Raw genomic sequence first — 133,305 nt, forward strand, 5'->3', positions numbered from 1 at the left:
TCCCTCTGTGCTGCCTCTCAGAGTTCACCCCTTCAAATCCTACCCGTGTTGCCTACCAGGGATGCCCATATTCAAAGCATGGCTGCTGTCCTGCCAGTGGAAAGGAAGGCTGGAGCCACAACATACAACAATGACGAAAGGCTGGAAGAAAACCCAGGCATTTCCCAAATCCGAACTGCAGCCATGCAGACCTGAGGTGCTATGGGGCAAGCAGGAGCACAGGGACAGAAGGCCAGGCATTCAGTGCCACCTTTTGGGGTTTGGCTGCAGGCTGCTGATGGCTGGGGGTGACACCAACCCAGAGTTCTGAGGCAGGTTTCACAAAGAGATTTGGGGCTCTGTCACTTAGTAGGCTTGGCCTACACCTGGCTGGTGCAGCTCAGAAACAAAAGGACACTTCTCTAAGTGATACTGAATAGTTTATTTTTTTCAGAGGGCAAGGGGGAGAAGAGCAGAGGGCTCCTTCTTGTGTCACCCCTGCAGCAGGGATGACCCACACACACATGCATTCAGGGAGGGGCAGAGACCACGGGCTTGGGCTCCAGCCAGCAGGGCCCAGAGGGGCTGCATTTGAAAGCCACAAAAAGTAACAGAGCAGGGGAGTCACTGTGGTAGCAGCAGAGATAAAAAACACAGGGAGTTCCAGGGCAAGGTGCTGAACTGAGGAAGAGATGCCCCAAGAAGGGGAACACCACCACTTCCCAGAGGTGAGCACCCAGGTTCCTTTTCCCACCAGAGAGGACCTGGAGAAGACAGCCTGGCCCAGCATGATGCCTCCTCTTTGAAGATGCCAACAAACAGAAGCAGAGACAGAAGGACATGTAAGGCTGCAAAGCCTCATGTGTACCCCACCTCAGGGCCGCCTTTGAGGCAAGCCTTCCCCAGCAGGCAGTGCTGCCCGTGCCACCTGGGGTCACAAGTGCCAGGGAAGCGGCTCAGGGCCCAGCTCCTTGGGGGAAGGACAGCCTGCCTAGCCCACCAGCTTGTTCCATGGGACTGTGCTGAAGAAGGAGTGAGACTTCAGCTTTGTTATGCCACCTCCTCCAGAGCCCAAGCGCCGTTTTGGATTGTACTGCAGGAGCTGCAGAGAAAAGCAGTGGGAAAGGAAGATGGGGAAATGGGGGACACTGGAAAATGTACCCAGACTGGACCCTGCCTTTCCCCAACCTCTAGTCCCATTCTCCCTCCCATTCACCCAAGCCACTCACCTCAGTGAGCAGCGATGTCGCAGCCAGGCTGAGGCCCTCTGGCAGATGCAGCTGGGTGTGAGGATGAATCCCTGATGGATGGTTTTGTGAGAGTGGCTGCAGGAGATAGAGCGTGATGGTAAACAGAGGCACCCAGGAGGAGAGGAGCACCCTGTTGAGTCTTCATTGACACATAACCCCAGGCCTACACGCCAGCATTTAAAAGCCAGGGCCCTTAACACCCAGAGAGCAGGCACAGGCACTGGGAATCACATGTCTGAAGGAACCTGGCCAAGAACTGAGGTGCCAGCAGGGCAAGGCACCCTCCCAGCCCTATACAGAAGGCAGCCATTGAGCCTTCTCCTCCCCTGTCCTTGCATAGCTTATCAGCCTCTTACCACTCCTGTCAGCAACTCATACAACAGAGAGCCAAAGCTCCAGCAGTCAGCTGCTTCAGTGGGCTCCATGATCCCCCCGACTTCTGCAGAAAGAGACAGAGAGGGGTTAGAGCTGGAGGCAGGGAGCACCAGTGGCCACAGTGCTGGTTACATCTCGCTGCCTGCAGAAGCCCCCTCTCTCCAGTTGGTGCCACTGGACAGAGAGCTGGAGAAGCCAAGGGACACATCCATTACCTGGAGCGCTGTACAGCTCTTCTCGTGCCTGGCTGCAGTACTGGGGCTCCACCTCTGTCCACTGGCCAAAGAAGGTGAGACGGACATGACCTGTAGAGCAGCACCAGAGTCAAAAGCAGGAAGGTTAGGACAAGAGCGAGGACTTTGGCATGAAGCCAAGCCATATCCCTGCCACTGGGAACCAGTGTACTGGGTCCCTGTCATGCCCTGAACACACAGAGGCACTGAGCATCCCCTGGCACCACACCCCCCCCTCTCCCCTGCTGACCTCCCAGTGCTTGCCCAAGGTGCCCAGCAGGTGAGACTGCTTAGGTGGGCACCAAGCTCACAGGTCTCAGTGCAGGCTGTGGTGAGGAAAGCAGCAGGTTTTAAAGGGGAAGGTTAGCTTTCTCCTTCCAAATCTCTCTGCATTTTTCTTTTCTTAAGCAATTTGTAGTTCTCTAGTTTGTCCCAGATGTTGCCAGCTGAGCAGGGACTTGCACTGACAGAAATACCCATGGCTCCAGAACATCCCCAGCAGGCAGTTACTATAAGCAGGGGAAAACTAACCCACTAGTCCTGCTAACCTCAGGCACAGCTCCCCTGGTCTCAGCTGAGGTCAGGATTTCCGAGGCAGCCAACCCCCACATGGGAGCAGGGGCAATGCATTTCTGTGGCTATGGCCCTTGACTCTCCTGCTGCAGAGCCATCTCTTGTAATTATTGCTTGGAAAACCTAAGTCAATCATCACACTTACAATTTCAGAAAAAACAAACCTTCCCAGACTCCCACCCTCCTCCAAAGCAAACACAAGAAAGTCCACATCTTCGGGAAATGGGGCAAGCAGAAGTCTCCCAGATGAGAGACCAAATTCCTCCTCCTTGGGGCAGCAGCATGGGGCATTACCTACCAGCTGTATCAAGCAGCAGGTTCCTGGGGTTGAGGTCACAGCACAATACACCCTGTTGGTGAAGTCCCTCTAAGGCCAGGAGGATTTCTGCTGCCCACAGCTGCACCTGCTCTTCCTTTACAGCCCAGGCTCTCCGGTTGTTCCCATGGGAAGCCAAAACCCTGCATTGTCCTGATGGTGGCTGTTTGCTGAGCCGGCCAGAGGTCAGGCTTGCTCCCCACGAGGGCTCCCACATGGCTGGGTCAGGCACACTGGGTTTGTCAGAGCTGGACAGGGCAACTCCAGCAGGAAGCTGCCTCTCACCCAAGGTCAGGAGGGGCTGAGCCTGGGAGGCCTCAGACACCTTCTGAGTTGGTAGTTCCCCTGCCCCTGGCTGGCCCCCTCTCACAGTCTTTGGTACAGGGACAAACCCCTGGGGAAGCCTGGGGCTTTGTTGGGAGGCTGTTCTCTCAGAGATGCAGGCTGTGCTGCTGGTTAGATCATTCCATGGGTAGACAACCAGGCCCTGGCTGGCAAGGTGGCCAGGGCATTTGTCTGAGGCTGGTGAAAAATGGTCCACAACACCAGACACAGTCTGTGTCACACTCAGATCCTGTCCTCCAGGTGCAGCCACCCTGCCACCAGCAGGAGCCAGGAGAAGCTGGCAGTGGTTCCCTGAGCCAGAGTCTGTGGGGCCAGGAGACTGCTCCTGCGGTAGTGAGGCATCAGTGTTTCCCAGTACTCGGTAGTTCACAGCGCCTGGGAGGCCACTGCCTGTCCAAACAGGGAGGATGGATACTTGGCTACCACCCTGGGAGTTTCCCACACCATCCTCTGTGCCACGGTCCCTCAGGGCCTGAATGGTGTTTGAATTGGCACAGTCCTGCTGGACACAATACTTGGAGCGGAGGTGAGACCACAGTGTCTCCCCTGGAAAGCAGAAAGGAGAACAAGTGATGAGGCAGAAAGTATCCCTGGTTCCCCCACTGTCGACATGGCCCATTCAGGCCCAGCCCACGGCTCACACTGGTATCGTGACTGAGCATCACTCATCTCCCCAGCAGCAAAGCTCAAGTCCATGCAGAATACATCCCTGCCCTACAAGCACACCATGCCCAATGCCACACCTTCCCTAGGACCTGGCACACCTAAGTCCCATTCCCTCCTCCTAGCAGCCCTCTCCCCATTCCGCACAGTCTCCTTGATCCCACCTCTGCCACTTCCATGTGACAGACAAGCCACATATTCACAAATGCTCCTGATCCCACTGCCATTCTCATTTTCCCCTGAAAGCCTTTCCTTCCTGTGTGACAGAAATGTCAGAGAGCTCCCACAGCATGGCATGAGGCCATGGGTCAGCAATGAGCCAGAGCAGCAAACCCTGGGGCCCACAGCATATTGCCAGGGCTTCCCAGCCTCACTACATTCAGTGCTGGCTTCTTTCTGTGTACTTATCCTATAGCAATGCACAAGGAGTTGAGCCTGCTCTCCAACACACCTCAGCCTCCATTTGTCATTACTGGACTCCAACTGCTGCTCCCTACACATCCATTCAACCAGCAGAGAGTAAATAAGCTCTGTGGGACAAGCCTCCACCTTGTCATACTTCTTCACCAGGACCTGGGACAACCTCAAGTATGCCTCCTTGATGTACCCAAACCCCAGTATGCTCATTGCCCTTTATGCCCTAATTTTCCAACTCCTCTCTTGGGTATAATCCCAAAATATGGTGTGACCTTTTGTAACATAAAAAAAAGAAAAAAAAAAAAATTATAAAGTTCTTGTCAAAAGATTGTTTTGTTCTATAACATTCAGGTGAACTACATCTCTTCATTTTCCTTCTCCATCACCTTCTTGTTATGGTCAGACAATGCCAGAAAAATGAAGAGTTTTTCTTGTCAAGGTGCTGGATCACATCAACCTCATCACCTAAAGGCGTGACTGCTCTCTCCCACGAGGCCCAGTGGCTCATCTCTCTGAAGTCTGAGGCTGGTTTCCACATAACACACCCACCCACACACAACCTCTTTCTCCTTGTAGGTCTCCTTAGGCCCATTTCTAGGTTACATCCCTTGCCAGTTCTGATCAAACCTCTGCAATCCACAGCTGAGCAGCTCTGTTCACTAAGTCTTCAAGCCCTGGTACCCACCAGCCTTCTATGAAGAAGACAGCTTACGCTATCACTATAAAAAAACAGTCCCAAAACAAGAGGAGAAACATACTTCAGATTTTAAAGACAGGACAGTTAGGGATGAACCAGGATGCTTCACAGATGGGAGGCAAGGCTGTTCTCACTCACCCTGCACATGCTCCAGGTGGAGGAAGATGGAGTCCTCACTCACATAGTAGCACAACAGCTTGACCATGAAGGGGACCCCATGAGGGATGATGGTCTGTCGCTCACGGGTCTCAACGTGGGATTTGGGGAGGCTCTGAGGAGGTACAGGTAGATGGGTGCTACAGCACAGTAGGACTTGGACTCTGTGCAGCCTAGCACCTGGCAGGGCTGGAGGCCAGACAGCCAGGAGTGTGCCTTCTGCCACGTCACCCATGATGGAGCTCCCCAATCTGCACAAACTTGCAGCTCATACAGAATCTGTCAGTCCCCAGCAGCCAGCTGGGATAAGGCAGCACTCTGCAAAGCTCTGCCAAGGTAGGGCCCTCCCCATCTGCACTGTGGGACCCAGAGGCCACAGCTGCTCCAGAGCAGCGACTCCTCTGCAACCACCCTGCTCCATTTCAGGGACAAACCTGCCAGCCCAGCCCTTTCTCCTCTTCCCCTGGAAATGATGCTTCTCCCTCTCATGCCAGATTCTCCTTGTCCAGTTATTGAAGTACTTCATTGTTAGTTCCAAGGGCACTGAAAAATACTCTAGGACTTGTACTGAGCACACCTCACAACCCGTTTCAGGGGTTGACCCAGTTTAACACAGGCTTGAAGTGCTAGAAGTCAGAGAAACAGCTGACCAAGGAGAACCACTTCCCTTCTGATCACAGAGGATAGCTGAGACAGCCAGAAGATTTTTGAACCATGAACTTTGTCCAACCTCTGAGAGCTGCTATTTTTTATCCACTCATCTGCCCCAGCCATCAGCTTGGACAAGGTGGCCCCAGCCTGAGAGGGAGAAGCAGGCAGATGAAACTGAAAACACCCACCTTGAGTATAAAGGTCTCACCAGTGGCTGGATCCTGGACAATCTGCACCTGGGACAGTATACACAGTACTGGTTATAAGTGGTGACCCAACACACAGCCTACAGGAATGACCCAAGGGACTCAACTCTGGAACTGAAACTAACTCCTACCCAATTGGAAGAGTTTTGTGAGGCTCAGACCCCTACTCTTGAAAGACAAAGCACAGGTTATTGGCAAGGAGATAGCCATGCAGCCAAGAAGCAGGAAATTAATTAAACCAAGAGGTGGCTCCCATGCCTGGTTTATTTCCTTCACACTGAAGGGTTTCACAGTGCTCTTTCTGGGCTCAAATCTAGGCCTCAGCAGGACAGGAGGATCACATCAGTCCTGACGAACTGAGATGTGTGAACAGCAGTGGAGAGAAATGTACCGTGTGTGTGGATACAGTAAGCCTGGCATCTTCACTCCAAGATAATGAATTTCTAATTAGCTTATTTATCCAGATAGTTCAGCTTCTGCTGAAGTCTAGATTATCCACAGGAGTCCACCATTGTGGCACCTGGGCATCAAACACAATTGCATATGTGGGAAAGGACGAGATGCATAAACCTCCCTGTAAATGTCTTGGGAGGTCTGGCAAGCAAAAGTAATGGGGACTTTAACAGATTTCCCAATTAACTCCTTAAGGGGTCTTGAGCCCTCTCCTATGAATATTTCTGGGTGGGAATGGTGTAAATGGATACCCCAACATTGCTTGATGAATGTGCTGAGGGCTGGCACCCCATTCCAGCTGCTAGGACCCTCCAGCTTATGCTTCCTTTGATCCAGCCCCAGCCTCAGCCCCCATCTCCAGGTGTAGTCATTACCTTATCAATCACTCCCACAACCTTACACCGTCTCAGGTTCTCCACTGCTGAGCTCAGTGTCCGGATGGGCCGGAAGCGCAGGCTGCTGTAGCCCTGCAAGATGGTAAGAGAAGAGGATGTAGGACCTAGAAATGCACTTGTCCATTACAGTGGGTGTAAAAAGTCCCCGCATTTTCCAGAGGAGGCAGCAATACTGCTCAGCTGGTCAGCATGCAGAGACAACACTCCAATGGCCATGATTCACTTGTGGTATCAGCTGGACCATTTCCTTGGCCAACCCCCGCATTTCTAAACTTTTTTGGGAAAACTTGCACTTGCAGCAGAGGTAAAAATCACAAAATTTTAAGCTAGACCTAGACTGCTTCAACATTAAGGGGATCTGTGTGGACGGTAGTTGTCTTTCTCCCTGCATTCTTCCCACTAGGCTCTGACCTTGCTCTGCCTCACTCCCTTCTCCCTTCTTTAACCACCTCTTTCCCACAATGCAGAAAGCAGCCATTGCCTTTGGTTTCCATACAGATGGAAACGATGAGAGATAGGAAGATTTTTAACATTTGCCAGGGTGATTCCCTGCGGTGGCTTCAGCCTCCACAAAAACGTCCACACCCACTACGGTGGCAGCAGGCTAAGCATACACACTTTGGAGCGTGGGGTCCTGGAAGCGCCCCCTCGGCTCCTTTATCCACTGGCAGGCCAGCACACTCGGCAGCGTGGCGTGCCTGCCTTTTTCCCTACACCATCTTAGTGTGGCATCCGGCCGAGGCAGACAAGGAGGACCACTGGGGTTGTTTTATCTGCGTGTCCGCGCCCCCACCGCGTTTCCCAGCGCCGCGGACCCGCGGCCCCAGGCCAGCCCCTCACCGTGGCGGTGCTGCTGCCGCCCCCCGCCGCCCGCTGCAGGTGGCAATTGAAGATTTCCTCGGCGCGCCGCAGGTACTGGGTGATCTTCCTCTTCACGGCCTCCCGGCGCTCCTTGTTGGGGTCAACTGCGGTGGGTGCAAAGGGCGGCTGTGAGGGGCCCGGCTCGGCCCAGGGGGACTGGCCACAGTCCCCAGGGGGATGCCCCAGCCCTCCCAGCCTCCTCCCGGTAGGGATGCACTCCCTGTCTCCGTGCCCGCAACACGCTCCCTAAAGGGATTTTCCCGTCTCCTTGTCATTCTCCCTGCAGGGATACCTTGGCCCCTCACGGGACTCCCGATAAGAACGCCCTGGTTCCCTGGCTGGTGTCCCCGGGGGGATGCCCCGGGGGGCCGCACACACACCCTGCACGCCGCGGAGCAGCACGTCCACGCCGTTCTGGTAGTGGTTGAAGGCCTCCTCGTAGTCCTCGCTGACGTCCCGCTCCAGCGCCAGCCGCAGCTGCCGCGCCGCCTCCACCAGGTAATCGCGGCGCCCGCCGCCCTCGGGCCCGGCCGGCAGCACGCGGCCCCGCCGCTGCCCCAGGTACACCCGGGCCTGCGCCCGGGAGCAGGGCTCGGCCTCCGCCCGGCTCATGGCCCCGCGCCGCCGCGACTCCCAGCGGGGCTGCGGGCTCCGCCGGGGAGCGGCGCACGCCTCGGGCCCTTCGCTCACCGGCACGGCCCCCCCGGCACGGCCCCCGGCCCCGCCGCCCCCGCGGTGCCGCACCTGGGCAGCGCGGCCGCCAGCATCCCCCGGCGCCGCCGGGCGGAGCGGCGGGGGCGCGGCGGGGGCGGGCTGTGCTGATTGGCCGCGGATGAGATCATCATCATCATCACCATCATCATCATCACCATCATCATTATCATCATCATCACCATCGGCATCACCATCGCCCCTCGCGGGGTCCGTGCCGGGTCCCCCCGCCGGGGTCCCGCCCCGCCCGAGGCAGGCGCTCCACCTCTCCGTTAACGCGCGCTGAGCGCCCTCGCTCCACTCGCTTTATTGTCATCCTTATTCACCATTAATTGCTCTTAATTAACCAAGCTCCCGTTCATTAAGTGATGACTTTTGCCGCCGCGTTTCCCTCCTCCCATAAGGCGTAATTAGCTGTGTTTTAGTTAGCCTTTGTCTCTGCCGTCGGCCCGACAGGTGCACCCGTTCCAGCAGCTCCCCACTGCCACAGTTAAGGTGCTGTGTGTCCTCGTCACTTCATCGTGGCCAGCCCAGAGTACCCCTGGCTCTTCCCAATTTTCTCTTTCAAGTTTGTGCCGTTGGCCCTGACACTGGGCTCTCAGCTAGCCCTTCTACCAGCTCTTGCAGACTCCTTGGGTTTTACAAATTTATTCCGAATATGCACCACAGGGAGCATCACCACAAATGCATTAAGGTGCAACAAAGTGACAGCATGATCGAGATCCCAGCTGGTGGTTAACATGCTTTGTATGTGGAAAATACCAGTCTTCAATTTATCATAAAAACATGTATTCCTGCCCTCCTGGCCTGGCTTTTGCTTGGAAGGCCAGGAGGCCTTGCAGGGTCTGCTAGATCACTGCAGCTATTAGCAAAGGAGGTTTGCTGAACCAGGAGTGCCCAAGTGGTTACTACCAGCTGGCCAACTGGTTTGCTGTGTCTGAGGGATCCCAGGTTAAATAACTGCCTTACCACAGGCATGGAAGGGCACCTGCAAAGAGAGGAGGGCTGGAATGAAATCTAAGGAATACCCTTAGAAAAACTGTGCTAAGATTGTTTGGAAGAGGGAAGCCCCTGCATCTTTGCCCATCCCTTGCTAGCTTATGCACGTGTCCCATTGCAACAGGAAATGATGCTAAGATGGGGGTTTCCTTTTTGTCAGGAGCTGCCCTGTGCTGTGCCATCACAGCCACACCAGCCTGGTCAGTCACACTGTTCAGCCCCTGCTGGACCTGGTACTTGCTGTGGGACTGGCAGAGGGGGAACCAGTTTGTGGCTGACCTGTGGTTACTTCACACCCTGCACACACTTGGAGGGGATCTCCCCAGGCTCAGGTCCCCATGGTAGCTCTTTTGCACAGCCCAGCCTGCTAACAACAGAACAGGACAGCAGAGCCTGTGCCCACAGCTCAGCTCAGCATCCAGCAGCCAAACACTGCCTCTCTTACAAAGACCATCTCTTTGGCTGTATGAAGGTATTAAGTGTGCCTCAGAGGGCAGGCCTAGGCAGATGCAAAGCCATCTGCTTTGTAAGACAGCTCACTGCCCCAACATGATCGGTGTGCTTGATTCTCTGGTTTCTCCTCAAAATGCTTCCAGGTTCCTTTTCCAACCGCTGCCTAACAGAGACCAGTTTTTTCTGCCCAACCTATTTTTATATCTCACAGTCTCTGAGGTATTTTATTTCCCACCAGAGACTGGAGGCTCCTCCTTGAAGGAGAACCAGGGATGAGAGCAGGGGTGCTGCTGGCACGACTCACCTGCCTGGCTTCAGCAGATCTGTGTGGACCTGGAGAGGATAGAGCACAGGAAAACCACAAAATCCAGCACAATGTATCTGTAGAGTGGTTTGGATATTGAGGTGATGAGATATTGAGGGAGATGTGAGGAGTTGCCAGGAGGGTACAAAACTCAGTTAAGTTCTTCATCAAATACCTTTGAAGTGGCCAGAACAGAGAGAGAGCCGAAGGCATCAGCAGGAAGTGCCTCAGGGATGTTCCTGTGAGGAAAAACCTTGCAAGGGAAGAAGACTTGTACCAGCCCTGTGGCACAACTGCCTTTACCTGTGGGCTTCCAGATTTGCATGTCAGTGCTGGACAGAGTACATTAAATATGGAAGATTACTTTTAGATTAACCTGTTAAAGAGCTTGTGGTCCTTGCTGGGAAGTGGGAACTGCCAAAGCAAAGCCAGCACAGACAAATAACAGGGAGAGGAGTGAGAGCTGCCTTTTTTCTCACAGGCTGAAATTGACACATGAGAGCTGGCAAAAGCTTAAAATATGCTGCGATTGCAAACATCACTGGCTTCAACAGGCAGGATTTTGCCAAACTTTGTGAGGGTGCAAAAGACTTGCAAGTCACAGTCAAGAAGTTAGGACCTCAGTGATTCTTTATTTGCATGGAGACATGGGAGACCTGCACAGGCATGGCCAGGAGATGCTGCTGGGTGGCAGAGCTCTGATGGCATCATTTGCTCAGGGAGACCAGAAGTAAACAGGGAAGTTTTAACAGCAAAGATGCTATAACTCTGGGCCAGTCCCCACATCACCTATACAGTTACTTTCCAAAAATTGTAAAATTTTGTTCCTGGTGCATAAGGCCACTTTATGTTTTGTCTCCCTGTAACTATCCTCCTAAACCATCTCACTGCAGCTCTGGCTCCTAAAGCCTTATTAAACAAACCTTTGCCCTGTGAGGCTGGAAGAAGCAGGGAGCCCAGGGACACTGATAACCCAGCAGTGTGCTGCTCCTGGGCTCTGTGGGACAGCTGCCTGTCTGCAAGGGGTACACAGGCAGGTAAAGGATGAGGGATTTGGGTGCACTGCAGATGTTTTCTGCCTGTCCATGCTGGATGCTGCTGGCTTTGCGGCTGGGATATGTCAGGGTCCCTTTACAAGGGCGCCAGTCTCCCCCTGCAGCCCCGCACTGCAGTGCCTGGGGGACATGGGGCTCTGTAGATGTTGCTGACCAGAGTGCTCACATGTCTGCTGTGGCCAAGGAGGGCTGCCAGGAGTATAGTGGTATAAAAAAGCTACAGCTGGGACCGCACAGAGGAGGGACGGGCAGACAGTGGTTGGTCCCCTTGAGGGGAAACATTGGACACAAGCCCTGAAGCCAGGAACCCCTCTCTCCCCATCAGAGCAGCAGTCCCCCATCCTGATCTTCACATCTCCATTGGCTGTGGTGTCCTGCTGGAAGCCACTGCCACCCTGGGATGAGGAGGGTCTTAGGGCTCTCCCCTCTGGCAGGGATAGGGAAAGGAGCTTTCCCTGGGCGTGTGATGCCTGCAGCAGTCACAGGGACTTCAGAGCTAGGGCTCATTGGGTTCCTGTCACCTCCATGGAGCTGGAGGGAGCCCTGACAGCTGAAGATGCAGCTCCCAAACCTCTTGTGTAAGTGCTGTTTCCCCCTGCTCCTGCCCTGCTCATCACAGCTGCAGTGGGACAGCCACATCCCTCCCAGCAACCACATTCTTGCTGTCCAACACCCCATGCCATGGGAGGAGCAGGGGACAAGGCCACACACAGCACCCAGGCAGCTCAGGTGATGGAGGGAGAGAAGAAACACAGGAGTCTGCGCAAGGCAGGTGCCTGGCCCTGCCATGTCTGATGGGCAGAGCTGCCTGGAATATCTCAGTGCCAGGCAGCAGCCAAAGAGGTGACACCAGGAACTGTTTGGAAAAGCCACTGTGTGTTAGTGTGCTTGAATTTGTTTTAATCCTAATCATCAGTCTTCATAAACTTATTTTTATTAATTAACATATTTGGACTTATGTAACTTCCTTTTTTAAGCATTTAATACTACCAGGGTATTAAAAACAATACAGAAACCATCACATACATCCTCAAGTGCTGCACATGGTTCTCCTTGGCCTCAGAGCAAAACCAGCCAGGCAGAAATGACACACAGTGATAGGGAAAGCCTGTGTGGACCAGGCCAGCACATGGTCCACACAGACTTTGAGTGATATGGGAAGGGGAGAGGCGAGTTCCCCTCATCTATGAGGTAGTGTAGGAGGAACTTCATGGGCTGTTTTTGAGGCAAAGCCCATGTAGGCTGTGCTCCAGGATACTGGAAATGGCCTGGAAATGGGATCCAAAAGGGAATCCAGCAAGCTCCTGAAGGATGTGCCCAGCTGCATGGTTACAACTCCCACAGTCCATTCCCTGCTACATGGTGGCAGTCTGCAGGTTCACAGCACCTCAACACCCACCTCCAGCTTCCTCTGACAGGGATCTGCCCTGTCCCTATGTCCTTGTGCCAGCCTCAGGCAACAACAGCATTATGGCTTAAAGAATCATAATGTAAACCCTGTTACAGGCAGCCCTGGTAGATGTGGGAGGGAGCTACCTTGGGTCCCAATTCTTGCTGCATTAGGCTCCACCCTTATTCCCCAGAGCAGGATAAACCACAGGTCACATCATTTAAGGGTAACCTTGAAGCCTCTGCAGATCTTGTCCTCCAGTCTTTTATCTGAAGATTTCAAGAATAACTCTTAATTTTGTTTTAACCCCATGCCAGGAGTGCCCCACAACTATGCAGATGCCAACTCGCCCTGAGGTTTCCAGCTACCTGCACTGCTCCAGGATACAGCTTGCACAGATCAGCATGGGATGCATTTGGCAGACAGCCCCAGACCCCCTGCAGCAGGGGTGGAAATGGGGACAGGAAGAGCCTCAGGAGAACTGCTTAAAGCATGGAAAACCTGGAGCTGTGGCTTCCCCTCAGACCTGGACAGAGACCCAGCTGAGTGGAGAAAGCAGCAAACAGCCACCTCCATGAGGGCCACCAGCTCCTTATAGTCTGAGGGTATTCCCAGTAAGGAAAGGGGGCCCCAGGCCAGCCTGTCCCCATGCCAGGTAAATGACCCTTGGCGGGCAGGCTGCCCCCCACTGACCTAAACTTTGCATCAGCCCTGCCAGGGAGAACAGGACACTGAGCCAGATATTTGGACTGGGGTGAGAACAGGATGGGTGTGGTGAATAGGGAGAGGTACCAGTCCCACACTGTGGTGTGGAGGGGAAGGGCAGCTCACCCAAGGGTCCCAAGTGTCCAACTGAACTCCAGCACATGGATAGCCCCCAGCCCAGGGAGCAACCTGATGGTTGCCCATCTCCAGCATCACACCAAGGGCAGTCCCTTGGTGCTGCAGGATCAGTGATGGGGACAAACCCTGGGTCACTGCCCTCCTCCAGCCTGAGTGGGTGTCCATGGGGAAGTTCCCTGCCTTGCTGGAAAGCAGACAGGAGCTGCCAGCTCCCATGTCTGACCAGCTTTTATTCAGCAGGGCAAAGCTGGGATGTAGCTGTAATACAACAGGAGCCCAAGTTCCCTTCTGTTCCCAACCAGGACAGCTTCCCAGGCAAGCTCCCTGGCACCTGCCTGGGCTGCCCCACGCCAAAGCTGGGACAGATGCAGCCCTACAGCCTTGCCTGCCCCAGATTTCCTTCCTCCCCAGCTGCAGAGCACTGGCAGGACAGAGAAGTTTGGCAGGTGCAGCCCTGTGAGCCATCTCCACTCACTCCCACCTCACGCTGTCTTCCCCAGCCAGTTCCAGCAGCACATCCACCAGCTTGGTTCCTCATTGTCCTCAGAATGTTCTCAAACACCAACACACTGCTTGAGCTCCTCATCTTCAGCCCCAGGCTTGGTCACAAGTCCTTTTTGCTTGCTGCCAATGGGGCAGATGGGGCAACGGAGTCCTTGGTTCCAGGCTGTGTTCCCACCAGGGCCAAGCAAGAGTACAGTCAGCTCTTCCATGCTGGAGTCCTGCTCCCCACTGCAGCTTGGAGGGATGTGACTCCACAAGTCCCCCACGCAGGGGCAAAGTTAGCTGGCTCAAACCCAGGTGGCAGGAGCGAGGCTGGGGGCAGGGCAGAGGCTACCTGCGCGGTGTGCCACACCTGCAAAGACAGCGTGGCACGGGGTGAGCATTGCCAGCATGGGAGGCTCACCTGCTCTGCATCCCCTTCTTTGTGCCTGGCCCCTCTGACACTGAGCTGCAGGGGTAGGGACTGCAGGCAGTCTCTTCCTGGGGAGGAGTGATGCCAAAAGGGCTGGTGCTGGCTGGATCCCCAAGAGGAGGCTTCAGACAAAAGGGGGAAATGCTAGAGGAAAGTGCTAGCCACAGGTGTCATACCTCAAAAATGCCCACAATGAGTCCAGTCTGTTACAGCAAGGAGTTTGAGAAAGTGACATAAAAGACGGAAAGAGTAGAGTAACCCAAACAACAATCAGTCAAGGACAGCAGTAGGGACACAGCTGGAGGACAAAACGAGGCTGAAACTGGAAATCTATGGACAAACCTTTCACTGCTCAGTGTCAGTAAAGCTCTAACTGCTTCATGAAGACACTCATCCTAAGAAAATTAACCAAGAAGACACCACCCATACATGCCCCTGCTCACTTACAGTTCACAGTCTTTCCGTCCCTTCTTGTCTTGTCTTCTCTTACCTCGGCCCTTGGACCTCCTCCTTCAAAAGGAAAGTACCAGAAGAAAGGCTGAGGTGTGGGAGCTGAGACCCACAATCCCAGCCAGTAGCAATGCCCCTGATGTCACTTACCTTCCCAACCTCATCAGGTCCTGCCGAGGCCTGCAGAGAGGGAAAAATGACAGAGAGAAGTGGTTGTTGGGCAGTGCTGCGTGTTGAGCTGCAGGAGCTGGCCCACTGACATGCCCCAGTGCACAGCCCAATCTACCTGTTATCATTCATGTTTAAAGCAAACACAATATCTCTTCTCTTGACTGGACCAACTCCTCAGTCAGGAGCTGATTGCAGCAGGCAGAGAGAAGGCAGAGACAGCTCAGGGGCTGCTCAGCTTGGGGGACTACCCTGGGGATGTGACATTTTGCCAGTGAGGCTGGGGAGGGCAAGTTCAGTCCTAGCTGCTCTCAGTGACAGCTTTCACATCTCATAGTTAAACAAGGTGCAACATCCTGAGTAACAAACATGGGGGATTTGCTGCAAAGTCTCAGTGGTGGGTTCTCAGCCATGACATCCCCCCCTACAGGGGTCACAGCCAGGACGTCTGCCACGCCTACATTAACTACTAAAAGGGAGCAACGTACAGGTGTGGAAAGCGGATTAGGAAGAAGCCAAAAACTGCTGCAGAAGGCAGCCTGCACAAGTGCTCACAGGAGATCCCCTGGGAGTTACCCTAGGCAGGAAAACCACAAAAGGCTTAGGAAATTCCCTGCATGGGAAATAGCTGGAAGGAGAGAAGGAGGCGAGGAACACATCTGCTTCTTCCCACTCCCCCTTCTGCATCTACTGACAGACATCCCAGACAGAGACTGTGGAGCTGGGTCTGCTCCAGTACAGCTGCTCATAAAACTGCAGGGGAATACCAATCTGGGAATCCTCAGGATCTTCTTCCAGGCAAGGATCATGTCTAATGGCTGCCCAGCAGGACACTCATCCCCCAGTTTTCGCAATACTAAGTCACCCTGGATCATGATGAAGAGTGATTTCCAGGACCCCCCATGCAGGCAGTGCTGGAGTCTCTATGGCAAGGAGCAGCTGCAGGCAGCATCAGAGCTGCTCCCACAGCACTGCAGTCCTCAGGCAGAGGCCCCATCCTGCCCAGGTTTTCACCACTTTTGGGACACAGTGAGCACCCCACGGGGTTGACTAGGTGCCAGGAGTCTGTGGCAGGTTGGTGCTGCACATCCAGGTCTGTGCCAGGCTGGCACAGCATGTTTTAAGCATGCATTTGTTGTATTGGATGTAAACCTCTGCTGTACCCCTAGGTCTGTATGGGGGAGCCTCCCTTAAACGGTGATCAAAGACTCAGGTGTTGAGCTTTCTTTTTGAGCCACGGTCACACTCAGGCATGCCAAGCCATGAAGCTCCCTGCTGAGCCACCACCTTGGACGTGCTGTCACACTCCAAATACCTGCCTCAGAGCCACCAGCCTTGCTCCATTACCCACAGGCAGATCCTCTGGCTGAAGGAGCATATACCAGGCATGCCAAGGCAGCTGCAGGGATGGGGAGCACAGCCCTGCAGATGATGCATGGTGCCTGACCTTTCTTCACAGCAGCATGCGCCCCCTCCTCTGCGGGGAGCAGTGCAGAGATGTGGCGCAGTCTGCAGCTGAACAAGGGCCACAAACACCAGCAAACCCTAGCACAAAGACAGCAAGAAGGGGTCCCAGCACAGCCAGGGTTCCCACAGGGCATCCCTGTTCCACACACAGAGTGAGCTGGCAGGGTTGCACCCAGGAGTCCCTACCTGCACTCGCACTGCTTGTGCTCGGTGAACGCCATCTCCACATAGGGTGCCTCCCCATTTGGCTTTATCTTCAGGAGCTGAAAGAAGAGCAAAGGTTACTTCTCAGGCAGTGGCAGGAGGGGGCTGGAAGGGCTCCTGCACCACTGCCTTGCCACCCCAGGCTCTTGGGAAGATGCATGTCTAACCTGTTCCTCGGGACCTCCAACAACAGAGACTCCACCTCCACACGTAGGCAGTACTGGCCAGGCCCAGCTGCCCCAGCAGCTTGGGAGGCTCTGCTAGTGCCGCCCCATGTCTTCAGGGCTTTCATTTAAGTCCCATGGTCTTGGGATTTCCCAGCCTTTGAAATTTTTTTTTCAGTCTCTGCCTTTCTGGAAAGCTTTCATGTATCTGACCCCTTTGCACACCTCTCTTCTCTGACAGAAATATCCCCATGGCCATATTTTTCAGACCAATCCCATCACTGCTGCCTCCTCCTGGACCCCTTTCCTATAGCACTGAGTTGGAATTCACTGGTGTCAGTACCACAGGGCCTCCTCAGTCCAGGGGTATAGGATTTGCCCTGTCACAGGTCACAGCCCAGCCTGAAGTTCAGGCTGGACATCCAAGGGCCTCATAGAGTGTGTTCATCATTAGTGTGATCCAATGTGATCCAAAGTACCCCCTGCAGAAGTGTCTGGAATTTCCACCCTGTACACAGCAGCAGGATCCCTCCCACAGAGGGAGATCTGTGCTTGGGGAGCTGCCTCCTGTTCACACCAGGCTTTTGATCCACCTCAGCCAAGAGATTTTGGAAACTGCCATCCTGCCTTCCGACACACTTTCAACCTCAGAGAGACCAAAATCACTGGTGATTTATTGCAGGCATTCCCAAGTCCATCATCCATGACAAAGCAGAGCTTTTCCCTGGTCCCTGCAGCATCAGCAGGTTGGTCTCTGGCAGGTCAGTGCAAGAGCTGCCTGGTACATGGGGAAGAGTCAAACGTCCCAGGATCTCCCACCCCACATCTCACAGCTCACACAGTGGCGACTGAAAACACAGTTGGCTCAGCCCTTCATGCTCACCGTGCCCCACTGTGGGGGCATTCACTGTCAGCACCACCCCAAGCATCACCTGATACAAGAGAGCCTCACTCCTCCCTTTGATTCAAGGGCAATACCTACTTTGTCCCAGCAGGCAGTCACGGGCAACTGGAACACCCCCCAGCCCCACCACAGGACTGGAAAGGTCATGAAAAATGGCAGCAACGAGCAAGGCAGACCACACAGAGAGAAGTCGGGGAAGGAGGGAGTGAGGCCAGTACCACCAGGAGTGACGCCTGACCTCAGGGGCAAGCCCAAGGAGCAGGCAGAGGGACCCTACTGGCTCGGCACGCATTTGGGCAGTGATAAGTCCTCTCCCTTGCAAGCCACGCTGCTACAAAAAGGATGCAAAGCTGCAAGGTCACCGGCGCTTGGTGAGCAGCCCTCCAGCTGTCCCGCACAGCCCGGCCCCGCAGCAGCAGCACGTACCTGCAGGGTGACCGTGCTTGTCTCCACGGGGACGCAGCGGAGACCCTCGTCCCCACAACAGCCTCCACAGCGCTGCAGGGAGACGCAGGAGGGTCGGAAAATGTACTCCACCTCGTTGGGGAATTCGGTGATGACGTCCACCAGCTGCTCCAGAGGCCGGCAGAAACTACGATTCCAGATCTCCCGAAAGGTCAGGACTGCAAGAGACAGGGACAGGGACTGTAAGGAGGCGCCCAGAGAGGCAGAGCCCGGCCGGGCCGCTGTCGGGGCAGGTGCAGCAGCCGCGGGGGGGTCCTGCAGCCATCACGGAGCGCAGGGAAGCAAAGGACCACCCTGTGCTCCCAGTAAGTCCGTACTGTGCCCATCACTGTGCGGGGGCTCACACAGCCACTCCGACAGGCCCTTCCTCCCTCTATCCGCCAGCTCCGTCTCCTGCCCAGGCACTCAGCTCACCCCCACCTCCGCCGCGCAGGGGCTCCCCCGCTCCTCGCTCGGCCAGACAGCCGTGCCCTGCGGCTTTCCAGCAGGGAGAGCTGAAGCGGAGCGCTCCCACCCGGGACCCCGCATGTCGGCACCGAGGGGCGGCAGTCGGGACCGGGCTGCGCTCCGCTCCGGCCCGCGGCGGTGCCCGGTGCCCGAGGCGGCCCGGGGGAACCAGGCTGCTCCGACTTTCGGAAGAGTCCCCGCTGCCTCTCCGCTTGTCATCACGGGACTCCGGAGGTAACGCAGCCCCGGGTGGTACCCAGCGCGCCCCGACCTTGTGCGAAGCCCTCCCTGGGTTGCTGCCCCCTCCCAGCCGGGGCACCGGAGCCCCCACTGCCAACTCACCGTGCGACTCCGTGCTGGCGGTCCCCCGTTCCTCCGGGGCCTGCGGGGAAGGAAAGGCGAGCTCTGGAGGGGCGGCACGGGGCGACCCGCAGCCGCCCCCCGCCCAGCACCGGGACGAGCTGTCCCGGCCACCCCGGGCAGGGCACTGGGGGCCCGGCCTGCCCTTGCCCCGACCCTCTCCACCCCTCGGCTCTCACCGGGGCGGGCGGTGCCCCCAGCGTCCCGGCCACCAACAACCGCAGGAAGGCGCCGAGCAGCCGCATCGCCGCTCCCGCCGCCCCGGTACAGACTCGGCTCCGCCACTACCGCCCTGCCGCCCCCGGCATGCCGCCCCCCCTCCGGGCCACCGGCCCCGCCGTGCCGCCTCCGCCGCCGCCGGGCCATGGGAGCGCGCCCCGCTCCGCCGCCGTATTTCACCGCCACCGCCCCGCCGCCGCCCCGCCCCGGCCCCGCCGCGGGGCGGGAGCAGGTGCCCGGCCCCGGCGGCCGCGGGGACGGCCGGTGCTCCCGGGCGCGGCGGAGTCCCCTCCTCCAGCGGCCCCGCGCAGCCCCCGGCCATCACTCCATCGGGCTGCCCCGGAGCTTCTATTCACCGAGCCGTGCCCGGTGAATCCCCGGCCGGCGGGATCCACCGGGGTTGTGTCGGGCTTCTCGGCTTGCTGTTTTCCCTGCTCCCTGCCCATCCACTCAGTCTGTGCCCACCTGGCTCCCCTGCCCCCATACAACTGCCCCTTTCCCACCCATCCTCTTCATTCCTCTACTGATGCCCTGCTCCCAACTCAAACATCCCGTGTCCATCCACCCCTTCCCCTCATGCTGCCCCGTGCCTGTTCCATCAGCCTTTGGACCCCTGTCAGAGGGTTTCCAGCCCTGCCTAGCCTCAGGGACAGCATCCCGCGTCTGGTCTACAGCTCGGGAGGGAAGAGTGCACAGCAGATCTGGGGTCAAACCCTGCTGCCAACCCAAAGGAGCTCTGTGGCCTTTTCTGTTCTATTTTTAAGCCCCAGAGGCCAGGGAAGCTGGAACTATGGGAGGTGTGATGAGATGCCAACAGGCAACACGATCCCCCGTGGGCTGCAGGTCCCAGGGAAATAACGGGCTCTGTGTCCGTGCCAGGATTCACGTTTCTGTCCTCCTGGGAGAGTGGGAAGGTTGCTTCAGGGCTTTCCTACCCAACACTATGTGAGGTCTGTCCCAGCAGCACGAGGATGCCAGCAATCCGCTCCCAGCCCTGTAGGATCTGTCCCCAGGGGATACAGGACATGCCAGCCGCCTGTCCTGAGCCCCGCTGGGCCATGCAAGTGGCAGTGACTCAGACGCCAGCTGGAGCTGGGCTCAGTCAGGAGCTTCTAGGCCTTGGTACCGCTGAGTGTGTGACAAAGCTGCTGGAGCAAGGCCTGACAAATTAGCATGGAGATGCTGCAGAGATAAGCACAGAGAAATCCCAGCCCCACCGCGGGGAGGGTGTGCTGCAGTTCATCACTCAGCGGCACAGCACCAACTCTGCAGCTGCCGGGGGCTGCAGCGGCGGCATTCAGTGCCTGTACACACTCCACTGTCCTGGCTGGGCGGCAAAGAGCAGGCAACATCCTTAGTGTGATGACTGGAGCACGCCTGTGCTCTCCCTCTGCCACCCTACAGACCCTCCTGGGACAGGGGACCCCCTCCCCACTTCCCCAGAGATGGTTGTGAGACGGGGTGAAGAGAGCATTTCCTCCCACCCGAGAGCAGAGGCTGCCCTGAGCAGCAGCTGCTGCCAACTCACTGGACAGACAGAATCCTGTTATTGCAAAGACCGTGACCACACGGGGCCTCATGCCTGTCCTTGCAGGAAGGTCCCTTGGGGCCACCTCAGACACAAGGCCAGCCTCTGGCGCTGGAGCAAAGGGCTCTCCCCCAGGAGCTGTGTGGCTGGGGAGATCAGCCCTTAATTGCTGAGTGCAGTCCTGTTCCTGGTCTGAAGCTATTTCCTCAGAGGCCTTGGGCAGAGTTTACATTCCTGGGATGAGCATCCACTTTCTAGGCAGTGTGGAACAGAGACAGGAGAAGAGAAATAATATTTGGACACCGGTAACCTGTGATCAGCAACATCCTCCTGCATATGGGAGAAACATCAGGCTGGCTGGGGTCACAGTTGCTTGCTTTCCCCTCTGCCATGCTCCTCCCCAGGGGGCCAAATCTGCCCTTCCCCAGCTGCAGGATAGGGCTGGAGGTCGATGCTATAAATGCACTAACATGTCCCTCATGTTGCCTCCCACTCGGCTCTGGGGAGCAGAGTTACGCACTTTGGGAACAAGGGACAGAGGAAGCTCAAGGAACCAGCCAGGGATGTAGGGCAAATAGAGACATTTCCTTAAAGAGCAAATGCCTCCCATGCAGTGACTGCTGACTGAGAGCATCACCTCGAATATGCCGCCGCCTGCCTGTGCCACCTCCCTGCCCTGCTCGCAGAGCTGGTGATGGTGTGTCCTTGCTGTGGGTGAGCCCTGGCTGTCAGGTGGGGAAGGCCAGCCCTGGCACCCAGCTGCAAGCATGCCACAGCACAGCCCTGCCAGGGAACAGGGTCGCCTCCATGCCTCCTACACCTGCAGAGTGAGGGGCAAGAGCAGGGCCCCTGGCTGCCCCTGAGCACTGGAGGAGTCCAGAGCAAGCAGCTGCTCTTCCCTGCAAAACCCCACGGCCCCATTTCAGCATCAGAGTTCTCTCACGGGCATCTTATCCCCTGCAAAATCCCACCTTTGGCATCTCATGTGGAAAGAACCCAACAAAAACTTGTCCCTGCCTCATTCTTAAGCTGACTGTAGCCAGGCCCTCCTGTGTCACCCCTGAAGCCCTCAGAGAACACCTCTGAAATCTTCAGGGCACCTCATTGTTTTTGTTCTGCTGCTACTTAGGACACAGGACTCAGCCCCATCAAAGCTATAGGCTTCTACCAAAGGAAGGCCAAACCATCCACGATCCAGTGCCTGGCACAGTGGCCCTCCAATGTTATACCCCAGTAGGCAAGAACCCTGCCAGCAGCTCCCTATGTCCTGCGCACTGTGACTGGTCTCCTGAGGCCAAAGCAGCATGAGGATGTAGGGCACCAGGCTGCTCACACCTTCCTATCATCCCAGAGCCCCCATGTGTCACCCTCGCTGTTTCATTCGATTGCTTTCACTGGTTCTAAGAATCTCTTCTTTGAGAGTCTCCTAAACTCCACTATCAGTGAGCCAGTCCATAGCTAGCACTGAGACAAACCAGGTCAATCACCTGCAGTTTGTGTCTCCACAGTGAGAATGAGGATGGGATTGGTCTGGCTGGGCCATCCCCAGCTCCAGCTTCTTGGCACAGAGGGAACCCAGGCCTCTGTCTCAGGAGACTGCTGCTGATTTCTGAGAAATGCAAGACTCTCCAGTGCCCTTACAGGCAAACAGAGCAGCACCAGTGACCCCTGAACAGTCAGTGTTGCTCCTCAAGGAAACAGCTTGCAAACAACCTGCCTGGGCACCTGGGTCCTGAAGGACTCCTCAGAGCTGCGCTGCAGCAGCTGCAGCTCGGAGATGCCCTCGGCAGCACATCCCCTGTCGCTGGCGGCTGGCTGAGGTGGCGTCAGTGCCTCTCCCAGCCCAGGTGTGCAGGGGGATGTGTTTGCTGAGGGGGAGGCTGACAATAGGGGGAAATGGGCCGGGCTGTGCACCCCAATGGTGGTGGCTCACAGCCCCAGCCACTGCTGCCCGCGGCAGGCGGAAGCGTCCGGCCTTAGTCAGCCCCGGCCGCACGTGGCAGGAACTCTGCTGTTTGTTTTGGTTCCTGGGGAGGGGAGCTCAGCCTCCCTGAGGACCCACAACCAAATCTGCAGGCACCTGACATCCAGCTCCATGCCTGGGGACATCAGGGACTGGTCCCCATGGGTCACAGGCACTGCAGGCTGGCCTAGGTCAGACACGAGTTTTGGTGGGGCATGGCATGAGCACTGGGTTTGCCTGAGAGCACTCCAGGCAGAGAACCCAGGCAAGGGGAATCCTTGGCAAGCCTGGGTACTGCTTTCAGACACAAATCCCTGATGAGGGCAGGGACTGCCAGCCCCAAGCCCTGGAAAGGCACGGCCCTCATGCAGCCAGTGTTCCAGGAACAGATCAGCACTGGCACACCTAGTGCCACTCAGCTGAGCACTCAGTGGCCAGCGGCTGGGCAGCCCCACGCTGCAGGGACTGGCCAGGCCACGGGTGTTTGCAGAAAAGCACAGCCCTGGAGCAGGGTGAGGCACTGGAGAACCACACCACAGTCCCAAGCATACGTGGGCACCCTCAGGTAAGCGTTCTGTCAGCAGCCCCGACAGCAAGCACAGTTACCGTGCCTAAACAACAGCCCCATGCACACCAAGTGCCGAGAGACCAGAGCAGGAAGCAGAGGCATAATAACCACAGCACAGCTCACCCTGCTCTGTCCGAGTTCCTCTCCTGAAGCCCTGGGTGGGAGCTGCATCTTCAAGTCCCAGAAAACCTACAGGAATTTTTCTCCAGCAGCTGTAGAGTGCTGTGCTTGGGAAGAACAAGGCTGAGGGCAGGATGGATTGGTGCAGTCGTGTGCATGACCTTCTGCCACCGGCAGAGACAGAACACTCTGGGCCCACAGGCTGGAGGCACAGGGTATGGCAACCGTGGGAGGGGTGAGATTCTCCCAGCAGGAGCAGAGCAGCCCTCTCCTCTGGAAAGAGACAGAGGTTACTTTTCCACCGGAGAAACAAGCATATTCTGCACATTTTTCATGTTTCATCTACCCTGGGGAAAGGGCAGTGAGCACTGAATGGAGAAGAGAGGCACACAGGCACAAACCGGCTGCTGCTCTGCTGCTGCTGCCCCTCGTCTCCAGCATTCCCAGCCCAGGCAGTGGGCAGGGGCTGCCAGGCACTTTTCTCCCCTGCCAAACTGGAACCCGATCCACACCCAGCCCAGAGCTTCTGGACTCTTATCATGTGGATGCAGTTCTCCCGCTTTTAGTTGTCATAATATTGACACAAAGCAAAATAATAGTGATGGCGAGACTCTGCCTGGCTCTGGAAGACAAACAGGCAAGGAGACGGGGAGTAGCAGACTCTGCTATTGTGTGGGACAGGGCAGCAGGCAGGGCTGCTTCCAAGCTCTGCTCCTCAGCATCACTCCTCCTGATAAGGGGGGGATGTGGGATGCGGGCAGAGGACGGGGACATAAACTCCACAGCACACTCTCCCTGCTGAGGAGAGTGAACGTGTGTATCGGCAGGACTTCATCCCAGAGGCTTTCCTAGAATGTGGGTGGAGGAGTGGCTCATCTCTCCCTTTCCCTGAAACCTGGCAGCCGCTGAATAGCTGCCATCACCCGCAGCAGACAATGAGCAAAGCGAGCCCGGGCCAGCTGCAGCTCCGGGAGCGCGTGAGCAGAGGAACTGTGGGGAGCTGGCTGGTGACCAGGAAGCAGCCCAGACTGCTGGTGTCACGGACCCCTTGGTGACCACAAAGCGTCCGGGCCGCACTTTGTCTCACTCCAAGGGCCTGGCTTCCTGCAGCCACACCAGCTTTGCTCCGGAGCTTCTCTGAAGCCATGGAGAGATGAGCCCACAGCAGCACCTCCCCGGTGGCCCAGCCAGCCTGCCATGCACCCTCCAAATGATGGCAGGGCCACAGCAAACAGCTGCGTGGTCCCACTGAGCTTTCTGAGCACTTGTGCCTTTGGTGGCAGCGAGAACGCCTTTGCCAATGCCTTTTCAGGGTATGAAGGTCCAGGACACTAATAGCAATGCTGAGGACAACAGCTCCCACCCAGCTCTGTATCATGCTCCCTCATCCCTCGTTAGAGATTGTTTTCCTACATGACATGCAGTGACTTCCCACACTTCCCTCACCTCTTCCTGACCAGCCTGCCCTTTGAACCAGCTGCCTCCAGCTGCCTGTATCACGAGGGGAGACCTGGGCTACTGCCATAGATGAATGAGCCGACGAGTGAGGCTCCACATCCAGGGCAGGCGTTTAGGCGCCAGCTTCCCATGCCTCTCCCAGGGGCTGGGAAGAGCAAGAGGCAGCCCAGCCTGGGCTGCTTCCACAACAAGCCCTAGAAAAATCTTCAGGCTTCCCAGCCTTGGTCTCTATTTTTAAGGCTCCTAAAAGGAGGGGGACGCAAATTACAAACTTGCTGGCAGGAGAGACGGTCCCTGGGCCAGATTCAGAACCGCCTACTCATTTTCCATAGGGATTGTGGACTCCATTGGTACCACAAAGGTCTGGCTATGGGCTTGGCCTGCCTGTGTGTGCTGTGCTGACGTGAGGATGAGACAACAGCCATTTTCCAGGCAGAGACAAGCGCACGTACATGCAGGCGGCCAAGCCAGGAGCTTCACCAAATCCTTTGCTAACCTGAGGTACTGACTCCATCCTGTTATTCCCCTTAGCAATCCCTGCCTGTTTCCCCTTGGCCACCCAGGCAGTTATGGCAGCCAGGCTTTCCTGAGGATGACCAGTTTAGGAGGTAGTTGTTACCAGAGTCATCAGTGAAGACCAGCAGAACACGTGCTCTGGTACCTGCAGCGTCAGATGTGAATTTCAAGCATGCCAAAACTGCCGATGACTCAGACAACGAGTGCGTGCTCCTGAAAAGCCACAGAGCTCAGCTTTCCAGCTATTCACGTACCTGCATTTGATCAGCAGCTGTTTGTTTGGGCTTTTTGTCTTCTTTCCCTGGAAGCTTGAGTTTTAAACATGCATTCCACACTCAGTTCAGCTCATCATTTCCGTCCCCTTCACTTACTAAGTGACCTACTTTCTCCTCTGTAGCACACAGAAAACACTGGTTTGGGCTCCCTTCAGCAGATTGATTCCTGCCTCTACATCTGTGACCTCAAGAGGTTTAGTCTTGACTAGTTTTAGTCTCAGGTCTCTGAGAATGGGTTTTCCAAAGAGCAATCATGTCACACCAAAGATACCTTAGTGCTCCCTTCCCCTTAAACTGTGCTTTGTGTTCCCCACACCCAAGCACTGTGACCTCCTTAACTCAGTCACTTGTGCTCAGCAAGTGGCTTAGGCACCCACCAGTAATGCTGCTTCTTCCCACGTCACCCACCCAGCCTTCAGAGTCCCTGCTGAGCTGACAGCCTGTCCTGCTGCCCATGGCTCAGCTGGCTCTCCTCTGCTGGCTCCTTTTCTTCGCCTGTGCTGAGCGTGAACAGCTCACTTTGCTTACCCGACTCTTGCAGATGAGTCCAATTACTAGAGTTCAGCAAACTGATTCCCCTCCCTGGCATTTTATCCAGCCCACTTATCCGCTGAGAGTTTCTAATCCAAACAGCCTCCCAGCACACGATGTTCCAGTGCTCCCAGGCTCTACCCAGCCCCGTCCTGCCTTGTCCTCCCTCACATGAGCACCGGGGGGCTGACATTCAGCCCCCAGGAATGCAGAATTCCCCGGGCAGAGGGAAGCAGTGTCTCCAGCAGTCAGCCCTGATGGTACAGAGCAGGATGCCATCCTGGCAGCTCTCCAAGGAGGTGAGACAGTTTTCAGCTCCTCTGCAGGACCATAAAACCTGCTGCCATGCTCGGCTGGCCAGCTCATTCTCTGCTCAGCTCTTTGTCCACATCACCAGCACTGTCTGCAGTAGTGTCAGCCTTCTTGCTTGCTTGTGCACCAGCTGGGAAGCTGCAGCCACCAGGGTACACCCAGGAGGGGATGGAGGGTGGGCTGTGCAGGAGACAGTTCCCTGTGGCTGTGGCAATGGAGGGGGATCCTGCTCCAGAACACCCAGCAGCTGTGGACCACCAGGTGAGATTCCTTCCAGCTGCAGAGGGCTGCACCTCCCCACCCCCATCACTTCTGCCACAGTGCCACAGCCTGCAAGGCAGTGGGATTTTAGCAGAGTACATCAGGGCACCAACATGCATCTTTCCTTCTCCACTTGCCCTACATTCCCTGTGCTGTCTTTGCTGCCACACCTCCTCCTCCTCCTCCTCCTCAATCCCTCTGTTTCAGTCCTGCTGGGCAGTCCTTGTCTAACTCATGGGGTCCTGACAGCAGCCCCTGGCTAATGACAGTAAGATATCTAGTAGCCATGGTCCCCCTGAGCAGCCTGGGGTTTGCCTCACAGCTCTCCAGAGCGCCACAGGTTTTGGCTCAGCTCAGCTGTGCAGAGCTAACAGCTCCCAGATTCCCCATTCAGAGGCTTTCATTCATGAAACACAAGGCAGCAGACCAAGAGCAGGACTCTGTCCCTCAAGGGACACCAGACTGCCAGCCGCCCAAACTAGCTGTGGCAGCAGTGCCCGCCAGAAAGTGCTGCAGGGAAAAGAACACAAACAGCACAAATGGGAAAAGCTCTGCAGCCTGGCAAAGCGCTGGGAAAAAACTGTCCTGCAATAGTTACTGGGACCAAAGCAGGGAATGTAAACAGCCCAGCATCCACATGGAGGTCATAACCTCAGAGCCCAGTTTCCCTTCCTCTTCTCCATCCTGCCTAATCTCCAAGAGCTGCTCTGTTTACTAGCAAGATAAGTAAACAAACAAAGGAAAGCTCCAACGCAGTGATTTATATTTTTCTGGCCAATCCACAGGTCCCAGTCCCTGGGTACATGTGTGGGAGCTGTTCCTGCACACCAAGGCAGCTGGCACACAGCACTGCAGGACCAGCAGCAGGCAGCCAGCCGATGGGCACAGACAGCCTCCCCAGCCTTGCCTGTAAATAGCTGTGCAGAGGGGAAAAGGGGGAATGGGGTTTCCCTGCACAGATGAAGAGCTGAGCAGACCTTGCTTCAGGAAGCCTCAATTTACGCACTACGGAAGAGAACATACACCTAAATCTGGGGAGGAGGAGACAAGGCAGGGGGGAACCAGGATGTGCCCAGTTGGCACAGTGGGGCCCAGCACAGTGGAGCCAATAGCTGGGCAAACCCTGACACTCTCTACTGACTCTCTCCAGGTACAAAGGATGGGACAAGCTCATCACGGAGTGAAACTCTGGCTTCCATCCAGGGCTGCAGCATCCCCCAAGCACATCCAGCCAAACCCAGACATGTGGCCTTTTGCCAGCATTGGAGGGATACAGCGAGAGTCCTTCCCCAGGCTGCTGGGCTCTCTGGCTTCCAGGCACACAGGGGCACTTGAGGAAGCAGTAGGAAAAGAAAGGTACGGAAGGACTCTCAGTCCCCTGCAGGCTTTGGGTGACAAATCACCTGCATTAAGTCCTCAGAGCCAGCACACCAGCTTGTTGGTATTTTGCTGGACACCAAACAGTCCCTTGACAGGAGCTGGCTGTAGGGCGAGTCCTAAACTAACCAGACGAATGCAAAAAAGATGTTATGAACATCCAAGGCCCTACAGGCCTTGGCATGAAACAATCACTGAAAGCTTCCAGCATAAACCTCTTTGCTTTTATTTCCTAATCTCAAACAACAGGACACAGAGCAGAGCGCTAGAGTAAAGCAGCACCGCGATGAGAACTATTCCATGGCTCCTGCCTGTTCCCTGGACACATTGCTCCAGGAACCAGACACAAAGGAGCTACATTCCTGCCTTATCCAGGGCCCGTTCTGGCTCTGCCACAAGAACAATTGGACTGCCAGGAACTGCGCCTTTCCCAACCGGTTTGATTTGGCTCCTCAGTCACAGCGCACGGCCCGCTCCAAAGTAAACCCGGCCCTGCGCGCTCTCCCGGCGCTCCGGGCACCGCCCGTCTCCCGGCCAACGGCAGCGCCGCCGCCGCTGCGCCTCTCATTGGCTGAGCCGCCGCCGGGGGCGGGCACAGCTCGGCAGTTTCCGCCAATGGGACGCCGGGGAGCCGGAAGCGGAAGTACCGCCGCCATGCCGGGCGCCGCTGAGCGCGGCTCGGAGCTCTCCGAGCAGATCGAGGCCTTCGCGGCGCGGCTGCGGTGCGGCGGAGAGCGGCCGCGCTCCGAGGACACGGCAAGGCAGACGCTGTCGCTGCTGCGGAAGATCGTCGGGCACGGGCGATGGAACCGGGCCGGTGAGGGCTGGGCGGCGGCGGCGGGCGGACGCAGCGCTTTCCCCGGGCGGGTGCGGCAGCCCGAGCGCCGGGAGCGAGGCGGCGGCGGGGCCCGGCTGTGGGGCGAGTCCCGGGGGGGCGGTCGCACTCCGGTCGCCGCTGTCGGGTGCGGAAGGGTCCGCAAAGCCGGGTCAGGCCCCAATGCGGGGCCGCTGGCGCTGAGGCTCGCGGGAGCTGGGGCCTCGCTAGCGGCGGCCAGCGGATTATTCCCGGTGCTTGTCGTGCCACGGCGGAGCCTTCCCAGCCTGCTGTGCTCACGGGTGGCGTTGCCTGAGGAGCTGCCCTGCCCAGCCTTGCTCTCCCCTCAGCGGCGTCAGTCCGAGCACGGACCTTTCCAGCAGCACGTGGTTTCCTCTTTCAAAGGAAAGGCCAAATGCGCTGCTGATGGTCTTCCCGAAGTCTGTGTTGTGTCCAAGCGTTTCTGACTGCAGCCAGTGGAACTGGCTGCCTTGTGAGGGGCTCTCTGCTCACCCTTTCCTGTTCTTTCTTGGTGCCGTGGCCCTTGTGCTGGAACAACTGCTGGCTCTGGGATGTTGAGGGGCATGCACTGGTTTGATACCCACATGGGCTTGCTCTGGGCAGCGATAACCAAGGCCCTCCCCTCTTCCAGGGGAGCTCATGGATCTGATCCGGACAGAGGGCCAGAGGATGACGGCAGCCCAGCCATCGGAGACGACAGTGGGCAACATGGTGCGACGAGTATTGAAGGTCATTCGTGAGGAATATGGCAGGTAAAGTGCCCCTCTTGCTCCCTGTATCTCTCTGAAAGCCCAGAACTGCCCTTTTAAGTTGCTACTGTAAAACTCCTTTAGTTTCCATCACCCTCTTCCCAACTCTCCTAGAGAGGGATTCAGGGAGTTTAATGCCAAAGGACACCCTGTTGTTTCCACTGTGGGTGATGACGTTTCCTCTTTAGAAACCACTTGGTGTTGTGAGTGCATGGGAACAGTCTGTGCCCTGGCCTTGGGTTCTCTGTACCCAGGGGTGTCCATCCCACTTGTAGTAGCCTCAAGCCCGCTCCTTGTCTGTGGACAGCAGTGATTGCACATGACTTAAAAAGGTACTTTCTGGCAGAGATTTGGGTGTTTTTCTGCCAATACAGCTACGGAAGCTCTCTGGTATGGCATGGTGTGTCTCTTGTGGGTGGCGTTCCTTCCTGTCTCTTCACATCCAGGTGTGACACACTGTGGAGACAGTGCTCAGCCTGTCTGTGGCCCTGTGCTCTTTCCTGAGGCTGAAGAGGCCACTTCTCTCCACAGGCTTCACGGGCGCAGTGAGGAAAGTGACCAGCAAGAATCCCTGCACAAACTCCTGACTTCTGGAGGACTGAGTGAAGATTTCAGAACCCCTTACCCCTCCCTCAGAGCTAATGTTATTGAAGCTATTAATGAGATGCTAATTGAGCTAGGTACGGATGGGTCTGAGTTGCTCCTGAGTGAAGATTCTTATGGGACGGGACTGATGCTTCCCCCTTCTCTAGGTGAAAATAAAACAATAAGGTTCTGAGAGGCTTAATCTGAAGGAACCGAGGAACTGACACCCTACTGCTCCCAGGACTTTGTTTTAAGTCCTCTTTGGCTTATGGGGAGATGGGTAGATGGGTAGATTGTGGAAGGAGCAATATGGGGGGCTGTAGGCCTTCACCCTTGGTCTTCTGGGAAGTCCTCTGTGATCCCTGTCCACTTATAACCTGACCCTTGTCACAAAGAACTGTGATACAGTTTTCTTTTTCTGCGATGCTTGTGACAAATCAGGCATCTGACCCACCTCCTGAGGCCCAAGTTGCCCTGCTATTGAGCTACAAAACTGTTGAAAGTTTTGTGGGTCTGGTGGCTATCTGGAGTAGTGCTGACACAATTCACTCCCCTCACAATAGAGTTTTCAGTACAGCTATTTTTATATATAGGGAGAGAATAGCTAGGGAGCATGGGGCATTCAAGGGCCAGCTTCTTGATTCCACTCCACTGGCAAAAAAAAAAATGAGGAGAAAAGCTTCTCCTGCTGTACCAGTGCTAATAACATTGCTTTAGTGAAAAATGATCTTGTTGGAGGACAGTCCTAGCAACACAAGTGTTGCTTTTGCTGGCTGCTTTTACACCCACATCTTCCTTCTGTTACAGAGGGCACCACTGATAACATTGCTATGCAGGCACTGGAACACATCCACTCTAACGAGGTGATCATGACTATTGGCTACTCACGCACTGTCGAGGCCTTCCTGAAGGAAGCTGCTCGCAAGCGCAAGTTCCAGGTCATCGTGGCAGAGTGTGCACCGTTCTGCCAGGTAAGGCCTAGGCTGCCTGTACTCTATTGTCCTGCACATTCTTACTGAAATCTTGTGTCTGGAATCAAGATTATGGAAATTCCTCTGCAGTTGAGAGTTGGAGATAGCTCGTTATCCTACTCCAGCATCCTTGAGTTGAAGGGCTGTGTTCAGGTTTCGTTACTTGATGTTTTTGCATTTCAGACAAGAATTGAGTGCTGATACCTCTATAATTGCACTGCAGGAGTTATGTCACAGGGAACCAATTGGATTCTCCCTCTTTTCAGGGTCATGAAATGGCTGTCCGACTGTCTAAAGAGAATATTGAAACTACTGTCATGAGTGATGCAGCTATTTTTGCTGTCATGTCTCGAGTCAACAAGGTAAGTGGGGGCCCCATAGGAGGAGGGAGTTCATGGCAGGTTGGGTGCTTAGGCCTCTCAAATCAGCTGCAAGTCCCAGCAGTGCTGGATGTGTTTCTTCACTGAAGACTCAAAATTGCAATAGTCTGTGTTCACTGCTGGGGTGGAGATTCAGTGTGGAACTCCAAGTCAGTATGATGACTGACTGAATGGTGATAGGTTTTTTCTGCCTTACTGGCTACAATTACAAGACAGCCTCAAAGGATTAACCTCAGTTTTCAAAGGAGATGGAACAAAAAGCAGAATTTCCAAAGGGAAGAAAAACCCCTTTGCCTGAAACAGAAGATGACTGATGAAGGGAATCATTAAGGTTTGTCTTGTTAAAGAGACCTGTTCTGTACTTTTATAGAGATGAAAACTTGGCATCCCAAATTGGAAAAAAAAAAAAAAGTACTTGTAACATACTAAAATCCAGCCACATCAATTCTTATCTGTATATTTTGAGCTGCTTAATGTTATTCCCTGAACCATAATGCAAGGGAATTTTTGCAGTGAGTAGTCAAGTTACTTGTACAAAGCTTACTTTGTAGGTTTGTAGAACAACAGGGGCCACAGCCCAGTTTCTGCATGGTGTTCCCTGCAGTAGAATATACATTTGTCTTCTGAAGTTCTCTGTGCTGGAGTCATGCTCTTGTTAGGGAGGAACATCTCAGTGCAGAGACAGTGCCAGATGAAACAGATCAGACATTCAGCTGTCCTATAACTCCAGCTGCTGGCTGTACTGATACAGTCCTTCTCCAGCTCGTCTGTCAGGGTTTGAGCCAGGAAGTGTTCCTTCCCCATTCCACTGTGGAACATGCTATCCAATTCTGATTTGCCCTTCTAAGGTCATCATTGGTACAAAGACAATCCTGGCCAATGGCGCCCTGATTGCTGTGAGTGGGACTCACACTCTGGCACTGGCAGCTAAGCACCACTCCACTCCACTGATCGTGTGTGCCCCCATGTTCAAGCTTTCACCACAGGTAAGTACAGCAGCTCTTCAGGACTGCACCTGCCAGAGCTTTTACTTGTGGGACCTTAGGGTGGATAGAACCATCTTTGCCAGGGCAAGGTCAATAAATGAGCCATCTCCCCCATCTAACACTGTTACTTCAGAGAGGAGATCCTCACCCAAACCTGGCACATCTCACAATCTTCTTGAAGTACTGTCCTCTGCCACATGTGCAAAGCAGTACATTGGGTATAAGGATGTAGACCACTGCCCAGCCTGATGAGACTGGCATTGCCATACTTATTTTTCCTCAACCATGATAGATTACAGTTTATACCATAAGTGTTGAAAGGCAGAGAATGTAGAATGAGACATTCAAAACTTTCTTATACTCAGTACTTTTTTAATATTGTCAGGTGAAGCTGCAGGCTGAGGAAGTCACTCCTCCAGTTCACTGGGCTTTGATAAGGAAGCCACATCATAGAAGGCTCTAAAAGCTTTGAGGAAAAACCTCTCACCTGTAAATGTTAGAGAGGTTCTAGACACAAGCACTGTGTAATTATTGTAAACAGAGTTAATATGCCAGTTAACTGGCAAGTCATCTTCCTCTGCATCAGTTCCTTCCATCAGTGCCAGGATCTGTTTTCACAAGGATAATCAGGTAGGGTCTTTTCCTGATCTTCGTGTATTCTTTCTCATTTAGTTCCCTAATGAAGAAGATTCATTCCACAAGTTTGTGTCACCACAGGAAGTGCTGCCATTCACAGAAGGTACTGGTTATTCTTTATACTGGTCAAGCTAGTTCAGACTGTAATTTTGGTTCTGAAACTCACATAAAAAATTAAACATCAGATGATTTTATAACCCAAGACAGAAAATCCTTTTTTACTCTCTTTGACAGAAAAGGGTGCTGTGAACCATCCAGTTCTATAACTGTATATTATGTAAAGTGGAGAAAAAGGATTTCTCTTGAACACTGTCTCTGCAGTTTTGCTTCTGCTCTGAAACAGTGTTTTATTATAGGATGGTGATAATGATGCCAGGTAGCTAGCAGTTTCCTGTGGGACAGGGCAGATGCCCAACACCAAGGACAGCTTCCCTTCTTTCCTGTAACTTCTTGAAAGTTTGTTATGTGATACAGTCATTGAAACAACAGTGTCTCTGCCATGGGCTTTTCCCACACAAGTACCATCTTTAGAAAAGCATCAGTGCCCAAGCCCATTTTCAGTTAGCAAAAACTCTTTCAAAGCCCCATTTCTATATGACAAAGACTTTTGAAATGGAGATAGCAACAGGCTTGGCACCAAATTTTAGTTTTGGCCTTCTGAGCATTTCTTTAAATAATAACTTTGGCAGTATCAGGATTCTTGTATTACATAGTGGTAGGGTTTTTTGGCAATTAGTCAGTCTACATCAGAAAGGATCTGGGGTTTCTACCAACAAAAATGACCAGAAACAGAGTTTTGCCATTCATTCAAGATTGCTGTATACCTGTAATTCAGTGACATCAGTGAAGAAGTTGGAAAGTATTCAGGATATTCAAGTACTGACTTCAGGGTGGCATGTGCATAGCCAGATTGTTCAGGGACTCCAGAAGGTGTGCAGAAGACTAAATGTACTTTGAGTTGCTTTGACTGATATTGCTGCTATTCACTTTACAGGGGAGATCCTGGCAAAAATCAATGTTCACTGCCCAGTGTTTGACTACGTCCCTCCGGAGCTCATTACTCTCTTCATTTCTAACATTGGGGGAAATGCACCATCCTACATCTACCGCCTCATGAGTGAGCTCTACCATCCAGATGACTATGAACTCTAATACTGTGAAGCACGTCACTATTCAGACTCTTTATCTTTCTCTTTGGAAAGATACAACAGCTAACTAAAGCGTATGTTGCAAAGACAGGTTGCTGTGGGGAGCCAGTGGGGAATTCGCTCAGCAGTGTCTTTCCTACCCAAAAGCAAGAGAAGGCAGAGCTCTTGTACAGGTTTTCCTCACATGCTGTATCAGAAACGATGTGGAGCTGCTAACCCACATTGATTTTGAAATAGCAAAGTACATGTATAACTCTGGGGCAGCTAAGCTGTTACTTCAAAGTAATTATTGTAACACTGCAATAAAGGCTGTTTACAGTGATCTCACTGTTAAGCACATTTTCCATATACAGTTGTTTGGTTTCTTTAGCAGGAGTTTTACCAGTGTAGTGAGTTGTCCGCACTCATTACATGATGCAGTAGCAGGCTTTACAGTGTGCTTTCACATGTGAATGTGACAGGAGTAGGAATCCATCAAAAGTTGTCTTCAAAATGGATATTTAACTATTTAGTTATCTCTGTGTGGCTAGGTGGGGATTTAGAAATCTCTCACTCATGCACACAAACTGCAAGGAGCTGGAGAAAGCAGCTGGGTGTGTCATTCATTGCCAAGTGTTTCTTGATCCTAAGTTGGCCTATATATACTGTGAAGCTGGTTGATCCTCATTCCAAACACTGCTATGAGCCCAAGCAGTGAGTTTAGTGTGAACTTTATTAAGAAATACCTTCCAATTTTCAAAGTACGGTAAAATACACTAATTAAAATTCCCCTCTCTATTACGCAGAATTATGCTATGCTTGCAGAAAAGAAGTGCTTTGCCTTAGTAACTGCAAGTGGCTGCAACTCCTTGTACCCAACAGTCCAGCACTGACATAGGGCCCAGACTTACAGCACTATTCCTTTATGTTGGAGATGCTTCTCCAGGCTCCAAGGGTGGGCTCCTCCTGCCATGTTCTCCTGGCTGGTCTCTTTGGTCAGTAGTTGGAGGAGAGCTTTGGTGACTGCACTGGCTTAGAACTTGGCTCCGTACAGGCTATTGTAGTCTAACAACAGGACTCATGGATCATACCAGTGCTTCTAGTGGTTGCAGTTCACATTCTTAACTTTTTTTAAATAGGTTCTTTTTTTTTTCCAAATAGCTGCCATGCTCGTGCCATCTTCCTCAGTCTAGTCAAATTAGGTTTAGGCTGGAGGGAGAAAAATTAAGAAGCACAAGTCATAACTGAGTAAAGTTTCAGTGTTTCCATACTCTTTGCCATAATACATTCATTTCCAAGTTAATATCTAATTCAAAGTCCCACCTGACTTTCAACAGAATCCAATTTAATAACAATAAAGCATAGTACTAGCAAAAGGGAGGAGTAATGATTTTGTTTTAAATGTAAACGTAACCTGATTTAAATATAATTTAAATGTAACTTTGTCTAGTGGAACACAGCTAGATGATCTTTAAGGTCCCTTCCAACCCAAACCATTCTATGATTTTATAATAAATGTGGCTATTCCTATGCTTTATCCCCATTTGATAGCATCTTAAACTTTGGGAAAGTAAGCATTTGCTTAAATAGCATCTTTTCCACTAGCAGAATTTCAGAACTTTCATGTTTTCCAAATTTTACACTTAAAAACTGCAAACACTTTAAATGTATGTTTAACCTTAAGGACACTACTCAAGGCAGTGTGACTATTCAAATAATATATAGTAAGATCCTTGCTAAAGTGTTTACAGGACAGATGGCTTATGTCCTAAAGTCTCATTTTATTGATAAAAGTATGTAAAAAGTCAAGTAATATTAGGCCAGTGGTGATGGTTTCAAACTGGACAATCCTAGTTCTAACACACATACATGATGTGCCTCTGATAATGCAGAACACGGATTACCAGAGGTGTGTCCCACACAGTACCTGTTTTTCCTGCTGTAGATGGTCTATGTCTGCAAGAGGCAGCATTGAAGGTCTTCCATGAGCACACTGGAAGGGTAGCTTACAAGATGACAAAGCTTCAATAAGCCTGCAGCTCTCCTCCAAAGTCAAATGCTCATTAAACTTAATAGCTCCTGAAAAAGAGAGACACATTCTCACCCTTGCTGCCAAAGAGGACTCCACTTCCTTCTACAGCTGTGGTTTTCAGTGTAAACAAGGCATGTCCCAAAGATTACCTGAGAAGTAATGCCTGCAAAGGCAACCCAAAGGCTGCAGTGTGGCAGACTTGGGGCTTAGCTCAATTAAAAAGTCTGCTCTATTAGGAGATCAGCTTTCCATGGCTTAAACTTTTATGTAGCCCAAGTCTGATGGAAGGTAAGATTATTACTTTTTGGTGTTTCAGGTAATGTTGCAAGAGGCAAATGGGCTTTTTTGTGTGTATTAGAGGTGAAGCTGGAAACAGTTCACAAATCAAGAAGTATTAAACCAAGACAACAGTCAGTAACAGTTTCATAGGCTTTAGTGGTTCCCGGTGGCTGCCAGGGACAGGTATCACTTCCGAGACCAAGTGTTAGCCCAGCCACTAAGTCCTTTCTTACAAGTGAGCACTTAAAGACATCCAGAGGAAATTCAAGCATAACATTAAGGTGTTATTTCAGAGGTGTTTGCAAACTTTTGCCTTCACAGATGCACAAGACTATCTACAATATGCTTTCAGCCATGGGACTTTTTTAGACACAAAAACCCAAAACATATTGACTGCCAATTGTAAATAGAGACACTGTTGAGAAAACAGATACTTCTGGTTCACATTTGCCCTTTCAGTGTGATCTTGTTGATACTGCATATAGCACAGGAATTGCAACAAGAGGCTGGAGCTACTGCAGTCTACACCAGTAAGGCCACCTCCTTGCCTGGTCCTAGAAAGCAACAGCTCCCTGAGAAGATGTAAATTTTTACTGCACTCCTTCCAAAAGTACTTGAACTGTTGCAGGCACACTGAAACACTGGGGATACTTAAAGGAAATTAAAAATTTGGAAAGAGTGGCTAAGTGTTCTTTCCTGCATGCTTTCAAGCAGATTCCAGCACCTTCCCCCTTGGCCCATCATAGAACTGTTATTTGAATGGTTTAGAGCTCACACAGATGAATTCATCTCAGAGCTGTATGTTTCACATGAAGATTGGGAAGTATGTTAGGCCCATACATTATTAAATTGGGGGAATACTGCTTATTCCTCAGTGCTGTCAATGAGCATTATCTCCTCAACCCTAAGAAAAAGAGTCTTTAACCCTGCAATAGCTGCAAACAATCCAAACACTGCCCCAGAGAGGATGTTGTATAGAGAGAAAGGTTTGAAAAAAAATAAAGAGAAAGAATGAAAGTACAGTTTCCCTACCATGACAGGCCTGTGAAGCCAACACCTTCAGAAATGTCAGAGGCAGTGTCCCTCGTGCTCCTCCTCTTGTGGTCTGCACTAGCTAAAAGCAGTAAGGGAACATCATGTTACTTTCCATTTAATATGAGAAAAAAGAACTGTAACACAAAGGAAACTAAAAATGAGGAAAAGCTAGGGGATTATCTTGTCCACTCTCATCTGAAACTCAGTATGCTCCCTTTGATTCACACAGTAAGCTTTGGATTATTAGAGTCAACTCTAGAAGTAGACAGCCACTCACCTCAACTTGTTCTTGAATAAGCTCCTAGAAAGAAAAAAGGTAATGTCATCAGTTGCTTTTTTTCCCTTCTATCCCCCTACTTTGCTACTTTACCATCTACCCTACTTTGCTAACATCTGTGTATAATTTAAATGTGTGACTGCCAGAATCAGAAGTGATGCTGTTGGTAGTACACTGACCACCATGTGAAAGATCTAGGTGGAAGTCCTGGCCTCCCACTGCAAGTAATCACTTCAGGAATTTCTCCCTCTAACTGCAGAAATCTGAAACAGGGGTTTTTAGAAAGCCCCACTGCCCATGTAGAAATTTCATGGAAATAACTTTAATATTTCTAATACATAAATATTATTTGTTAGGACTAATTCATTTTACTGTTCCTTCATTTAATAATTTTTCTGTTCCTTCAAGCATTTAATGTCCATTCAAGCATCCATGTGCAGTAAACTGTTGAAATATCTTTGCTATATACAGTTTCTCTTAGCTTTTCCACTAGTCCAAGTCTGAAACAGTCTTCTATCATTTCAGTTCTAGTTCAGTGATTTCAGTTTTGAGACTATTTAGCTGCTGAAGGGATGGCACTCACATTTGCCCGGGAACTTCATTGTCTCCTTCATAACAGATATCCTGTAACACCCTGGGCCATGAACACAGAACAAGACCTACTATGATAACTTCATCCATATCCATGGCTGACCTCCACAATACTTTTAGTGATAGGCTGTCTTTTGCGTCGTAATTCATTGGCTTCTCTTTCTATAAAACACATTGGCACTTTCCTCACAAGTATCAAGGATTTGTTTGTCTCAGGAAATGATAATTCAAGACCCAAGTCCTGCAAATTTTTGTAGCAGCATCTGAGGAAAAAAACCAACAGAAATAAGACATGAATCACTGTATCTATGGCTCCACAGCCAATAAATATTTTTGTAGTCCACATATATGGTTTTCTTATATCATTTCCTGTAACAGTTTCCCATCTCAAAATCCATGCATCATGAGATTCCACGAAATTTTGCCCTTTCAGCTTACATTCAGACATGATTTTTCACTCCAATCAACCATGCATTTTTCATGTTCCACAGCTACAAGATCTAAGAGTTCCTGTATTATGTGAAGAGAGGCTTTATTTCTAAATCTATAAATCTGCCTTTTCTGAAGATGCATGAGATGTCTGGTTCAACATACAAACATTCCAAATACTGAAATTACACAACATTAAGACTACTTTAAGTCTAATCTAAAAGAACTGTGATTTCAATTGACATGTATTAGTAAATACTTAAAATGGAAAAAATATTGTAAGAAATTTATGATGGTTTAATGAACTTTATATCCTGTTAAGCAAAGAGAACACAGGAAAGAACAACCTCTAGTTAATTATGACATATGACAGCCTGAGGATGGAAAAATACACACAAAAATGAGACTTCACAGACAGAGGAGAGCTTATCTTCAAAATGAAAACAACTGTAACAATATATACTTTATTAATTCAGGGAATATTCACTGAAAACAAAGGTGGTGAAGGTTAGTTCTAGACAAGAAATTCTTTGGACAAAAAATAGAAAGAAGCCAATATAAACTTACGTAAATTAATCATAAGAATAGAATTATTAGCCTCCATATGAACATAGCTTGTGAAATTCTACTCAAAGAAGGCATGCATAGCCTTCAGCAAGCACACAGAAAGACAAAAAGCCCATTGTGAATGAAAAGACAAAATCCAAGCAGCTATTGAAGTCAATTGGGCTTTTTTGGTTTTATTATTATTATTATTATTTTTAAGAGAAAAAATAAAGAAGGAAGTTCAAGAGAGTCAACAGAACAATGCATTACTACAATGCTTAGTAGACAAATAACAGAACCAAAGCTGCAGGTGAACCAGAGGTCCAGCCAAATGATTAAATTGCAAGCATAGCTGAAGTGAAAGTTCTTTTAGACAAGTTAATTTATTTTCTTACACCAAACTTTACCACAGAATACAGTCATAGTCTAACAGTACCAATAGCAACAGAATTTAGATTTTCACATAATACTTTTAATACATAACTTGTTTGTAATTATAGTCTCACCGAGTAATTGAAACAATACTGAAAAATATTTGCAAAAATTATGAAGAGATGAACTGCTAATACAGACTGAAAAATTATGAAGTCACACAATAAAACTACTAATAAGCCAGCACCAGTAAGCTTCTTGCTGAAAATCACAACTGGCATCCCTTTGTGCTGAATATTCAATCAGTGTCCTTAGAAAAAACATGTTTTTGTAGAATGTTTGTGATTAACCTGATGAAAAAAAAAACTAGCTCTCAGAATTTATTAGCTCTTTCAAAAAGCCTTTAACGCCACGAACTTAAAAGTAGATAAAAAAGGAAATGCAAAAGGTTGTCATGGATAGAGAAGCAACATCTATGATTTAGAGACTACGGAAGCAAGGTATGCTGGCAACAGATGGTCAGTGTTCAACACGAGTCCTGATCTGTATCCTCATGATTGTTTATTAATGATGTGGAAAAGAAGAGGCATGGTCAAGCAAGCAAATTTGTAGAAAACACAAAATTATTTAGGTCAGCTGTGACTAGAGAAAAAGCTGAACTCAATCAGAATTTAAAACAAGTAATTGTTTTAAAACAAGTTTTAAAATTGTTTTAAAACAAGTAGAAAAATGAAGAATGGAATCAGTAGGATAAATGAAAAATGGGCAGAAGAATTGACTTTACTGCTCCTAAAGACAAGAAAATACAAATTATCAGAAGCAATTTAATCTATTTTTACTTTTGGCTGGCTTCTATACAAACAATACAAATTCAAAAAACAACCCCCACTACTACTCTGTTTCTTTGTCATGACCATCCACAGACAAGCAGCCCTTGCAAAGCAGCAGTAGCCAAAAAAGCAGACAAAATATCAAGTGTGAATATAATAAACAGAAAATATGGGCACAGCTGCAAAGCTACTGAATGAATCAATGGGGTTCTCCCACTTGGCATATTGTATTCAATTTTAGCCATCCATTCTCTAAAGTAGATCTATTAGAAATGAAAGATATTCACAGATGAGTGCAAAAATAAATCAAAGTTGAACAAGAGGCATTACAAATATTGTGATGTTAGCAAAGTCATCATTGAGAGGTGGGAAATACAAAGGCATACAAATATTACTGAACTATGAACAACACTAAGCAAGTGTATCCCTGTAATAGGCAACAACATGACTGGATCAGCAGCTCTTGAGCTTGCCACAGGAATCACAATAAAAAAAAAAAAAAAGAACAGTAATGAGGTAGTACTGACAGAACTTAATTTTAAAATTCAGAACAATGCACTGAAAAAATCTCACAAATGTATGTGGCAGGTGACAGGGATTTGGGGGAAATAAAGTTTGATGAGCGTCCAATAGGTCTGCAATAGTCTAACAATAAACCTGTATCTAAACTCCTGAAGTACCAAAGTTAAATATCCTAATTGTAGCTAGGTCACCATTCTGAAACATTTGGGAAACAGTGTTCATTAGTTACTCTTGGCAGTCACCTAGGAAAAAGGAATGTGTTTTTGAAGGATTCACAATACAGACTTTCCATACCCCATCCTCCTCTTCTCAAAAAGTGCCTGTAAAGTGCCTAGGTCGACACTCTGGGCACTGCACTCCTTTGTGCACTCTCAAGTCCTGAGCCCCTGACAGGAGATACTGTTGGAAGCTGCTTTGGCAGTCTCATGGCCCACACATGAAGGTTTACTTTCCCAGGGAAATCAGAGCACATTGCAAAGGCACAGAAATGGCACACCCCAGGGTTTTGTCTTGAGATGTTGTAACAACGTGCCTAAGAAGCATATCTATTTCCCTCAGTACAGACAGAGCCAATTGGGCTCTGCTCAGGAAAGAATCAACAACTTTTCTCCTGGATTTCATGGTAACCTGGCAATATCTAAAGATCTTCCTGTTCAACAGAGCCATCCCCAAAAACTGAGAGCTATTTGTCACTAACCGTAGAAATCTTCTTTGTTCTTCTGTAACTTCAATCTCTAAAGGGGGAGAGATGGAGGACGACAGTATTTTCTTCTTGCCACATGCTGCAGCTTCCTTCTCATAGGAATCTGTGAATGAAACATTTAGAAGTATCCCTCTTAAAATATTTACGGAGGCATTACCCTTAATGACCCTCTGGTTTGGCATGTAATCCCCTGCTTGGATTAAAAAGTGACCACAGAATGCCTTGTCTTGAAACTTGTGGAGGACTGGGAATGTCACAAACCAGACATCCAGTCTCTGGGGAAGGGTTGGTTAATGCCACTTTGTTTTTTCCCACCAGTTCCAAAAAAGAGTCACCCTAAATAGCAAAAAAACCCACTGATATATTTGGTTCAACTCAGAGAGAACAATTTTTCCACAGAAAAGTAAGATGGAGTTAAGATGGAGTTAAGTTACTATTCATTAAGCATTTCTCCCTTCAGTCTTTACCTTTTTTCAGTACCTGACCAAAAGGAGCAGAGTTCCTGGAACACTCTGCAGGAACTGCACAATGTTTGTTGATGTAAGAGAAGGTCAGTGATTTTTAAGTACTTGATGGATGACTATTGTGCTTTTTAACACTGAAACCAGTGGCTAATGAGCTTACACAGAAGTCTATTATCCCTTTGCAAACAGTAAGACTGTGGAAATTTTAGGCTTTAAGCACAGTATTCAGCTAAAAAACAAATGAACCAAATGAACTGGGCTCTTTACTCAGCATCCCATGTCTTGTTCTTCACAGTATAACCACACAAACTTATTGGTGTTCTTCTATTTCCTCTTCATTGTTTTTTTCCTATCAGTCTTCCTGCTCTTTCATTATGTCAGGACTATTTTAGTTCAATAGCTCTGTGGGTAGGGAATATCTCTTTTATTTTTGGAAAGGCTGTAAGAATTTTCAGCTGCCAGTATTATGACTGCTACAGATACCGAATGTCTGCACTCTTCTGGGCATCAGGATGAAGATGACACACGGATATCCTATCAGTTCTCTACATCCCACAGAACTCATTTGTACTTCTATGTGCACTGATTATCTTTGTTTCTTAGACCTCACCTGCAATCAGCTGCTCCAAGCGGATCCGTTCATGAGCTGCATGCTGGTCCACCAAAATCAAGAGGTTTCCATCTAAAAATGTATCACAAAATAGGCAACTTTGTACCAGACAACTGTAAGGGTCAGGAAGAATAACCACTTCCCAGAGGCCACATTTAAAAGATAAGTATCAGCTTGTTTCACAGAAGCAAAGTGAGGAGGAGGCTGTGTTGGCAGAACATAGAGTTACTAGAGAATAGAAATTCAGTGGTCCAAAATGGTGGTTAAATTAGGTAATTAAATTGAGTCAGAAAACTCATGTCTATTGACATCTTCATCTAACTTCAGAATGAGAGCTGAGGTCACCCACAAACTGTTCTGTTTGACACAGTCTTTTAAAATGTTACAACAACTACTGATTTTGAATGCCTTTTTTGTACAGCTTCAGAGAGCTTCAACAATGAATATCTTCCAGACACTGTGAACAGAACCTGAAAGATATTAGCAATTTGATACAATCTATTTTTATAACTTTAATCTGAAGGCGGTAGGAACACTCAACAATGTCCAAAATAAAGATAAAGAAGATCCAAGAAATTTCAAGCAAAGACTAAGATTTTCCTCTCCTAACAATATCATCCCAAGGCAAGAAGAGATTACAAATAGGACAGTGCTCCCTCTGCAGTCCACTTGACAGCCACCTCAACTTCATCCTATTAACCAGTCTTACCTGCCTTTTTTTCCATTCCATTCCTAGTGTTAATTAAACAAGCGATAAATTTATTGTCCACTTGCTGAAGAACCTGTAAGATACTCATAAAACTCATTACAGAGCAGTAAAATTATTTTTAAAATAAAGGTAAACAAAAGAAACAACAATCAAAATGAATGAAGACCAACAAATAGCTGGTAAGATGATTAGAGTACTAGAAGCCACATCTTTCCTAACCCAAAAGGCCTAGCAAAACCAGACTGAGAAGCTGTATAGTTATTCTTTATAAATACAGTGGGGGACTAAATATAGAAAAGGCAGAAAATATTTAAGCTAAAAGATAATACTGGCAGAAGGTCAAATGACCATTAAATGGTCATGAAACAGTTTAGTCTGGATCTAAGAGAAAGTTTCAGAATATCACCAAAAAAACCAAATCTGGATAAACTTTTTCAAAGATAATAATAAGAGCATGAGCACTAGCTGTTCTAAGGCGAATTAAATGGTCATGTACAAACCTCCTTGAGTTGGGAATGAAAGCTGTGCAAAGTGAGTCTGAGTAATTGATTTGTTGATATCACCAGAAGAGAATGTAAACAACCTTTTTTCACCTGCTAATCATCTGCAGAGAAAAGGAAGCAATTTTCCCCTTCATTTTTTGATGTAGATTTTGCCTTTGTGACTTGATTCCACTTTCCCCTCAAGCCTCAGAAATCAACCAGAGCAAGAGGCAATACTGAGATGATGTGCACAATGCTTTCAGTATCTCAGTGTTACATTTCAAATATACAGATATGGTGTTATGGAGGAGTTTCTCCCAATGTCACATAGATAGCTCACCCTGAATTCTGTTTCACAACATGTGCATTGTTCACCTGGTAGGTAAAAATTAATAGATGACTATTTCTTTGCTGGGATGCAAGACTAATGATTCTTGTTTATTCTCTTCCTGTTGCAAGATGCAACATTTTCTGATTTAAATCTTCTGTAGAGAGATTCTCAAAATTGCTATAGGACACTGAAGGCAGTATTTAGTTTTTTCAGAGATAGGAAGTTGTAATTTCCTCTAGTTTTGCCTTCTTAAAAACACAGAGAGGAAAACATGACACTGGTAATCACAGAAACATTCAGTAAGTTTTAAAGAACTGTTCTTATTATGAGAAAACAGACAAATAATACCTTCCATTCTCCATCTTTCCTCTCTTGTCTTTGTGAAACAAAACCTGTTCAGTACAGTAACTTTATTTACTCCTGTTATTCATGCATTCACAACATAAGTAAGGGAATCGTTTGGATCCTTGTCCACCCTGTAGATGAACATTACCATGCTCAGACAGTAAGAACCTGCAATCTCAAAGCCAGCAACCTGACTATGTAAGAGTAGTGCCAGCTGGACCTGTAAGCCTTCTGTCACTGGGATGCAAGAGAGGGAGAGAATCTGGCATTTCTACCCAAGCAAACCATCAAATATGTAAGTTGAAGACATATATTTACTTTAGCTTTTAAGCTAACACTCAAATTGTTAGATTAAAAAAAACACCGAAGTAGTAAAACTTGATGTTGTTATGCCACTTTTAGAAACCACTTTTAAGGGCACACATAAATCTTAGGGTGAAACTTCAAGTTTTTCCATTAAATCTTGGATTTGATTTTGAAATCACCCTGCTAAGGAATTAAATTTCTAAGGTAAATAAAAAAGGAAGATACAGGACACAGATTTAAGAGAACTATGAACTAAGAAAATTACTACAACAAATAAAAAATCTGTACTTTGACCTATCATTTAGTTAATAATGTTTCTAAGCAGCAGTAATAGGTGCTTGATTTTGATTTAATCATACTAGTCAAGTAGTTTTAAAGTGACTTGAAGATAGCTGATCAACTATGAGATGATACTAAGATATGGCATGGCACACATGTCTGCTGGTATCCCACATGACCAAGAATTCTGTTAGTGCTTGTGAAAATTAGGAATATGAACTCTTTCCTGGGTACTTCTTTCCTACCAGGTAGAAACATTAGCAAATCCCATCTGCTGAGTGGGAATGGGGGTGAAAGCTAGTAACAGATTATATTATACCTGCATTGAATGAACCATGTCTTTGGTGAAACGGTAAGGATACAAGATATTGTGAATTTTCACAGCCAGACTGTCAGCTTGACCGCTGGTCACATCAACTGCAATCTGTAAAAACAGGGTTCCACATTAAGGAAAGACCCAACAATAGGGCAAAAAACTCCAAACACACAGAGCAAACACTCCAAATGAACTACCTTTAATAAAAACTGGAAATAATCCCGCATTTCACAAACCAAGCTTTCTACACAAGAATAACATCAACTAAAAAAATCATCTGGCAATTGCTCTGCTTCTATCCCCATGTATCTTTCCCATCTGGCTATTACCTGCTGATTTCAATGTGTACAGCTGATTCCAAGTACCTATCAAAAGCTGAAGTTAATTATCAGCCTACGTGAGCTCTCAGGGGACGGCATTACAAAGGATGTATTACCCCAGAATGAGTCAGAGCACACGTCACTGCAAGAACTGCTCCCTTCCAGAAACTCACCAGCAGGTGGTTTGCAACTCCATGCCTATTGTTTGCAGGTGGAAATGGTTACATACATATGTTTACACATATACACAACATGAGGATTAAAGATAATGCTACCTTCATGACAGCAAAGGAAGTTTTTCCAAAGGCTCCAACATTGTTTCCCTCCCACATGCTGTAATCCTGCCAAGCTTTAAAAACAGCTATGGTAAAATACACTTTTAAGACCTGTTCAAACCTGGCTTATTTTATCTCTGTCCACAAAGCAAACAGACACTATATTACAATTTTGCCATTTGATAACTTTTAATTTTGAGATGACAATCTCTGTAGAGGGAAAGACAGCTTACAATGTTTTGGTTCTGAAATTACGTAAAATGAAAGATTAGCCTGATACCTGCTTCTCTTTGAATAAATCCACAATGATGACTTGCATCTGAAGAGTCTGTAAAAACCAAAACTGCCAAGTCCATAGTGTAATATATCTCTGGATAACTTAGGTGCAACAATCATTATATTTGCAATTTTGGACCCAATGTCAAAAAAATAACAAAAAAATTTAAATTATTCTTATTTCAGCATGAGATGCAAGGTAATGCTTACCTCTGGGCAGGGAACAAAAACAGGATTATCCCATTCCAAAAGCAATGACTGGAGAGACTCCCCTTCAGCATCTAGGAACAAACACATAGATAGTATAAGGAATACCACCATCTGTCAACAGAATGTTCACTGGGTACCTCAACCTCAAACAAGTATTATTTTTTTCCTTCATAAAAAGGGGAAAGTATACAAATAAATAATGGAACATGGCACTAGGCTTCTGTACTGTCTGTTTTAACTAGGAAGGGCAATGTGCATCTTTCTAACTCCTAAAAATCCTGCAGGACAATTCAATAGGCCTGGAACAGGGGTGGAGAGACAGTAGGGAAAGAAAGATCTGTTCAGCTACCCACTCCCTCAGGACAAAGTTACATACCAGAAAGATTATTTCATCCTTTCCACTGCAAAAAAAAAAGTGTGAGGATTGAAGTTATTTTTCACATTCCAAGGCTGGAATGAATACAAAGAAGGGAGTAGGTAATTATTCTTTAAACTCATGACATAATTCAACAAAGAACTGGGTATTTCATCCTGTAAATAAGTATCCCCTAACCTACTTTCAACCTGAATTATCTTTTTTTTCCAGTTCTAGATCTGAGATGACTCACACAGTCCCATTGTTAACAGACCTTGAGTAATTCTGGGTTCCTGTTGGGACATCTGGGAGAATTCTTTGATTAGTTTTTACCACAGAACACTGTGTCCTGGAAAGCTGGCCCTACCTCTCAGATTCTGGCTTGCCTGAGTCTTCTCTTTTTGAGGTCTAGGAAGGAAGGGAAGCACAATCTCACTTCTAAAGGGATGGCATCTGAACTGAAACCCTAAACAAAAAAATAAATTTACTGCTGCAGAATCAGCAGGATGAAAAATTACTAAAAACTATACAATTATTATATTCTTATAAAGGAACATGTGCTTAGCCCTGTAAATTTTTGTATCTGTAGTATCCCACAGATTTTGCAACCTAATATTGAGAAATAACAACACATATGTAAAAAGCTGAGAATTATCAGACATACATGCCTTGGGAAATGTGAAAATATTACCATGGTTTCTGCAGGACTGCATTTTAAAATTGGCTGCTGCTTTTAACTTGCAATTATTATTTCCAGAATTAGTGCAATCAGAAGTGTTTTCCCCAAAGAAAAAGGATGCATATAGTAGTCTATCAGAGCTAAGACATGGTTGACTTCCCTCTGTTGAGGAGCAGCAAAACTGTCAGTCTATCACCATTCCTATCAATACTTAATACAGTTACCAGCAATTTGTAAAACTGAAAACCACAAGTCAGTAAGCCCACATGAGATAAGAGTCAGTCCAACAATATGTTCCCACCCACCCAAAAATGATTTAATATTACAAACTTCTATTGTTATCAAGAGTACTAAGAAAAGTGGCTCAGATTTCCAGCACATTGGTAAACATTTCACCCTTCCTTTGGTACAATTCAGTCTTTTATTCTTTGTGAAATAATAATGAATTAATACAGTTCCTTTCTACCAAGAAATTGAGGGTGTGCATTCAGGAAAAAAGGCACAGTGATAAAGCCAAAGAAAACCAGCTGTGTGCTGATAAGCTCAGTGTGAAAAGGTTCTATAAAATCTTAGGCCAGTCCATAGACTCCTGACTATTGGCTCTGTTCCAGTGAGGACGAGTGACCCTGGGGACTGAGAATCCTTTCAAGAATCAAGCCCAGCACTGGAGAGTAACTCAGCATCCCATTGTCACAAAACCCAGAGGAGAGGACAAAATGGCCTGATGTAGATCCTGGTAAACTATGGTAAATTGAAGAATGCTGCGTAATTCAGACTCTGTCAGAACTTTTACAGCTATTGTCATGAAAAGACAATATCTTTGAAAAGACAGTATCTTTCAAGTTCACAGAAGAATCTATCATCTGTATCAACACAAGTCCAATATTTTATACATTTAATAGACAAAGATTAATGTCCCTGCTTTTTCTTGAAGGGAAAATCCTTGTTCAACATATACATTGTTCATAATTGGTTTTTGTTCATAAAGTTAGGATTTACTTGCTCCAAGGCTGGTGAGACTTAAGACTTGGCAGAGATATAATATGATTCTTTTGACAACATCAGAAAAGGTGCTGAGGGTAATAATGTATATATTTTGTGCAGGCAAACTCCATACAATTACCATATTTGAGCACTGATTTTCACTTGCCTCAGTTAAATCATGAAGATATACCAGTGTAATGACACAGCATAATGTAAGGAACAAAAATTGCAAATATAGTTGGCATAACAACAAAGACCAGGTTGAGCTAGGATAGTTTCCTACTACAAATGCGTTGTTTAAAAAGGTATCCAATGGTGAAATAAAGTTTAATAAATTTTTCTGTAGCAAACAGTTTAATCAGTATGAAGATGTCTGGGTCTGGCCTACAATATCTAATATCTCTGTTGAGCACATGGCTTGCGGCTGGAAGAGATGACAGACAGCCACTGCTGTCATGAAAAATGAGGATGTTGATTATTCTTACCTACTTCCACCTATTGCTAAGCAGTGCTACTTCCCTGGGATTGTGTATGAGATGCTATTCTTAGGGGCTATGAAATTCTAAATCAACACCACAGGGTAACTGACACTACTCCTAAAAAGCAAAATGGAAGCATAAGAAAGTGAAGAAAGCCTTCCGCTCTGGGTCTTAAGTGCAGTCCAAAACAGCACTCAGCATTAAGAGATTGGAATGCTGTGTTAGGACACAGTTATGTTTATTCCTACGGCTGAAAGGAACAAACATCCATTGCTTCAAAAACATAGGGATGAACATGTTTGTTGAACCCTGAAAACCTAGGACCTATAGGATCTAGCCACAGCTCAAATACCTTGTGAAGGTTTGGGAGGTCCAACTCTTAACCTAAGAAAAGAATAAAATCAGACATCTCCCCAAAGAGCTGACAGAGTTTAGAAAGACTGGCACCACTGACACAATGGAGAGCAACACCAATACTTAGGCTAAGAATAGTGCCATGGGAGGTAAAAAGATGCAATACAATAAAAGTCTTCATACCGCCTACAGACTGTAAAATATCTGAAAGCATGCAAGTACATGAGGTATCATCTCTATGAACATGAATCCACTATCCAATACTTTGGATAGAAGATCAAGTACTACATCTCAGGGCTTTGACTTCTTACTAAACAGTACCACGGGCAACAAAATTGGTATATCACAGAAACTAAAATGTTAGTCAAGGAGTGGATATTTGCACTTGCAAGTAGTTTTGCTAAATAAAATTTGCATCAAATTTTCTTAGGTGGAACACAATAAATATTAAAAACTATTGGCATTAATTATTATACATATAAGGGAATAACTCAACAACTGAAACACCTACTGCACCAGTGTTTCTGTGACTGGTGACAAAAACAGAACAAACCAAAGGCCATGACAATTGATTATACAATTTTTTTACATAATAACTATCTAGAAAGAAGTCCAAACTACTTTTTCAAAACAAATTACACAGTAGGAAATAAGTCTACACAAAGAATGGCTGCATCTTCACTCATAAAATCTGCCTACAGACAGAATGAACAACTTGAGAACACAGATATATCCCTTGATATATTCCCTTTCCCTTAAAGGGAAAATTATCAAAGACAGGACTGGACAGACAAACTAGATTAGGAAGATGCAGAAAGTCAAAACCCAACACAGAGATCAGTGAAGACTCATGAACACTGTGCCCCTGAAAAATAAATACAGTGCAGGGTTCTTTCACTAATGGAAAAAGTCTACCATCAAAACAGCAACAACGCTGTACAACACCTGCTACAAAGAGTGAAAGAACAGCCTGCCTGCTAAAATCCGTCAGAGGATTCTAAAATCTGTAGTCAGAGGAGACTACATATTCTCAATGAAGTTAGATTTTTTATTCATCTTTCAAGGGTACCTTTAAATTTTGTATGCAGTTTCCAAAAAGATCATTTTAATATAAGGCTCTCTTTAACAAGACATTCTTAGAAACCTAACTGTTTAGGACAAAATGGTAAAAAACATGGTACTTTTCTGGTACACTTACTTTGAAATATGTTTCTCATTTTACATGTGACAACAATTATATGTAACTGTTATCACAGAGAATGTCATGATGTCCAGTGAAAACAAGGCAACTATCTGTTAACTGACATGATGTTGACATTTCTTTTTACCATTTCATTAAAAATTATCTTTTAATATCTTTATTGTTAATGTTTTACTGTCTCCATAGTTCCCAACACTTTCTTGTTTTCCATGCAGCTATCACCTATAAGGCAGTGACTAATTCAGCAAAAGCTCTCAGGTGCTTCCAGAAAGATTATTTCATGCATCTAGAAGAACAGTTTTCCTCATCCCATTTTTACAACCACCTCCCCTCTTACCATTTTCTGAAACAACATTCACAGCCATTGTTGTTATATCTTGAATACAGGCAGTTTGAAATCCTTCACTAGGAGGAGTGCCATAGGTGCTGAGTCCAGTTGCTTTATTGATGTATACTGTCCTTCCCGATAAAGCATCAAAATCTTGCAGCCAGACAGAACACAAATCATTCCTGGGATTGTCTGTGCTTCTGTGGTCAGCAGAAAATTCCAAGTTCCCTTGTAAAGTCACTTGGGGAACCTCAGTATCTTTCATATTTTGTTCTGAGGATTCACCTAACGTACTTTTATCTTTACAGATGATGTTAGTACAATCATTTTTAGTAGGTAATGATAAAACACTGCCTAAAGAGATTGTGTAATCTCCTTCTATACTGCTAAGTGGTGACGAGCTGACAGGACTCTTCACAGACTCTTCTACGACATCATCTGGTTGCGAGCACGCAGCCTCCTTAGAAATGCTGGACTTACACTCCCTCACTTTTTCCACTGAGGATTTGTATGTTTGACAAACATTATACAAGTTATCATTATTTGAGGATTCAAGATCAAAAGAATGGTCATCTTTTCTGTTTGAGTCTGTTTGGAACTGTTCACCAAGTTGTTCAACTTCTTTGTGATCAGTTTTCATTCTAGACAGTTTGGATGATAATGATCCAGGAGGTCTTTTACAACTTGTATTTTTGTTACTAACCAGAGAGTAATCAGACAATGTCAAAGGACTCTGACAAAGGGCTTGTTTGTCCTGTGACACTTCTCCACTGCAAAATAAAGTCTTTTCAAAGGAACCAAAACCTTGGCTAATATTATTAGAATCTGTATCTTCTGCAGGTGGAGTTTCACAACTGTTTAAGTTATCATGATTGTCATTCCCATTCTTTGAAAAGTCACAGTTAGTTTCTGAATTAAGAACTGGGGGACCACATTCACTTCGCTTTGACATGGGTGTTGGTACTGTAGGCTTAACTCTCCCATAATACCTCCTGAACTTTTCTAATGATCCCAACTGTGTGGACAAGCTCAGTTTCTTAGAGGGCTGAGGTCTTGGCACAGCTATCTGTCTTCTAGTGTTTTTGATAACGATTTTCTTGCAAGGAATACCTGAAGAAGTTGCCAGCGGCAATTCCATATTATTTGATGTTTCATAAGGTCTTTTATTGGTAACAGTAGGCATAGATATCTCCTCTCTCACCCGATGTGACAAAGGTTTGTTCTCATTACCGTCAGTCATGCATACTTCTCTGGTAAAAGAAGCTGTATATTCTTTATTAATATTACTGGAAATACCCTTAGTATTTGAAGACTGAATCACAACATTCATTTTGTGGTCAAAAATATCCTTGGCACTGACAGGGCCAGGCCTACACTGTGTGTTTAATGCAAGATTTGTTTCTGATTGTTCACAGTCATGTGGGGACTCATTTTGCATAACACTTTTTACGAGGTCTCTAAGGCACAACTTTAATGCTGATGCCCCTCTTCTGGCATGATCTTTCACTTCAGCTGTTTCCCTGTTTCTTCTTGCGTTACACAGTCTCATTAATGAACTTCCAGAGAAAGTTTCATGTCCCTCTGCTGTTTCAGTAGGGTCTTCTCTCCCAGGCAGTGACTGAATAACATCCTTATTTAAGACACGGACCTTAATGCTCTCCTGTAGTACTTGACCTTGCTGGCTGCCCACATCTTTTATATTATTCTCTGCACAATCCCCTAGGTCACCACAACCATCTCTTTCTCTTACTTCTGATCTGGCCCCTCCACTAAAAGAGGAACGAAGATGTTCTGAAGGTTTCAGATGAGTATCAGATACTTTCTGGGAACTGTTAGTGTATTTTGGCTCCTGTTCTGAAGTATTTGATTTAATGAAATCAGAAACTCTGCCATCTTTACTCGGCAATGGACTCTCTGCTTTACTGTTTCTACATAGATCAGATGACTCAGCAGTGCTCTGAACAGGGGCATTTTCAGCTTCCTGTACATTTTTACTTGAATGTATAAGACTTGAACTTTTTTTCCCAGTAATGGATTTCCTCTTGACATCTTTTGATTGCAAGGTACACATTTCATAAGAATCCACAATTTCATTACATGCTTTCTTAAAACTTTCTTGGATGCTCTTCTCATCAAGAACTGAAGGCTTCAGAACTGGAGCATTATGCAAACGAAAGTCATTATGTTCATTAAATTCTCTGATGTCCTCACTACACGGTTCAATAAATAAATGCTCTCGTTTCAAAAATGTTTTCACTCCTTCCTCTATGCAAGTTAGAAGAACATCCCAGTTCTGGAACTCAATCAGAGTCTTTGCAGGCTCCAGGCACACATCATAGTCACTGTAAGCACAGGTTACATTGAGAACAAAGATCCCATACAACTCTGGCCCACAGCGATGGCGACCAGGGCTTGAATTAGCCTGACGGCTTGCAGGGACACTTTTTGCTTTGCAAATTATACTTTCTTTTCTTAATAAAAAATCAATTAGTTTATGTAGTCTTGTCTTTAAAACAAGTCTTCTATTCACATACAAGAATTGCATATTCTTATTGTAATGTCCCTCAGTACTGATAAAACCACTTATCTCAAATCCCCCAGACTTGTGATTTACTTCTCGCAACTTCTGGGATCTGCCCAGTCCATAAATTTGACAAAACCGAGAGTAGACGTCTCTTGTCTTAGGGAGCTGAAGCACCATAGAACAAGAAACATCGTTTCTTAAAGAAAGGGAAACAGAAGGATGCATTAGCGAAACAGCCTCTACCTTCTGTCTCACTCTCTCAATTTCCAGCACAGGATCCATACATTTTCTCCTCACCGGCAACTGATGGAACAGATTGCACACAGTGACTGTAGTTCCACCACTTGGTCTGTTCAATTCAGTTTCATATACTTCCAGTGCTTGCCCATTGTGAAACAGTTTCATAAATGTTTTTGCTGTCCTGCTGGTCTTAGATGAGATTTCCACTACACTGGCCATGTTGGCTATACTTGCCAAAGCCTCTCCTCTGAAGCCATAGAAAGTCAGGTTCTCCAAGTCTCTCACTGAACTGCACTTGCTGGTGAAGTAGCGCTTTCCAATAACCTTTAAGTCCTCTTTCCCTATCCCACAGCCATTGTCCACCACCTGGATCTTAAAAGCTTCCAAATCCACCCTGATAGCTACACATGTTGCTTTGGCATCGATGCTATTGAGGACAAGCTCCTCAACACACTGTCCGAGTGAGTTGACAGTGACTCCAGAACGCAGCCTGGCTCGCACATCTTCCACCAAGCGTTTGATCATGTCAAAATCTGATAGATGAGAAACACAAGAAACTGCAGGGAGCTCACTGCTCCATGTCCCTTAAAAATGGAGAGAAAAGAAAGAAAAAAGTTAAAGAAATACAAATTAAAGATGTGAAAAGACTTTCATTTATTTCATTTACCCTCATAAATACACTTAGTTTTCTTGGCATTCAGAGGCTTTTTCTGTGATTATTTTCATGCTCAAGCTCTGACTACACATTGACAGTACCTTCAGGGTAGATAGCCAGGAGCCTCTAAGCTCCTTACTAACTACATGCTCTGTTCTCAAACTTAGTATACCCTAATTTCACTTCTACTGTATGAGGCAAAACTCAAAGGACCTGCAAGCAAAAGGTTTATACTGCAATTTTCATCAGAACTGTGGAGTAAATATCACCAAGAACTGGGCAGAAAGCTGTTTTTCTCCTGTTTTAATCTCTACATCCTCACAAAAATTCACAGTGCTTCATCCTAGTCAAACAGCCTGCTGCTCCTTATCCAGGAAAGGAGTAAAGCAGGCTTGGCAATGGGTGTCAAGCAAAGAGCAAGATGTTTATTCGAAAAAGAACCCACTGTTTTCAAGTCCCTGGCTCCTACTGGTTTCCTAGTGGCATTCAATAGGCCTGCTAGTCGTGCCTGGGGATCCGGTGCCGCCGCTGTGAAAGGTCTCCCGAGGCTCCCTGGCCCCGGAGCTGGGGAGGACAGGGCGGACCCACGACCCAGCTGTTCCGTGCCCTCCCCTCACAGCTGGAGCGCGCTCTGCTTCCTGTTCCCGGCCGCCCCGGGCCCCGCACCCGTATCCCACCCTCGCCCCCTCAGCACCCACCGGAGCGGAGCGGCCCCGCAACGGCCGCCGCGCGAGACCAACGGAGCCGGGCCGCCGGGCACCCCGCGCGGAGCGACGGCGCGTGCGCAGCCGCGAGCACGGGTGAAGAGCACGCCGGGAGTTGTAGTTTCCGTCCGACCAGGTCCAAGGAGGCCGGGAGCTCGGCCCGGCTGCCGCTTTCCCCCGGCGATTCCTCACAGCGGCACCGAGGTGGGAGGGAGAGGGGCAGCTTTGGCAACAAGATCCCGCTCTGAGGACTGTCATCCACTCAGCCCCTCCATCCGACATCCATTCCACACACTAGGCGGAAACCAAGCAATTTTATTCTACAGAAAATAGTCAGTTCTGGAATAAAATAAATTGTTTCTGAGGCATTTAGTGTACAGAAATAATAACTTTAGTGATGTTTTCTGTCGCCATTGATCCTGTGATTTCCTTCACCTGACTACCACACTCTACAAATTTCAGATTTATCTTATGTACAACTCCCCGAACCATACACACTTGGAACCAGAAGTTCTGGCCCTGAAAAACCCCTTTAACAGAGCTCTTCCTCTACCCACTGGAATTCTGTGAAAATCTGAGCATCAAAGTAACAGTGCAGCAAAACAATAAATTAGAAATCTAATAAAATAAAATTCTCTAGAGCTGAACATTGGCTGACTGAATGAGTGAGGAAGAGGGGAAATGATCCGTGAGGGCAGCTCACACTCCAGACTTTGCTTCTTCCTGGACAAAGTCACTTCAAAATCTGGAATTCCTTGTGCTCCAGAGCCTTGATCTTCTTCTCATTGCTGAACTCTGCTCGGCTGATACGGGACTGGGGACTTCCTATCTTCCTGAGCCATTCCTGCAGCTCCTGCACCCTGGCAGTCGGACCCTGGATTTGCCCTTGAACAGTGCCGTGGCTGGTATTTTGGACCCAGCCAACAAGCCCCAGTCTCTTAGCCTCCCCCTGAGAACACAATGCAGAGCAAAATGAGGTTAATCCAAACTGTAACAGAGCAATAGAACAACATTCGCATACAGGAGCCAATTTTTTGTGTTGGCAAGACACAGACCTCCAAGGGAAGTTCCTGTGGCTCAGACAGCAGGAAAGCAGCAGAAGATTCACTCGACTCAATATATTCTTTCACACGAAAAACTGGGGCTGAAACAGTCATGCTTACGTAACCCGGCTGGGCTGCCAGCAGCACTGCGATGCCAGCCCCCCTCAGCAGCAGCCGGAGCTCAGCCCTTGGCCGCGGCCACGACCCTGCCCGCCCGCCGCTCGGCCCCTCCAAGGCGCCCGCACTGGGGTGACAGCGGGCGCGGCGCACGCCGGCAGGCCGGGCAGCCCGCCCCCGGGGACCGCGGCACTCACCTGGGTGTACTTGCGGAAGAAGACGCCCTGCACCTTTCCGTGCACCTCGTAGTCCACGGACACCAAGCCCTCGCCGTCCGCCATGGCGGCAGCACCAGCACCGCCCGCTTCCCCTGCCGTTACAGCCGCCGCGCGCCCCGCTGCGCCTGCGCCGCGTGGTGGCCGCCGGGGGCGTGGCCTCCCTCCTGCGGCCAATGAAGAGACGTAGCGGGATCGGGCCGGTCCCTCATTCGCCGCCTCATGAATAATGCATGTCGGACCGCCTCACGAATAGTATACATCGGATAACGACATGAATAATGCATGTTGGACCGCCTCATGAATAATGCATCAGGACCGCCCGCGGGCGCCGCGCTCGTGCCGTGGCGGAGCGGCCGCGCGGCCGGGAGCGATCCAGGGTCTCCCGGCAACAGCCGCCGGCAGCGCGCGGGACGGGCACAGCTCCTCCCGGGGCCCCGGCAGCCGCGGGCAGCGGCAGCGGCAGCGGCAGGAGCGGTCGGGTCTCTCGGGCCATAAGCGCAGCCTGTGGCGACGCAGCTTGCCGAGGAGGGAGGCCGGCGAAGCGCCGGGCGCAGCCCCGCAGGTAACCCCGCCCGCCCCGCGGCGTGAACACCCGACACAGCCCGGGGGATGTGGTGGAACGAGCCGCAGGAAGATTGTGCCGAGCTTGGTCGGACTCCTGCACGTCAGATCTGTGTGACACAGTGGTGGATCTCATTGCCAGAACTGAAGGGACACGTTATGGGAAACTGCCCGGGGAGTATAACAATTCCTCTGTCATTGCAGTATATTTCTGCTGCTACCATGATAAGGCAGGGCTCATACAGAAAGAGAAATGAAAGTGTGTCTTGTTTCTGGCTGTATAAACGGCTGTGACTAGAAGAGGCAGCATAGCAGCTCCCTAGATGAAAGGAATGTAAAGATTTATAGAAAGCAGAAAAGTTAGTTAATACTTATTATAACCTTTGTCTACAGCCTCCATGCATAAACTGTTAGAAGATTTGTCCAGTTTTGGATAAAATTGTCTGTAATGGCTTTGCTTCTAACCTCAGGCTCTTTCTCAGGCACTGAATGGCTTTTTGTCCACCGATGGCTCCTGTGGTGGCAGCTACTAAGTTTTCTCCTGATTCCCAGCTGAAACACCAGAAGAACAGCTTTCAGCATGGATTCATACTTGACAAAGAGGAAAGTTTAAAATATCTCTATGCACAAAAGAACCAAAGATACTCCCATTCTGTGTCTGCAGAAAGCATTCAAGACAGGCCCAAGCATGGAGGCTTCTGGTCAGGTGGACTAGAGAGCAAGTATCTCATCAGCCAGGTCTGTACTCAGTCAGCTAAATCATTAGGCAGACAAAAAGAAGGAGTGGACCGTGCATATCCCCTGCAACCAATTTCTCACCACCAGAGGGCAAGAACTCCACTACTCAACACTGGAAGTTCCCCATACGTGCAGGAAGCTCCGAATACTAGATCAAGCTCATTAAGCAAAGGGATGGTTCCAGCAAGGATGTCTCAGTTAGCTGCAGTGCTCTGCCCTTGGGCAGGAGAGCCTGAACCATCCGCTCCCTATCTGTACAGGACAGAGCCGGCCCACATCCTAAAGCTGGAGGCAGATGGAAGGAACCTAGAAAAGGCAATTCAAAAGAAAAAGGCCCTTCTTGGAGAGAAGCTAAAGAGGACAGAGGAGACGCTTAGGAGGGTTCAAAAAGAGAAAGAGCTTACCAAGGTAGAGGAGAGAACAGAAAGTGAAGTGGAGAGGACCAATGAGCAAAAGGCCACAAGGCACCCTGAAGAGAAAACTTTCAGAGCTGCAGAGAGGCCAGATGTTGACGTCTTCGGTGGGGCAAAGTTCACTGTCCCCAAGCCCGACACCAATCTCCACCCCCAAGAGCTGGCTGTGGGGAAACTCGAGGAGTGGGTGGTGGCCGCAAAATACAACAAAACAAACAACAGCAAAATACGAGACAGCAAACCCACAGAGCATTCAGCTTCTTGTTCAAAGCTGGCCCCAAAACATAGCCTTTCTCTCTCTGCCTTCTCAGACCAAGATTCTGATGACCACCCATCTGCAGAGATGCTATACATGCAGGCTGCCAGTGCTGTGGAGCAGGAGGAGTTTGGACAGTGCAGCTTCTGCAAACGCAAGTTTCTCTGCACAAGGCTTGAGAAACATATGAGTGTCTGTGGCAAGAACCAAGACTCCAAGAGGAAAGTGTTTGATTCCAGAAAGGCCAGAGCTAGGGGAACAGAACTGGAACAGTATCAGCAGTGCACAAGCTCAAGGAGTCCTCAGGTAATGTGCAGTCCCTTCACCTCCCTGGATCCACATCTACTGTTCACATTCCTTCCACTTCAACATCTGACTGAGACACAAGCACCTTCCCACGTACATGGGGCTAAGGGATACAATACAGCTATTGCTTCTGAAAGGTTCTTGCCAAATGGATAAAACAGATTCATTTCAATTCTCATAGACAGAGGCAGGAGTCCTGACTTGGCTTTATAATGTGTCAGGGGTGTACTGCTAGAGAAAACTCACTTCCTTGGTATAGCTAGGATGCAGACTGGTTCTGCTGCAGTAAAGCTCTGTGACATCAGGGGCTGCAGGATGCTGACTAAAAATCCAGATAATAATAGTCTGTTAAAATGAAGGCAGTGGAAACATGCAGCTCTGTTCCTGCAAAGCAGATGTAGCAACCCTCTCTGGTTCCTTGGCCCTACTGCTTGCTTTCCTGGTTATCCTCAACCTCTTTGTTTTCTAAACAGTGATGCTTCCGACAGTGTTTCCTTTACATCCTCCTTTGTGCTGGTCTTTCTGATTCCCTTTGTGGGACTCAGCTTCTCAGGCTGGGTTTTACATCAACAGGGAATGCACAGGGACAGGTGACATGGGTTGGGCTCTGAGTGTAAGTTTAAGAATGGAGGCTGATGGTGGTCCCAGCTGGCCTGACTGCCTTTCCCTTCCACAGAGTAAAACACCACCCAGAAAGAACAACTGGAAACAGAAGCACGAGGCTCTCGTCCACATCATGTCACAGGCCCGCCAGGTGCAGCAAATCCTCGCTAAGGGGAGGAAGGTGTCTGACCTGCCCCCATTGCCTCCCATTGAAAATCCAGACTATGTTGCCTGCACCTACTGCGGACGCAAGTTTTCTCCCCGAGCAGCTGAGAGACATATTCCCAAATGCAAAAATATAAAGAATAGGCCTCCACCTCCACCACAGAAGAGACACAGTATTCTTATAAGATAAGGCAGTGCCCAGCTGTACCTGTTGCTGGGATTCCCTGCCTGTTTTTCGCCAGACTCACAGCTATAGACATTTGTGGTTTTGGCAATCTCAACACTGGCTGCAAGCTTCTATGCACAGCAAGTGAACAGCTCAGGATGAATAAGCTGAATAACAGAAATTGTATACTTTGACTTGGAACTTTTCCTCAGCACAAGAAGCTCAGGATCAGAAATTCCATGGGTTAGAAAAGCTAGCAATAGCAGGTGCTTACTGTCTGACTCCTTCTGTCAGTTCATGTGCATGGAACAGTGATACTCTGAATCATCCAGGCCCTTGAGGCAACAGAACAACTATCACAATCAGATTTGATATTTTAAAAAATGGAGTTTTCCTGCAGGCCAAGTTGCTAGGAACCCCCCCCCAAAAAAAAAAAAAGCTAGCTCAAGCATCCTTAAGTCATCTGCTTATATTCATTTTGGTTACTGCAGTGGTAGGGAAATATGACAAAAACATATCCCTTCTTTTCTTCTCAAGATGTTATTTTTCTAGATTCTGATTATTAAATATATTAAACTAGTTCTCTTGTGTAAAAGTTATTTTAAATGGTCATAGAGTGGTCTGTGTTCTCACAGTAAGAATGACTACTTTGTATGAAAGCTGCAAGCAAACAAGGAATAAAAAAACTCCAGCAGCTCCTTTTGCAAGTTCTCCAGTAGCAATAGCAGCAGCTCATGGGAACCTAGGGAAAGATGTAAAGCAACTAGATTAAGCTGGAATAGTCAGAAGTTGAATATGATGAAATACTCCAGCCTTCAGTGAGTGAAGCTGACTCCTGAAAGAGGTTGGAAAGCTTCTGTCCTATAGATGCATGAGAAGAAATCTCAATTCTTTGGCACACCCTGGAAAAGCATGAAGGTCCCAGAAAGGATCACTGCTGCACTGTGCCAGCCAATGATATGTGTACAAACCTGAGAGAAAAAGCAGACTCAAAAGAAGGGAAAATAGTTTACTGTGTCCGAACTGATTGGAGAAGCAAGACCAATGCTTTAACTTCAGGGTTTTGAAAAAGAAGATAGCAAGAGGTGTCAAAAGGTAGGAATTACCTAATTCCTGGAAAGGGGTAAACTGAAACCTTTATGCCAGCCTCCTTGAATTCATTAAAGATGTAAGTGATTTGAACACACTGGTTTAAAAATTCAGCACCACTGCCTGTCTTCTATATTAACTCTGCTTCCCTTGCACTATGTTTTATTGACAATATTTAGTGGACCCCAAAGGTCAGCAGTGTAAATGCTGACATGTGGATACACACAGAAAAGGATTCGATGTTGTAAAATAAACCCGTGTATGGGGGACTTCTCACTGACAGGCAAATGGCTAACACTGAGATTGAGAAGACTGAAACTGTAGATTAAACAAAAGTTATTAAATCACTAGGCTTCATTTGTTACCTGTTTTGTAGCTAACTGGGCACTTCACCCCTCTTTGCTATTGTTTCAGTATCCAGAAAGTCTCTGATAACTGGTTTAAAACTTAGCAAGTTTTAACTAACATTAAGTAATGTTAGACAAAGTATAAGGTTCAGCACAGAGATTTAAGGTGCTGCTTTGCTATCATGGTTAGTTACCCTGACACTACTTAAGCTGTGTTATTCATGCCAGCTCAGCTTCCTCTTTTGCTCCTGCAGCATAATCCCCCTCTCAAAGACATGCTGTATTTTCAGCATCCAAATCTCTAGTGAATTTTAAGTCTTTAACCCTGCTCTGCCTGTCAAGATATTTCACAATTTAATAAAACTTCTGATAAAAGTGACAGGCTTTTAAGTACAGTGTGCAGGAACAGTTGGCTGAGCAGGTGTCAGGCAGGTTCTCCCTTCTGTAGGCCTTAATGATCAGTGAAGATATTCTGAGAGAAACAGGTACTTCTTCCCTTTAAGCCTTTCTTCCTGTTACTCATTTCCCCACTTGGCACTCAAACTGTGGAAATAAACACACACACACACACAAAAGCTCCTGACGTCACTAGAAGGAGATGTAGCAGTATGAGAAAATAATGGGGTTTTTGTTTGGTTGGTGGTGGTTTCTTTTAATGAAGGGACACAGAAACTGACTTTTTTTTTTAAACAGAGCAAAGAACCTAAGAGGCCTTTCACCCTCTTTCTATAAGCAAAATAATCAAAAACAGAATGCCACAAAACCAGATGACTGTATGCATATTTCCCTTTCCTCTCTTGGAAAGGAAAGACAAGAAAAATAGTTCAAACACAGGAGTATGAGTTTAAACATTTATTTAAACAGAAATTCCAAACCACTCCACCCTTTAACCTTTCAAAGAAAGACAACGACAAACTAGTTTTCGGCCAGAGTGTCAGAGCAGGCATAAGTTGTGTTCCTCTACAACTCAGTAGCAATACTAGCAGGAGACCAACATATATGGAGCTAGCACTGCGAGAAGGGGAGAAGTAAAAAGGGTTTGAAACTGCTCAAAGGCACTTCAGCCTGCCTGCCTTTCTGTTTTCAGCCCAAGACAAAGGTGCTACCTTTAAACTGCTTTTTTTTGTTGCATAGCTGGCTGGTGTGAAATCTGTGGTCTGTAACAGGCACAACCTGGATAGCGTGAATCCTCTAAGGCACATATGAGATTGTGAAGCACAGGGCATCCTCTGTCAGGAGCCCTAATCCTCCACTAGATCCAAGGGGAATCCAGTCTGTGCACCTAGCTTCCCAACTGCAGAGCATTGAGAAATGAGGATAGCAGTGCACTGCAGGAGAGCGACTCTCATCAGCTTGGTGCTTGCTTCTTGGACATGGCTCAGGCTCAACTTTTCAGTCCTCAAAGGCACTGCTGCATGCAACCAACGACCCTCAAGCTGGGACCCCGACCTGAGAACTGGCTCCAACGCACGTGGGGGAAAGGAGAGCAGAGTCACAAGGGCAAACAAGCCTGGCTGTACCAGGGCACCTGATTCTCACCACCTGCCAGGAGGGCTCTCCTCCTGCCTTGCTTTTGGTAGCAGTGGACAGGCACACTGGAATGATCCTTGCCCTGGACACTGCATTGGGAAAACAGCACTTGATTCAGCTCCCAGATACTAGCAATAGGCACCAAAGAAGTATTTAAGGAGCATTACGTTATGAGCAAATGGTTTGGCATCCACCTCTAGAGACAAATGGGGAATGCTGGATTCCCCAGACAGTCTCTCAAAAGAAGTCTGTCAGAGGTGATACAACATCCACCTCCAGCAGACCTAAGGCAATTCTAGTAACATGCCATTGATGGGGATCATTTAAGCCTCATGAAATCACAACCCCATTCTAACAGCAAAGGTGAGAGAAGTTAGGACTCCTTGGAGGTGCCATGTAAGGCACGGGAGGCTAGCTGCTCCCAGGCATCCTACCAATCCCATAAGCTTTTCTTCAAAGTCAGTTTGCTAATAAATTTAAGGGGAATAAAATTAACCTCATTCTCTAACAGAAAATGAGTAAATCTTGAGCATCAGACCATGCCTCTTCCCATCTCCAATTTTCTTGGGAAAGCGTCTCACTTCTTGAAAGAAGGTGAATTCCGGACTGAGACTTGATCATTCGTGGTCTTTGGGGAAGGCTACATCCTGTGACCACAGCAGTAGTGACCTATTCTGGGTAGGAAATGGCATTCCAGCTTCATCAGAACACTGAGTGGAAAAACACGGATTTTTCCCACACCCACACACAGTGTAGGCACAGGGACTGGGGAGAACAGAAGCCAAGCAAGGAGCAGCTACAGGCTTATGCCAAGAAACCAGAAACTCTGGCACCCAAACCAAGTTGAACAGCTGGAGAAAGAAATGGGTAACTTAATCTGAGGCCCAGATGCTGGGCATCTGGTTGGGAGGCAGGTGCTCTGGAATCAAGAACTACAGATCCAATCTCAGACAGTCCCCACTACTGCTACAGGAAACACCTGATTTACTCATCTTGGTGCATTGCCTGGAAGTTGGAAAGCCCTCGGCACCCAGAATAAAGCCTTCAAACTCTGTCTATACAGACCAGTGGACACAGCCATATGGCCAGAAGCTATGCCTCAAGGCCAGGGACACGCTGTCTACTATAATCTCCCTAAGGGGAACATCTCCACTGCCTCCAGAATGATACATTTGCTGGTCCCTCTGTGCCTGAGCAGAGGGAAGCAGCCTCACCGGCGGGGCCTTACCCTGTGGTAAGGAGAGGATCCTAGTCCTTCAGCCCTCTGAAGTGAAGGTGGCGAGTCTTAGGGTTCAGCCAGCTTCAGTACAAAACATGTTTCCTCCTCTCATCTAGAGATGCAGTGATGAATACTGGGTCCCAAAGGCAGCTCCCAGGAAACAGTGAAACAATGAAAGGGCCACAAGCTGCTGCTGGAGCCATCGCCATAATGGGGCCGTTCTGCCTCACGTGCAGAATTGACAGATAAGGTACAAAGAGGAGCTGCTGCTGTTTCAATCACTGAGCTGGCCTAGAGCTCAAGGGCCCTCCCCCTCTCAAACTCACTCCTAGTTCATATCAAACGTACATGGGTGCTGCTCTGGAGCCTCCGGCCTCGCTCCTTGTCTGCGAGTGACCTGACGCCAGAAAAGCCGCTCTCTGCATTCGGTTAGTGTGCTGTGAAGTTAGATGGATCCCAGTGGGCTCAGGAGACTAGAGGTTGGAGCGGCACGAGTCCGTTCCCAGGAGACACCAGGAATCTGAATCCACATCAGGTTTCGGATCCACTTCCATCTCCTCTTTGGTTGTTTGTGTTCCTTTGGAATGAACCTTCACCTGTCAAAATATACAGCAGTTACCCAAACAGTGCCAGAAAAGCTAGAAGCTGCACAAGGCCCAGTTTGTATTCTCCACAGCCATCTGTGACTCTTCACAACATCTGACTCCCCATCCCTTCTCATCAGGTGAAATAAAGGTAAATCCCACATCCCTCAAAGAGTGGGCTGTCCTCAGAGGAAACTTCTTGGCTTCATTCCTGTTTTGCTACTGTCAGAGCCTGCATCAGCAGCTTATACAAGAAACAGGCATCTTTCTTAGTCCCACCAAATTCTGCTCTGATAGAGATGGCTGTTAAGAGCTGCTTCCTTGTGCACAGCCTCCACAATCTGCAGGAGCATGGTGAGCCCTGAGCATGGATGTGCACCCAGATGACGGATTCTCACCTGCTGCATTTCCTCCATCCTCCTGCAGAACCGCTGGAGTTGGGCACTCAGACGAATGGTTTCCTGCTGCAGCTTCTTCTGATCATCCAGACACTGTAAAACCAGGCCTCGGAGGTGCGACACCTCCACTTGCAGAGCACTGCACACGCAGCCTGCACCAGGAGACGCATCCTTCCCTTCACCACACGGTAAGGTTGGACTCAGGCAAGCAGGCTGCAGAGGCATGGAAGTCAGGCCAGGTTGAGCAAGGCCAGGAGTTGTATATACAAGAAAAAAATACGCCCAGAGTGTTACCCCAGCTTATTCCCTGAGTTGCCAAACTTCTAGTGGGCAGAGTCAACAAGCTACTTCTCTTTCTGTCTTCTGTACAAAGCCACTAACTTCCTCCTTTTCCTGGGAAGGTTGTTCCTGTCTTCCTATCACCAAAATCCATCCAGTTTACCCCCATTTCCCAAAGCATAGGATCCATGCCTCCTTTTGGGACAGAAAACTCCTAGAGTTAGGTAGTCTCACAGGTTGTAATTTCTCATTAATTTTCTGTATCTATTCTACTTCCTATCTCACAACAAATTCTGCTTTCTAAATTTCTGTTTACTGCTAGGCTTCTGAGCCCTTGGCTTCTCTGTATTTTCCAATTGCATAATACACATTTTCCCACAGAACTGATCTCATTACTTTAAATCTGACCAAGAATCAGCTTTGTGTTCTAGATCCTTGGCAATTTTTCTCTTTGCAGCATCATCTATGATTATCACCAGCCCTCTTTTCCTTGTCCAGATGAATGAAGCCAATCCAACAGTCTCTTCTCAGCTCTCCCCATAATTCAAACATTGCCATTTATGGTGCCCAAGAGCTTTTAGCCAAGCATTCACTTTTATAACATTACCCAGGGCTCTGTTTTGGGCTTGTTTAATCCAACAGGTTCCTCAGAGGCCACTTTGAGTCCTTGAAGTTTCTGGTAAGGAAGAGTCTCCTTCTCAGGCTCCGAAGATGCCATGCTCAGAGGAAAGGGGCTGTCAGGCATGGGGATGAATTCAGCATTCTCCAGCTCCTGGATACACAAAAGCAGCACTGTCAGGCCTGCCAACTTCCTGCAGGTCATTTCATCTTCTCAATCGATGCACCAACACCCTCTTGTGGTAAAACAGGCAGCAGGGCCATAAGAGCTCTGTGACACATGGCTCAAAGAACCTATCAGAGTATCCCTCAAAGGTGGAAGGGGCCACCCAGTTTTCCCGGCCTAGATCCCCATTTTAAGACACTTCTGAGAAACCACATTACCTTCCGTAGCCAGCCAGGACAGGAGCTGCTGTCAGCACTGTTGCCTCCCTTAGCTTCTGTAGTGCTGATCCAGCCCCCCAGCTCACGATCTGCTTCCATGGTTCCCCGAAAGCCTCCACTGGGATTGGGGGTTTCTGCTTCCTGTTCATTATCCTCTTCTTCTCCTCCCCCAGTTGTGCAGCTCTGAGGCACTAGCAAAGAAAAGAGAAAACTATATACTTTTCCCCACCTCTACTATTCCTGTTGCCAAACCCTAGATGGAGCAGAGAAGATGCACAAATTTGTACTGCATGGTCATGGTGAGAGCACATGCTAGCATTATCTCCCTCAGCAGTTTAGCTCCTAACACTCCCTGCAGGCCTCTCCACAAGGGCTTGTGTGCAGCAGTCTTTTGCAGTTTCTTGGCCCCAGGCCTCCCAACAAGTCCAAGAAGCTGGATTCGATCTCTCCAGAAACTGCCCCCATAGAGCCCCTTCCCATACCAGCTCCCTTCAGGGAATTCCTATCAGCTTTTCCTTGTCAAACTGAAGTTCCTCAACTACAAAGGCCTCCCTGTGCCCATGCTGTTTCTCCTCTGTTTCAGTTTTGCTTCCTCAGGTTTAGGCCATCCCTTCCCATGCATGGCACCAACTAGATTTCTTCCCTTTGAGCTCTCCTGTGAGGCCTTTCAAACACAGAGAAATCGTGCTGCAGGACCAAACTTCATCCACTCAAACTGACCACTGAGTGGACTTAAACCAGAGCTCCCCAGGGCAGGTTACTTACCGGTACCAATGGACAGACCACTGCTGTTGGATCGTATTGTTTTGGAGTTCAACACCTTTTCTGCAAGGAGAGAAGCATGCTTTCAGTTAGAGTGCCACACAGAAAGCAGGATAACTCCTAAAAGGCCAGTGTTGCAGGCCTATGGCTCAGAGCAGCTTGCCACATTTCCCCCAGAAATCTGGCCTGTTCTCAGGCAAGATTTACACTTCCCTGGCAAAATAATGTATCATCATAAACAAGATCCCAAAACTACATCCTATATTTACACTTACCAACAATGATAATGGTGTGCCAGCCACGGCACGACAGGTCTGGAACATGATGCAATGATCCAAATATTGGCCGAGGCCACGAGGTACAAATATCTGAGCCATGAGCTCTCTCAGTCGATGTCATTGCCAGACGTCCGTTCCCACCATTACCCCAGGCAAAGATATGGTTGTCTGAGGAGAGAGAAATTCAGAGGTTCAGTTCCCTCCCTCCTTCTCAGCCTTGATTGCTGAGAATCAGTTGCTGTAAGAATCAGTGTTTCTGATGTAACTACTATCCCAAAGTATCTAATCTACCAGCTCCATTTTGACAGTGGGAGAACAAACCAATAACAAACCTAATGGGCAGCCACCAAGTCAGTACTCTGCAGCCTCAGGGACAGCAAATACTTGGGGCTGCACGGGGGTGATTAACAGGACAAGATGGCCCCCGTCTAGGAGGATTTCTTTAGCACTGTGCTGTGGGGTTGGTAAAAGAAATGATCAGTGGGAGACAGTTAACCACTCTGCAGATGAAAGTAACCCACCACACCTTGGCAAAGACCCACTCACCGTCAGTAGCAGCTATGGTGAATTCATCTCCACATGAAACCCTGATCACCTGCTTACCCCCCAAGGGGCCTCCCAGCAGGTTTATTCCCAGGTGCTTCTTATAGTCCCCAACACCAAGCTGTCCGCACTTGTTGGAGCCGAAGGTCAGCAGGCGGCCTCGCTCTGCGAGGAGGAAGGAGGAGACAGTCACAGCAAGGGCCCATCTCTGCAAGCAGCCATGCATACAGAGCACAGGCAGCAACAGCCCATGAACAACAATGGCTCTGCTGAGCAGCCAGCCAGGCTGCAAAGGGACAGCACCAGCCAAAAGGAATGGCTTTAGTCTGGAAACACCTCCAGTTCCTTCTCCCACTGCCTCCCTTTTCTGATGCTGGGGGCTGGGACTCACAGCTCTCTGACTGATACCGCTTGGGCAAAGCCCAAGTGGATCATAAATGATTGCTCTGCTAGCCCAGAGCATGATTCTTCCCAAAACAGTTTTTTTCCCCTTTAAGAAACCAGGAAGACTGACATAGCTGCTTCAGCTGGCCAGGAAACAAGACTGCTGAGAAACAGGAATCCTGAGTTCCTGGCGCAGGCATGAACCTTGCTACCAAGAGTAAAACCCCCAGTGTCAAGGGCCAGGCTGAAAGGGCAAAGTTGATGTAATGTAATTCAGCAACCTGCATTCTTACTACACAAGGCTCTCACCATCAATAGAAGCTGTGTGTGTCTTCCCTGGAGAAATGGTACGGATCTTGTAGAAGGACAGCTGCTTGGCCAAAGTAAGGGAAGTGGCGTATGGCACCTCACAGTATGTCTGACAAAAGATGGGGGTAAGCACAGAGTGAAAAAAGTCACACATTCATCAGCTAAGACCTACTCAAGCAAGTTCAGGTCTGACAACGATATTAAACCTAAAGTTTAGGTTTAATGGACCAAAAGTCTAGGTTTTAAGACCTAAGACAGTCCTAAAACAAGTATGATAAAAACTGCCAGAATCCATACCACTGGGTAAGTCACCAGAGCAGTTCACTCTGTTTCACTACCTCAGATCTGACATAAGCCTACAGGGCAGACAGAACACTGAGGAACAAATTGCCTCTTCCCACAACCTCAGCATCCATTGTCTTGACTGGAATTAAAGCATTGGCACAAAGCTAATGAACAGTTTGACACAGGACTTCAATTTCCCCATATACTACTGCTTGCTGGTATTTGAAGCCAGAGGTGTAAATGCACTTACATCATGATTGATTATCCCTGATGTACACTGATTCAGGCCCAGCTTGTTGAACTCGTTGAGTCCACATGCCAAGACTTTGCCTGTCTGGGTAAGCAGGAAAGTTCCATCACAGCCACAGTGAACGGACACAATGTTTAAAGTCTTCGGAACATCCACCTAGGTGGAAGAAATATATCCTAAGAAAATAAAAATCCCCACACCTATTACATGGAAGCTGGCACATGGAAAACATATGAGGGTAGAGCAAGTAGCACAGCTAGTCTGGACACTATCAATAGTCAATACAGTTATTTTGAATGAAGGTGTAAGAATACCATAAAGTCTGTAGCATATGGAAACTCTGGTCACAAGGCCAATATTCAAGGCAGACACCAGTGACCAGCACAGGAACCTGAAATATGATGCATAGACAATCTGGCAAACACCAAACCCAGTTAGGTGAGTGGGGCTGGGTTTGTGTCTGTGCTGTGTGGGTGTGATACTGTGTGATCACAGATCTTTGGCTTCCAGACACATCCTTACTTGTTTCTAACCCCCAGTGGGTTGGAATACTCCAGTTACCTCAGCACTGTATTTCAAGAGGGTTTTATTTTCAACAAATCTTTAACTCATTATATTACATTCAAAGACTCGCAGTAGTTGCACTGCTGTGAGTTTCCTCTACAGACCCATGGTAAGCCATTTGGTATTTCTCATTATGATTTCTACAACATTAGGCTGGCATTTCCAGTTCCATCATGGAAATCAGAGCAATGAAGCTCTAAGCTACAATGCTGTCTGGTTTGTAAGTGGTATGACTCTGCCATGATCTCTAGGAGAGAAACGAAGCAAGATGAAGTGAGGAAGTTAAAACCCTTGCAAACTCTAATATCTCAGAAAAAACACCAGAGCCTCAGAGAGATAGCATTTCCAAACAACAGCCAATTTGGATTTATGCCCTTGCAGATCTTGAGAAGTAGTCACAGCCCTACCTTCTGAGGGGTGTAGTGATCTTCTTCTGAATCCAAGCCCAAGCGTCCTGCATCAATGAAAATCCTGCAGTTAAAAATGGCCTCACCAGGAGCCCATATCTATGAACTGGTATTGTCTCTCTATAGTCCCAAGAGAATCTCCCTACAGAACTAGAACCTCCCTGCTCCCCCATATCCATCATTGCCCACCAATCCTCAAGGGAATCCAATCCCACTCACAGAACCATCGCCCTACCCACAGGGAATCCAAGTGGCACCCTAGAGCTTTCCAAAGTAAAGTCCTAAGGCTTCAATCTCCAGTTCCCCTTTTTTACAAGGAAGGAAAGTCCCAAAGAAACAATGTTTTTTGCTCCCAGGGTATGTACCAGGCAGCCCTCACCCAGGCCCTGCATTACACACCTGCACCAAGCCACTTTCTGGCAGGCATGTCTCAGTGTCTTTAGGGTTCAGGGACACTCTACCCACCGTACTCTCCACAGCCCCACGTGTAGACTTCTCTGTTCCTGGTTAGCACTGCCACATGGTTATCTCCACATGAGACCTGCTCCACAGCATTGGTAAGAAAGAAATCCAGCTGCAGGGGCTCAAGCACTTCAGAGCCATAAGCCTTGTCAACGCCAATGCATCCGTAATAGTCTGAGCCAAAGGCATACACCTGGCCTTCATCTGAGGACATAAGGGAAGTTTGGTCAGCACACAGGACTCATGTTAGGCTGCATATTAACCTCTTAGGACATGGTCAGAGCAACTTCTTTTCTGAAATCATCCTCTTTAGTGCAGCAGAATGTCATCAGGAGACTATGGAATCCTTTCTTGTTCATGTTAAGATGGATCTTACATGACAACCTGCAGCTACTTCAGTGCCAAAAAATCTTTGGTTGAACCCTCCAATTTCTTTAACAGTATCCCACAAATTGATTCTGTGGCTACCTAAGTCACTCCTTCCTCAAAATGACCACCTGAGCTCTCTGTCAAATCCCTGCCTTTTCAGCACTGGCAAAATAAGCTTGAAACTACCTTCTTGAGAATCACTTGCGTGGGTAAAGCGAGAGAGAGTCAGATTCTTCTGCAACAGGCAACACCACACCTAACACCTCTAAAGCATGAGCAGGGCTACAACCAGAGACAGCTACCAGATGTCAAGCATTCTGAATTAAACAGCAAATCCTAGATACACATTCTATTTCATCACTGGGTGATTATTTCCCCACACAGTCCAAAGAAAGTTTAGAATATTCTCAACTTCAGGCTTCTAAGTTTCAGTACAAGCATGTATGGAGGCAACACATGCACTGATAAAAGCAGAGACTCTGCACAGACACATGGATTTGTGGTCAACACCCAGCTTTATCACCAATAAGGAGCACATCCTTAGCAAAATCCCATCCTTCTAGGGAGTCAGTATCTTCCTCTGTGTAATAATGTTTATCTATCTCAAATGTTGAGATATAATCTAACCCAAATGTAATAACGTTGGTACTATCCTCAAAACTGAGGGAGGAGTAACATATGTGGCTTTCTCCTATGTTAGTACAGCACAAAGCTGTACTAATCTCATGGTGAAAGCAAACACCTCCAACAGCTCAGCAACTTGAAGGGACTTGTCAGTGCCTACACATCCATAATAGCCTGAGCCAAAGGACTTCCAGCTCTCACCTGTGATGCACACTGTGAAATCATCTCCACAGGACACCTGACGAATGGCTTTTCCCTGAAGCTTCTCAACATGCTTTGGCTGCCGGTAGGAAGCTCTGTCTCCATGTCCCAGCTGCCCGTGCAACTTGGTGCCCCCCTGCATATTCTGCAAGACAGAAACACCTGGTGAGGTTACATTTCTACAATCCCAGAGATGGTGTCAATAGTTAACAGCACCTCGAGCAAACAACAGAAGACTGCAAGGAAGCAAGAGAAAATGTTCTGTCTGCTCTCAGGAAGGGACTGCTATCTCTGTGCATATAGCAGGCAGCAATCTCAGTGGCAGCACAGGCTTTCTGGCAGTGATGCACTAACAAGGAGTTATCCAGTCTCAGGTCACCAGCTGGTGAGGAATCCCTGCTCCTCTCATCTGCCAGGCTACTGAACCTGCTCCCTGCTGTAGGACTGAAATTCATCCTTCAGCTTTCTGAACTACTTTTCTAAATCCTAATGGCTGTAAAGAAATGCATAATCTGAAACAAATGTCATTGAAATGGCCTGACACAGAAATTATATGGGACAAACAAAACAAGCAGTGTTGAAACTAAAACTATTAAGAGCCAGCTGAAAGTTTTCAGTGGTTGTTCCTGCAGGAACATCCAGCAAATTACTCCAAGTTATTCTCCTCCTATTTGGATTTACTTCCTTTCTCACTGATTTATCTTCCAATCTGTTTTAATGGATTCTGTATAATCAATATAAAAACCCATGGAAGCCTGGAGATGGAGAACACCTCCATGTCACAAACCATCTAAACATGAGAAAACTGAATTTGATTACTTAAAACGCATTATATGCTGACCTCTTTTATTTACTTTAAACTATTCCAGAATTTCCACTCATCATAAAAAAAAAGTGGCTTAGCATGAGATCCCTCTGCTTTCAGATGCAAGTTGCCCTGCAGATGACAACTGTATTACAGAAAGGTCACTCATCCCTCCCATTCTGATCTTGAAAATACAAAAGCCAACAGAAAATCACTGAGTCTCCACTGCACGTCTAGTAGTCAGGAATGGAATGAAGAGATGTTTGACTCAGTGTTTGGGCCTGTAAGACCACCATCTACAAGCCTCAAGTGCCCAGCAAGCCTCCAAGACACTGTCGCAATCGAAAATGTCTCCCAGAAACAGCCTTTGAGAGACCTGGGTCAGCCCCAAATCAGACAGCCTCAGTGTCCACTGCAGTCAGATTTCTCCCTTTCCAAGCTTCCTGCCCATCCGATTCAAACAGGCCCACGAACAATCAGCAGTAGATGTGAACCCTCCTTTCCCACTCTCACCCACTGCCTGCAGTTTGTCTCACTTACCACCCAGGTGTAGAGCTCCTTCTCCACTGTCACCACAGCAAAGTGAGTGTTACCAGCACACACCTGGCGTGCACTGCAGCCACTTTTGATGGCATCCAGCTTCTGGGGGGTGGACTTACCACCGCCCCAAACGTACACCTCACTAGTGCGTGAAGTCACCACTGCAATGGGAGCTTCGTTCATGGTAGTTGACCTGCACAAGACCCCGCAACAAAACACACGTGCTTCAAATAATGAGTTTGCATTCCCTGTCATCACCCATTTTCCTGCTGTTGTCTAGCAGTTTCCTCTTCAAAACCATTCATGGTTTTTATTTTCAAAAACTGTTCTTCCAGCAAACTGAACAGCCCGTGAACAGGGACAACTTCACCTGAGGTGCTCAGATAGTGTTAGTACTTCCAAGTTTATGAGGAAAAAATGGTCAAATTCTATCTGATAAATAACAGGCAACCAGCTACACATGTCACAGAAGCTATACATGTCACAGTTGCTTCACAGAACAACCCTGCTTACAGGCTTGCTGGGAACTGTGCTGAACCTCTGCTATATCAGGTTTTGTGGAAGATATTTATATTAATGCAATATTCATCATTCAGACAGTTATATTCCTCCTGTTGAAGGGAGTCTGTGTGAATGGAGAGATCTACATTACAACTCAGATATGCAGGCTATAAAGATTACATACTCAGTAGGACAGATTAGAGCTGGATGGGACCTGCTGAGGTACAGCTCCAGCTATACAAATAAGAAGGGTATAAAAGGCAGGGTGAAACATAGGACAATAAGTATGCAACTGCTGTGTCAACTTTCTAGCATTCAGGGATCTTCTAAACTACACTATTCCATTAGAGTTGTCACAGGCTAACACTCTCAGTTCCTCTCTGGGGAGCTGTTCTCTCCACACTTCCTTTCAAACACATGTCTAAATAATTACCTTGGTCGCTTATTTGGCCCATTAAGCAGTGTGACTTTCTCTTCCATCTCTCTGCCAAGGGAGAAAAAGGATTTTAGAAAACAGCAACATTGCTCTATGCAATTTACTGACAGGCAGCACACTCACTGTTTTCCTTTCCAATAAAATGCTGCTGCCCCTTGGAGGAAACATGGCAGCTGTTTACCAGCTCACAGCAATACACAGTAAGTAGGGCAGAAGTAATGTACCACACAGCTAACAAACTTCTAGAAGAGCTGAGGACAACAAACTCTGTCTGTATGAAAATGCCGCCAACCAATACCCACATTGCACAAGAATAACTTTCAATGGCTAAATATTATCAGGATTTGGGCTTTTAGCAATGCATACAGCAAGACAAACTCAAACTCTGCTGATCACCAAGCAAAACAGTATTGGTATAAAGGACTAAGTCTGTTGTTCTCAAATAAACCAATGTGGAATAGAAACAGCCCAGAATTATTGTCCACCTTTCATGATAAGATAGTGTGTGCAGGCTGATGGTCAAACTAAGCTAAAATGGGCTACTTCCAATGCAAGTCTCTCCCAAAGAGGGAGGCAACAAAAGGAAAAAGTGAGGGCCTCTATAATGAATGATTCACACATTTTGAATATATATATATATATATTCAAAATGGCTTTTTCCAATGACTGCAACAGGATCTCTGTGACTCGTCATTCACAGAAATTTGAAGAGTAGAAAGAAGCATTCTTCAAAGAGTCTCAGAATGGAATACCTCAAGGTTCTCAATACAACAGCTTCTAGGGATGCAGAGACCTTTCCCATGCACCAACAGAACATCAGATCAGAAGAAAAGACTGCAAAAATGCACTTTTCCCCTAAAGAGAATGAAGTAGTTAAATATCTGCCTCACATCAGTCTAAATTCACCTAAGGACAATGCTATGAAAGCATAAACACCCTCCTGTTTTCCCTGTCAGCCACCTAAATTTTAGGCAAGACCATACAATTACCTCCTGCGTTTGCTGAGAAGGGGATGTTCAAGCAATTCATCTGCAGTGGGTCTCTTTTCTGGGTCCTGAAAGAAGGAAGCAACAAGTAATTCTCTGGGAAATATTTATCATCTACAACAAAATCTTGAGCCAGAAGACCTCATTCAAGCCTGCAGGGACTTCCTTCCTTGACTCCCTTCAAATATTTGGAGTGAATAGGGATAAATACCACAGATGTGCAGGAGGGACTTGCATGCTCCAAAGGTATTAATACTATGTTTGCTTTCAATAAATTAATTCCCTACAGAAAGCCAGAGCCTTAAGAGACTATTGAGATGATGCTCCTAACTCCAAAGCGCTGCATTAAAAAATAATTGCTTCTACCAGCCCATTAAATACTTGTGATCAGAGTAAACCCAGCACACCTTCAGAGCCTGCAGGACTGAGACAAAGCTTTCAGAGGACTGGAGAAAGCCCAACCTTAGTGATGCCTCAAGCCTCACAAAAACTACCCTGCATTAACAGTTCATATACTGAAATAGGCGTGTCATTCCCCTTCACCTCTGAATTCCACGGCTGAGACAGCTGGGAATGGGTATTTGAAAGTTTTAAAGTATTTCACCAACCTGATCAAGGCAGGAGTTCACCATCTGGATCAGCTCCCAGGAGTAGACAGTGGAATCAACCTCCATGGCACGATTTCCCTGTACAATCTTCACACAAAGGTTCAGGGGATTCTAGGCAGAAACCAGAAACCAGCCATAATGGAACCAAACTGGAAAACATGTCCAATGGGGAGAGATGCTATAGGCCACCACTATTTTCTTCCTCCATCTCTGACCAGGACACACCCCTCTTCTTCCCTGCCTAGCAGGTTCTCCAGAAATGTAGTAACAATTCCTGCAGAAATGGTACCTCTGATAGCTAGGACTTAGTGGCAACATCCAGCTTTTCACCAAATTCTCTAACAGTGCAGGGCGAACAAGCTTCTCTTTGCATGAAATCTCCTCTGCTGGACATTGCCATTAAACACAGCACAGCAACAAAGCTGCTGAGGACTCCAGAGCCACCACTGGAGAAAGCCAGGAAAGGATGATATTTTCACACCTTCTGTTTCAGGGTTACAAAATCTACCACAACTAGCGGCTTTTCTCATCATATGGCACAAGGTAGCAAATCACATGTCAGCCAGCAATGCTCTTTTCACCCTCCCTATGCCAGCTTGACCAGGCTTCTCTTGCCACCAAGCTTTGAGAAAGAGTAACAGCATAAGATCCTGTGAAATCTGAAGGCCAGAACTATTTGCCACAGATGCTACACAGAAGATTCACAGCTAGAAATGCTAAAAGAGCAAAAAGAGTGCATAATCTTCCTCCTAGTAGTGGAAAGGATACTTCATTCACAACCATGATACAAATTAGCACAGTTATTATTATGCATCTAGTAAACACAATCAGACAAGGGTGGGTTTGGCAGAAGTCAGACTGCTGCATGAAGGGAGAAGGGAAATTTGCACAAAGGGTAAGGGGAATCATGCAGATATTTTCTCTGGTTATACCTGTCACTCTCAGGCCACTCTTTTTTTAATTAGCAGATTTAAAAAACAACTAAAGAAAAACAACTGAAGAAAGCAAAGTATGAATCTTAGGACAATAAAAAATAAGGTTATTCAGTGCATACTGGTTTGCAGACTTACAGTAGCATCAAAGGTCCTCTTCAGAGTAAGCAGCTCAAAGATGACACAGCCCACAGCCCAAATATCTGATTTGAAGTTGTATTTCACACCCTGGCAGAGTTCTGGGGACATGTAATATGGAGTTCCCACCAGCTAGGAAAAATAATATTTAAAAATCAGAAATGATCCAGCAGCCTTCAATTCAGGAGCTCTGTATCCATTATGTTCACACAGGACAGAGGCATTGATCTGACACAGCAATGAAGTGAAATACCTCCCTAATGTGCTGGAGGGACAAGAACAATAAGCACACTTTTTCCCCTGTCATCCACAGACCTGTCTGGCCCTGAGCTTCCTAAAAGATCCTAGATATCTCTCTTCTCATGTACCTACTTCTCACTAGATTAATAGTCACAAAAACACAGCAAGGACTTTTCCCTCTCTTCCTTATGTACTGACCAGGCATATGGAAACCATCACACGAGGTTGAAGAAAACAGGATCTAGCAAAGCTTCCAAATACAGATGCCAGACCTTAGCTATGGAGCCACTCTGATCACAAGATACTACTAGGACAAAGGCTGCTCTGTCTCAAAAGAAAAGAAGGGTTCCTTTTGGGTCAGTATGTAGAAAGTTGGCTTGAGTCCCACCCAAAAGGCTTTCACTTCAGAAGTAGACTTTCTTGAACAATTGTTTTGTGTAGAACAAACACCCCCACCACACAAAAAATCCAAAACCCTGCACATAAATACAAAGGCCTCCCAGGTACTGCAGAAGTAGTGGCTTAGCTCAAAGTCACAACAAGGAGACACAGAACAAACACGATAAAAGATATAAGAATGAAGCTTCCAGATGAATGGAGCTTGCTCCTTAGAAAGAAACTAGACAGCAAAACAAAATAAGACAGAAATTAGAAAAAGGAGAAATATTTATAGATGACCTCTTTTCAACTCTCTCAGCAAAGCTCCAAGAACTACAAAGCCTGCCCTTCATAAGACTCTGCAAGTACACTGGATACCTAATGGGCACATTCAGAATCTGCCATCTCCCTCCCATTTCCTGTTACAGAGCGTGACCACTACAGAGCTACACGAGTCCCAGCCATGGGGAGGTTGAGAAGCCCTAAGATTCTGAGTATCATATTGAGGACTAGGACACTGCACCTAAATCTTTTTTAAGCAAAGGATAATGTAAGCCTTCTGTAAGACACACATTTTCTGTATCTTCTTTGGTAAATGGTAGAACATGATAAATTAAGAAATCAGTGTTTAGCAAGCAAGATGTGAACATTCTACAAAATCACAATTCGACTGCTACAATTACAAATACTGATAATAACATATTTTGCACTCATTTTCCAAAAAAATTACTTCCAGTCTGTCACTGGTCATTAGGTCACAAATTGAGTAACTACACCAGAGCATAGCCAGCATATAAAAATCAAAATATTGTTGACAGTGTATAGTTCAAAATTTTTCATATGTGAAAAAGGAAAAAACAATGCTTGCAGGCGTAGTAGGTATAGATGAATACAAACAACACAGGCAAAAACAAACCTAGAAATTCACAGCACAGACCAAACTGCCTTTGAAAGGCAGAAGGCCATGAAAAGTGTGATAAGACAGAAGTGTTTCAGCTGAAGCCCAGCCTAGTGATGGCTTTATGCAATAGCCTTGAGTTCCCACTTAGAGTGGAACTGCACGGTAGTGCTCATGTTCTGGAAGGGGACTGACAAGTATTTAACTACACATCCTAACACAACACCAACACCTGGCATTCAACTGAATAATACAGCCTGGTAAGGGGAAGTGTGAGCTGGCTTGTGTCCCAGACTATAATAAAGGCCTTTAGCAGATAGGAACCTCAGACAATGTCTCCTTTTCCAAGCCTAACACTCACCACAAATTAAAGGAGCTGATAAATCCAAGCTGAACCTTTTAGGTGCCTGCAATACAGCTTACCCTGTGTCCTAACTGGCTGCAAAAATGCTTTCTGGCAGGGTCTGGAACAAGGCCAAGCTCAACAGCCTTCTGGTAGAATTCATCTCTCCTACAAAGCTTTGTCCCCCTTCAGGAACATTACCAATAAACCATACATCTGGTTACCATAAGAAGCTTAAGTGCCTTGCTTGCTTCTTCACAATTCGGTTCAGAGCCTCAATAATAAAGAGATTTGAGACATGTCTATGGCACAGTGCAATGTCAGGCACACTCATCCAAGCTATCTCAGATCCATCTGAGGAAAAATTTACCTGTCAGCACAGCAGCGTAACAAAATTAATTTAATTTGTTAAGCTGGCCTTAACTAGCCCAGAGGGAGAGCGTTGTTCTGATGGGGCTATAATGCTGCCTCTGTCCTTCAGCTAGCACTGCCTTCCTGTTACACAGATTCACCTTTAGAAGTACCATGCCTAGGGGAAAGAAGAGCAGTGCTCTCTAGCATAGCTATGCTAGCTCTGGTACAATCTATTCCCATACTGGCACCTATCTTTAGTTTACTGCTGCTTTCTAGAGAGACAGACCTCCAAAAGGTAACCTGGGAGCAAGGATATCTGCAGGCTGCAACACATCAGCATATATGCCAAAATTAGTGAGATAGATAAAGTTAGGAAGTAAAGTTGTAGCAAGTTGGATATCCAAGTAGTAAGTGACAGGACAAGAAGGAATGGCCCAAAGCTGCACCAGAGGAGGTTTACATAAACTACCAGGAAAAATTTCTTCACTGAAAGGGTCAGGCATTGGAACAAGATGCCCAAAAAAGTAGTTGAGCCACCATCTCTGGAAGTGTTCAAAAAAATCTGTGGATGCAGCACCTGAGGACATGGTTTAGTGGTGCACACAGTGGTGCTTGGTTAACAGTTGGACTCAATGACCTTAGAGATCTCTTCCAAACTTAATTCTACGATACCATAACACTGAGGGAAATTGAGGGGTGAGGGAAAGGAAAGTAACACAAAACAAGCAGCAAGAATATACAGTGTCCCTGGTCTTCTGCAAGGCATGCAGAGATGGAAGAAAAACACAACTCAGTTTGCACATAAAGATGGCAGATACTCACAGTCTCAGCCATAGAATACTCAGAGTTCAGCTTCTTTGCCAGCCCATAGTCTCCCAATTTAATCAGGTTTGCCTTGGTTAGAAAGATATTTAATGTCTTTATGTCTCTGAAATGAGAAAAAAAAATTCAAACACTCAAATATGTTTCCAGATTTCACAGTTTTCCACACATTACTATACCTTCCCCCCAAAATTAGCTACTTGCTACTCTGCCAGTACTCTGTCACACACACATACAGAGTTCTCCAAAAGCAATTTTGCCCCAAGTATCAGGGCAGTAACTGCAGTTATCCATGTTTTATCACATTCCCCACACAAACACAACACAGTTTCAGAAGCTGAGGCTCAGACACCTATGTAAAGGCCACAGATCAAAGATAGTTCTTTCCCCCCTCTCAGTTTCTTCTCATATGAAGGTCATTGAGCAGGTCTTATTTTTGCTAGTTTTATAAATAGACCTAAGCCAGAAGACGCTGAGCTCACTAAAAACATAAGTGTAAGTATGAATATGTATGTATGCAAATATAAACACACACATGGAGGGTGTGAAACAGATGCCACTCTGGAACTTAAGCATAATGTCCTTATCCCTCAAGAAGAACTCTTTATAACATGACATAGGATTCTAGCCCATTAGTTGGCTGGGCTGATTGAGAAGGCTTTCGTCTAGGTTTGAAAGGGGAAGGAGATAAGACCAGGCTGGCTAGACATGAACCTGTGGGCTTCATGCCAGTGTTGGGGGTGAAATCGAGAGCACAGCTGAAGTGCATCTGCACCAATGCACTCAGTGTGGGTAACAAACAGGAGGACCTGGAAGCCTCTGTGCAGCAGGAAATCATGGAAATTGCACCACTGGAGTGCTGCAGTGCAGCTCTTCATAAGGGATGGGTGAGCAAGGACAGGCAGTGGGGTGGCTTTGTACTTTAGGGAGTGTTTCAACTGCACAGAGCCCAGGGTCAGTGACAATATGGCTCGGTGCCTGTGGATGACAATCAGGGAGAGGACCACTCAACCAGGATGAAGAGCCAGATTAGATTCCATAAGCAGCTGGCTCATATTTCATGATCACCAGTTTTTGTGGGAGATTTTAACCTGCTGGATGTCTGCTGGAAACACGACACAGCAGAGAAGAGGCAGTCTAGGAGGTTCCTGGAGGGTATGGAAGATAACTTCCTGACACACCTAGTTAGAAAGCCTATAGGGGCAGTGCCTGCTGTTTCTGAACAAAGAAGGGCTGGTGGGAGATGCAGTGGTTTGAGGCCGTCTTAGCAACCACAAAATGACAGTTTTCAACTCTCAGTGAAGTAAGGAAGGGGGTCAACAAAACCTCTACACCTTGGAGTTCTGGAGGTCAGACTTTGGTCTTCTCAGGACATTGTTCCAGACAGACACTTAGGAAATCGCTCTTAAAAACAAAAGGGTCTAGGAAGCTGGAAATTTTAGAGATGCAGGAGCAAGCCGCTGAAGAAGCTGGCAGCCTATGGCTTGTATAAATGCATTCTTTTCTGGGTTAAAAACTGCCTGGGTGGCTGGCACAGAGTGAGGTGGTGATGGGTGTCACATCCAGTTGGCAGTCAGTAACCAATGGGGTACCCCAGGGCTCAGTGTTGGGGCCAGTCCTGTTTAATATCTTTTATCAATTTTGGACAAGGGGATTGAGTGTACCCTCAGTCAGTTTGGAAACAACACCAAGCTGGGCAAGAGTGCTGATGGGCTGGACGGTAGGACAGGCTCTATAGTGGATCTAGACAGGCTAGATTGATGGGCTGAGGCCAATTGTAGAGGTTCAGTAAGGTGAAATGTCAGGTCCTGCACTTGGGCCACAACAGCCCCAGGCAGTGCTACAGGCTGGGGGCAGAATGGCTGGAAAGTTGCTTGGCAGAAAAGGACCTAGGAGTGCTGGTTGACAGCAGCTGAACGTGAGCCAGTTTATGCCCAGGTGACCAAGAAAGCCAGTGGCATCCTGGTGAGTATCAGGAAAAGCATGTCCAGCAGGACCAGGGCAAGGATTGTTCCCCTGTACTCAGCACTGGCGAGGCCACACTTCGAGTCCAGTTCTGGGCTGCTCACTGCAAGAAGGGACATTGAGGTGCTGGAGCATGTCCAGAGAACAGCAACAGAGCTGGTGAAGGCCCTGGAGCACAAGTCTGATGAGGAGCAGCTGAGGGAGCTGGGGGTGTTTAGCCTGGAGAAAAGGAGGCCCAGGTGAGACCTTATCACTCTCTACCACTGCCTGAAAGGAGGCTCCAGCAAGATGGGGGTCAGTCTCTTTTCCACGGTAACTGGCGACAGTTGTCACAAGAGGAAATTGCCTCACGATACACCAGGAGAGGTTCAGGTTGGATATCAGAAGAATTTCTTCACTGAAAGGGTTGTTAAGCATTGGAATGGGCTGTCCAGGGAAGTGGTAGAGCCACCATCTCTGGAAGTGGTCAAGAAACGACTGGACATGGCACTTAGTGCTATGGTTTAGTTGACATGGTGGTGTTCAGTTGGGCTCTTGAGATCTTGGAGGTCTTTTTCAACTTTAATGATACCATGATTTTATGATGCACTATGCCCAAGAGATTGAAAGGCTGACGGCCACAAAAATGCTGAACTTGAAAACTGATAGAAAGCACTGTCTCCCAGACTGAGTAATCTGTGTGTAGTTTCACAGATCAGCACAAGAGGCTGCAAATAGAGAGGAATCCCCCGCAGCATGATATGCTTTTCATGGCCAACACTTCATAACACCCTCTTTTCCTAACGTACCATCAACAACTTCCCAGTGTAGATCAGGAAAACATCAAGTAAAGAAGCACTTTGCATTCCTCCACTTGGGGCATCACAAAGTCCTGGGTCACTCTGACAATGTCTGCAGCAGAAGGAAATCACTGCAAACATTTAAATAATTGTTCAATTTGTTATTATGGAAGTATTTGGGGCCACACATATTCATGGTAAGCAGGAAATCACTGCAAAGCAGGACAGACCTGACATCTGCTTCAGGCCAAAAACTCAGGCACTACTTTGCTGAGTGCAGGCTACCAACCCCTCATTATCAAGGCTCACCAATTACTAAAGATTCAGAATGGCAGAGCCAGGATGCTATCCTACAGAAAACATCCTCACACAGCTATGCTCATAAGTTCCAGCACATGATCCAACCGTGCTGGAAGTGGCTGTCTACATGTGCAATACTTCCCAGAACATCATGGCCTCCTTGAAACACGTGTAAGACATGAAATTTACTGCTCCCAAACAGAAAAGGGCAACAGAAAAAGGTAATTACCTAGACATTAAAATCCCAGAATAACTGTCAAAATTACCCCCACAAGCTAACAGACTGAACTAGCTCCTTAAGTAACAGGCCAAAGAAATAAGATTCTGACAAATGTAGGACAAATTTTCACATGCGTTGTATTAGAGCAATGGACAAATGCAAAGTGTTCATTACCATTAGCCTCCAGGAATTACAGAATGATGTACACTGGCTTGCAGCTATTAATTGTGGAACAGGTCAGAAGTACCTTTGGCCTGTGGTAAATGCTGTTCCTACCCACTTTAACAAATATCATTTATGTGCTATCGCAATAAAGGGCAAATTTACTTCCTTCCTACATGGATAAACTCTTTGTTCACACAGCTGCAGTTCCATTTTCAAATACAAGATTTCCTGCACATTTATCACACAACGGTCTCTAGCCCAATAAAAAAGGAATTCTTAACATCTCGCAGATCCTATTACACTTTGGAGAGAAGCTCAGTACCTGCTTTAAATGAAGAGGCAAAGAAATTCTTCACTCGCTCCCAGGAACTGCACTGGCTACTCAGCTTTCTGCATGTCACACTTACCTGTGAAGAATTCCAGCTCGATGAATGCAGCTCACTGCTGATGCAATTTGAAAGAGATACCAAACCACCATCTGCATAAGTAGGAATATAAGCATAATGTGAGGCTTGAAAAAAAATTTAAAAACCCACAAAACCCTACACATCCTTATCACACCAAGGCACAGCAAGAGGGCCTGGCCATACCATTTAGATGCTCTTTCAGGAGTATGAAAATTTTAGAATTTCCTGGTTTGCAAATATCTAAAAAAGTTATTTCAATAGGTAGATTGTTCTACTTCCATTCATAGTGTCTGTCCTGACAAGCATCAGAGATTCAGTAAGTGAAAAGACTGAAGAATGACAACTAATGACCACTTGGGAAACATCTACAGTTGTGCTCTCCAAAATATGAATTGGGACCATTACATACTCTCCATGAACTAGAAAGCCTTAGAAGTCACTATATGAGACAGGTAAGGGTAATCATTAATCAGCTCAGCATGCAGTGAAAACAGACAGCAAAAAATTAATTTAAATAAAACAAAAACAGAAAAAGAAAAGAGTAAGACAGATTCAAGGAAATTACTTGAAAAAAAATCCCCTACAAAATTATTAAGAAGGGAGAGAAAGAGAGAGCCCACCAGGAAGAAACACAGAAAGAGGTTTAAAAGTTAAATGTTTGCCAAGATGATAAGGTGAAGAAAGCCAGCTCTCTTTCATTATTCCTCCTTCAGAACTATATACTGCTTGTAGACAGTTAAAAAGGAAAATAAGAAGTTTCAGACAGTCCATAAATGCTTGTAATATTGAACCAGGAGGATGCCAATCCCCAGATAAACACAGAATTTCCCCACCATCACAATGAAAAAAATTGAAGAAATACTCAAATAGCCATACAGATCCCCAGAACATCAGACCAGCCCCACTGCCCCCCACCCCAAACCATTCCAAATTACCTCTTCTTCAAATAACTTGTCTTTCTGTCGCAGAATCTTATCATAGAGGTTCCCTCCTGTAATTATAAACGAGTGAGAAAGACAGAGAGGTTCGTCTTAGTTAATGGCAGCAGTTACTCTGCTCAAGTGCTGCTGGGAATACTCAAACCCCTAAGAGATCTGGTCAATCACTATAGCTCTCTCTCAACATTCTTCACTTAAACTGGTCAGGCACTCACAAAATTAAGTTCTTCTTCCATCTAAGAACTTCAGTGGTGTATTTAAGCCTAAGCAGAGAAGATTCTTTAAGTCTTAAATTCTTTAACAATTAACCCTTTAATACTCCCTGAAAAGCAAATCAGTAAGCACAGCCAGCAGTCCCTACTTTTTTACTTATTTTTTTGTAAGTGCTCCTTGGGGTATGTAAACGTGTATTAGCTGTACACCAAATCATGTGAGACTGTCGTGTTCAGCATTATGTATACAAATAATACATTAAAAAAGAGAAAGAAAACAGTCTTTAAGTCAGAGTAGTCCCTGAAAGCACAATTTACTGCCTTTTCCTACCTACTCCCCAGCTCTGACTGGCCTCTCCTTTATCTCCCCTGCCAAACACATTGGTGCAGAATTCACAAAGCACTGACAACAGCAGAACTAACAGAAGCCTGAAATCAGCAGAAATCTTCAGTGCACCCCATGACTTCAAGACAGCAGACTGAAAATCAAGGAGAGTTAAAAGAAATGATGCTGGGGGCTGCAGGTAGAGAAACTCCCTGACAGATCAGCACTGATCACAAAACTCTGATCACCTCCTGTTGCTATTCCAATTCCTAATTATCATATAGTATGTCCTAATTGTAATGGACCACCAGGACCATTCCCATGGTGCAAGACAGCTTTTGGCTGCATGATTTCCACGGGCCTGCCAAGTGGTAAATGTCCAAAACAGGCTGCAAGGGTTCCTTTGTTTACTTGAGGGACTTCATTCAGACTTTCATGTTAGGAAGGTTTTTCTAACTAATATTCCCTTCACTTAATTTCTTCTCATTCAGCCTTGCTGTAACTTCTCAACATTTCTTTTTTCTGCCTTATGTTCACAGTTACAAATTAACCAAAGTATTTAGTTCTGCCTCTTCTTATCAATGTCCTCTCTAGCCATTCAGACTTTGCAGGCCTTTAGTCAACTGTGCTCTTCATCTCTCTTTTTTTCCCCCATCTTTTTTGCAGCTTTTCTGAACCAAAGAGCAGCATGATAGGTACTACACTGCCAAAATCCTACACAAGGAGACAAGTTAGCTCTTGACTCATGTATCAAATACCATGCATATGAAAACCACATTAATTTAGTATTTGTTTCATCTAATCACATCTAACCTTCCAACATAGGTTATTCTCTTTTAAATACTGTATTTTATAGGCTATTTCTTCCCAAATATATTTCATTTGTATTCACTGATGTTTTCCCATGGTAAATCCATGTCTTACAGTACCATGATATACACATGGAACTAAAGGCAAATAAATCAATAACTTGGCTTCCTCCTCTGTAAAGTAAGGGCAACATTTACTGAAATTTGAAATTCTTTTGTAGATCTTCAGAAGAGACAAGCCAATTAAACAGTAAAATCTTTGGATTCTGAGGAGTGTCTGACAATGACTAGTCCAGCCCTACTTTAAAAATTACTTACAAATTATCTTGGGCTTGTACACTGAAAAAAAAAAAAAAAACCACCAAAGAAGCAACTATTATTGCATTGGCAAAACCACTACATGGAAGTCCAAACAAGATTTCCTCTTTCTCATGTCCCTTGTTCTCTACCATTCAGACACATTCAGGCAACACCAGCTATGCACTCATCTCTTGGTTATTATCCCAAAGCCATTTTACAGAGGCATTTACAAATGTGCACAGACATTAAAAACTACACAGCTTTTCTCTGTGCCCTCCAACAAATGTATAGCAGCCCCAAGCATGCAGTCTTTTCAAGGTAAGCAAGTAATTCACACAAAGAAAACCCCTAAAATAAAAGGTGCCTCAAAGAGCTAACATTCCTCTATGCTTGCACTGGACTCCACCCTCCATAAGAACAAAAAGCAGAGAAGAAAAACTGAGCTGCCAATCAGGGTGTCTGACACCCTTCAAAAAGACTTTGTACAACTCTGTGTGTTCTCCAACCTGTTCCAGTGAAAGCAATCTGTTGTACAAGGTGATCACAACACAATGATAGCCTTTTCTAGCAAAAAATGCTTCTATCAATGAGCCAAGGCTTAACACAAGCCCTATACAAACACCAGATTCTTGGCCTGGGGAGCTGTTCCACACACCCAAACAAGAACCACACTGCAGTTCCAGGCACGTATCCTGTTCCAGCAGTGTAAGCTGCGTATGAGCTCCTCTTCCTGCCACCTAAGAGCAGCTGCTAGTCACAACCTCATTGCAAATCCTTCTATCACTCCATCTGAGCTAAGACTGCTTCCCCTGCCAACTCCAAACACCACCAACTGAGCTGCTCTTGGATGGAATTTTAAAATTTTCTCCACCACCAAAAGGACCAGGTTTGTTATTCAGGTTTTTTTTTTAATAGTGAGTGTAAAACCTGAAAGCAGAAGGCAGGAAAAAGTTCTGACTGCAGTATATCATGACATTTTTAAGCTCTGATTTTTAACTGACAAATTATAAACCTATGTAAATGACAGTACTGAAAAGACAGCCCCACTCTTTACTGGTAGAGAGGCCCAGATAGTCTTATGGTCTTTTCCCACTGCCCTCCTAAAAGAACACAGCAAGGTGCACTGTAAGTGTTTATCACCATTAACCCAATCCTCCCAGTGCACCAGCCATTCAGAAAACTCAAGAAATCATCTACTGCATAGCTTGCCCACTAACTACTGGGCCTCTTTTTTTAGCACCTGAGACACAAATCAGAAGGGTTCTCAGTCTCTTCCTCAGGAGCTATGCAGCAGAATTCACCTCCACTCCTTTGCTCTCCAGATGACACCCCAGAAATACTTGCTGCAGGTTCTGCAGGAGGGTGTCCCAGACACATGGCAGCTGCCTGTTTACAAATGGGAGTAGGGATCTCACCATTACAGTACTCCAGCTCAATCAGGAGCGTGGTGTTATCCATGAAGTGATTGTAGTACGCGATGATGTTCTCATGCTGCAGCAGGGCCAGGATAACGATTTCGTTCAAAGCATCACGACGCTCCTTTTCTGACAGCCGGGTCAGGTCCACCTCTTTCCACACTACAAGTGAGTCATCCTGAAACACAAAAACATCTTTCAATTAAAAACACACAGTTATGAAGAGAACAGTATGTGCCTTTATAGCAGGAAATTAAAATAGCAGGAAAAGTAAAAGACTTTCCTGTCTCTTACAGATTTCAGACAAATATTCTTCACAACTTAAGTTTTGAAGTTTGTTGTTTGTCATTAGAAATAGTGATGGCCTGAAGCCATCTTTCTAGCTGGCCAACACTCACTCTGGGGGAAAAAATACCAAAACCAAAACACCAAACCAAGGGAAAGACACAGGGTTTGTTTCATTTCAACAGAAACTAAACATATTCCTGTTTAATAAAGGGAGACCATCGTATTTTAAATTCTGTAACTATAGGATATTGTACAAGACCATAAGCTGTTACAAATATTCAAAGGAGAAAGACTAAAGAAAAAAAAAGAAAAAAAAAAAAACCAAAGGGAAAAAAAAACCCAATAAGGAAACCAGAATGAATTTAGATTTAGTTTGCCTTTGTTAGGCACGTTGTCAGCCATGCTGTAAGTGATCTACCAAGTGAACAGTGTTCACTTACACCTGCCCAAGCCATGACACCTCAAGACAGCCAGAAAAAAACTGAAGAACTTGCCTTTAGAGCTAAATCAAGCATTTTTTCCTTGACAGCCACTAAAACCACAACTACAATTGAACCGGATGGTATTAAACGAGTTGGGAGCAACGGGAGGACTGGCTTTTCATCCAGCCTCCCCTGATTACACTGAAATGCTGAGCATGTGAAAGAGTTTACCTGTATGAGATGCCCCCATGTCCTCTGTGACTGGAACAAAACACAGAAAAATGAGTAGTCTACTAGCGTCAGAAGAATATCCACATCTCCCTGCGAAACCTCAGGGGACCCAGAGACCGGCAGTGCCCAAATGTTACAAAACCCCGACCCCGCGCCCTGCACACCGAGGGCTGGAGCTGTCACTTGGTACCGGGGCTGTCCCCAGAGCGGTGCCGGGGGCTGTCAGCGCCACCCCGGGGGCTCTCGGTCACCCCAGGGGCCGAGCCCTGCTTCGGCTCGTCAGGCACCGGCGCCCTCAAGCACGGCCCCCGCCCCTCTCGGAGCGGGCCCGGGGCCCCTTGGCGGGGGCGGCGGAGCGGGGCCCCTCTCCCGCCGCCGGGGCCGCCTACCTACCTCGGTGCGGCGGTACAGGGTGGCCTCGCCGAAGGCGCCGCGGCCCAGGGTGCGGATGGGGATGTAGTGCAGCTCCTCCTGCTCGCCGGGCACGCCGCCGCCGCCGCGGGAGCCGCCCCTGCCCGAGGACTCGTTGCCGAAGTCGGAGCTGATGGAGTCGCAGTGCCGCTCGTACTCGCCCAGCGACATGGCGATGGCGGCCCCGCTCGGCCCGGCGCTCCCTCAGCGCGGCCCCGCGGGCTCCATGTCGGCTCCCGACGGCGACCCGGAACCGCTTCCCGCCGCTGCCGCCGCCGCGACCTCCGCGCTCCCGCCCCGCCGGGCCCGGCCCCCGCCCCGCCCGCCGCCGGGAGCGGGCGCGGGATGCACCGAGCCGCGGCTGTGCGCGAATTCACTTCCCAGGAAGAGAAGAGTCCAACGTGAGTTTCTTAGAAAGCTTTCAGGAATAAAAAACTGTCTGAAGTAACTGATTCAGATCAAAAAAGTAATTACTGCTTATTATCGTTACATATGTTAATGTTTCTTTTTGCTTCGCCATGCTACACATAATATGCATTATTGAAAAATAATTGACACAAGGGAGAACACACACATGGATAATGGCCACGAGTGCATCCCAAGCACAAAGATCTGCTGGAGTAGTGAGAGCACATGCAGTGGATACACATTCCACACTGCTAATAAAGCATAGCCATCTCCCTTTCTGTGCCGCTCACAGTCCATTGATTTTCTCTCTGACGAAGAAATAAACTAAAAGCTTCATAAATTTTAGAGCTGAAGCTGCTCTGTCATGAAGAAGTATTTGCAAGCCTAATCTTAGGTTTGTGATTAATTTTCTTCACAAGTTATGCACATCATTGTTTCAACATTTTATTTTCAAAGTTCTGTGGCCACAGCTACAGGTGGGAAAGTGGAGTTGAGTGACGGAGAACGTTCACTTTGAGACAGGTGATCCAAAGCTCGCAGGAGACCTCAGGAGCTAAAAGCACAAAGCCCTAAACCCAAGTGCGATGGAGCTCAGTTAGCTCTTACTTTACTGCCTTGTGAAGATGCTTGAAAGAATGAACAATGCTCCTTGCAAGGTGCTGAAGGTTAAGGAGGTGTTTAGCATTATATGCACCTATTATAACTTATACATCAATATCTATTTGTCGTGCACTGAAACTATTTCCGTACAAAGTTGATGTCCTTTGGAGCAGCAAAGACAGCATGTCAGTTTTAGGATAAAGAAGTTTGGAATAATGGATGAAAAAACTCAGATGTGTCTTGCTAAATATCATCTACTCCCTCCCTTGGAAGGAGAGTACTTAGCAAAATGTCACCTGGCAAATACTAATAATTTTTAAAAAAACTACATGACAAAAATCTCATGAAAATGGGATTAAGGAATATGGAACTGTTCTAGAAATTCAGAAGAATAATTGAAAAAGTCAATCTTCATTTTTCGTATTTGAAAAGTAGAGCTATCTTGACCATTATTATCTATAGTATCTCACAAATTCTTCCACAAGAAGTTACAATCAGGTTTAGCCACCCCACAGCATTGCCTTTACTGCCCTTTAAGAAGCAGGCAGTAGTTCTCACAGCAAGATGCCCCTAAGATAAGTAGCAGTTGCTGCACACTCAGGTTTATTGGAATATGACTGAAGAATGCATAACTGACTTTAAATTGTATTTTTTACTCAAGCATTTAAAGAAATCAGACCATCAAGCCCCCATCAAGGGGCAATGTGTCATTTTCCCTCTTGCAAAATGAGTATTGAAGGATGAATTTGGATAAAGGTAGGAAAACTGTCATTTAAACCAAATCCTAGCAAGCATCTGCCTTACTTCAAAGATCTAATTTGTGGTTTTCCAGGGTCAAGACAATACATTGGTTATATTACTAAGGAAATATCAGCCCACACTGAGAAAGAAGTGACAAGGCATCTACATGGTTAATTATAATTAAGAAGACAACACCATGTAAATCCTGTTACATATGTATAGCAAATACTTTACGTGTGAGGGAAGATTGTCCAAACAAAGTACGCTTGGGGGGAAGAAAAGTCCAAGCAGCTGGTATGGGTGAGAAAATGCTAGAGGGTAAAACTCTACAGCAGGTCAGACCAGAGCTGCCACAGAACATAGCAGGAAAGCACAAGCACCTCATCTCCTCTATCGCCTCGTCTATTGGCAGCTGTAGGAACAGCATCCACCAAATAACCAAGGAAAAACAAGTTCTTACCATTACAGTTCCAACAGAACATCTCGGTGCAGTTTATGCAAAGATCACATAATGCAATCGATTTGAAAGCTCAGGGGAAAGCTACCTCAGGAATACCAGCTGTGAAAGGAAATTAAGTGACAGGAAACCACAGAAGTGAGAAAAAGCAATGTGAGCACGGTCCTGTCGTTGCTTTTTTGGGGGTTATGTGCCCCCAAAGGAAGTTATTCAACATGGACATTTTGTTGCAGAAACTAAAATACAAGACAAATTAGTCCTTCAGTCCACAGCAGCTTTCTCCAAACATGAGCTAAAGCAATGATGCTCATAGCAAAGATCGCTGGGATGGACACCAAGAGATCAGAGGTCCTCTGGCAGGCTGTGTCAGCGAGCTGGAAATGTAGATGCTAGTGCATTGAGTTTGAGGTGATAAAACACATGGACCCGTGGCAATAGGAGGAGCAAATGGGAATCTGTTACTAGAATTTTGCAGAAAGTTTAAGTCACTTCAGCTGCAGCTGAGCAGAGAAATTCCTAGCTCCTGCTGGTCCTTCCACTGCAAAGCAAAATAGGATTCCTACAACACTACTGAGCAAATACAAATGTTTTGGTGCAGTACCAAAGGCTTGGATTCACCTGCTTCACGTTAACAAAAAGGTCCAAGAAAAGCCAACTGGCAGTTTTTCTAAACCCTCTGCTCTTTTCAGTCTCCTCAGAGAAAGGTTACCTGACTCTGGTCTGCCCAGCTACCACACCACCACATGCAGTGATTTGGGGGAAGAAAGAAACAAGCACAAGTCTGACAAATTTTCCAGGTGGATAAGGGGCAGCAGAGAAGACCTGCCAACACTGAACTCCTGTAGTCTTCACCAGACCCAACCTTTTTTTTTTCTTCTCTGAAAGATTTATCCATTTCAGGTTTGTTGTCTCTCTTTCCCAATAAGCCACTTTCAACATAAGAGAAGTTCATTTCCCAAAGACTTTGTTCACTAAAATCATGGCCATCTTAGGCATCTAAAAGACAAGTACAGCAGAGGAACACAACTACAGATATGGGAGACAGAAATATACCACATGAACTGATAGAGGTAAAGACAGGTCATGCTACTTTCCCAAACCTCTGCCTCAGGACCCGTCAAAACGCATGGGCGGTAATCCCCTCAATCTTGACAGCCAGTTGCTAAACCAGTTGGAGCCAATGTCTCTCATCTGCCAGTTAGAAGAAAACACAGATGTTGTACACTTGGGTTACTTCTCACATACCTGAGTAGCTTGTAAAAAATGAGCAAGCGTGTAAAATGTTCATCCCCTTTGCATATGTACGCAAACAGCAGCTGCAGTGGGCACCCTGTACAGGGCGCAGCCCACGCTGGCAGAGCAGGAGGTGGAATACACAAAGATATACCTTACTTAGGAACGCTCACGTGCTGAGTTAAGTACTGTGATAATTACATCGTTAGTCACATTGACAAGTGGGTGGAAGAGGCTGGAAACATCTGATGCAGTTTGCTACAGGCAATCATAGATTTACCAGTGATGCATCTGTCACACACAAAGATGGGCTCAGACCCAAGCATCTGCAACAGCTCAACTTCAGCCCATTTCCCAGAAGTGAAATGGAACGAAGACACCAGCCCTGCATCCTCAGTGCCATAAACCAAGACCCACTACCAACCTACCACATGCAAGCAGCTGTTATGATTTCACATACCCAAAGTATTCATCTGGGAAAGAACTTGCAGAGGCTAATCCTTATCTAGAGATCTGGGGATTTCCCTTCCTGAAATTCTCCCTAATAGTACTAACTAGTTATCTAAGATTTGTATGTCCCCAGTCTTGTTACACAGCATATCTCACTTGGCTACTGCATAACAAAAGGCTTGCAGGGTCATCAGAGATCTGACAGCATTTCAGTAAATACCTAACCACTATCTTCAGTATCTGCCACTCACATGCTACCAACTCATCTCTCCAACAGTTTTCAATCTCCTCCAAAGTACAAAACTGAAAATACTTCTGTTTGTCTTAACAAAATTTTACATGAGAGCTGATGGTGAAAAATTGGATCTGGTACCCCAGAGCACTAGCCCTTGTTTCACTACCAGCCTCAAAATTCCTCCAAATAATTAGGACAGGGGGAGGGAGAAAGGCAAAAAATGGTAACCTGTATTAGGACACCTCACTTGCTGTGCTTGCAGGAAAGGTTGTGCACCCTTCCCAAGCGTAGAAATTGTTACTAGAGAAGCCTAAGGCTTGTGAAGAGTCAATTTACTTGCTGCTTCCTGTGACAGGTCAACTTTCAGGAAACAGCAGTCTGTAGGAACATGCACAGAGAGGACAAGACTCACAGCAACAAGGTGAGGTGGGTTGTTTTCCCCAAAAAAATTTTATTTGAGAAAGCTGACAAAAGTCCCCCAACCAGTCATTACAGGTAAATCCACACCAGTGCCCCACACCTGCTCCCCAGTAACTACACCAGTACAGTGAAGATCGAAACGTAACACCAGAACGATGACAGTGTAACAGTCACCTGGGGAACTTAAGGCCTCACCATCATATTTAAGATAACTTTGTACTCAGATAAGGATGGGGAGAGGATATCAAAACAGACAAGACTGGAAAAGCCCCTTTCTTGTACTGTCTTCTCAAGTTATATAAAAACAAAAGCAAAACCTTAACAGATCTACAGGCTTCAAACTGTAGGACCTAAAACCACCTTCAAACGACTTCTGTAATTCAGTCCTGTGGCACTGCTGCTGTTGCGCACTGTAACAGCTTTCAAAAACACACAAGGATAAAATGGATGCAAGGGCAGAGGAGTGGACTTAGGATCCTAATATGGCTTTATCAAAAAACAAACAAATTAAAAGCAATCAAAGTACTTTCAGTGGAACTAACAACTCCAGGAACCTGGGAATGGCAAAGAACTAATGTATTTAGATGACAGGAGATCATCTTTACATCCTCTTTTCCATTGTCTCACCCTGGACAACTGTTTCCTTCCTAGTAATACATCAGACTCGGGTCAGAAATTACAAAACTATGCTTTTTTGAAATTGCTAGGCTGGGCCCAGGGCCATGACAACCCCATCCCTACCCAGAAGTATCTGGACACAGGACACCAGAATGCTGTGCTGCTGAACCACTTGCTCTGAAGGAATGCAGAGACAATGACAGAATTGTAATCACTGCCTAAAAACTGCAGCAAGTCCAGGAAGTTAACCTGCCTTTTCCCTGCCTGTTTTATTTAACATAGTGCCATCTGGACAGCTGAGAAATGGCAAGAAGATGCTGGCTCTTGCCATCTAGTACTGCACAGGAAAACAACAGTTCTGTTGAGGGCACAGTTCAGACTGCCCCCTCATATGTAGAGTTAGCCTATTCCCACCCTGTACTGCCTTTTTTTTAATCCACATTTTTTCCAACTCCTCTGCTACCCTGCACAGCACTATTTGTACCCTCAGACCTCAATGCAGGGTTCAGGCCCTCACGTGAGCATCAGCTCACCTTGCTCTGAGGTCTCATAAAATGACATTCAGCCAGCTGCATGGATAGATGAGAAGTCTCCTGCTCAATGTAAGACCAAGTTTCCTAGCATGACCTTCTCCCATCTGCTCTGTGACTGTATCTGACCGAGGCCTCCTGCACAAAAGGCTGTTCCTGACCAAGGTTTTCAGGAAAGCTGCTGCACCATTTCAAAACAAGAGAGGCAAATCCAAGACAAACATGTGGGGGAAGGGTGGGACAAGGCTGGATAGCTTATTTGAGCAAAGCAGGCTTCTTTCCAAGCTCAAACACACTTCCAAGCCTGCCTTAGAAGGCTCCCCTTCCTCCAGGCTGAATCACCATATGCTCAAGTGCTCTGACCTGCCAGCACAAAGACACCAGCTCCCACAGGGAGAAACACAGAGGTCCACAACAGGGACCAAACCTTGGAAGACCCTCTATTCTCAGGCCCTGCTGGAATGATGAATCCTATTGCTTTGCACTCATCTCCATTTGCTCGAGGCTTAGATCCCAGCTGGTGAGGACAGGGAATCCCCCTGCTCTGCCCCGGTGTGACCTGCATGCCACCTAAAGAGCGCAGCAGGGTCAGGTGGTTCTGAGTAACACTGCAGTCACAGACAGATGGGAGACATCATCAAGCCATGATTATAAAAGGAGAATAGACAGCGCAAAAAGCTTGCTGCAGCTGTCATGGAAACATCTTTTTTTATTTAATCGCTGCCCCAGGAATACCCAAACCCATCATGACCTCCCCCACCCTCAACATCCAACAGGATTTCACAAGTCCCCCATTGCCTCCGATGTTCAGGCTCCCCTCCCCCTTTAGGGTCCAAGTTCCTCCAGAAAAGCTCCAGTCAGTGGGTATCATCTGTAAGATGGCTCCAGGAGGCCATGGCTAGGTCCAGCGGTGTCCAGCTGGGTCTGAGAGGAGGGGGAAAAAGATTTGCTCCTTTACTCAATCAGCTTCTTGGCCTTGAAGAAGCGACGCAGGTAGAAAACCTGCCAGGTGGCCAGTCCGATGAGACAGCACATGGAGAAAATGCTGAAGTACAGAACCCGGGTGTTTGTCGACTCTGAAACAGACAACAAACCACTGCATCTGAGTCTGGCATTACAGCATGCACCCCAAGATGGCAAAGTTCCCAGGATTTCTTCCCCTCCACCATGCAAAAGCAAGATAACATGAAGGCAAGGGCACCTGATAACCAGCAGCACTTGAGAATAAAAGCAGAGGGAACAACAAGGATAATAAGAGGGAACAAGGTGAAGCTGTGGTTAATGGGCAACACTGAATGGAGCAAAGTAATTCACATTAGGAATGGAGACAGAAAGAAATAATTTCTAGAGACAGAACAACAAGACTCAGTGCAGTGACTGCTTCAGGTTTCCCTTACTAGGAACAGAACAGGCAGAGACCACTATAATTGCTTGATCTCCAAATGCTGTCCTAATAACACATTTAGCAGAAATGAGGGGTTTCAGAGTTCCATCCCTCTGAAGAGGCACACAGACTCTCACCATTTGTGTCCCTCATCTCCTCTTCTCGTTTCTTCATATAGGCAAAGTCGTTAACGATGGACTCTGAAAGATCTTCCAAGCGCCTCAATTCTACTTCCAGGGGTTTCAACTTCTCCACTTTAGCAATCTAGAAAACAGGAGAGTCAAATCACTGAACCAAAACCAAAAACTCCCACATGGGTTTTCACTGCCGGTTTGAACCACTCCTCCCCACACACTATAGATCTGGGGCATCCTTCCCCTCGGGAAATACCTCTACAAGCCAGAAACTACCATTGCACAAAACACTACCACTTCTCCCACCTGTTTGCTGAAACACACTTTCCTACTACTCCTCCTACACAATGTAGGAGCACAGCATGCATGCAAGCACACTTCTTCCTTATTCGGCTTAATGTTAGCTTATTCACAGTTGGCTTCTGAGGAGTGGGTAGAAGATCTTGCCACATGACTAAACCTCCAGTGAGCGTAAGTCACAGACTGAGATACAGGTGACTAACCTGTATATCTGTACGATACAGTCCCACAAGCTCACAGGCTATCAGCACCGAGACTCCCTTCGCTAATGCTCCAGAAAGCCCAGGCAGCCCGGTTCCCAGGAGCAGCGGCTTGATTATGCCACAAGAACTCGGGTGTTTTATCAGAGCTCAGACGGAAGCCGCAGGGCAGCCCAGGCTCTCGGCAGGGAGCCCGCAGCCAGCGGGCGGCGCTGCGGGGCCGCTGCCGGGCCCGCTCCCGTCGGGAACGCTGGAACATCGCTCCTGGGCACAACGCCCAGCCCCACGGCTCACGCGCTGGGTATCCACAACCAAAAACCCACTGCAAAATTCGGTTAGAAAGCACAGCACACAACAGCAACTGTTTGAGTTGAACGTGTAGACATGTGTCTCTGCCCCAGTTGTAGCTATAGCCTGACACACGCGTTACATAAAACCTGTGACACAAGGACACTCAAGGGAAGCTAACTGCAATTCCTGACACTTCTGCAGCATGAGGTTTGGGTAACTGCGGTTCTTGCGGAGAATTTGTCACTATTACCAAGAAGTGACAGGCCCCTGCCATGAAGGCCAGATGCTGTGTCTCAGGTAATGCGGCAGAAGAAAGATGAGTTACAGCAAACACACAAAGCACCAGCAGTTCACCACCAGTCTCAGCCTCACAGGATTATTCAGATATAAGCTGCATGATGCCCATCCCTCAGTGATCCATGCTGACAGGCAGGCAACAGGGTACCCAGCATGAAAGAATCCCCAAAATGCCACTTCCAGAGGCAGCTGCCTGGGCAACAGAGGCAGAGCTGAAGAGATGCTCGTGACCAAATCAGTGCTAGCTAATCAGCCATTCCACTGAAGGGTCTCCACATGACACACATATCCTGGCAAGCAGCAAGTCATCAAACAATCATCTGAGGATTTTTCTGCTGAGGCAAGCTGTATATTATAGCTCTGCCAGCACAGCAGTGTCAGTTTGGAGTGTGTTTGAGAGGAGGGGTAGGAAGGAGTAGGTTAACCCCCTCCTGCTTTCTAGCCAATAGGTTGTAATGACAAAATCCTGTGGCCTGGCCACATATCTGCCAGCAGAGAGCTTTGCTGAAAAACTGGCACCAGTGTCTGCATGCCTATAAGCCCAGACTATGCTGACACTGCTAGAGCAGCAGGTCTGTAACACACATAAGGTCTTGAGTAGCTGTACTGACAAGCTAGCCCTGTGCTGACCAGCTCCATTATCTTCCTTGAGGGCTCATTTCCTCATTCACAGAAGGCTACAAGGGTTCCACTGGGAAAAAACAAGGTTTATCTGCTCCATCTGCATCCCTGCAGCTGCTCTTAATAGATGCATCTACAAACATCTAATAGCCACTTTTAGTCCTGCATGTATTCCAAGATGTGCATCCTGAATCACAGAATCAATTAGAGTGGAAAACACCTCTGAGATCGAGTCCAACCTATGACCTAACACCACCATGACAACCAGACCATGGCACTAAGTACCATGTCCAGTCTTTCCTTAAACACCACAACCTAACTGGGCAGTCCTGGAACCTTTTACCCCTAATGAACCCAACATGCACAGCTGCTCCAAGAGATTTTGTAAAAAATGCCCACCAAGCATCTGAGATGGTGGAACATATCATTCCTGAAAGAACGTCTGGACCACCAGCACCAAGATAACAACTCCAATGAGCTTTCCAGAGATCACTTAAAGATTTGTCAAAGCCTAACTCTCTTCCTGGCATAGAAGGAGATACACTATAGCCAAGAATTGACAAAGAATAGTTGATGTGGAAAAAAACCTAGATCATCAAGCATTCTTAGTGCCATCAGAAATCTTTTCACTTTTCTGTATCTTCATTTCTACTTCTTAAATGGATAAAGTTATTCCTCCCAAATCCAGATAACTAAGGTATGACATTGCAATTAGATCTTCTAATCCAGCTTAACTATTCCAGCTGCTTTGCTCCAAGAATGCCTGGATCTATGAAAGTTTATGAAGCCAGACTTAGACAGTATCAGTGACCCTCATTAAACTCCCTGAATCAAGTCTCCTTGCAGCAATTCAACAAGAACAACTACGGCTGTACAGCAGGTCACTGGTACCCAACAACAGATGAACATCACAAGCAAAAGGCTCAGAAAGGCTGCAATTCCATGAGAGAAACCTGAGCAACACTCCTGCCCTCTGAGGCCTTACAGCAACCTGCCAAGTCAAAACTCACAACTTCTACAGCAAACTGAGAAGAGAGATGGTGAAAAAAAGAAAACACACTGCAAAGCAGTGTCATTAAACATCTATAGCAGCTGTACAAACAATAAATCAGTTTGAGTCCTTTGCAGACATGCTGCTCAACAAGGCTCAATACAGTCTACCACTCTGAGAGGTCCTCACAAGTCAAGGATGCTTGCTGGGGCTGCCAAGATCTGCATTTGGTACCAAGTGGGACTGCAAGTCTAAATTCTTTATCTCTTGTACTTGTCCATGGATCTTTTCCCTCAATGAGCATGAGAGATGCATTTATTCCAAGACAGTTTTATCAGTACAACCAGTGAGTATGCAGATATACAGGCATAAGAGAACCTTTCTGCACAGCTACAGAGCTTCTTGGTAGCACTACAGTAATGTAACTCTGGAGTATGCTCTGGGGTGGTATTTAAAGGGATTCTGTACATTTAGCAAATATAATCCTTCCAGTTACACTGTCAGAGATTCACCCCAAAAAATCTCAACATCTTGCAATCCCTCAGCAGCAGGTTGACAAACAGCTGGCCTTATGAGTGCTCCACTCTTCCCTGACCCCAGGCACATTTTTACTCTCCATGTAGGATGTGCTCCAGACTGACTTAAACTATGATTCCTCTGCTCCTGCCTGACCCCAAGCACCTCCTTACAGCCCACACAGGAAGTGCTCCAAATCAATTTAAATCACCTAAGACCAGACACCCCAAAGTTTGAAAGGATATAGGAACACCAGCACAACCATCTCAGAAATCTGTTCATTTTCTATCTGGAACCATGCACAGCCTCCTCTGCTTCCCGCTCTCCTCTTTATGGCATATCCCATGCTCCTATGCACAGTGGACACAGCAATCATTTGTGAGACTCTTTCTTCACCAATAATTCTAATTTTCTTAGGCACAGGCTCTGTACTGGGGAATGACTGATCCCAAATTCTATTGAGCCAAAAGCATGATAGCTGCCATAAAAATTCAGCATTCAAACCAGTCAGGACTGTCTCAGCCACAAAGTAACTGCTACTCTACACAGCTGGCTCTTGGGTCTAAGCAAGCTGTGTCCTCCTAAGATGGAAATGTTTAGGTTTTTATGACTATTTCCGATGTCACATCTTCAAACCAAATACCCATTCCAAAGCAGCTACTACTCTGCCAAACACCTTTACATTGATACACTGCCAGTTCTTAGAAACACACAAGTGCCATTTCAGGCTTGCTGAGCCAGTACATCTTATAGGCAGGAAGGTAAGATCAGGAACACTGAAACTTGACCTTTAAGAGAAGGTCTGAGATTAACTTAAAATGACCTCTGCTGCTGGGGCTGGGGAAACTTCACCTCTCAGTGTCTTGTTGCCTTTAATGCCTATGAAGCTGGGTCATGCTGTCCTAGCAAAGAAATTCACACATCAGGCTCCAGTTCCCAGAACACAGAATCAATTCTAGTTGATGTTTATATTACTTTTTTTTCCCCCTACCATAACAAAGCTTCGCTGCAATTGTAGTTTGCAGACAGGCTTTCATCACCACTGGGAAAAGAGCTTCCCATCACGAGCCCAGATCTACAAAAGACATCACGTGAGTGCTGGGAAAGGGGAGCCTGCAGTGCAGGCAGCCAGGGAACATACCTCCTCGTAGTTCTTTGCTTCAACGCCATGCTTCATATCCAGAGTCACGAGCTGGTCCGGCATCCTCCCTGTTCCTGGAAGCATAATGAAAGGATTCCTTGTGTGAAACATTCAGCCTGCCAGGAAATCACCAGCTCTTCCCACCAGTGAGGAAGAACTCAAATCCCTCCCCCCGCTCCCTCCATGTCTGCAGCTAACTGCGGAGGCAGCACAGTCCAGCCTAAAAATACAGAGACTTCACAATAAATCCTGGCTGAAGGAGAGCCTCCCAAAGATAATGAGAACAAGCTGTAACTAAAAGCACTCACTGAGTGTCTACAGGATGCAAATCACTGTAAAAACTGCAGAGGACTAGAACATGAACACCAGCTGCTATGAGACAGCCTAGTGAAAGACAAGTCACCAGAGGGACAAATATTCAACTGGGAAGCCCACGTTCACAGGAAGTGAACCAGCAATTTGTCAAGGTTACTGGGGCTATAAACAGCTTTACATTCAAAGGAGCAAATGATAAACTGCTCCAGCTGAGGAACATGGCATGTAAGGACTACTGACCCTCACATGCTGGAATGTCTGCAGAAGCCAAGACAATTCCTTTACCAACCATCTCAGATACCCAAAAACCACACTGCTAATGCAAGCCCCAAGAGAGCAAGAGGCTTCTGAAGATGGGAAAACACTGCCTCAGAAAGCTGCCAGCTGGAGCTGCACAAACAGCACACAAGGCTGCAGTCACCAGCAGAGTGGGTATCTTTCAAGGCTGTAACCCCCAGGCTAGGGAAACTTGTGGCTCAGAGCTTCTTTCAACTGCTACAAACTGTGACATCTGAGAACGTTCATAAGAGGGAAAAAAAATGTCTAAGACAGTCATATCAGATACTCTCAAAAATGCTGCACATCAGCTTACCTGAGTATTATTCTCTACTCTACCACCCACCAAGAAAACGTCTGTATGTAACACATTTCCAAATCCCAGCATGTTGGGACATACAGCTGTCCTCAACTGGCTGCCAGCAAAACACAAGGTCTGAATTTACTTAAACTATGAATTTCAGGGTCTTTATCCAGGAGCATGTCCAATACTCACATTTTGTCTTAGAAGACTGATAGGTGGGCATTACCTCAGTCCACAAACAAATTCAATGTACAGTTTATAATGGATTACCCCAGTTGGAAGATATTCCAGATCTTCAATATAACATCCCCAAATTTTTTCTCTACCCACTCACTGAACAGCTCTTCAACACCAGAGTAGAATCACCTTCTGCTGCTAGCAAGACAAAGAATAATCCACTGATAAAATGGTGCATATCAATTATAAACAGCTTCTTAAGTCTCCTTAAGGGAAAGCACTATACAAGACCCCAACAGATAATTATGACTAGGAAGGAATTTTATTGTTTTCTTATAAAAGACCAGTTACTGTAAGAAACCCTTGAAGTCCCAGCACTGTTCTTTAATAGCCAGGCTGTATACAACCCCCAGTGCTCCTTTCCCCAACCACAAGTTTTGACTGCTTATGCCACACACGTTACTGGCATGCATGGAGACAGACAGGTAGGACAGACAACAGTAGTTGCAGAAAAAAATTCACAGCACAGTTCAGTGAGAGGTTTTTTTAATGGTGCTCAAGTTATAGCAACTTGAGTTGAGAGCTAAAGTTTGCAGGAATAGATGAGAAAGATGAAAAGGCCAGTGAACAGAACTAGAAGAATTAATTTGCTAAACTGGAAGGGAGAGCTGCCAAGAGGCAGTAAGTAACCAGAAATCTTAAAGCTGCCAGGTGCAAAGGGATGGACAGCAGACATTTTGCAAGAGGTTAACATTGTCAGGAACCGGCAGGGAAAAACTCAAGCTGCTCTCCTGTAAGTTTACTAAGCCCAAGGCAGCTCCCTTCACACTCATCAGATCCTCAGAAACCCCTTGCTTCTCCTTCAGCCAAGGCTCACCAGAGCAGGCTGGATCAGCAGCAAAGAAAAAAAACAGTCGAGATTCAAAGATCATGAACTAAACTGATACCTGAACTCCTCATGTCTTCAAGAGATCATCTCATCTGAACTGTTTTCTTGGAAATTAGGGGAGCTCTTAATTTGCAAAGTCAGTGGAAAAGTGGGTTGAACTGAACATCAAAAAGTTTTCCCACAGGAATTCCAGAAAAAATGAGTCCTAACACTCTTAAGAAAGTTTGGGAAGAGAAGAATTACAGAAGGAGCCTTCAGTTAAAGATTAGCACACAGGAGAGCCCTAGAGGGAAAATGCAGTGAGGCCATGAGAGTAAATGTGCCTGGGAGCAGAAGTGCTCAGGAAGACAAGACCATTCTGCCTGGAAGAGGGTAAAAAGCCCATTATGCAAATACAGCTCCAAGAAGCACCCTAAGAACTTCTCCACTCTATTAAGGTGAACCTTCGATATAAGATCTCCTTCTCACTTCCTCTTCCTCATTTCTGTGGTTAGGGATTGAGAAATCCCAGTTGCTTGAACCCCTCAGATCCAACAGCTCTAGGCTTCCTCTACCAATAGTTCATCTATTTCAGTACTCCACAAACATCCACCTCGGCTGCTGCCTGAAGTCCTGATTACTCACTTCATAAGACCAGGAAAAAGACCCTAACTTTTAAAGAGAAACATGGGAATTAAACAGATTTGGTAAGTTGCCCCACTCCCATGCTGATCTTATAGAGGAAACAAGGTACTTCTTTGTGACGTGGTTACTTCTTTCCAAGTACCTTAACCAAGTCCTGCAGATGATCAAGCCTCAGTGTCATGTCCCTTACTTAAATAATTCCAGTACAGACGTGGGAAGTCTGGAGATACTCTAGCTGGAATTTGGGGCACCTGGGTCCAAAAAGAAACCCTCCAAAAGAGGCTCCAGTTCTCAGTTGGTGAACTCTAGATTTTGGCAGCTCAGTGCCCCACAGGTCATCAAGGCAGAAAATGCATTTAGAAATACTTAATCCTCAACCATATTGAAAGCTTTAAAACAAACTTGCAACAAGGAAGTCAGGGAACAAACATTTGCTACAGTCAAAATAGCTGTAAGGGGCTCAGTCTAGGCAAGAAACCTCTGCTCAAAAGCACCGAACCAAGAGTCTAGACACAACTAAAGAAAGAAACCTTTCCCACTTCAGTGTGTGATCACATGGAAGCTATGAAAAGATTTGCAGGACTGTCTGGAGACTTCTCAAATACCCAGGTGTTGGAAAGTAAATAGCATGAGTGACTCCCAGATGAGTCACTAGTGCCTGCATGTCTCAATGTGTTAAGGGACATTTGGAAGTCCTACCTTTGGAGTAAAATAAAAACATAATCCTGAGCACTTGGGGTCACTATTTTATCTGTAAAATACCATAGAAGAGGTGTTACAAACCAGATACCTCCCAATCCCAGCAAACAATATAGCCTTCTCTTTCTGTAAAATTCTCTTCAACTTGCAAATTGTTTGCATCTTATGTATGTAGCAAAACCAGCAAAACGGCAGCTGCCTTTCAAATGATTTGAGGAATGCTGCTAGGAATACTCTGTGAAACACTCTGGGGTCTTTTAGGATAAGACCTAAGAAAAACTGGGCCCACGGAGCAGAACTCTGACAGTAACCATAAAAAGATCTAGCACCTACAAACTTGCATGCGCTCACACCACCACTGATGAGACTAGAGCCCACATGTTGCCACTTTCAGCATGTTTGTCCTGAAGTTAAGACGGGCATTCAAAGCAGTACATGCGTCACACTCACAGGAAACAAGCCTCTGCATTTGTTAGGCAACCATCCTTGTAGCACAAATGCAAAGCTGACATCCTGCTCATTTCCCCTTCCCTTTATTGACCACTTGAAGAGCAATTGTGGGTGCAAATCAAGGACACATTCCCTATACACACACAATCCAACCTCATGAAATAGCTGTCAACCTATCGCAGGATAGCTGCCAAGAATACATTGTGCATAGACCACATTCAACCAAATGGGGAAAAAATGGCCTGCTGGGGTGAAAGAGAGGTCCTGGAGATGATGGCACCCAGCTCTGTCATAGCTCAACTGCAAGATGGGGAGAAGTATGAAACTGGCAGCAGAAATGTGGTTTGCCCACTGGTACTGCCGCTCATTGCAACTGTGGTGACCTCTGCAGGAGAAATGCCCAATTCCCCTTTCAGAGGAAACCCAAGTGCTTTACACAACAGCCACAGAGGATTACTTCAAATGCAACACACAGAGCGGATGTTCTGCAGTGAGACTGGCCACAACCTCCGGAAGATCACCTCTAAAAGTCAAAATGTGTTCTGGGGACCACACTCAGGATCACTTTACTTGTCTTCCTAACCCACATAGCTACACAAACTTAATCAGAAGCTAGAAACAGCCAGCACATCTTTCATTTCACTTACCCACAGGAAGCTTGCTCTCAAAGCAGGCCTCAAACATATCATAGTCTTCAGTGGTGAAGGCAAACTTGCCCTTGGTGGCATCCTCCTTGGCATACAGGATGTGCCCAGCCGAGTCAGTTATCTGTAAGAGGGAGAATGAAGGTAAGAAAAAGCACTTTGCTGCTGTGAGCTCATTGCTGCCTATGCAGCAAGAGTAATCCTAGCCTGCCCTTTGGATCTGCTGCCTTCTCCTTTCAACAGTTTTCCTCCTTCTTTGTGACTATATCCATTCCTCCCCTCCTCATCCACACACCAGGAGCTGACAAAGTCAGAGTGACTATAAAATAATTATTGACTCTTAGATCCAAAAAACCGTCAACCAACCAAAAAACAACAACCACCAAAAAGAAACCACCACCAAAAAGCAATCGAGCAACGAATCAAAAAAAATCCCAAACTGAAACCCACATTAATTTCTCTTCCTCTTATGAATCCCAAATACAGACTACATGTAAGAACTATAGCTGAACCAAACTGTCATTCATTGTCTTTATTTTGCAAGCAAAATTCATGAATTCTCATAGCAACAGAGATAGGGAGAAGACTTATGGGATAAAAGAGTCACATTCCCCAGAAGATGAAACTGAGAAGGGTACATCTAGTCCTCTAGAAATGGATCATGAGTGTAGCCCTGAATTACACAAGGTTTGGGTGCCAAGACCCATGAAAGTAGCCACTTCAGAGGACAATTCAGACTACACAGACAGAATAATGATTGCTTTGCACTAACTCCATAAAACTACTAAGAGTAGGCAAAAACTGTGGAAGACCTACAAAAATGCTTCAACAAAGAGTATAAAAATAAAGGACACACATTTCATGACGCAAACCTGAGAATAATTGTGCTCAATTAGAGGCTCCATCCAGCTGAAACACTCTGACCGAGGAAAGGGGTGAAAAAACCAGAAGGTGTTACAGCATTGCATGAAAATTAACAGTGTGTATTCCACTGGAATGCTTCCCATTTTCCCTTGATGCTAATTTTTAACAGGTATGTCTGAAACAGCCTGGACACCAAAGTTATTAGGGGTCTTTGAAAATCTTAGAGATGAAGAAAGGAAAAAGCTTGGGAATAATTTTAAAGGTATATAAGACCAAAGTACACAAAATAATATGAGGCATGGAAAAGGTAAGTCAGATATTCTACTTTACTCCAGCCTTTGTCCCTGTACAAAAGGGCTATGTATCCAGAACTATTCTAAGGAAACATTCTTTACTCTTATTAGAGCACCTAATTAACTCTCTAGCACTGGATTTGAAACAAGTGTGGACCTACTCATGGATGAGAGTAACTGCATTAGGCAGGAAAAACAATCAAGTATATAAATTCTCAAACTTTATGGTATAAACCATAGCAGGCAAGACTTTAGGAACAAGCTTCCTCTATATACAGATCATCCCACAATGGCCTGTTAGGGGATTTGTTGTAGCTGCCCCAATGTACGTTGTCAGTGTCCAAGAACCAATGAGAAGCACTGTTCTCTGTGCAGCAGCTCAGAGCTGTACCCGTTTTCAAGTGGCAAGCAGATGAGAGCACACCTGTGCAGTCAGGCACAGGCAGCTGTGCTGCCCTGCCCTTGCCACAAGCCACCAGCTACCTCCTGTCTAGAAGCCACAGGCACTGCAAGGCACTGAGAAGCTTGGCCCAAGTGAGCAGGCCTATCTGCAGCAGAGGACTGTGTATGTTTGACCATGCCAACACAATGTAAAAGCCTGTGATTTGACCACCACATGGCACATGCTGTTCAGTGGAGCAGTCATGATTAACCAAGATGCCTTATCAGCGTAACACCATACATTTTGCACACCGGGTTCTCCATTACAAAAGTAGTCAGAACAACATAGCTCTCAGATGCCCCTATTATTTTGAGCACTATTTTCCTCTGCCTTTGTAGACACCAGAACTAATCTTCATGCAGCTTGATCCATTTCTGCCCTTTGCAGCTCATGAACAGCACTCTGGACAGTAAAAGCTCTGCTATCCACTTTCATCAAAACTGAATAGCATTACCCAAATCAGCCAAATACACTGCCCATTCAGGCGGGTGTGCGAGGGCGGGAGAAGCTGATAATAGCCCAGCCAGAACGCTTGTGGGGGAGTCGACCTGAAAGGGATTTTTCATGCTATTCTAACGTTATTTACGGTAAGGCAATCCCCTACAGACAGGGCATTGTTTGCCCTTGACAAACAGCCCGATACCGTCGGGCTCGACAATGGGGCAGAGGCACGTGGCTGCCAAAAGAGAGCTCAGGAGCCCTCGGCCCCCCCGCAGCAGCCAGCTGGCAGAGCCAGCGGATTCCTGCGACACAGAGGGTGCCACTGTTAGGGCTGGGTGATCACACACACAAATCTCAGCTCACCGGCAGGAACCGAACTGAGCCTGGACAGAATTAGACACCAACCTCCTCCCTCCTCTGTTCGGTGGCCCGATCCAAGGGGCCACAGCAGACCATCCAGTGCGGAACAGTGAGTACCTGCAGACATCATGTCCTGAACTGACCCTTCCCACACAGACCACAATGAAAGCAGGCACCTATCAGAGAGGTTCCAGCACTTATAGCAAGCACTGCATATTGGAAGGACACAGCACACCGGAACAATAAGAAGGAAAGCAAGAGTTACATACATTATTTTTTATCCTTTGTAACTTTTTAAACTATACAAGGCTTTTAAAAATTATTTCAATTTATGGTTCGAACAAAAAAGAAATTCTATAAGCAGTACCACCTGGATACCAGCTTCATCAGCAAAGCCAACCATGACTCAAACATGGGATTCACTGGTTCACCATCACCTCCTTAGATAAATCCTGTGTCAGAATAGTGAATTTTGGAAGAGACCTTGGGGTCACCTGACCTAAGAGTGGGTAACCTGAGAACCAGGAGGCTTGGTTACCAAGCAGTAAGAGACAGATGGGAACATGGCACTCCAACTAAAGTCCACGTGCCTTACCAAGCAAATACTACATCAACATTTTAAAGCCTTAATGCTGCTTGGCTCTGCCTCTACACAGACAAGTTCTCCCTCACAAATGATGCAAGAACAAAAGAACATGATTTTTAAAAAAGGCTACAGAAGAAGCCTTCTCTAGCCATAACCAAGCACAACTGACAATAATGCCAGGGCCTTCAGGCATTGGTAGGCGGATGCTGGAAAGGCAACCTGATTTCAGGAGCTCTAAAATACTCAAGAACACCAAGTTCAGATCCTGAGCAGACCATCCCGTTTCTGTTTGCATTCTTACTACTGAAACCTTTGGAAATGTAGACAGAAATAGAAAAGGGACAGAAGGCTCTTATGAACTTGCTATTTAGCAACAGACCTTATTCAGCTAGGTTGGAATTTTGAAGAAAGCCTAGGAAAGGCAGGCTGTGGGCAGAATTAAAGTGAAGCTATTGAATTAAAGTGAAACTGTCGAAGTTTTATAGCCGTGTACTAGTCACGTATATTCTGCCAACCCTGTACTTCCTAAAGATCCTTCAGGATCATTTTCTTCTCTGCAGCAAACATCTGCCCAGCTAAAATCCATGCAAGCCACGACACAGCAAGATGAGAACAGCCATTCTGTGTACCAGAACACGGTTTCTCAGCCCCCATTCCACTGTGCCAGGAGCCCGTTGTGCCAGGCCCTACGCATGGAGGGAGCCCTTGGAAAGCCACGTCACCATAACCCTTTCCTGCTCACACAATGTCAGCAGCCTTGGTACAGCTTTATCGGAGCGGCCCATCTCGCCAGGCACCGGATAATCTGCATCGTGTGCGGATTAAATGGCAGACTGCGGGACGGGCCGCTGCAACTCAATCTTTGGGGAGAAAAAGCTCCTATTTGGCTCAAGCTAAAACGCTGCCCTGGTCCCTCGCTGCCCCGCACCCGGAGCTCTTGGGCAGGCTGGTGGCCCCTGGCACAGGGAGGGTCCCGCGGCGCGGCGCAGGCCGGGCGGCTGTCGGCTCACGCGTGGGCCGGTGTCACGCGTGGAACACGTCACCCCTTCCTTCCGTCCTTCCTTCCCCGCCCCGCACGGCCGGCGAGGGGAGGCGGGGCCGCGCCGCCCGCCCCGGCCACCCCCGCCCCCCCGGTCGGCGGGGGCCGCACCTTGAGGTTGGCGGAGGGTCCGGTGGAGGAGCCCGGCGGGGCGCTGATCTCGTACTCGCCCGTGACCAGCGTGTCGCGGTGGATCTCCTCCCGCAGGCACTTCCGCGCCTTGCCCGGCAGCTGGAAGGAGATGGGCCGCGCCGGGCCCGGCAGCAGGAGCAGCAGCAGCAGCGGCAGGAGCGGGGCCCGCCCGAGGCGGGGGCGGCCGGGCAGCGGCGGCAGCGGCATGGCGGCGGCTCCGAGTGCGGCGGGCCGGGCCTGCCTCCGCCGCACGTGACCGCCGCCAACGCCGCCGTGCGTCAGCGCGGGGCGGGGCCGGGGCGGGGCCTCGTGAGGGAGTGAGGGCCGCGGGCCTGGGGCCCGACGCCTGACCCTTCCAGGAGGCTCTTTCGTTATAAAACAAATGAGTAATGAAGTTAATCCAGTAATAGCGGACGGAAACGAGTAATAATGGTTTCGCTGGTTTAAGAATTGGAAAATTAGAACAAAACCAAACGGTGCTTTGAGGCGGAGGAGCATTCTAGGGATGGATGAGCAGTGTGAATTTCCATGAGACTGCCTCGCGGCTGAGGTCCTTCTCTGGGAGAGACACTTGCTGTTTATTGTATGGGGTTTTTTCACTTTTGAGGAGTAACTTCCCTCTTGAATTCTTCACACAAGAAAATTCAATTTTATCAGATGTCCCACTTCTTTGCATCAATGCCTTGCAAATACCATTCTATAGGAGTATCCAAGTGTTTTTAACAGCAAATAAAATTATGATGATTTTTGAAAACAGAGCATTTTTTCTCTCCTTTTCCAGCATATACCCAGATCTACTTTCTCCTTTTTTTCATCTTGACATATTTTACTCTTTAGGAAGATGGCATTAAGCGACCACTGCCCAGCTTTGTGCTGCTGTTTTCCCTGGCATCACATCCTCTCCATTCCCAGCCTCCTGGCCTGGTAGTGGAGCTGCCAGGAAGAACGCACACAAGTGGGAGCAGTGACTTGTTCTGCAGCGTAACCTGCAAAAAAGGGAGGAGGAAAATTGCACAGGTGTGTGGTTATGATCACCGCAGTCAGCTTCTGAGATCAGCTGCAAATATTTGGGTGTGCTAAGATGTAAGGAAAAGCAGGAAGAAAGAAATGGATAGAAACATTGCTAGAAAGCAAAATATATATTTTTTTTATTTCCGTTAGCTTGAGTAAAAAAAATTACACCATTTTTCCACTTTTATTCCTTAAACATCACCAGCTGTGTTCTCTCTCTGGTCAAAATATGTCTTTAAGGCTAAGCAATAACAAGGAGTTGGTACAAACTTCAATTTGAAGAGGCTTTAAGTGGCAAATTTCATGCCTGGATATTAACCTGTGGAGGATTTTAAAGAAAGTTCAGTGCTTTTGTCTGCTTGTGCTCATATTCACTGAGAAAATATGATTAAACTCTCCTGCAGGAACAGGCACTAAACCCAAATGTACAGAGGTGGAGTGACCTCATTGCTTGGAGGGAAATAAAAAAAACCTTCACAAAGAAAAAAACTTTCAGAAAAAAAAACCCCAAAACAACAAATACCTCCCAGCACTAGACCTTTGCCCTTACTTTAAGCTCCAGTTTATTGTTTGAAGTGGGATTTACAGTCACTTGATAGACATTTCAGTACATTTTTATTTTTCTTATCAGTTCACAAACCTTCCCTTACTTGGACGATTAAATTATTTGGAAACGTAACCATAATAAAATAAATATTTTGCCCTTTTGCAATATGTCAAACTATAGTTGCAAATGAGAACATTCTTCCCATTGCAGCATTTAAGGCTGAAATAGTTATTGTTTCACAAACTTTAAGAAACACAGATTACTAGAATATGAAGATATAAAATTCCTGATGAAAGAGGCACAGCACAACAAATTTCTTCATGCAGAACATTCCTCAAACCAGTGATATGTATCCAGCCTTGTAACATGTTTAAACCATTCAATAATCTCTTATTTTCCAGAGAAAGTTGCTAATTCATGTTAAAGTAGCCTCGTTTTCTAAAATCAAAATGTGAACTCAGCCATCAAAAAGCAAATAAACGACTGACTACAATCCCTTTCTGTTGTGCCCATTTTGTCATGGTACATTTTTAGATGAGTTACATTTATGACCGACAAATTTATCCCCTGCTTTCTGTTGTAGTCTCCTCCTGTGGATGTATTATTCTAGAAACTGCCACACAGGCAAGTTCAGACCTAATTATAAAACCCCCTCAGAGATCCTTTAATGCCTCAGTGTGTTATGAAATAAAATGGTACAGAGCTGCAGTGAGTCTCTTCACAATCCCCAGCTTTTGGCTTTAAAGCACTTAAACATGCAATGGGGCAATCTCCCTTGAGTGTGCAAAGTTACTTACAGCAGAGGGAAAGCATTTGAAGATCCTTTCAGCTGCAGGTTAGGAAATAACAGTCTTGCAGGGACATGCCTTAATGTTTCCACATAGTGGAGGCTAACAAAATTAAATGCTTCCTGTAATTCAAAAACCCTGAACAGAGGTGAAGGAGAGATTGATAACTTGTTACACAACTTTCCGCATGAAGTGATGACCTATTTTAGACTAATCTGCTGTGTTAAGCGTTGTGGGAGCTCAGCAGTCAGCTGGAAGCAGGTTCTCACTGCAGCCAATCCATAGGCAAATGGGTGTACCCCCAAAGTAAACATTAACATCAGCTGCCAATCATGACACACTGACCAAATTCAAACCATTTTGTCCATGTGATAAAAGATACCTTCTATCTTTCCAAATATCCCCAATGCAGTTTTACTGCTGTCTTGAATATGATGAAGAGAGCAATGAATTATTCAGCTTTCAGTTCTGTTTTATCAGAAGAGCAATGGAAACCTTTGGGTGTCTCTATAGTTTGACAGCAAAGGCCATTGAAGAAAATATGCCTCTTCCCACCAAATTTCTAATTTTTCCCATCTGACAAAGTTCACAAAGTGTTAGCAGTAGTCAATTCCTGCCACACCAAAATGTATCTTTTATCTATGGTAAATGGAAGAAAACAACACTAATTTGCTCTCTCCATGAAACAATGTGTATGAATTACATAATTAAACCTTTATTTTACTGCTTCTGCGTCAGCTGCTGTGGCATTTTTGCATTTTCTTCTTTTGGACAATAAAAAGTTGAAACAATGTTCCTCCTAAAAGCTATTCTAGACTTACTTTTATGCTCTAATCCTTTTTCATTCTGCCTTGCACCTGGCAATCTGCTACAAGCTACTGAGAAAATTCTATAAAAATTACATATGCTTTACAATGCTAATCAGTGTTTTTACTAACCATGTGAAATTATCCATCCACCACTTCTGGAAAGTGCAAGGCCACTTCTTTCAAGGGGCTATATTTGTACTCATTGCTGGGATATAACTCTCAAAGTCATCATCATGATCACAATCCAGATAGAGATGTTATTCGATCAACTAAAAATAAATCAGTGGCTAAACAGCCATAAAACAGCACTGCACTGCTTTGTCTCTCCTGTAATCTGTCCCAGAGATCACATATACTGTGTGCTGGACATATAGATAAAATATACAGTGTTTGGGTAAGAGGCATGGAACAAAACAACTTTAGATATCAAGAATCATTTGAGTTGAATCCTTTGAGGAGACAAACTATTGTTACAGTACATTTGTATGTATTTGCTTCCATTTCATCAAGTGACTAAAGTTATTCCTACAAAGTACTTCAAAATCCTGCAAGGATATGAATTGCTTGAAATCAAGTGTATGAGGCTTAATCTAAGTTATGAGTTCATTTAGGGAAACAAAACATCCTTCATCAAGGACAGCCCAGATTCAATCACAAACAAACCACTTTGAGGAAGCGAGCATTCATGATTCTTCTCTCTTCTCTCCCCAGAGCTTTTCCTGCTGCCAGGCAGGTTTTCACCTTTTAAGTAGTAGCCTGACAGCCCTCCCATCTTTTTGAGGAAACCTCCCACTTCGCTTCCCAGCAACTTTCACCTACTGCCCTCCTGGAGCTCAAGGGAAGCCCATTCCCAGTGGATGGCTCCAGGAAAAGCCCTGCTTCTCCCACATCCCCAGTGGCATGAACTGTGTTAGCTCCCTGTCCAGCAGAGGCCTGCTGGTCTTTCCTGCTCACCAGCAACGGTGTTGAGATTAACTTTTCCAGAAAACACCAATGCAGAGTTCACCTAGAAACCCTCAAGTTCTGCAAGAAGCAGCTGGCTTGTTACCTCCTCTCAAGCCTCAGCCCTGTCCTCCTCTGACCTTTGTGATAAACATGCCTCTGCTCAGGGAGGGTAACAAATTACTGTTTACACAGGCTTTCAAGAATCTCTACAAAAGAAGTTTTGTTACCTAAGCCACAACTCTAAAAAAATAGAAGCTTGGGATACTGTCTTGTCTCAACAGGCAAACTCTCCAGTGTCGTCATACCATTATTTTTCTTTCAGTTGTGAATCACATTGCAGGCTCAAAGCAACACAGAAGTGAGTACATTTGATGTTTGGGGCATAACTTTATAGTTACTTTTTCTTAAAAGACTGCTCTTGAGATCCATCTGATTAAATGCACATCTCTGCATCTCATGGGCCATGGGGGCTGCATCCTCTTTCCAAGCAATGGAGAGAAGGAAGTTATCCTAGAGACGTCTTCTCATCCTGAACCAGACACCCAAATCTAGTGAGATAAATCTCATTCCAGATTTCTTCAAACTGAATTTATGCTGAAAACCAAGGTCTAATCAGCAGTTACATTGTGTATTGATGCTCTGCACAAGTCTGACTGAGCTGTGTCCTTGCCTGTGTAAGGTGTACAGCATCTTAACTAAGAGGTGACTGGTCAGGTCCACCTTCCTGCAGCTCAGCTCGAGTCCTCATTCACCTCATCCCTGCCACCTGACAGGGACCCTCAGGCCAGCTTCCAGACCACTCAGACGAGTTCCTCCACTGTCCTCTTTCTGATAAAGGCTAGAGATGGATATGGCATAGGAGGACAATAGAGAAATCCACAGCAAAAGGACAGGACATTTTTACTCCAGCATCAAACAACTATGAGTTAGACCTAACCAGAGGCCCTCAGAAGAAGACACACTATCCTTCTTAAAACATACACTCACTTTTAAAAATCTGGATCTTTCTGCCAGCGATACAAATTCCAATGCTTTTTAATATCACTGCATTATTTTAATCAGATGCTTTCTAGAGCTGCCTGTAAAGGTATTTCCTTACAATCAGTTTCAGATTTTGGTAACTGCAAGCCTGTGACAGAACCTGTCCTCCAGTTGTGCATGATGGGAACATAATCAATTTCACTCTGAAGAAAGGTGGCTGCCTAAGCTGTGAGGAGACAGCAACTGAGGGAAATAGATGAGGAAAAATACCAGGTTAGGTATCGGGAAAGGCTTAAGTATTAGTGTGTCTAAAAGCAACTCTTTCAAATAATTCCCAATTAAGACAAGCTGTGACTTCAGTGGTATTTTTAAAAGAAAAATTCTGAACTGAAGTCCTAATGCAACCATCCAGAGAGACTTTCACATGTCAAAAGTAATGTGAAAAATACTCAGAAATTAAAAAAGTAAACACTCTTGTGTAGGCTTTGCACATGACAGCAAGAAGATTTTATTGTGTAGGAAGCCTGAAGTCTTTTTATTATTCTATGACAGTGATGATTAAATGTTGAAAGGTTTTGTTACTAGAGGCTGTATTTCTTCAAGGTCTAATTTTAATTATTTTTAACTTTTCAGATATTTAGCATTTTTATCTGTCTGTTCTTAGACCTTTCCTTCTTATACATTGAGAGTAATTGCAAGAACACTGGAGAGGAAATACCAAGACTATAGAGAGCTTGGATTTCTAACTTGAAACACAAAACTAATCTTAGCTGTAGCTATGGAGCCATGATTTCAGAATTATATTATCCTCATATCACCTGGTAAGAATAAAAAGAGGACATCTATGTGCAGCAACACTATCTATTTCAAAGATATTGTCATGATAGATTTAACGGAGAGTACCAAACCAGGTTCCCCACTGAAAATAACACTTAATGAATTCTTCCAGACTGACATATTTTTTTCAACTCAGAACAACCTTGCTGATTGTTTGAAGATTAACGTAAAGAACATTCCTTCCTGCAACTCATCAGAATGACCAGCATCTAACAAACGGCATAATGAATATTAGCTCTTGTATATCAACAGCGCAGCTGAATGCTCCCAGTTCTTGGAGGAGGCTTGGCAGCAAAGGCAGCAGTTAGATGGGATGTTTATTGGATGTCTTCCACCAGCTGCACTGCGTGGTGGCTTGACTGTTAGATTATAAATATTTCCCCTTGTGAAAAAGGGAAGTTGGCTGGATGAACACTGATTCAGCAGGACATATTCATAGCCTCGGCAGAGATTGGTGTGTAAGAAAGCAGGAATGGGAAGCATTGAATTAGGCCTGGGAAGTCCCCTCTCTCCACAGGCACATGAGCAGAGCACTTATCTCTGGAAGCTAGTCAGCATGGCACGTGGGCAATAGGAATATTAATAACTCCTCTACAGCAAGATTTCTGGCAGCAGGGTGGGTCACCCAAACCACAGCCTCCGTGGCCATTTGGTGCAGATGGGCAACTTCTGCATTGAGGAGTTCCTTCTGCAAAGGCAAACTGAGCTACTGGGCTGGGTGGGGTGCAGGGGGCACCCCAAAACCCAGGGGAGAGGTACTTTGGAGATACCGCTTTGCTCACTGTTGGCCATAGGCAGCAAGTCCCTAAGTCACTCCTAAGCATCGTACCCAAGGCCAGTGGGCCATGTGAGCCTTGCCAGTGTGCCTGTCTCAGTGAGCACCACAGACGTGGCTGGCCATTGCAACATCTGATATGGAGAGTATCAGTGGACAGGCCTTTTGGAGAGCTGCACAAGGAACACATTCTAGCTGGAGGGAATGGAAGAATACCTGGTGAAGATGGATAGGATGTGCAATTGCAGGTTCTCATCCATCTTGCACCATGGGTATGAAGGCTAATGAAGATCAAGGGTAAGAGCAAAGTGGAAATTTCCTTTGCCCTGCAGAAGCCTTCCCCAGAGGTGTCAGAGTAGTGGGATAGCTCTGGAGTTTGTCTCAGTGCTGGCTTTGTGCAAGTGTCTCTGACTCACCAGGGCAATTCTGGACCAGGGGGTTTTCCAGGAGGCAGGGGCTGAAATCCCCAGGGATGTTGGTCTAGACAGGGTGCTCTTCCCTTTGACCTCATTGAGGGCCTCAGCTTCCCCTTTATGCAAGTAACAACTGCTGCCAGGGCAGCTTATTTTGAGCTACAGAACAGTTACGAAAGAGAAATATGCTGAGGGTTTGAGGAAAAAGATGCTCCTGTTCTAAGTATCCTTTTCAGACCACAGTTGTGCCAGGACACTCATTACTGCTGCTCACAGGAAACAATTTTTATTCCTGACATCTAAAGAGACTCAAACAGCCTGAGAATGGCTCTTTGCCTGACACTGGACGAGAGCTCAGAGCTCGTAGAATGATCTCCATTTCCCCCAGGATAATCAGAGGGAAATCCCAGTCATTAAGTCTTCTGTCAAGTGTTGACGTAAGAGGAATTGCAATTTAATCCTGCTTCCCATTCATCTCATCCCAGCAGAGATCCCGCTGGTAAAACCAGTCCTCCAACAGCCTCAGGAAAATCCCAGACTGTATCACAATGCTCTCCTGCCCTTTCCTGCAACAAATATGCCCTGATATTTCATGTGCATGTGTTACACCTTCCAGTCCTCAAGAGCTGATTTGTAGAAGGCACAGACAAGGTGTGAGCAGTGGAAGCACAAAATGCTTACAATATTCTGGGCCATGGAGATGTGTGACCCTCTCTCCACTTTCACAGCAGCTTGTCCCTGGCTGCCTCAGCTGCCTTTGGTGTCTCATAACTCTTCAGCAACAACCAGCCTGGCTTGAGCAGGGCTGACTTGTGGCTTGTGGGGAAAGGACAGGTTTTGTGGCTCCTCCTAACCTGTCCCATCCTTGCTGGCCCTTTCCACTTCTGTCTTCTCTCTTCTCTCAGAGGCTTTCTGCTACAAATAAACAAGCAATTTCAGTGGAATGAAAGAACCTGGGCAGCCAGAAGATGAATGTCCCCTGCCTAGTGGCAGGAGCTTTGCCTGCACGTGGGGTCGCACGTGGGGTCACTGTCATGGGCAGCACCCGGCAGGACCCACTGGGATTAGCACTGCAGGGTTATGAGGCTGCACTGAGTTGTGCACTGAGGAGTTTGTGGCTGGGGGAGTCACACAGACCTTGGTAGCAACCAGGGAAGCTGGATTTTGCTGTACAGTCCTTTTATTCCAAATCACATTTTCTGAACTGCCTCACTGAATACACAACACCAGCCTGTGCCACTCCAGGCACTCCATATCCCATGGAATTATCATTGGCCAAAGGAGAAGAAGATAATAGATCATACAGGGGACACACCAGGTGTTCTGCACCCTATGGTGGACATTTGGATTGCAGCAGGGCAATTCCTCAGAAACTAGTGAGATAGCAGTCATCAATGGATACTCAGCAAACAATGTCCCCAAAGATATGCAAGCAACTTCCAGCTGGCCTTGCAGGCTGAGGGCAGGACTGAGTGAGGAGGGACCTCACCATGTGACACAGATATTCCTCCTCTCATCCAGTCACTTTGCTCCTGTTCTGCTTTCACCTCCAGGAACTCGTGGGGAAGATGAACAGGCTTCATTTGTTCTGAGTGGTTTGGGGCTTGGCTTTTTTTTTTTGAGCCCAGCATGAGGAACTGCTCCTGTGGCTGCCTCACTCACCTCTTGCCATGCTGCTATATATATATCAGTGATTCCTGTCTCCAGGATCTGTCTGGGGTCTGAGCCAACTCTCCAAAAGGAGACATATTCAGCACTGTCATATGACAGAGGTGGAGGGAGAAGGTGGCAAAGGTCCAGAGGACACAGCATATAATACCTTCACAAGTGGGCACATGCTCCTCAGGATAGAAAAACAGTTTTAAACCTTTTGTCTTTTGTTGTTGTTTTTCCATAAATAAGGAAAACCACAGAAATTTTCTCACGGGCTCTTGTTATCTTTAGTGTTTGACATTATATTAACTTGCTCCCCTTCACAAGTCTTCAGCTTGTCAGCTGAATGAGGATGGAGAACATTAGGCCCAGAATTCAGGATGGGACACCAAAGCACCTATACAGACACACAGACATCAGGGAAAGTTGTGTCCAAAGTCACAGAGCAGAGCAATGTCACAGAACAACAGATTACCACATTCCTGGCTCCTCTCCTCTGTTCAGACCAGGCAAAAAATATCAAAACCAACATATTCAAAAGAGAAGTTAAGACACTTTCATCTGTGTGTGCTTTGGACAATGACACTATTATTTTTACCTAGTAATCAGAAGCTTTGAGCAATTGAGATTTCTCATGTCAGCAGGGAAAATCTCAGACCTAATCTGTGTGTCTATACAGGAGTGTGAATGACTGTTTTCCAGCTTTTTTCTAGGCTTTTCTTCTGGATTTATTTTCCTCTTCTTTTTTCTTTTCTTAAAGGGTCTGAGTCTCCACACAGTGTTTTCTGAGTCAGCTTTTCACCTCCTTTCAGTACTACACAGCCTATGGCTCTACCAGCAAAGTCAGCAGACAAGGGGAGTCGGCCAGCTCCGCAGGTCACCTCCCAGGGGACAGCAGCAGCTCTGGGTTCCAATCCACAGAAGCAAGTTTGCTAGAAAGCTCTGGCTAGTGTTCCTATTCCAGCACTCCTCTGCTCAGAAGTTCGGCCACTGTGAAAGCAGAGCCTTGAGAGAAGCCCTGCTCCGCCCAGGGTGGTGTCCATGCTGGAAAAGCGAGGGTCAGCGCAGCGCTGCAGCTCAGCTTGCGTGTGAGCGCTCAGCCCGCATTCCCAAAAGGCAGCGATGAGGCATGGAGCCGTCCCCGTGAGCCTTCGGCAGCCGTGCTCCCCCCTGCCGCCTCCTCTTCCACACATCTCTCCCCTGCGGCCACACACCAGCCTCGCTGACAGATCTTACTTGAAAGCTCTGGCAGGCTGTGCCACTAATGGCAGAGCTCTGAGCCGGCTCCCTCCGTCTCCCTGGAGTCCCTGCGCAGACGTAGGTGCACGTCACGGCCTGCTCTAATTTTATCCGTGTTTGATGGAAGAGACGAACTGAGCAGCAGGGAGGCAGCTATTTTGGTTTTCTCTGTGGCGGTGGGTTATATAAAGCATCTTGCCGTGACCCGCGTCGCTTGGGAGCCGCTTTGCTTTCAGCCGCTACAAAGCAGAGGCTCGGCCACCGGCGGCAGGCGACACCTCGGTGCGGAGGTGTGCCGGGTGTGTGTGTGCCGGGTGTGTGTGCCGGGTGTGTGCGTCCCGAGAGTGTGGCAAACACATTCAGGGGCGAACATCCATAGCGAGAGACCTGCTCTCCTCCTTGCCGTGCGGTGTGACACATATTCCGGGCTTTCACCCGTTCCAGGGCCGGCAGGTCATACGCGCTCCCCCAGCAGCACAGCGGGCACAAGCGGGCAGCTCGGCATGTGCAAGCTTTGGCCGCCGCAGAGCACTGCCGCTCTCATCTCACCCGGGCAGGAGGAGCGGCTCCGTTAGGTGGCAGCAGCCACAGCAGGAGGAGGCTGCTCTCCCGGTGGGACCCGAGCAGGTGTGCCCGTGGGGACACAGAGGTTTCTGACAGGGCTAGGCAAGCACTGGCACTGGGTGCTGGGAAGCTTGTTGCCATCGGATGCGGGAGATGTGGGGGGCTCTTGCCCTAGCTACCTGTGGTTCCTGCTGCTCCGGGGTACCTGTGCCTGAGGCCGGCCGAGCCGCTGTGACAGCGCAGGGGCCGGTCCCCGGGCTGGCCTCCCGCACGTAAGGCTCTCGGTGGTGAGCAGCCGTGGGATCCTGTCCCGTGCTGGCTGACCGCAGCAATGCCCATTTCCCAGCTACAGGCGGCGGGGGCATTACGCAGGGCTTCTCGCCCGTGTGGGCTGTGGCTCCTTCCACGCCTGGCCCTCACGGGTGGTGTATTCGTCAGCGATACTCCGGTGCTCGGTCCCAAGCTAGCCAGGCAGGTCAGCGAGCTTTGGGCTTGCCGGCTTGGGAATTTTTTTGGCAAGAGGCAGCATGACCAGAACTCCTTTCTGTGTCTGACATAGGAAGAGTCTGACAACATCTGGGTAAGGCACTAGAGCCCACAGCCTACAGGGAGTTTTAGGGAATGCCTCTTGCTTTTGTTTCTTGTACAAGCAAGTAAATTTAATAGCACAAGCTAAAGTAATTAGGACGTGTCACGATGTTGACTGGCACCTCCCTGCTTCTCCAGTCTCTGGGTACTTCTTACCCTGTGCTCAGCTCTCCTGCTGACTCATGTCAAAGCCGCCTTCTCGCTAATGACCAAGGGTCAGGCTAGGACCCAGCCTGCTCCCTGGCTCTCCTCGCTCCCACGCAGTTCCCGCTGGGCCTCCCGCCGTGGCACCGGCAGGACGCACCCACTTCCTAAAGAGTCACCTCCTGGGAACACCGCCGAGCCTCTGCGGTGGCCACGGCATCCGACTCCCGCCCCCTCCGGGCATGTGCCTGCCTGAATGCCCATACCTTCTGTCTGGCTGCTCCCGAGGAGGCATTGCTGGGTGAGGGAAAACCCGCAGGACGAGGGGGCTGTGGTCCATGTGCAACCACCAGCCCACCCACCCAATCTGCAACTGGCTGGGCTGGGAGAACTACATCCTTGGGATGTTCCCAACAGGACCCATATCTGTCTTCCTCATGCATCCCCCACTGGCGCCAGCCCCCCTCAGCACACCACCGCATCCCCTTTGCTGGCACGATCCCCGGGGAAAGCGGCGGGCGCAAAAGGCATGCCGGAGGAGGGCCGGCTGTGCGTGCAGGAGCGTGCATATGTGCACGTCAGGCAGAAGGAAGCGGGGTTGCGAGTGCTGGAGGCGTTGTGAGCGCCAGGCACAGGCTGACAGGCAAGGGCTGCCGCTCCCGTAGGAAGATAAACTGTTTCACAACAGTCACGATCGCAGTGAGTAGCTCGCTCCAGAGTGCTCCTTCTTGCTAGGGAGGGAGAGAATAATTAGAGCCGAGGAGTGTAGGATACGGGGGTGCATCCCAAAGATTATGCGAGTGTGTGCGGAGGGAGAGTATTTGTGTGGAGGGTGCAGCAGCTCTGTAAGCCCCTACAGAAGGAGTGCGGACACAGGAGAGAAGTAATGCTATTGCATAGTAATGCAGTAACTCAGCCCCCTCCAGTACCGATGTGGAATGCTGCCCGGGGGCAGAGGTCACTAAACCTGCCAGAACTGGCACCAGAGCAAAAAAGAAATCCACAAAGAAACTGAAATACTTCAGGGAGCAAAAATGTTATAGACTTGGAATATACTGGAATGGGAGAGCAGCCAACTAGCCACCTCTCAGTTCGGCAGAGAAGTGCAAATATATTCAAATATTGTATGAAAGGACAAGCCCTCTTGCAGGAGCTCAGCTCCAGCTCTCCTTTATTAGTGCAGCAATTCAGTAAAGATGTGCCCCAGGCTTGGACTCGGAGACTCTGCTGATAACTGGAGCCCTGTTTGATTGAAGTCACCTCTGTGGCCATGCTTACCCTTTTTTGGTGCTGAGGCTGTTTGAAGTGGTGTAAGCAATAGTAACTCTGCAGAGCTCACTCAGATCCTCCCTGTTGTGCCAGTGCAAAGCTGTACACAACTGCCTGGCAAACCAGATCCAGGAGCTGTTCTAGCAGAGGAGCCATCATTTTTGTCTTTTTGGGCTTAGTTGCCTTCTAGCACAGCTCATTGCAAGGTTCCCGAGCAGCACTGTACACCCCGGCTTGGCTCGGAAGGTGCTGGCTGTGCCTCCCAGATTTGAATCAGCTGATATACAGAGAGCTGGATAGCTGCCAGCACCACACCCTGTGTCGTGCCAGCACAGGTGAATGCCCATCCACCCAAATTGCAGCTCTGCAGCAATGCAAGCTGAGCTGCCGTAGGCTGGCTTTTCCCATTCCTCCTGGCATGGGACCTAGCCTTCTCCACTCACTGGCTGACTCCTGACTCTGTTCTCAACCAGTTTACCATGATAAAATGGCAGAGGACAGACTGACAAAAGACAGCAAAGGTTTTTCTCTTGGGACAGAGGGCAACTCCCCACCCCACAGCTGAGAACTGGACCTGTCAAGCAGTGGGAATGGGGTCCCCCAGTGGGGAGGGAACCCTGGCAGTTTAGCCCATGGCAAGCCTGAGCAGCAAGCTGCCTCAGCTGACCTTCAACCTGCTGAAATAAAGTGTTCTGTTTCCATCCAGGTCAGCTCTCTGAACTGGCTTGTCACATGTCTACATGCTCCTATGTCTAGTGCAAATAAATGAAATACGTGACTCGAGCAGGAGGGGACTAGGAGCACCACAGGGCTACCTTTCCACCCCCTTCACATCTCAGCTGTCCAGCTGCTTGCTCTTGTCCAACAGCATCGCTCAGCAGCACCTGTGTGACACAGGGCAGGATAGGTTTGGGATGGAGCAGGAGGAGCAGGGCTGGGCAGATGCACTTCTGGGTGTTGAACTCTGTCCTCTGCTCTGCTGGTCCTTCCCTGTCCTCTGCCCCACTGTTCCCTCCCTTCCTGCAGGTGAGGTCCTGTAGTAGACAGGGTGGCAACTCAGTGGCAGCCCTGGCTGGCAGGATATGGCACTGAAAATATCCAATTGACTGAGATGAGGCATGAGCAAATGAGGAGGACACTGGGTTAATTGTTCACTGTTGCTCCCTGCAGCTCAGGAGCTGTGAGCCCCTGTGCTAGCAGCACTCTCGCCTGTGCCCTGGGATGGGATGGGGCCAGAGGGCTGACAGCCTGTTTTGGGATGAGGGAAGCAGCAAGAATAATTGGAGTAATTAGTGGCATTTTTCCTTTCATGTAAACATGAAACATGGAGGAGAAGCCCTCATACCATGGGCATCAGCTGCCTTGGATGCATCAGGAGCATCCCCCCTGCGTGGGTGTCAGTAGCACGCACTGCCCGGGGCAAAGGCTGTGGGAGGGTACACGTCCTGGTGGGACATCCCTCCATCCCTGGCAGGTGACTGCATTGCAGCCCCAAACCCCAGGCGCGGTTCGTGCCTTTGACCACCTACCCACACTTTCCCACACGGCCAGCGGTCTCCGGGAGCGGGTGACCGGGTACCCGCGGAATGCGGGGAGCTGCCCTGACCGTGCGGAAAGCCTTTTCTCACGCCCGCTGATTACCTTCCCAAACACCGGCACTTCAGGCTTGCCCTTGAGAAGCAAACACTAATTTCAGCCGCGCCCTTTCCTGCCCTGGGGCTGCAGGGCGAGGGTATCCTCAACGTACACCGTGTTCCCCACCGAGGGGTGTGGGACAGGAACTAGCCCTCGTAAAATCGCCCGGATTGAACCTGCTGCCCTCAGCCTGCCAAACTAAACAGAGCTGATGTAAAGCAAACAGCAATGACAGCAGCCTGGCTGCTGGCGAGGGTTGGGCAAGCAGCTGGTTTCCAGTTTGCTGGCCTCAGCAGATGGCGGCGGGAACAGTCGCTGGGAGTTCCCACCCCGCAGGCACCGGGCTCAGCGGCCGAGGCCGGGGCGGCCCCGAGGTTCCCTCCTCTCCCATCTGCCAGCAGCTCCTGCGCAACCCCCGGTGCAAAGACAGCTTTTGGGATTTCAGGGAGGCGCCCAGCCGGCCCTGGCAAGGGGAAACCGGGGATGACGGTGGGTGAGTCCCTCTGCCAGCCGTTCTCCTCGTCCGGTGTTTCACCTAGAAGAGCTCTGGCTGCCACACATTGTAAGGGAGGAAGCTGATGTCAGAGAGAAAGACGCCCGAAGGAACACCCAAAGGCCGGCTACCAGGGAGGAAACTGCACCAGGAGCGGGGCTCTTTGGAGCAGCCCCTGCTGCCCCGGAATGCTCCGGGAGGAGCATTTGGTCTGTCTGGCCTCTGCTGGGCACCCCCGCCGCTGGTGACAGGAGCATGGATAGCACTGTGTGGTCTGCCGGACAGTTTTGGCAGAGCAGGCTCTTCAGAGGATGATGCTGGGAGATCAGGCCACTCTTCCAAGAGATGGACCAGAAAACACTGCAACATCTGTGGTTCACTTCTTAAGTTTCTTTCCGCTTGTTTCAAAGCTGGATTTCTCAGGTTTGCTGGACATGCACTTTACATCCACACTCCACTCAGCAACTTGGATGACAGACACAGCAGACCTGTGGCACATGTGCTGGGAGTGCTCAGCCAGTACCTGCAGCAGGGCAAGAGCTCATGTGCACTTCTCTCAGACTATGTAACCTGCCATCCATCCATCCATCCATCCATCCATCCATCCATCCATCCATCCATCCCGGCTGTTCCTACAGCTGGACTGTTCACACTGGCCAGGCTCCTCATTGCAGAGGCCTGCACCACGGATCCCAGTTAAAAATAAACCCTCCTTCTCAGCGGCATTATTTTTAACCCTGAGCCCATCTCCCTGCTCGGGTTACCAGCCCGCGCCCTCCCGGCGCACGGCTGAGGGGCGCCCAGCAGCCACGAGCCGCCCGTGGGGCTGCCGGCTGGAGGGACTCAGCTGACCCACAGTCCCCACACCGCTGTCCTCCTGCCCGCGGGGATCCTGGGCTGCGCGGCTGCCCGGGCCCGGTCCCGGTCGGGCCAAGGTGCCCCGCCGCCAGCCGCGTGGGCAGGACGCCGGCGGGGGGGTCGGGGCTACCGCAGGCCCCGCCCGCCCTCGGCTGCCGCCTCCCAAACAAACAACAGCCGCTCCCGCTGCCGTGGCGACCGCGCCCCGCCCGCCGCCGTGGCGGCAGGGCCCCGCCCCTCCCGCGCGGCTGACGCGCGCTCCGGCGGGGGGGGTGGGAGGGGGAGGCGATGACGTCGCCATCCCGTTTCCACGGGAACCACGCGCCGACGTCACGGGCCTGTGTGTTGTCAACGTCCCGCCGTCTCCCGGGCAACGTCAGGCGCCCGGCCCGGCCCCGGCAACAGCGCCGCGATTGGCCGAGGGGGCCGCGGGGCGGGGCTCGCGCGTGCTGCGACCGCCCCCTCCGCGGGCCGTGCCCGGTGCGGCGCGCGCGGGGTCCGCGCCTGCGGCCGCGTCTGTGAGGGGCCCGAGGCTGAGGGGCCCGGCGGCCACAAACAGGAATGTCGGGGCTTAGGCCCAGCTGGAAATGAAGCAGCACGCAGCCGTCGCTCAACCGCCCTCTTCCCCCGCCGCCCCGGTGAAATGGGGAGGAGGTAAAACTCGGGGAGGAGGTGAAACTTGTGTGTTGAGATAAGAACAGTATAATAATTGAAAACAAAGTTAAATTCAATTATAATGGCAAACAATAGTAATAATAATAAAAGGGAAAGGAGATAAAACCAAACGATGCACAATACAAATGTTCACCACCCACTGGCCAATGCCGGACCCCAGCACATCACAGTGGTTTGTGTCTCTCTGGGGTTGCCGATTGACAGCACAGCTTTTTACAATATTCTGCTGTTTTTTCTGGATTCTGCATTGGTCTGGGGGTAAGGTGGAAACACATTGAATGTGTTCACTGCCCTATGTGCTTACTGATACAATCCCACACACACTACCTGCCACTGCAGGTGGTCAAGGTGGGGAGATCTGGAAGCCTGGCTGGGATGTTGGCATCAACAAGCACCCCAAAAATCCAGTGTCCAGTCTAGGTGGGCCAGGCGACCTGAAGGGGTCCTGCACAGCTGTGCCACACGGCAGGAGGGAGACAGCGGGCCCTGAGAGGGTGGTGTGTGCTGGGTGGGGCCAAGTGTGTGGTGCGCCATTTCAGTAGCGTGAGCCCAAATTCATAGCTCCATACTCCAGCTCCTCACCAGCAACAGGCCATTTTCTCCAGGCTGTGTCCAGCACCCTGGGAGATGGTGGGTTTGCCTGGAGAAGGCAGGAGGGACCTGTTTAGAGGAACCAGGTATGGGGACCCCTCCAGGCTACCTTACTGGGGCTGCGTGTTGAAGCACAGGGCACTTTTCTCTCCCGGCTGGTGCCTGCCCACATCCACACTGGCACTTGGTGCCCAGGGAGGCCAGCACCGTCAAGTGGTGTCTCATGGGTAGAGGTGCCAATTTTGCAGCCCAATGAGCTCTATTGCGATCCTAAAGCAAACAGTGACAAAGCAAGTTAACCTGACCCCACTGGCTTGGCGGTTGTGCCCCTAGCAGTCAGACTCCTGGGAGGAAAGTGCAGAGGACATGTCCTTCATGTGCAATCACCAAGTCAAACAGTCCCAAACTGGTCTGCTGTACCTCTTGAGTTTTCAGGCCTAGACTCCCTGATGTGTTTATTGTCTACATGTTTAATATACGACCTTGACGGGAAAAAATGAATGATCTCTTCAGAGGCTGGTATGGGCCTGGATGACAGCAAGAGCTTTTCTCAATTTGGGATGAGCTGTGAGCTGTGGGACTAGCAGTGAGCAAGTGGCACTCTGCTCCAGGCCCTGTTCACTTTGCAGAGGTGGAGCAGAGCACACACATTTACAGATGATCTGTAAATGTCCTATTCTCAGGTCTCTCTGCACAGGCATATGTTTAACTCTGGTTGCACGGATACTTAGGAATGAGTTAACACAAAAGATGTTTCCTATTCCAGCAGCTACCCCCTGCCAAACCAAATTGCTTGGCAGATCTGGATGCATGGGGAGGATCAAAGCCTTGAGGCTGGGCTGGCAGTGCTCCGCACTGTTTACATATTTATGGCATTGTTAACCCCAGACAATTTAATAATATTGAATTTTGTATTTGTTACATTTTTAAAATACCATCTAAGGAACCTCAGCTTCCTGGGGTATTCCCAATGTTTGTTGCTAGGGCGGAGAAGGCAAACTCACCACTTAGCCATGCTTTATTATTTATTCTCGTTCTCTGTTACTGGGGTCTCTATTCCTGCAGTGGCAGCATCTTTGCACTGAGCTGACTGCTCCCTTTGGCTCTGCCTTGAGTGCAGCCTGGCTGTGCAGCCAGAGGCATGGCTCAGCTGGAGATGGGTACAAACACCTTGCTTTCAAGTCTTGCATTTCCCTTCAGCAGCAGGAGCTGAATGTGACTTGCCCGTGGGCCAGGGCAGGCTGAGTCTCTGTGAGGCCCTGTGACAGCCCCATCACTACAAGAGTCAAGGACTAAAAAAGGGAGACCTTACTTGTGTTCATGACTGTCTTCTAGGGCTGCCAGCCCACCCGGCATGCTGATGCTGAATGGCACAGGAGAAAGGTGACCTGGGGACTATCTCCAGTGAAGCAGGGTTGTTTCTTCAGGCAGTTACAAAGACTGAGTGTCCTTTTATCTCCCAAACTATCCTTTTCGAGCCTTTGTTTGTCCTGAAACCCCTTGAGCCTTTCTTTCCTCAGAGCACTCCCCAGTCACAACAATTAGGTTTCTTTCTGCCCCATGCTAAACAATCTTCAACATCCTGTCCTTTTACTTCAGCTTTGTTCTCCATCTGTAACAAAATCTCCTTAGCTAAGCACAGTGGCATTTTCCTCCTTCTTCTCAGCACTTCCTCTTTTCCTACCTTTGACCCATTTTACTCAAGAGTCACTGCACCAATAGAGGAGCAGAACACCTTTACCCAGCCCCCAGCATCAGTATCACTGCACAGCCACACAGGAAAGAGGTAGCTTGTGCAATACAACCATCCCGCTCCCACCTCCAAAAAGCTCTTGGACACAACAGGAAGCCCAAGCTTTCTCTTGATTGTGTGGCTTTTTATTGCAGGCATCTCGTGGGGCTCCATCAAGGAAATAAAACACACCTGTGCTCCCCTTGTTTGGATCTTGTCTGATAATCAGAAAAGTTCTGCATCGTCCTGCCTATCACTGGGCTTGAACATGCTGCCTTTCACTGAGCACGTTCTCCTCTCCCTCTCCCTCTCCCTTTCCCTCTCCCTTTCCCTCTCCCTCTCCCTCTCCCTCCGCTGATCAGTTGCCTGGGACTACAGCTGTGAGCATGCACAACACCCTGGGATGGGCCTATGGAGCTGGAGCTGACAGGGAGATAAGAGGCCAGCTTGGCCATGGTGTTCCAGCTTTGTCACACTGCCATGGCACACACAGCACACTGGTGGCAGCAGCAGCAGGAGATTTTGAGTTTTATCTGGAAAACTTTGTGCTTAAATTACTTCAGGTTGTGAACCCTGGCTTGTGGGGTGATGGCTGCCAGCCTGGCCTTGGGGCAACAAGGTGTGGAGGAGGTGCTTTGATGGGCAAAGCTCTTTCACACCTGCTGGATGTGAGCAGTGTATGGTTCCTCAGTGTGTGCAGCAAGGTCCAGCTGTGCCTGGCTGAGACATAAACTTTGAAGAATTCAAGATTTTAGAGAAGCTAAGGCCTTAATTAAAAATAAGCTTTGCTAAAGCTAATTAAAATAAATAGATGGGCCTTGCTAAAATTAAAGGTAAGAGGCCTTGCTAAAATTAGAGGTTAATCATTGGCTAATAACCAATTGTCTGTCAACTTTATGCTTGTTCAGCTGGGCTTATAATTAGAAACAAAGAATATGGTAAGGAACTTCAAGAACATAAGACAATTGCAAATCAGAAACCCACTGAAGACATGAAACTAGGGGCCCAGCCAAGGATCCATTTGTCACTTTGCATTGAAAAGGTAGAAAGGTCAGAATGAGGAAGAGCCATATCCCTTCTTCCCTTTTGTGACCTCTACTCATAAAAGGACCACCAACCCATTTCAAGGAACAAACTATGCATGTTTAATTGTTTTTTTCCTAATTAGCATAAGAAGTAGAAAGTAGGTGGCAACTGGGTTATAAATATGTATTTGTATTCAATATTTCTGTAAATAAAAAGCCTGTATTCACCTGTATTCAGGGCCATGAGTATTAAGGGGTGACCCAGCACTGGCCCAGCACTGCTAATAAACATACCACTCTGTAATCCTAAAACAGTTAAAGAGTCTTTGTCCGTCTCAGTTGGATATTGATACTAGATTATATCCATATTTTGGTAAATCATGGTGAGTTAGTATCCACCATGGTGCAGTCAAAAAGTGGTGAGAATAAGTGGGACGATGCTTGACAGCATCATCTGCAGTAATTGGCGGCCCATGGCACGCGATGTGCAACCACAAGATGCCGGGATGTCTCTGCTCGTGGTGTTTATTCTTTAGGATGTCCCTGTCACACACCCAGCTGCTGTGATTATTAATTACTATTTATACATTGCTTTGGGTACGCACTGTACCTTTAAGACCAGCAGCGGTGGGAACCCTGCCCTCCTGGAGGCTCCCAGGCTAGGTGGGATGGTGACAGCTGCAATGTGTCTTGGGGGGAATTCAGGTCACTGGGATGACATACTGTGAGCCCTTCCTCCACCCGTTGCTCCCCAGCCATATCAACAGAGGGGCAGGCTCCCACCACTGTTTTTTCAACCACCTTTTCTGCTTTTCCATCCTGTTTTCTTCTGAGCCCTGCAGCCTCTGTCTGGCTTTACAAGCCTCTCTGGGGCCAAGGGGAGGGACAGGATCCCTTGTGCAATGCTGGGAGTGAGTGCAATGGGGGACACCAGGAGCAGTGGGTGTGCAGGTATGTGCAGGGAGAATTTCACTAACGCCCCTGGATCCTGCCCATAAAGTCTGTGGTGTTCAGGTTATTGTGCAGATCCTCTGATAGTATGGGCAGGATGCTTGGCCAGGCAGTGATGACTTCTCAGTGCAGGGGAGCTATTTCTTTGTGTCCACAGCAGTGCCTCCTGTATGCCAGCTCTGCTTCTGAACTCTGGCTGTTTGGTCTCCTTCCCAATGATCCCAAAAGTCCCTGGTTAGCTGGAGGCAGATGTCCATCATGTTGTGTGTCTTGAGAGAGAGCATGGAACCATGCTACAGTCAGCGCTGCTGACAGAGAGTGGGTTGAGACAGTCATGAGACTACCAAAGGACCATGTTGCTGGCATGAACTTTCCCCTGGTGCATGGCCAAATTTAGGCACAGCCATCTCTTGCCCCTGAAGTGGGCCAGTGCAATGTACAACCTAACCCCAAGAAGTGCAGTGGGCATGGCCTCTTCCGTCTGGCCAGGCATCTGGGAAGAGCCATCTCCCTGTTGGTGAAAGTCAGCAGCCACCTCCTCCTCACCAGCACAGGACCCAGAGGTGCAGTGGGATTGTCTGAAGCAAGGGAATAGTCCCTAGAGGCGTGTGTCCCTGCAGATGAGGCCCAGTCAAGAAGCACCAGAGCCTGGCAAAACCCTGCTGGCCCCAGTTGTACAGGTTTAACAGTGTTGTAGTGTTTGCTGAACTCACGGTCCGCTCCACAGATTGCATTGACTTGTGAGGGTCTAATGCCTCTTCCTGTTCCCAGCTGGCAAGGGAGGTGAGGAACCTCCATCAGCCTGGCATGCTGGTGAGGGCAACCCTCTCACCTAGGCAGGAGGGTTCATGCTCTGACTCTGTTTTGTCCCTGTGGTACCGCCTGCTTCCTTTTTTTGTTCTCACATATACTGTGGTAAAATGTGTGCACCCTGTGTTTGGAGCAAACAACAAACCCACGTCATGTGTTTTCGCTTTCTCTGTTTCATTGCCTCCACGTGTTAGAAATGTGCGGCATCCGTGCACTTTCCGATTGGTACAAACAGATCACGCTTGGTGACCAGTGGAGATGGCAACAGATGGTTTGCATGGGCACCACAAAAATATTGTGGGCTTTGGTGAAGTGGATTCCCTCCCCCCCCCCCCGATTTCCAGACACTTCTTTTGGAGAAGGTAGTTTGGCTAGAGGAACCCTGGGGCAGTTTCTAGACAACAGGGCTAAACAGTGTTTTTCTGAATTGTGAATGGCAAATGTCTGAGACTGGAAGCTGTGTCAGAGGCTCTTGCCCATGCTGGGCACAGATGTGTCAACCTAGGCCCTGATGGGGATGGTGACTGCAGAGGATGGAGGCTGGCAGGGATGGCAGGGTCGTGGCTTTGCTAATTTGCTGGCACATCCCTCCTCTGGGCAGTGCTGAGGGCCTCCTCACCTGCAGCCTGAGGCTGCCAAAGAGACTGTGCTTGTCCCACTCTTTCAGTAGCTAGCATGAGGGGAATGCTGGCCGGGGCAAAGAACCCTTGGCAGCACTGGAACCTGGGGTGACTGATGCCTGCCCCGAGATGAACTAGCCCATAGGCCAGCACTGAGCTGATGAGAGCAGCACGGGCCCCCGCAGGTCCTTTCCCAGGGAGCAGTATGGGCCGTGAGCCGCGGCAGTCCTTGGCTGTCCCCTCTGCTCTGACGGGCAGTTCAGAAATAGCAGCTGGCCCAGTTCTCCCGCCCCCGTGGCCCAGATCTCTAAGAACGGAGGTTGCTCGCGCAGCAACAGCAACAGCAGCAGCATCAAGCGCTGCATTTAGCCATGAGCTCAAACAGAGGGAGAGGCTGCCAGCAGGATCCCAGCCTGGCTGGGTGACGCTCCTGCCTGGAGACTGCGCTGCAGGCTCTGTTTGTTGCTGTAAACACGCTCCCTGCTGCAGCTTCCCTGTTACTATCTATAGCCGCGATCTCTTGGCTCCCGTGCAAGGCGAGTCTGCGGTCTGGCTCCCACCTTAGCCTGACCTGAGCCAGGGCTGCCTGACATCCCCGTCGTGGGTGGGTGTCTCCGGGCTTCGCTGCAACAAGGATCAAAACAAAACCCAAACTGGAGGAAAGGACGAGCCTCGCCCCTCTCTCTCCTCGTCGGTGGTTTCCCGGTGGCCTCTTGCCCATGCTCTTGGCGGCTATCCCAGCCCCCCTCCCCCCGAGCACTGCTCCCAAGCTCTCCCAACTTTCACGGAGGGTTGCGGCCCCTCAGGCTTCCCTGCGGGGCTTCCCACCGCCCTGTGCCTTTACCCTCACTCTCGACAATTACAAACGTAGGTAACAGACAAGTCAGTAGTGACACACGAGTGTAACACGCTCCTCGCTGCAGGGAGGGGTGTAAGGAGCTTTCCGTGCGTGGGGTCCGCCGAGTACCTGTGCCCAGCTACGGGCAGACCCCGCTCGGTGCTGGCGATGGGGCTTGATTTGCAGCTCAAAGCGCACCTCTGGTCGCCCAGACCCCTTCTTCGCCGCCTTCCTTGGAGCACCTAGCTCCGCGGCAAGGTTGTGCGGGGCCCCTCTGAGGGGAGGGGGTCACCTGCAGCGGGACTGCAGCCCCCAAAGGCAGCGCCGGTGCCCCAGAGCCCTCGCAGGGTCTCGCCAGGCGAGGGGGGGAGGGGCCGTCCCGTCCCGTCCCGCGCGCCGCCCGCCCGCCGCACTTGGCTGCAGCCTGGAGCGCTTCCCGTCAGTCACGCCCCCTCGCACAGGATGTATCCCATATAAGGATATCTGCGTCAGTGGGTTCCCGAGCCCGGCCGTACCACTCCGTGCGGGGGGGAAGCTCCATGGCCGCTCCCTCCTGCTCTGCTCTGGGGCCCCCTTTGCCCCTTCAGCCGGCCCCCGCCCCATGCCGTAGGTTTGTTCCGGAGGGGGCGGTGGCAGAGAGCGCGCGGGGCGGCTCCGGAGAGGCGCGGGGCGGGCGCGGAGCGGCGGTCCCCCCCCGTGGGCGCGGGTGGCGCGTCCCCGGTGACGTCGGCGGGAGGGTATAAAAGGGAGGCACGGCGCGATACTCCAGCAGCCTAGGCAGCCCCGGCGGTGGAGCGGAGAGACGCGCGGCGCGGACCGGGCACAGGGACGCACGCAGCCAACCCCTCCTCGCTTCATCCCCAAGGACGCTTCGCCACCGTCGCATCATCCCTCACCTCCGGCTTGCGCGCACCGAGCCGACATGATGTACCAGGGCTTCGCTGGAGAGTACGAGGCACCGTCCTCCCGCTGCAGCAGCGCTTCCCCGGCCGGGGACAGCCTCACTTATTACCCCTCCCCGGCGGACTCATTCTCGAGCATGGGCTCGCCTGTGAACCCGCAGGTGAGTCGCCGAGCGTGCCCACTGCGCTCTTGCCGGGGCAGGAGCATTCAGGAAGGGACGGGACGGGAGCGGGTGGCGCGGGACTGCCGTGTCCGCGGAGGAGGTCAGGCCGGGGACTGGCATAGGGAGCGGCCCCTGTGCCGAGGCGGGGCGGTCGGGGGGTGCCGTAGCCCGGGCCGCGCTCTGCGGCGGGTGTGTAAAGCGGCTTCATTGATAAAACGCGAGTTCATTGAGGAGACTCCGGAGCAGCGTCTGCGTCAGCGCGGACGTCAGAGATATTTATAACAGACCGCTCTCGTGTGGAGCCGGCGCTGGCAGCGCGGCGCCGCGGCCCCGGGGACGGCGGGGAGCGGCCCGGGCGCTCCGCTGACGGCAGCCCCCCCTTCCTCTGACCTACAGG

At 48.0% G+C, this 133,305-nt stretch overlaps 9 protein-coding genes and 3 long non-coding RNA genes across 32 annotated transcripts in view; 4 read left to right on the forward strand and 8 right to left on the reverse strand.

Moving 5' to 3' along the window:
* Positions 1–402: 402 nt before the first annotated feature.
* On the reverse strand, positions 403–8,260 carry RPS6KL1 (ribosomal protein S6 kinase like 1). The gene is made up of 10 exons (XM_086893321.1): positions 7,951–8,260; positions 7,550–7,674; positions 6,689–6,781; positions 5,844–5,891; positions 4,987–5,119; positions 2,709–3,617; positions 1,820–1,909; positions 1,586–1,668; positions 1,209–1,304; positions 403–1,081 (listed from the first exon to the last, which is right to left on the reverse strand). Exons 1-10 carry the CDS (start codon positions 8,180–8,182, stop codon positions 971–973), a joined length of 1,920 nt encoding a protein of 639 aa, XP_086749447.1. The 5' UTR covers positions 8,183–8,260; the 3' UTR covers positions 403–970.
* A 3,680-nt stretch (positions 8,261–11,940) lies between these two features.
* Positions 11,941–26,004, reverse strand: PGF (placental growth factor). Of its 6 annotated transcripts, XM_086893345.1 has the most exons (8): positions 25,895–26,004; positions 25,497–25,550; positions 18,853–18,892; positions 18,025–18,221; positions 16,513–16,589; positions 14,842–14,871; positions 14,732–14,751; positions 11,941–14,181 (listed from the first exon to the last, which is right to left on the reverse strand). In XM_086893345.1, exons 2-8 carry the CDS (start codon positions 25,500–25,502, stop codon positions 14,117–14,119), a joined length of 435 nt encoding a protein of 144 aa, XP_086749471.1. In that variant the 5' UTR covers positions 25,503–25,550; positions 25,895–26,004; the 3' UTR covers positions 11,941–14,116. The 6 variants fall into 6 exon arrangements, with proteins under 6 accessions (XP_086749471.1, XP_086749470.1, XP_086749467.1 ...); XM_086893344.1 differs by lacking the exon at positions 25,895–26,004 and having other exon boundaries at positions 14,689–14,751; positions 25,497–25,544; XM_086893341.1 differs by lacking the exons at positions 25,497–25,550; positions 25,895–26,004 and adding an exon at positions 23,272–23,459.
* Positions 26,005–26,197: 193 nt separating this feature from the next.
* Positions 26,198–34,636, forward strand: EIF2B2 (eukaryotic translation initiation factor 2B subunit beta). Of its 2 annotated transcripts, XM_086893336.1 has the most exons (10): positions 26,208–26,347; positions 27,772–27,977; positions 28,248–28,815; positions 29,465–29,585; positions 30,114–30,262; positions 30,975–31,138; positions 31,405–31,500; positions 32,367–32,504; positions 33,177–33,243; positions 34,135–34,636. In XM_086893336.1, exons 3-10 carry the CDS (start codon positions 28,299–28,301, stop codon positions 34,290–34,292), a joined length of 1,410 nt encoding a protein of 469 aa, XP_086749462.1. In that variant the 5' UTR covers positions 26,208–26,347; positions 27,772–27,977; positions 28,248–28,298; the 3' UTR covers positions 34,293–34,636. The 2 variants fall into 2 exon arrangements, with proteins under 2 accessions (XP_086749463.1, XP_086749462.1); XM_086893337.1 differs by having other exon boundaries at positions 26,198–26,347; positions 27,772–28,815.
* A 346-nt stretch (positions 34,637–34,982) lies between these two features.
* Positions 34,983–55,603, reverse strand: MLH3 (mutL homolog 3). 13 transcript variants are annotated; one of them, XM_086893328.1, is made up of 14 exons: positions 55,304–55,361; positions 51,196–54,534; positions 47,529–47,627; positions 46,807–46,877; positions 45,772–45,833; positions 44,828–44,855; positions 43,667–43,739; positions 42,958–43,029; positions 41,878–41,986; positions 38,585–38,744; positions 37,891–37,914; positions 37,611–37,692; positions 36,195–36,346; positions 34,983–35,476 (listed from the first exon to the last, which is right to left on the reverse strand). In XM_086893328.1, the coding sequence occupies exons 2-14, from the start codon at positions 54,473–54,475 to the stop codon at positions 35,399–35,401; spliced, it is 4,290 nt and encodes a 1,429-aa protein (XP_086749454.1). In that variant the 5' UTR covers positions 54,476–54,534; positions 55,304–55,361; the 3' UTR covers positions 34,983–35,398. The 13 variants fall into 13 exon arrangements, 9 of the variants coding, with proteins under 9 accessions (XP_086749454.1, XP_086749453.1, XP_023783583.2 ...); XM_086893327.1 differs by lacking the exon at positions 55,304–55,361 and adding an exon at positions 46,601–46,648 and having other exon boundaries at positions 51,196–54,528; XR_015288096.1 differs by lacking the exon at positions 44,828–44,855 and having other exon boundaries at positions 38,474–38,744; positions 45,729–45,833; positions 55,304–55,603.
* ACYP1 (acylphosphatase 1) lies at positions 52,266–56,823 on the reverse strand. Of its 2 annotated transcripts, XR_015288099.1 has the most exons (4): positions 56,667–56,823; positions 56,013–56,258; positions 55,304–55,603; positions 52,266–54,534 (listed from the first exon to the last, which is right to left on the reverse strand). XR_015288099.1 is itself a non-coding variant. In XM_086893347.1 (2 exons), the coding sequence occupies exons 1-2, from the start codon at positions 56,748–56,750 to the stop codon at positions 56,043–56,045; spliced, it is 300 nt and encodes a 99-aa protein (XP_086749473.1). In that variant the 5' UTR covers positions 56,751–56,823; the 3' UTR covers positions 55,605–56,042. The 2 variants fall into 2 exon arrangements, 1 of the variants encoding a protein (XP_086749473.1); XM_086893347.1 differs by lacking the exons at positions 52,266–54,534; positions 55,304–55,603 and having other exon boundaries at positions 55,605–56,258.
* Positions 56,809–60,475, forward strand: ZC2HC1C (zinc finger C2HC-type containing 1C). The gene is made up of 3 exons (XM_023927812.2): positions 56,809–57,249; positions 57,731–58,961; positions 59,638–60,475. Exons 2-3 carry the CDS (start codon positions 57,738–57,740, stop codon positions 59,917–59,919), a joined length of 1,506 nt encoding a protein of 501 aa, XP_023783580.2. The 5' UTR covers positions 56,809–57,249; positions 57,731–57,737; the 3' UTR covers positions 59,920–60,475.
* Positions 60,476–62,168: 1,693 nt separating this feature from the next.
* Positions 62,169–89,248, reverse strand: NEK9 (NIMA related kinase 9). 2 transcript variants are annotated; one of them, XM_086893334.1, is made up of 23 exons: positions 88,932–89,232; positions 88,539–88,568; positions 87,598–87,775; positions 84,534–84,589; positions 83,599–83,669; positions 79,763–79,868; positions 76,728–76,859; positions 75,658–75,768; positions 75,053–75,117; positions 74,061–74,111; positions 73,127–73,319; positions 71,782–71,926; positions 70,591–70,791; positions 70,126–70,172; positions 69,155–69,310; positions 68,620–68,728; positions 67,930–68,091; positions 67,381–67,551; positions 67,109–67,168; positions 66,344–66,534; positions 65,949–66,113; positions 65,063–65,275; positions 62,169–64,676 (listed from the first exon to the last, which is right to left on the reverse strand). In XM_086893334.1, exons 1-23 carry the CDS (start codon positions 89,118–89,120, stop codon positions 64,554–64,556), a joined length of 2,925 nt encoding a protein of 974 aa, XP_086749460.1. In that variant the 5' UTR covers positions 89,121–89,232; the 3' UTR covers positions 62,169–64,553. The 2 variants fall into 2 exon arrangements, with proteins under 2 accessions (XP_086749460.1, XP_086749461.1); XM_086893335.1 differs by lacking the exon at positions 88,539–88,568 and having other exon boundaries at positions 88,932–89,248.
* Positions 89,249–93,500: 4,252 nt separating this feature from the next.
* TMED10 (transmembrane p24 trafficking protein 10) lies at positions 93,501–109,366 on the reverse strand. Its single transcript, XM_086893346.1, has 5 exons — positions 109,031–109,366; positions 104,898–105,018; positions 100,517–100,590; positions 96,163–96,289; positions 93,501–95,717 (listed from the first exon to the last, which is right to left on the reverse strand). The coding sequence occupies exons 1-5, from the start codon at positions 109,256–109,258 to the stop codon at positions 95,596–95,598; spliced, it is 672 nt and encodes a 223-aa protein (XP_086749472.1). The 5' UTR covers positions 109,259–109,366; the 3' UTR covers positions 93,501–95,595.
* A 10,015-nt stretch (positions 109,367–119,381) lies between these two features.
* Positions 119,382–121,855, reverse strand: LOC147652648 (uncharacterized). Its single transcript, XR_015288100.1, has 2 exons — positions 121,624–121,855; positions 119,382–121,076 (listed from the first exon to the last, which is right to left on the reverse strand). It is a non-coding gene; the product is annotated as an uncharacterized LOC147652648 (long non-coding RNA).
* A 3,326-nt stretch (positions 121,856–125,181) lies between these two features.
* Positions 125,182–128,935, forward strand: LOC147652649 (uncharacterized). The gene is made up of 2 exons (XR_015288101.1): positions 125,182–125,254; positions 127,202–128,935. It is a non-coding gene; the product is annotated as an uncharacterized LOC147652649 (long non-coding RNA).
* Positions 125,188–133,305, reverse strand: part of LOC147652650 (uncharacterized) — a 12,391-nt gene continuing 4,273 nt past the window's right edge. The window contains exon 2 of the long non-coding RNA XR_015288102.1: positions 125,188–131,628. This is a non-coding gene — a long non-coding RNA (uncharacterized LOC147652650). The remainder of the gene's footprint in view (positions 131,629–133,305) is intronic.
* The window catches only part of FOS (Fos proto-oncogene, AP-1 transcription factor subunit), a 2,696-nt gene continuing 1,788 nt past the window's right edge, over positions 132,398–133,305 (forward strand). The window contains exon 1 of the mRNA XM_086893235.1: positions 132,398–133,181. Within this exon, the coding sequence (XP_086749361.1) occupies positions 132,765–133,181 (417 nt within the window). The 5' untranslated portion in view covers positions 132,398–132,764. The remainder of the gene's footprint in view (positions 133,182–133,305) is intronic.

The sequence above is a fragment of the Cyanistes caeruleus genome, chromosome 6 (assembly GCF_971803275.1).
Source record: "Cyanistes caeruleus chromosome 6, bCyaCae1.hap1.1, whole genome shotgun sequence".
Lineage (NCBI taxonomy): Eukaryota > Metazoa > Chordata > Aves > Passeriformes > Paridae > Cyanistes > Cyanistes caeruleus.

What these genes read in the sequence shown, in the direction of transcription:
- RPS6KL1 (XM_086893321.1), bottom strand. Translation starts at nt 8,182, where the DNA reads ATGAGCCGGGCGGAGGCCGAGCCCTGCTCCCGGGCGCAGGCCCGGGTG. An exon ending in GCTGCTCCGCGGCGTGCAGG is followed by an intron (nt 7,675 to 7,950) that starts GTGTGTGTGCGG and finishes CACCCACCGCAG; the next exon opens with TTGACCCCAACAAGGAGCGC. An exon ending in CCTGCTGCTTGATACAGCTG is followed by an intron (nt 1,910 to 2,708) that starts GTAGGTAATGCC and finishes GCTGCTCTACAG; the next exon opens with GTCATGTCCGTCTCACCTTC.
- PGF (XM_086893338.1), bottom strand. Translation starts at nt 19,115, where the DNA reads ATGCGGCTGCTCGGCGCCTTCCTGCGGTTGTTGGTGGCCGGGACGCTG. An exon ending in CACAAGCAGTGCGAGTGCAG is followed by an intron (nt 14,872 to 16,512) that starts GTAGGGACTCCT and finishes CCCTCTCTGCAG; the next exon opens with GCCTCGGCAGGACCTGATGA. An exon ending in GACCTGATGAGGTTGGGAAG is followed by an intron (nt 14,752 to 14,841) that starts GTAAGTGACATC and finishes TTCCTTTTGAAG; the next exon opens with GAGGAGGTCCAAGGGCCGAG.
- EIF2B2 (XM_086893337.1), top strand. Translation starts at nt 28,299, where the DNA reads ATGGCTCCTGCCTGTTCCCTGGACACATTGCTCCAGGAACCAGACACA. An exon ending in ATTCGTGAGGAATATGGCAG is followed by an intron (nt 29,586 to 30,113) that starts GTAAAGTGCCCC and finishes TTCTCTCCACAG; the next exon opens with GCTTCACGGGCGCAGTGAGG. An exon ending in TGTTCAAGCTTTCACCACAG is followed by an intron (nt 32,505 to 33,176) that starts GTAAGTACAGCA and finishes TTTCTCATTTAG; the next exon opens with TTCCCTAATGAAGAAGATTC.
- MLH3 (XM_086893326.1), bottom strand. Translation starts at nt 54,475, where the DNA reads ATGATCAAACGCTTGGTGGAAGATGTGCGAGCCAGGCTGCGTTCTGGA. An exon ending in GAATGTTGTTTCAGAAAATG is followed by an intron (nt 47,628 to 51,195) that starts GTAAGAGGGGAG and finishes TTTTTTGTTTAG; the next exon opens with GGTTTCAGTTCAGATGCCAT. An exon ending in TTTTTGTTCCCTGCCCAGAG is followed by an intron (nt 46,649 to 46,806) that starts GTAAGCATTACC and finishes TGGTTTTTACAG; the next exon opens with ACTCTTCAGATGCAAGTCAT.
- ACYP1 (XM_086893347.1), bottom strand. Translation starts at nt 56,750, where the DNA reads ATGGCGGACGGCGAGGGCTTGGTGTCCGTGGACTACGAGGTGCACGGA. An exon ending in TCTTCCGCAAGTACACCCAG is followed by an intron (nt 56,259 to 56,666) that starts GTGAGTGCCGCG and finishes TTGTGTTCTCAG; the next exon opens with GGGGAGGCTAAGAGACTGGG.
- ZC2HC1C (XM_023927812.2), top strand. Translation starts at nt 57,738, where the DNA reads ATGGCTTTTTGTCCACCGATGGCTCCTGTGGTGGCAGCTACTAAGTTT. An exon ending in CAAGCTCAAGGAGTCCTCAG is followed by an intron (nt 58,962 to 59,637) that starts GTAATGTGCAGT and finishes TCCCTTCCACAG; the next exon opens with AGTAAAACACCACCCAGAAA.
- NEK9 (XM_086893334.1), bottom strand. Translation starts at nt 89,120, where the DNA reads ATGTCGCTGGGCGAGTACGAGCGGCACTGCGACTCCATCAGCTCCGAC. An exon ending in ATCACTACACCCCTCAGAAG is followed by an intron (nt 69,311 to 70,125) that starts GTAGGGCTGTGA and finishes TCTTCCACCTAG; the next exon opens with GTGGATGTTCCGAAGACTTT. An exon ending in TGGTCTGTCCATTGGTACCG is followed by an intron (nt 66,535 to 67,108) that starts GTAAGTAACCTG and finishes TTTCTTTGCTAG; the next exon opens with TGCCTCAGAGCTGCACAACT.
- TMED10 (XM_086893346.1), bottom strand. Translation starts at nt 109,258, where the DNA reads ATGCCGCTGCCGCCGCTGCCCGGCCGCCCCCGCCTCGGGCGGGCCCCG. An exon ending in TGAGAGCAAGCTTCCTGTGG is followed by an intron (nt 100,591 to 104,897) that starts GTAAGTGAAATG and finishes TTATGCTTCCAG; the next exon opens with GAACAGGGAGGATGCCGGAC. An exon ending in GGAGATGAGGGACACAAATG is followed by an intron (nt 95,718 to 96,162) that starts GTGAGAGTCTGT and finishes TGTCTGTTTCAG; the next exon opens with AGTCGACAAACACCCGGGTT.